We start from the raw sequence: 113,562 nt of genomic DNA, 5'->3' as shown, positions 1-113,562 counted from the left end.
TAAAATGTATTATCCATTTTAGAATAAGGCTGTAACGTTACAAAATGTGGAAAAAGTCAAGGAGTTTGAATACTTTCTGAAGGCACCGTATATAATGACATTCTGTAAAACTTTACTTAAATCATCCAGACAGATTCATAACTTCTTATAGTCATGTGTGTTGTGTGTTTTTATGCATACCCTTTTCAATGTCTCAAACCTTTGTTATTTAGTCCTGCTCATTATGCGATTGTTATAAGACGTTACAAAGAGGTCACACATGCATCATAACTAAGACATTACACCTACCTGTTGGCTTCAAGTGTTCAATTCAGCTCATAAAAATGAACTGACCCCAACTCTGAACTCTAACCCTGTCATATCTAGCCCCCTCATGTAACCCCCCCGTGTCATAAAACAGCTATGGGAATGAACATTGATATATTCAAGTTATGATCATGAGAAATGTGCCTGCTCTAACATAAACGTCCTCACTGTCGCACCTGGGTAGCTTCTGACGCCACGTGGGACTGACCAATCAGACCTTAAAGGAGCACGGGAGCGCTCGAGGGCATTTTAATATGGGCGTGGATTACTTTCGTTTGCGAGTTCAGACGGCGAACTGATTGGCTGCGGCAACTCCTACACATATTTACACTGCCCAGCTCTTTTATTGGGATATACCGGGACAGAAAAAAATCAGTTTGACAGACAGACAGACAGACACTAATATTTTAAAAAGCGAGCATATGCCTGGAAAGAGCGCAACACAGTGCCACGGATACTAAGACAAGGATGGAAATTAGGAAATAGAGTGAATGTGCCCATAATAAGAAGACAGTGACAGGTTTACATTCAGGATTATGCATGGTTCCCTTAGGCAATAATATTACCCCGCATGCAATAGAAACATAGCCTAGTAAGGGGTGAATATTTATTATAAACGTTCCATTTATTGCATGCTCTCTTCCTCTCGCAACTCTACATTTTTTCTCACACGTCTGCCGCGCGCGTAATTGCTCACAATCTCTCCCTCCCTCCTTCGCTTGTGCCACTCAGTCATTCACTCTCTCTCTCTCCGCACGCACACACGCGCTCTCTCACTTTTCGTGGGAGAAAGTAGGAAAGGGGAGAGAGAACGAGAGAGAAAGGAGAGGGAGTGAATTCAGGTCTCTCTCTGCTCTCTCCGCTGTGGGCACTCATATCCACTCCGCTGACTCAATGGGGCTTTAGCACTTGGAATATAAAATCAAATATTTATTGATCGTACCCCTTTTACTATTTAAATGTTGTACATAGCATAGGTAGATATAGGTAGATATAGGTAACTTATTAAATAAGCGTTGTTGTTTTTTGCCTCACAGAAGGTCCAGTCGAAATTCTCTTCCACTGACTTTCTGTGAGAGAGGATATCTAATTTGAACATATCCGATCATATAGTCCAGCGTCAAACAGCTACAAAACAATGGATATTCGAGATTGCCCTTTTCGGAAGAAGCGGAGACCATGGAGCGTGGACCTTTCCTCTTTTGCCTTGGTAACTCTGATGCTCGCGCTGTGCCAACTACCCGTGGCTCGAGCAGGTAAGATGCCTTTTCTTTTGAAGAATTACGCTGAGCGTTCCAGTGAGACATTGCAGCTAAATATTTGTCCGAAATGCTATGTAAATTCTACCAAATCTCAGAATTGTCAAGCACTGACTGCCCGCACCGTGCGTATTTGCTTTCGAAAAGTAATGTTGCTTGACAGTATTTCCAATGATCATAGCCTCGGTTTATAGGTGACCCGTGGTGCTCTACTGCTAGCCTACATTACTCCAAAACAGTAGAGGGAACAGGGTTTCTAATTCATTTACTGTTCTACTGCAATAATATTTTGACGTTTTCATGGGTTTTTATCTCTCCTTCTTCAAGAGGCCGTGGTGAAAGGCGCTGCCCTGACAGGTGTCAGTCAGTTCGCCCAACGGCTCAACCATTCCAGATATTTAGACGATTTTTGTGGTTGTTGTGAATGTAATATTTTCTTCTACATTTGATAATAGTTGTAAAAGAAACTAGCTTTGTTAGATGAATTAAGTGACGTTTTGGAGCTCGTGCGCCATTACGCATGGACGCGCTTTCATTCCAGACGGGACCATAGGATAGGACGGTGCGTTTAGCTGCCGACGTTATAGTGAGATACTTTACCGAGAGAGTTCACGTCTGATTTATCGTTCTCTTTACCTGTATATTTCCTGCTACTGGATGTAGGCCTGTGCGTACGTGGATATACCGTGGCAAAGTCGGAGTAATGACTGTGGACATTTTATGGGGACTTGATTAGATGTTTACCAGTTCACCCCGTGCACCCGCCCCTGCCCATTACCGTCACCTCTCATCACCCTTTTGTTTTGCGAGGAGGGTTTTGCACTAGGAATGGATGTTAGTACTGTGACAATAGAGGCCGTTCTTTTGTGTTCCGTCCTGTCTTTAGGCCTACTTGTGAAAGCCTTTAACTGACATTGTTTAACATTGGTCGCCTCTATTGTTTTTTTGCCGTTTCAAAAAATAGTTATCATTGTTTTTATGAAGTTATTGTATCATGATTGAATCATATTATTGATTTTTTTTAAACAAGAAACAGTTTAAAGAGAACAGAAGTTTGTGCTTAATAATAGCCTAATTGACAATAGCCAATCAATCATTTGAATTAGACAATTAACAATTACGCTTTTATAATCAATTGTCATTATGATTATAATAATGTGTATTTATATATGGGTAACGTTTTATTTTAACCGTCAACAGCGTCAATGCATAATTGTTTTCCGAAGAATTTGGTGTCAAAGAATGTCTTCAAGGCAGGATGGTAATTCCGTGACTGACCACTAGATTATAACGTGCGCATTTGGATCTTTCACGTTATTTTTAACACAGTGGTACCATTCATTCCATCAACTCGACAAGCTATGCTCTTAGTCAAATATGACTTCTATAGGATTAAACTTGTCTTAATTATTTATTTATTCAGTTGAACATGGGTAACTAATGACACACGTGGCCAATTTAAATAGGCCTACAATTGAACCATTAAAGGTGGCATATTATTATACTAATACTATAGGCACTCACATAATTATATTATAACATAACAATAATATCCTACCGTTTTATATAGCAATTGCATATTGAGCTTTATCCCAAAAATGGTCCACGTAAAAAAGAGCACTGCTTGTAGTGTTTGCATGGGAAACCTTTTGCAAGATATTGGCAATGTAATATAATAATATAGGCTATACTTCCAAAATACTTTGTTGTTCTCTTCGGGATGGGACTTTATTCTGCGGTTTTGGTTAATTATGCTCTAATGCCCTAGGCGCTTTAGGTGGGAATAGATGCTAGTGTGTACGGGTGGTGGTTTCTAAAACATTTGTACGCTCTTCTGTGTTCTTTGGCTCGAGTTCCTATTTCAGATTGCAGAGCCGATTGCATTTTCCCCGTCGTCTGACTCCTGTATGTGTTTTGGAGGAGGAAGTATGAACATTTGAGCTTTTTATGAATAGGTTATTATACGGGAGTGTGCGCTTCTGCGAGAGCGAGTCGAAGAGAGAGAGAGAGAGGGGAATGGAGAGTAAACGTATAAGTGTCTCCGAGTGTATGTTCGCTTTAACAGTTTTGTTTGTGTATATGCGGCTGTGAAACCTATGGATTGTTCCATTTCAGGTGTGGAAGTGCCCCTTTAAAATGAATGTGCGCCTCTGTGTCTGACACCTTGGGACTGTTTTTCTGACGTTATGCACGTCATGGAGTGCGCTTTCAAAAATGCATCAGATCATTTTAAAGTTCAGAAGTGATTTATCTTTTATTATAGTTCATACTTAACGAGAGGTATATGAATCCATAGAATAATAGCTTATTTCCTGTGTGCGCACTCGTGCGTTAATGCGCGGGTGTTAACTTGCGCACATCATCAGTACGACAAGACAGTATCTAAACGTTCCTTCAAACCCTTGTTACTGCCCATGCTACAGCGTGATAGCTCCTTGGTTTATAACGCTCACAGATGGCATGTGGATATGGGCTACACACTAAAGACTTAACAGGTCCCCACCCAGGCAATGAAAGCCCGAATTAGAGACGGGCTGTGCTGTGGCTCCCTCAGCCCCTACGGTTTGTTCTCATCCCGCTGGGAAAAAGAGAGTGTGCATATTATAGAATGACACACACAGAGAGTCAAAGGAATGAAAGCAGGGTTTTGTAAATGAACAAAATAGGTCGGCAATATTTTCTTAACATGGATATTCCTTAACCTCTTTTCAAAGAACAGTCTCACTTGTTCTAACCAAAACACCCCCCCTCACTTACACCCTCTTTCCCCTGCGCTCTCTCTCACTCGTTCTCCCCCTAGCAGTCACAGAGGTAGTGAATAGAGCCACTGTGTGGCCGAGCAGTAGGGTCCTGGCTACTTGTCCTTAGCCTATGCCACAGGCATGCTTTTGGCTGTATGTAAGTGTGAGCATGTATCTATGTGAACTGGATGCCTGAACTGATGTCCTCGTGATTTTCCCTTGTCTTGTCCTTTTTCCACATGTCCTTTGGGATGGATTATTCCCATTTTTATTGTTCTCTCTCTCTCTCTCTCTCTCTCTCTCTCTCTCTCTCTCTCTCTCTCTCTCTCTCTCTCTCTCTCTCTCTCTCTCTCTCTCTCTCTCTCTCTCTCTCTCTCTCTCTCTCTCTCTCTCTCTCTCTCTCTCTCTCTCTCTCTCTCTCTCTCTCTCTCTCTCTCTCTCTCTCTCTCTCTCTCTCTCTCTCTCTCTCTCTCTCTCTCTCTCTCTCTCTCTCTCTCCCTCTCTCCCTCTCTCTCTCTCTCTCTCTCTCTCTCTCTCTCTCTCTCTCTCTCTCTCTCTCTCTCTCTCTCTCTCTCTCTCTCTCTCTCTCTCTCTCTCTCTCTCTCTCTCTCTCTCTCTCTCTCTCTCTCTCTCTCTCTCTCTCTCTCTCTCTCTCTCTCTCTCTCTCTCTCTCTCTCTCTCTCTCTCTCTCTCTCTCTCTCTCTCTCCTCTCTCTCTCTCTCTCTCTCTCTCTCTCTCTCTCTCTCTCTCTCTCTCTCTCTCTCTCTCTCTCTCTCTCTCCTCCCTCCCTCCCTCCCTCCCTCCCTCCCTTGTCTCTAAAGTTGAGCAGTACCATAGCCACTTTAGCTGCCTCCAACAGTTAGCAACAGTGATGGAGAGCTCATCAGACCAGCACACTAGATACCAGATACTGTTCAGTCACAAGGGCCTAGTGTTAGTGTACCATGATAGGTGTCCGTCTCCTCCATTCACTTATCATGAGAGGTGTCCGTCTCCTCCATTCACTTATCATGAGAGGTGTCCGTCTCCTCCATTCACTTATCATGAGAGTTGAGGAGTGACAAAGACAAAGGCAAACCAAAGGGGCATCCAAGCATCCACGATGGGTCATGAACCGACACCCCCGGTTGCCCACATCCCACTCTGCACACCCAGAGATAGACTTAGGGCTTGGCCCAGACTGCGGTCGCCCTGTAGATGTGAAACATGCACAGCCGAAGGCCCGAACTGCGTATCAATCGTGTAAAGCTGTAGATGTTAAATCTTGCCGTGTTAAAAAGGGCCGAACCAGTTCATGGTCGCTGCCAACCGTAAATGTCATGGTCACGTTTCAGACGAACCGCAGTTGCCCATCAGACTAGAGGCTCTTTCAGCGCTCTGCTTTTGAGGGAGGTGATTTGGGTTTTGCGAGAGAGATAGTTAGACATCTTCAAGCGGTTTTCTGAGAATTGACATGCCAAAGCATAATCATACACTGTCAGTCTAGGTCTCCTGTTCCTGGTGAACCAGTCACTGTCATTTCCCTGGTTGCAGGAAGTGTGTGTAGGCGTGTCCGTAAACCTAGACGGGTACTTTTGCATGTCGATTTGTATCAATTATTTCAGACAGGCAATATTTTATACATTTGAAGGCATCAGCTGTCCATGAGTGGACATACATGAGATGTTATACTATAAATAGCATATAAATAGCATTCTGTTATTGCAGTCTTACTCAGGAACTGAACTGAAGTTATAATTTATGGTCCTAGTCATTTAGAATTCTCTTCGTTTTATGAGCACGGTAAGTGTTTTAGAGACCAATGATTTCCACATCGTATGGTTGCAGAGACCCCGGCGCAAGAGAATCACATGGCTTTGCTGTTGGGGACAATTCACTGGAAGTTGCTGTGTTTCAATGGCTGCTTGTATGGTCTATGCAACCCCTGACCCCCTTCATATAACATAGTGGGCCATTTAGAGATGAAAAATCGTCGCCTGCCATCATCTCCTCACCTCAAATGATGTTCCAATTCAAGGTAGTGCTCACCTATAAAGATTTCAGAACGACAGGTGATTTTCTGAAGGGTATTTCCAGACTTGGATGGGCCGTTGCCAAGTGCCTCCACAAACAAGGACGATGATACCTTATTGTTCTGTCACCTGCATCGTTCCGCAGCACTATTTAACGAGCCTGACTTAGTCACCGTTCCTCTGCTCAGTGGTGAATCGGCCGGAAGCTCTTCGGTAATACTTTGCTTAGGCCTCAGTCTGGTTTGATTTCACTGTTTTCCAGTCGGACTCCTTCCTGGTTGTGCAGAGTGCTGTAAAGCTGCATGGCAGCTATGGCTGCATTAAAAAGTGCCAACACTGTATGTTGTGTATCTATATAAGGCATTGAATTTAGACTTTTAGGCCTACATGTAAAACAGAGTTGTGGAGCACTTGGCTACGATGTGGGGTCAATTTAAGCCATGTGTTTAACACGGAAAGGCACTAAGTTGTTGCTCCCTGAGTTGGATTCTTGCTTGTGCTTCTGTTGGATACTAGGCCTAACTGCCAAGAAGACGTGTGCAGTATCTAAGCCTTCCAGCTATGCCTGAGTTAACATTCTTTGTCACTGGCTGTTTGGGCTGCACGTTTCAGTAGGGCACCAAGGCCTCTCACATTATGGCCTAGTGGTCCTACCTTGTGGTTCACGGATCCTCCCTTAAGGCTAAGTCCTGTCCACGGCCCAACTGAGTCACTGACTGAACTGAACCACATGCCTCACGGTCCACGTTGGCACTCTGCAGTAGAACTGCCAATCGGGGATAGGCCTAGTTTTGTAGCATAGGGCAATGGTTAGGTTTACATCTTCCTTGCCTGGTTAAACCAGACTAAACACTACACTCTAAGTAAAACATTAGCGAACGTAGCACTCAGTCTGTTTTAACCAGGCTGTAGCTAACCCACCTCCTCATTGACTTTATAATGTAAAGAATGAACTGTGATTCACCACTGTCCCCCATACTATGCTGCTTGTCTTGTCCTAACATTCACTTATCATTGCTTGAGGGTACGATCCCTTGCTTAGGAGAATGAGTGCTTTCCTGTGGGTTTTCTACAGCATTGACCTGTACACATTTCACTATTGTGATCTTCTACACTGCCTGATGTTTTTGAGGCTGCAGGTCTCGGACAACAACAACAAAAAATGCAACCGTTACAAGGTTAGGCCTGAGCTGTAGTCAGGGGCTACGATAGATTGTGTGATCATGTGACCTGGTGTCTTGTGACGTCTCTGTCAATCAAAACACGTCTGGAGATATTCATAACCATATTAGGACTAGACACTGAGGTGTGCGTGCGGTAGCTAGGCTTTCTGAAAACGTTGTTTTTCCTGAGGTCTGTATGTACATGTATGTACATACCTCACTTTGAAGTTGTGCATTCTTTCATATTAAGTCCTAATTGTATATAAATATATGTATCATATGCCTCAACAACTTCTTTTTATAGTGTGGGTGGTTATAATGGATTTTCTGTCTGTGTACATGGAGGATTATAAATACATTATAACTACAGAGAATGATGATGTAAATTACAGGCCTCCAGTCTGAGCTGAACACATGCCTTTCTATTGCAGAGAGAGAGAGAGAGAACGAAAGAGAGGAAAACTGAGGACAAACTTGGTTTTGGTCTGGATTCATGCCTTTAAAAAAAAAAGTGTTGTGTGTTCTCCAATCATCTCCCATCTCCTCTATGTTTTAGCCCTTTTCACTTCCTGTTTTAGTCTCCTTCTCATTCCATCCTGTCTGCAACACTTTCCTGTTGTCCCTCTCTCTCTCTCTCTCTCTCTCTCTCTCTAACAATGTCAGCTTTGTGTGACAGTGAAGGTGAGGGGGGGGTCAAGGTGTCAGGTGGTGTGTCTGTCGGGTATTTTCCGCCGCTGTACAAGGATGCCCCTGAAAGGTGCGAGGGTGGAGGCGAGAAACGTGAGGTTACCCACGGGGTGAAGTGAAGAACGCTCCTCAGCACTGATTCTCGTTCTCCTTGTTTAACGTTGGACAGTGTTACAAAAGCTCTGCAGTTTTAGTGGGCACCATTATTATATTATTATTATTATTATTATTATTATATCAGTGCACCCGTCTATAGGGTCATCTGGAGCGTGGGTGTATGGACTCAGTGTTTAAACTGTGATCCGTTATGGATGGCATTGATTGGTTTTATTGGTGTTTGTGTGTGTGTGTATGTGTGGTGTATGTACAGTATGCACTCTGTCATGAATGTAATGAAACAGTAGGCTTTTACCCATCAGAGTTTTATGCCATCCTATCAAAGCATAGATTGCTTTTCGGCCCCGATATATCGTTTGTATATTAATGTTAATTATTCCTTTGGAAAGAATTGTGGGTGAAATGAACCATTGGAAGTGCAGATAGAAATGTAATGAATAGAGCTAACAAGGAGACCTTATTCTACCTTGACAGACAATCACATCTGCTCTACTCAGTACTTTTCTATCTGAGCGCTCTGTAACGTTTCACCCTCCTGAACAGGCCCCTGTTCTGACAGCCGTCAGGAGAGTTCTGTGTCTGACCTGGCTCCATCTAGTGGTCAATGAAGTTAATTACATTAAAACAGCTGTGCCACTCCTATTTGTTTACATTACATTACACGACATGTTCCAATGGTCTTACATTTAGAATTGTTTTGATTGGTTGATATGTGAAAACGTTTTGTTGATGATAATAAGGCCTACATAGAAAAGGCTCCAAGAACAATGTCTAACATCCTGGTGGATAATGGATGGAACATACTACTTACTGTATGTAGGCTATTTGCATGAAATACATAGATAGCCGAGTTCAATTTCAATTTCAATGTGATTGGTTAATGTGATTTTGTCATTACTGTAGCTCACTGCTGGGCTGCTGTGAATAAAGCAACGTGAGGGATAATAGAATGATTATCATTTACAGTACAGGGCGTTTACTCCTTTCACACACCCGGTCCTCCCCTTTAAAGACACTGTGTACAGGGTGATCTTTACTCTGTGACCAAAATGTGTGACTTTAAAGGAGAGGGAGAGAGGAGAATGAAAGCGGGCAAAGAGAGAGAGGTGGCTTGTCTACCGCCGGATGGCTCCATATTTGTCCCACGTGTATGTTTTTTTTGTGGGTGTGTGTTTGTCGTTTTATTCGTTCGTCCTCCTCTCCCAAGACCTCCTGGCAGGAAGGGCTCAATGAGCAGGGCAGCTGTGAGCGGGCCGAAACAGAGGTGCTCATTGTGTGTGTGATCCTGCGGTGGAATCTGATACAGTATCCAGCATCACAGGGCTGTGCTGTCTGCAGTTTCTCTCCTTCTCCCTCTCTTCCTTTCCTTCGCTCTCGTCCCTCACGTCCTCTCTCTCTCTCTCTCTCTCTCTCTCTCTCTCTCTCTCTCTCTCTCTCTCTCTCTCTCTCTCTCTCTCTCTCTCTCTCTCTCTCTCTCTCTCTCTTCTTTCTCCCTCAATGCCCCCCTCTCTCTCTCTCTCTCTCTCTCTCTCTCTCTCTGTTCTCCCAGTTTTCTACCCCCTTCTCTCTCTCTCCCTCTCTCCCCCTGTCTCGTTCTCCCAGTTACTGTTTTGGAGAGTTAATGGGGCATTACAATATCTTTCTCCCTCAATCTCTCTCTCTCTCTCTCTCTCTCTCTCTCTCTCTCTCTCTCTCTCTCTCTCTCTCTCCCTGTTTCTACCCCTCTCTCTCTCTCTCCTCTCTCCCCCTGTCTCCCTCTTCTCCCAGTTACTGTTTTGGAGAGTTAATGGGGCATTACAATATCTCTCTCTCTCTCTCTCTCTCTCTCTCTCTCTCTCTCTCTCTCTCTCTCTCTCTCTCTGTGTTTATAAAGGGTTCCCTCTCTCATAGACCCTTGACCCGTCCTCTTCCCTCTCTCTGTCTCTCAGAGTTTAGTGTGCTGGTAATAGACTGTGGTCACGATTCTCCGAGTCAATATTAACGCACCATTTGAGAGTTCCCCATAAATATCATCACCTGAGGCCTTCAAACTGGTTGCTAACTCTGGGTGTCACCTAAACACAATGAGCCTGGATTGGATCATTGTGCTAGAAATGGTGTCGTACCATATGTTCTAATTCAGTGGGGTTTACACTATAATACAGAGTACAGACTTTCCTATGGGAATAATTGTATCATATCGTTACGTATGACTGTGAGTTTTCAGTTCATCAAAATATTCATTCCTATGATTGCTTTTCTCTTTCATGTCAAAAGTGCTGTTTATTCAAGTGGCTGGGAAAGTGGCGGCTAAATTGGTAACTGGGTGGGGTCAAAATGATTCATCCTGCTCGGTAATAGAGCATATTTGACGTAATACTTGCTTTGTTGAGTACATGAATCCAAGCATGCCGTCTTGCATCGCAAGAAAGCTATAGCATTCCGCATCTTATCCAACCCAAGTCTTACTTGGGCAGAACAGACCAGTTTCCTGGACCCAGATCTTAGCCAAAATTCACGCTCAATTGAGAATCCCCATTTGAACGTTTTTTTTTGTTGTTGTTGTTGCCCAGAAGTAGGTTTAATGTGGGCCTGGAAAACCTGCCCTGAGGAGTCAGCCGATTGGTTCAGCTAAGCAAAGTGTGAGGGACAGTCATTACAACCTTGCCTGTCGAACCGTTGGCTATTCAATTATTGCATCTTGAGCTCCTAGAGTGTGCGGCTCTGCCTTTCATTTTCACGTGTTCTACTCCTCTAGCCAGCACCTCGCCTCAACAGGTGTGCGTTTCTTTCGTCGTCCCATTGACAGACAGTCATACCTGGTCTGGAGGCAGGATGTGAGATTGGCGGCGATGTCAGCGGCCGGTCTATTCTGTTTACACAGGCTTCCATGACTCAGCACTATCACATATATGGCGCTTGTTATATTTGCTTGACAGACACTGGTCGAATAGAGGAGGCTGTTCCAGGGGTTAGCGGGAGTGTAGAAGATGGTGGACTTGGCATGGGGACTTTTTATTACCGTAAAAGTTTACAGCCATGATTATGTGGAGGATACTTAGAGCGTAACTTTAAGATACAGGCCTAATATTGAATCTACAAATCTAACTGGAATGGTTATTGCCCATGGTGGTGGGTCTCAGACCAAGGTCAATACAGAAACTATTGTGATCTGTAAGATGGTTCTTATCAATTGGTTTCAATGTCAAAACTACTCTATATCATGATGGAGTCCATCCACGAAGATGTAACCAAGGCTCACGACCATAACTCCATGCGGTTTTTCAATTTATTAACCCTCTCCCGCTCGCCGTCTCTCCTCAGATCCAGTGGATGTGTTGCGGATGCTGCAGCTGCCCTCTCTCCCCGAGGGGGTGCGGAAGGTTCCAGGCTTCTGCACCTCCCGGCGCGCCGGTACCGCTGACCACGCCTACCGCATCTCAAAGAAGGCCCAGATCTCTGCCCCTACCAATCAGCTCTTCTCAGGTACCTCTATATCCATGTCTAACTGGGTCGTGTTCATTAGGCACCAAACGGATGAAAACAGACTGAAACAGGGATGGACTGCCTGTACTTTCCCAATAGGAAATGTTCATTTTTGTTTTTCGTGGCAAAACATTTCAGACGTCTTCCGATGCGTACGCTAATGAACACGACCCAGGCCTCAAATGAACTAAAGCTACAACATACCTCATCCCTCAGGTTGACTTGGGAAAGATGTGGTCGACATAACCTGTAAATAGGATTGCTGAAACAATGGAAACAGACTGGGGCACACAATTCATGCCTCGTGCATTCTGTGAATTAATTTTTTGTAATGTGTCATGATTGCTATTTGTGTCCCTTTTTTGTGTGCTGTTTCTTATCATTGTTGTTCGGCTTTAGGGTTTATTTTCGTCTTACAATTACCTTAAGGAGGTTAGTTGGACCATAACTTTGCAGCTTTAGTGCTAGATTGGTTTTGTGTTAGGCATATGATTATTTCGTGCAAGAGCATGTGAAATGTAAATGCCTTTGGAGGAGACGAAACACATTAAGAGCCAACTAACTACCGTCTGAGACCCTAAAGGGCGTTAGGATTGTAGCACTTCAGTGGTTGAAAGATACCCTGAAAAGTCAAAACGCTCATTTAAGCTCATTTTTTGTTTGTTTGGGTTCTTGATTTCTCTACACCCACCTGTCTGTTCACACTTTAGTCCTTCAAACCCTCGCTTTTAAATTCCAATAAAACACGCAACTGCTAGACAGCCCTAACTCTAAGAATTAATCTCATTAATCATCTGCCCATCCACTGTATCTAATATCCTTCTTCCCCCAATGCCTCCCCGTTCTCCCCTTTCTGCTTTACTCCTCCTTTCTTCTCTTCATGCCTCCTCCTCCCCCCGTCTCCCCCAGGTCGTTTCCCGGAGAACTTCTCCATCATGGCTCTGGTCAAGGCCCATGCGGGCCTCCAGGCCTTCCTGCTGTCCATCTACAGTGAGCAGGGTGTCCAGCAGCTGGGGGTGGAGCTGGGACGTTCCCCTGTCTTCCTGTACGAGGACCAGACCGGCAAGCCCGCGCCCGAGGACTACCCCCTCTTCAGTGGCGTCAACCTGGCCGACGGCAAGTCAGTAACAACACGTCCCGCGGCTCTGTGTGTGTGTGTGTGGTGTGTGTGTGTGTGTGGTGTGTGTGTGTGTGTGTGTGTGTGTGTGTGTGTGTGTGTGTGTGTGTGTGTGTGTGTGTGTGTGTGTGTGTGTGTGTGTGTGTGTGTGTGTGTGTGTGTGTGTGTGTGTGTGTGTGTGTGTGTGTGTGTGTGTGTGTGTGTGTGTGTGTGTGTGTGTGTGTCAGTGTTTCCATGCATGGTTGTTTTTGTTTCATACACACTACATCATCTGCGTATCTTCTTCATTAGTCAGATTTTGTAGGGTTGTTCTGAGATTTGACTCATTTTGCCTCAGTGTCCCAGAATGGTGGTTTTCAAACCTCTCCTCAAGGATTCCCAGACATTTTGCAATTTTGTTGTAGCCCTGAGCTCAGTCACTGATTCAACTGATCAATGGCTTGATAATTAGTGGACAAGTTGAACTTTGGTATGTTAGCTCTGGTATAGTTCAAATGTGTGGATCGGCCAGGGGTCCCAGAGGAGAGGTTTGAAAACCCCTGTCCCAGAACAGTCTGGCGTGAAGTCACACACACACACACACACACACACACACACACACACACACACACACACACACACACACACACACACACACACACACACACACACACACACACACACACACACACACACACACACACACACACACACACACACACACACACACGTGTAACTTAAACGGTGTATATTGGGGTTTCCTTTAAGCAACCCACACCAACACATTACACAGTTGTGCTTTACCTCCTCCCTGCCTGTAGGTGGCATCGCATCGCTATCTCTGTGTCGAAGAAGAACGTCACTCTGCTCCTGGACTGTAAGAAGCGCATGACCAGGGCCTTGCCCCGCAGCAAAAGCCCTGTGGTGGACACCAAGGGCATCACCGTGTTCGGAGCACGCCTGCTGGATGAGGAGGTCTTCCAGGTCAGAGGTCACACAGTCAGGCACTAGTCACCAGTACCATAGAGCTAAACACTGAGTGTACAAAACATTAGGAACAATCTTCCTAATTTTGAGTTGCACCCCCTTGAGTTGCCCTCAGAACAGCCTCAATTCGTCAGGTCATGGAGTCTACAAGGTGTCAAAAGTGTTCCACAAGGATGCTGGCCCATGTTGACTCCAATGCTTCCCACACTCGTGTCAAGTTGGCTGGGTATCGTTTGGGTGGTGGACCATTCTTGATACACACGGGAAACTGTTGAGCATGAAAAACCCAGCAGCGTTGCAGTTCTTGACACAAAACGGTGCGCCTGGCACCTACTACCATACCCCGTATAAAGGCACTTAAATATTTTGTCTTGCCCGTTCACCCTCTGAATAGCACACATACACAATCCATGTCTCAATTGTCACACGAATTAAAAATCCTTCTTTAACCTGTTTCCTCCCCTTCAACTACACTGATTGAAGTGGTTTTAACAAGTGACATCAATAAGGGATCGTAGCTTTCACCTGGATTCAGTCTGTCATGGAGAGAGCACGTGTTCCTAATGTTTTGTACACTCAGCGTACATGACACGAAATGCCATAGAGATATACATGTCCCAATGTTATTAGATTGCGCTTCCTTTTCTCGTCTCCTTCCTGAGAACTGACAGGGAGAAAAACGGAAGGTGGGTCTTACTTCCTACTTTGACCTATCGAGTTGTTACAGGTGTGTGGTCTTGAAGGAAAGGGGGCTGGGGAGTGTGAAGGCTACTGGGACAACGTTAACGGCTGTTGTGGCGGTACCATTTTTATTGAGGTGTTCAATCTGCTTCACTAAATAGGACACCGTGTTATGTCATTGCCAAGCTGAGCCACTCACATTGGCAGGATAACCAATATTCTTCCTTCGTCTTTATCTTCTTGTTTGTCCAACAAACACCTGATAAACCCCGGACGTCTTCAAAAGCAGCGGATCTGCTTTCAGCTCAGGAGCGGATTCCAATTCAATTACTCTTTCGTTTCAACGAGGTTTTCCGTTTGTTTTCCCCACTCCCACACAGGGTGATATCCAACAGCTGCTGATCGCATCCAACCCTCAAGCTGCTTATGACTTCTGTGAACACTACAGCCCCGACTGTGACTCCCCTCTACCCAAAACCCAGTCCCAGGACCCCAACACATACGTGAGTAGCGCGGCAAAACGCCGCATACACTGAACCTGTAACCTTGAAGTGAATTAGGATTCGCCATTACCCTGCTAAAGCCACAGCGGCTCTAAATTGCTCCACTGACTATCAACGCAGCTCACCACAGTCCATCCATGCAGCTCACCACAGTCCATCCATGCAGCTCACCACAGTCCATCCATGCAGCTCACCACAGTCCATCCATGCAGCTCACCACAGTCCATCCATGCAGCTCACCACAGTCCATCCATGCAGCTCACCACAGTCCATCCATGCAGCTCACCACAGTCCATCCATGCAGCTCACCACAGTCCTTCCATGCAGCTCACCACAGTCCATCCATGCAGCTCACCACAGTCCATCCATGCAGCTCACCACAGTCCATCCATGCAGCTCACCACAGTCCATCCATGCAGCTCACCACAGTCCATCCATGCAGCTCACCACAGTCCATCCATGCAGTCCAGCTACTTCAAGCATCACAACCACAGCATAAAACAACGTCGACCCACACAAGCTAATGCAGCAGAACACATTATAGCACGCTGCCGCCACCCTAAACCCAATAATCGCTGATATGGTGGCATGTCCACGCAAACTCCTCTGCTCACTAAAGGCGGTGAGGCCTCGTCATCCCCAGACATCGACCGCTCCAGGAAGTCATCAAAGTGCTGCTCTGTCCTCTCGCTTTGTGAATTTGTATCTATCCACTTTCCACCTCACCTACGTGTGTTCTGAGGGAATTCAATGAAAAGAGAGCCCTTTTTTTGTTAAACCACTACAAAACCACACACAATAAAAACAATGCTGTTGCACTTCAGTAATACAGGAAAACTGATGAGAAACTAAGCAAAAGTCAAGTCAGGTCAAATTGAGTTTCTCATTTGTTTGGGTTTGTTGAAATCCTGAGCCAAGACGTATTGCAATAAAGACACAAGCGTTGCATCACAGTTGATTTGAACTCAACTTGATTACAATGTTTTTTTTTAGAACAAAATGGAAGACAGAGAGGTTGGGGAAAGAGGATGATACAACCAGCTTCTCTACTCTTCGTCATTTCATTTCATGACTATGGAGAAGCTTCATGACTATCACAGCCGTTTTAGAAATGCTGCTGAAATGAGTGCTGTGTGGTTTTCTTCGTTGCGTTTGTTTTCTCATTCATCTAGACCCTCCATGTGTCTCCATTACAAGCGCTCCGGACATTAATCGACACATGGAGGCCTAATGAATCGAAAAACATTGCTTTTTATTTACTTTTCCAATCAATGCACTCATCCCCACCATTACCCCCCCCCCCCACTCTCTCCTTTCATGCACTCCTCTCCCCCCTCTACCTTTCTCTCCCTTTCAAACTCACTCTTCGCCCCTCCTGTCCTCCATTCCTCTGCCTGTGTGACTCTCTTGCCCACACCCCCATCTCTCTCAGTACTTTGATGAGGAGCAAGATGACCGTGAGTAACTCTATTATTATGGGGGAACAACAGACCCCCCCCTCTGTCCACCTCCCCCTTCCCCCAACCAGGTGGTAAAGAGGGAGGAAGAGAATCAAAATAGAGGGAAAGGAGGGAGAGATAGAGGCACAGAGAAAGAGGTATGAAGGCAAAGATAGGTTTCAGGCTCAGTACATGAAAATAGAATGACATCATTTTTGTACATCATTTTGTACATTTTTTGCAAAGAAAGGAATGTCCGACTGTAAGAAATCCCTTATAGTATTGTGAAAGTTTAGGCCGTCATGCCTCTCTTCCCTGTCACTCTATTTCTCCTCTCTAATGCTGCCCTTCTCATGATGTCCTTCACACGACCACTCATCCACTTACATCACCTCGTTTCACCTCACCTATCACATTGAATTAACATTGTGTTATTAATGTTGCAGGAATGTCATTTACATGTTGTCATGGTGGTATATATGAGGATGTGTAGGTATGTTTACAATGGTGGGGCACTGGGGGTTCAGGTACAGCACACACACTGCCCCTCTCTCCCTTATTCTCTGGCCACACTGCCCCTCTCTCCCTTAATCTCTGGGCACACTGCCCCTCTCTCCCTTAATCTCTGGCCACACTGCCCCTCTCTCCCTTAATCTCTGGGCACACTGCCCCTCTCTCCCTTATTTTCTGGGCACACTGCCCCTCTCTCCCTTATTGTCTGGCCACACTGCCCCTCTCTCCCTTATTCTCTGGCCACACTGCCCCTCTCTCCCTTAATCTCTGGGCACACTGCCCCTCTCTCCCTTAATCTCTGGGCACACTGCCCCTCTCTCCCTTATTTTCTGGGCACACTGCCCCTCTCTCCCTTAATCTCTGGGCACACTGCCCCTCTCTCCCTTATTCTCTGGCCACACTGCCCCTCTCTCCCTTATTCTCTGGCCACACTGCCCCTCTCTCCCTTATTCTCTGGCCACACTGCCCCTCTCTCCCTTATTCTCTGGGCACACTGCCCCTCTCTCCCTTAATCTCTGGCCACACTGCCCCTCTCTCCCTTAATCTCTGGGCACACTGCCCCTCTCTCCCTTATTCTCTGGCCACACTGCCCCTCTCTCCCTTATTCTCTGGCCACACTGCCCCTCTCTCCCTTAATCTCTGGGCATACTGCCCCTCTCTCCCTTATTCTCTGGGCACACTGCCCCTCTCTCCCTTATTCTCTGGGCACACTGCCCCTCTCTCCCTTATTCTCTGGCCACACTGCCCCTCTCTCCCTTATTCTCTGGCCACACTGCCCCTCTCTCCCTTATTCTCTGGGCACACTGCCCCTCTCTCCCTTATTCTCTGGCCACACTGCCCCTCTCTCCCTTATTCTCTGGCCACACTGCCCCTCTCTCCCTTAATCTCTGGCCACACTGCCCCTCTCTCCCTTATTCTCTGGCCACACTGCCCCTCTCTCCCTTAATCTCTGGCCACACTGCCCCTCTCTCCCTTAATCTCTGGGCACACTGCCCCTCTCTCCCTTAATCTCTGGCCACACTGCCCCTCTCTCCCTTAATCTCTGGGCACACTGCCCCTCTCTCCCTTATTTTCTGGGCACACTGCCCCTCTCTCCCTTATTCTCTGGCCACACTGCCCCTCTCTCCCTTATTCTCTGGCCACACTGCCCCTCTCTCCCTTAATCTCTGGGCACACTGCCCCTCTCTCCCTTAATCTCTGGGCACACTGCCCCTCTCTCCCTTATTTTCTGGACACACTGCCCCTCTCTCCCTTAATCTCTGGGCACACTGCCCCTCTCTCCCTTATTCTCTGGCCACACTGCCCCTCTCTCCCTTATTCTCTGGCCACACTGCCCTCCTCTCCCTTATTCTCTGGCCACACTGCCCCTCTCTCCCTTATTCTCTGGGCACACTGCCCCTCTCTCCCTTAATCTCTGGCCACACTGCCCCTCTCTCCCTTAATCTCTGGGCACACTGCCCCTCTCTCCCTTATTCTCTGGCCACACTGCCCCTCTCTCCCTTATTCTCTGGCCACACTGCCCCTCTCTCCCTTAATCTCTGGGCACACTGCCCCTCTCTCCCTTAATCTCTGGGCCTGCCCCTCTCCCTTATTCTCTGGGCACACTGCCCCTCTCTCCCTTATTCTCTGGGCACACTGCCCCTCTCTCCCTTATTCTCTGGCCACACTGCCCCTCTCTCCCTTATTCTCTGGCCACACTGCCCCTCTCTCCCTTATTCTCTGGGCACACTGCCCCTCTCTCCCTTATTCTCTGGCCACACTGCCCCTCTCTCCCTTATTCTCTGGCCACACTGCCCCTCTCTCCCTTAATCTCTGGCCACACTGCCCCTCTCTCCCTTATTCTCTGGCCACACTGCCCCTCTCTCCCTTATTCTCTGGCCACACTCTGCCCCTCTCTCCCTTATTCTCTGGCCACACTGGGCCTCTCTCCCTTATTCTCTGGCCACACTCTGCCCCTCTCTCCCTTATTCTCTGGCCACACTCTGCCCCTCTCTCCCTTATTCTCTGGCCACACTCTGCCCCTCTCTCCCTTATTCTCTGACCACACTGCCCCTCTCTCCCTTATTCTCTGGCCACACTGCCCCTCTCTCCCTTATTCTCTGGCCACACTGCCCCTCTCTCCCTTATTCTCTGGCCACACTGCCCCTCTCTCCCTTATTCTCTGGCCACACTGCCCCTCTCTCCCTTATTCTCTGGCCACACTGCCCCTCTCTCCCTTATTCTCTGGCCACACTGGGTCGGACCAACTGCCAAGAGAAGGAAGGAAAATTAATGAATACAAAACAATGGGCAATATATTTTGATATCATTTTTTTGCCATTTGCTCATATGATTATTACCCTCAACTTGGAAATAACAACTTAATGCAGTACATGTTTTGTGCCAAAATAAGCATTAAAGGTAGACTCAGTGATAGTGTCATATCCCGGAGTCTGAGTCTCAGTTTAAGCAAATTCTTATGACAAAACAATAGAGCATTTGTATAAAATGACTAGTTGAGGATTGAGAGGGATTATTCGACTCAGGCAGCAGTGGGTGAGAAAGGGCTGCTGTGCATCAGGTGTGTCTGTATAAACGTGTCATTGGCATGTCTGTTTCATTATGGGATTAACAACTGCATTTCTGCTTGTATGTATAAAGGTCACCGCATGCGTCCACATATTTGACTGTGTTATCGGTCTACCTGTCGTTCGGTCAATTTAAGGTCTCAATGAGTCTGTCTACGAGTCTAAATATGCCCGTCTGCCCATTTTGTCTGTGAATCTCTCTGTCTCGGTTTCACTGCCTGTCTAAATACTTGTGTTTGTTAATGTCCTTTTTTATGCTATATTATCCCTTTGTTGTCAATATCTCATTATGTGTAATATACATGTTTCCCATAGCATGTCCAATGAGCTATTCTCTACATATATACATACAAACTGTACATATTTTTGTATTTGCCTTTCATTTGAATATATCTGTTCCCATCTGTGTATTTTCTTCATCTAGTCACGATATCAGATCACGCTCCAGTCAAACTAACTTTTGCGCAGTGCTGCTGCTTCTCTGTGGCTATGAGCTCACAGCTCTCTTGCAGTTGGACGGCTCAGTGCATCAGAGGCTTCTCAGTGTGTCCTTGGCTACAGCTTTACCTGACCGTTGTATCCCCAGTGCCTCCGCCAGCCACAGGTTCCAGTTTTCATTAGCACAGAGATGCTGCTTTTTTAAATCTGGAGAATGGCATTACTGGAGAGATCAGCATCCATCAGCACTGTGCGTGCTGAGTATTAGGCTACACGCTGTATTACATTGACTGCCAAAAGATCCTTCTACACGGACCCCTGTTGTAATTTGAGCGTTGCCGTTGGCAAATAACTACATTCCTACCCTGTTCCGATTAGTCAAGGTTTCAATTGGCTATAAAATGCTTATTTCCCATCTTTCCTGTGCTACAAAGTATTTTTTTATAGGTGCCCACTTTCTGCTGTATCCAGTAATGCCAGAACATTCTCAGTTAATCACCCAAGCCTAAGCCATCTTTAAATCATTGTCTCAAAACATCCACCCTTGTCTTTCTCTCTCCATCTATCCATCCCTTGTCCCTTCATCCCCTCCCACCCCCAATGTATCTCTCTACCTCTCCTCTCTCAACACCCACCCACCCTCACAAACTACAACACAACACAACCAATGTGCATAAACGACAGAAGGATGCCAATGGCAATGCTGACAAACGCAAACCTGTAGTAGTTAAGGCTGTAAAACCTGTAGTAGTTAAGGCGGCAAAACCTGTAGTAGTTAAGGCGGCAAAACCCGTAGTAGTTAAGGCTGTAAAACCTGTAGTAAAGGCTGCAAAACCTGTAGTAAAGGCTGCAAAACCTGTAGTAAAGGCGGCCAAACCTGTAGAAGTTAAGGCGACAAAACCTGTAGTAGTTAAGGCAGCAAAACCTGTAGTAGTTAAGGCTGCAAAACCTGTAGTAGTTAAGGCTGCAAAACCTGTAGTAGTTAAGGCGGCAAAACCTGCCCCATCCAAACCTGCGAAAGCAGAGATTGCCAAGCTTGAGGCCAAAGCTGCCGCACCTGCCACAGCCAAACTAGCTCAAACCGAACCTGCTGCCACCAAGCCCACCAAAGCCAAGCCTTCCCCGGCCAAACAAGCCAAAGCCAAACCAACTGCAATTGAAGTCCTCCTGGCCAAGATCAAACCCACTGCAGTCACACCAGTGGTCAAGCCCACACCTGCCACAAAAAATGGCGGTGGGAAAAATGTCAATGGCAAGCCTGTAGTAGAGAAGAAACTAAATGGTAATTCCAGGGTCAATGGCAATGCCCAACCTGTAGTTGAGAAGAAAGTAAAAGGTGAGGCCAAAGTTAATGGCAACGGTAAAACTGCTGAGGATAAGAAAGTTAATGGTGATGGGAAAAGGGTCAGTTACAGAAACGCTAATGTCAACGGTGTAGGGGCAGCCAAACCTGGAACCACTAAAGCCCCGACAGAAAGAAAAGTCACCAAAGTTCAAATAGACAAAACTGTGGTCAGCAAAGTGAAACCAGCAAAACCAGAAACCGAAGTCAAAGTTAAAGTAGTAAAAACGGAGATCACTAAAGCCAAACCAACAGAGTCGGTCGTCATCAAAGTTCCTCCCTTCCCCAAACCTGCGCCAAAGAATGAGCTGCCAGAGAAAACCAAGGTGGCGCTTGATGTAAATAACATCAAATCGATGACCCAAAAAATGCCTCCCTTTGGCAAGACTGCACTCAGTGGCACCGTCGTCCCTGTGCCGGGAAAACCAAAGAAGAAACCGGGCAACGGTTATCAACAGGTACAAACAAAGAGCCCGTGGTGGCAGTCCAGAGCTGTATCTTCCACCTCTCCCATCTGGGAACCAGGTCGTTCTCCATCCAGATTTTACTGCAAATGTCCGTTCAACAAGCAGACTTGAAGTGTCTGCTTAAAACGGATAATAGTTTTAGTGCCAAGTTTTAGGTCTAAGACTTTTTTTCCCACAGACACATTTGGTGCGCAGAGAATATTTTTTTTCACACAACGATTACATACCTTCACCATGGGTATATTACTTACATAGATTACAGTAATACTACAAAGCTGTGACTTATTTGTTTCATAGTCATATCTATAGAATAACTACCTGATTTATACTTCTTGTCTAAATTATACATATCATCATTTACAAATCTTGGATTTACAAATCTATAAAGCTAAAAGATGCAGAGTTTGACGGTTTTGTAGCTGAAACCCCCCGAACCACTATAGAATTTAGTGTAAAACCTAGGTGGTGGACAACCTGGACCTCAGAAAGGAAGTTGGCCCATATCAACCTGGACCCTCTCTTCCGTTTATATATCTATATGATGGTGAGAACCTATATGATATAGCGGTGTAACAGACTGTCATATTGACGCATGGCTACCTGTACAGTCTCCTCTCCGTTTCCTTACAAACTCTCCTTCAAAGCTCCTGAAACTCCGAATCTGTTCTCAACGTTCACACAAGGCCTGTTGTCTTCTTTTTTGTGTGTTTTTTAAATGTTTAAATCATGAAATAATAACGAGTGGTGCGCTAATCAAGTGAATGAGCTGTGTGCATGTCTTTCTTACACGGAAAATTGTAGACAGGAAAACGTACGTACCCACACAATCTGCAGACCGCACAACAACATGTTTCCCATTTCTCTCTGTCTTTTCTTCTCTTCACAACGTGTGTTCACTCAAAGACTGGGGTCCTTGTCCTGCTCATATTTGAGTTAAATATGATTGAAGCAGTCTCACAGAAATGAAGCACGCTAAACATGCTTAGGTATCAGTTCAACAGTTCAACTAGACCTCTGGCTCGATTACCATTCACATGGGTGAGTATGTTAATGTAATGAAGCGCTTAGATGGTTTCTCAACAAACAAAAAAGGTGAAATGTTCGAAACCATATGTATTCCAATTCTCAGATAAGTGTTGAAAACGAGTAAGTATTTACTTATTGCGAATACCTCTGGAACTAGTTGAACTTGTTCTGTGAGGCTGCTTTTTGTGGTACAAACTTTCCCCCGTGTCTCTGGTCCGTCCCACTTCACGGCGGAGACCGAACAAAATATGCATCCACTATTAATAACAGTGATCTTCGATTCTCACCGGGATTTGTCAAGTTTGAGGCCTTCTCTAACCTTCTGACATCGGCAGAAGAGCAGACTTGGCCTCATGAACCTGTCATGGCATTGTGGCTTTCTTTTGACAGTCGAATTTGTTCGGGGAATTCAAGAAAGACATTTCAGCATGGACAGTTGATCTCGATGATTTCCTAAATCGTGCGGATGGCAACATTTATAGTCGTCAAGAATGTCTTTCTTACTCAAAGTGTATTTTCTACGCTTTGAAAACATGTTTTGCCAGAGAACTCGTTGGCAAAACTCGTTGTTTGTCTTTTTACCTGACAAACATCCCCTGTAAATGTGTCTCGTCCCTTCTTTAAACACATCCGTCATGATCCTGACCATCTTTAAGCTAACCACCCTTTCTCCTTCAAACCTGCCTACCTCCAACTTGGTCCCCCCCCCCCACCTCTTCTTGAACTGACCAATCAGGATGTAGAAACGGCAAATTCTGAGGCTGGCCACACCCCTACAGAGTCGGATTATTATTATGAGGAGGCGGTCCTACAGCCAGAGAGTGAGGTGATTGGACAAGAAGCGACCACTGGCCAGGTAAACCGCACATAGCGAAACAGTGGGAGAAGGCCATCACACTAGTTCAAAAGACTCCCCAGCTAAAGTTATGCACATATTCGTTACTATTATATACTTCCTATTAATTTCTATGTGGAGGTGAGCCCAGCCATCCAGTAGTTTAACAAAGTAGTGTACCAAGTTGTCGCGTACTATGACAATCCTAACCAAACATTGCCACCATTGCTATGAGACATGCCACACTTTTTCAAAGAGGAATGCACCACATTCATTTTGGCCTATCAAACATTTTCATGTGGCTCTCATTTCCCCTAAACCCAAGATCATTTTTAGTTCTCATATCAAGATTCTATTTGATAACACACTTCGTCTTGAAATGAGAACAAAAACCTTGAGAAAATGGGAGTCGCATAAGAATATTTGATATACACAACAAAGGAATGGATATCGTGCATTCTCGTTTGACAGCATATCTAACTGCATTTTGAGAGGGAATTATAGTGGCTATCCTCAGCCCTATCAGCCTGAATGTGACTCTTTCCTCACAGTTCTGTTTTATGTCCTCTTTATTTTAAAGGAATATATTCTTTCATTATCATCTTCAAAGAAATGGTAAAACATTGGAAAAATGTTCATTTGAATTAGATTTTTGTTTTCTTCTTTTTCAAAATAAATAGGTTACTTTATTTCAATAGCCAGCATTCTATTCAGTCATTTTTTTTTATCTATATAACCAATGTCGGATCTTTTACAAAATGTTTTACATATCCAGCAGTGGTAAGTTGAATAGATAAAATAACGTATTACTAGCTTTGCAAAATAGCAGCAGCTTTTGTTTTCACAAAGTGGGGTGCTTCACCTCATTGTGTGTTTGTGTCAGTGAGTCTTAAAAACTAAACTATTATGCTGTATGACCTATTAGGGTATTGCTAGCCCACAATTATTCTACTTTCTTTTCTATAACTCAATCATTAGACACAAACACACAAGCTGGTGAAAAACCATAAAAGCTTTGGTGGAAACATGCCATTATCGTAAGCCTACATGTGTAAGAGATGATGGCCTCAGAAAGACCAGGAGGCCCTTAAATGAATTCATGAAGCCTTAAGCTTTCCATGCTTTGGTGAGGAAATTACCTGAAGAACTGGCTGTTCTTTTGATGTCCACCAGGTGTCACTGTGCTCTATGTCCCTTTGTCAGTGTATGTGTTACGCAAAAGGTAAGACTTACCACGCTCTCTGCCGTCTCCTTTTCTCCCGGTATCTCTCTGCTTCTTCATCTGTCATTCACTGTCATCCTTTTCCCTCTATTGACATTACTGTCACTTTACTTTTCATCAATATCTTGGATTTCTTTTCGATCATCCTCTTCGTCCTCCTCTCTTTCTCTTCCTATCCCTTCTCTCTTTCTCCATCGCTCCTATTTTTTCTCTTCTTTGGCACCTCCATTCCGTCATCGCTCTGCCCCAGGTGGAGGGAACGTTGGTGGCAGAGGAGGTAGAGTTGGCCAAGGCAGGGGGTGAGGTCGAGGCCTTTACTGAGGAGGAGTATGTGACCGGAGACCTGGGCATGAAGGAATACGATTATTCCTACAAGGACTACAACGAGCCCCTGGCCGAGGGAGAGACCGGGGGCAACATGGGCCCCGCCCTGTCCGCTGTGACAGACGAGGGAGGCGTAAGTCACTCCGCTTCCACTAAGTCTTGATTTCAATCCTAACAGGATGTGAAATATGATTTGTGTATACTCGGCGTATACTCTACTTAGTATGCATACACAAAGAGGTACTAAAGGCGCAGCAAATGATCTGGCTTGGATCTCATTTGTTTTTAATGCCTCTCTATGTGTATGGCTTGATTTGGACTTGCTATTAAGCTTGAGGTTATAGGTCGACCCTGAGGGAAGGATGCCCTGAAGACTTTTTTTGTGAGAAAAGTTGGCGCCCAACGAGGGGCTGGACTTACTTACATGATTTGTTTCTACACTTGTAGACACTGTGGTCTCTTTAGACTACTCTTACGATTAGAATACTTCAGACATAAAAACAGGTGAACTTTATTGCTTCTACAACCTTGTAAAAAGCAATATTTTTCAGGCAATCATTTTATGATTCAAACCCACTCTGTTCGTTTTGCCTTTAGTAGTAAAGACCCCCGGTATATATTATGTCTGCACTGAATGTATCTCTCATTAACACTATGTTGGTATTATCAACCCAGCACACATCATTTGCAGGTATGTCTCCTGTAACTTGATTACGATCCATTCATTTATTCAGCTTGATAAGGAGCTACAAAATGTCCTATGTAACGATGCCATTGAGAAATGGTTAACCGTTTAAATAGTCCCCTTGCTTTTACAAACGCTACAACAGCTCATTTCGCCAAGGGTCGTGCCATAGAACAATTTTGAGCTACCTTTGGGTCACGTGTGAACCAACTGTCCACATGTCGTTGCTTTTATGACTATGTCCCACCTCTATGATTATTTCTACCTCGCTCTGTTGGCTGCACGTCACGCCGGCAGGTTTGACCAAAGCTCTTGGTGGAGTGTGTGTCGGGTCTGTAGGCATATGCATTGACTGTGCTGTATTGTGGGTTACATGTGTGTTTTCCTCAGGCCTCAGTGAGCGCCGTAAAAGGCGAGAAGGGAGAGCCTGCTGTCCTTGAGCCTGTGAGTTGCCATTCACGTTGTCGTTGAGTTATTCTAGCTACTCCCGTGCACTGTGACCTCCCCATCTACAGGGGGCACCACCATAAGCTTCACAAGAAGCAGTTTAGCGTTCCATTTGGGATTTCTATGGGAAGAATTAGCAACGTCTAACATTTTAAATGCCACCCCCTCTCTCACACTCTCCGTGTTTTTGCGTTCTTCACAGGGCATGTTGATTGAGGGACCTCCGGGACCAGAGGGACAGGCAGTAAGTGCACTTCGTCCGCCTCTTTCTACTGAATTGTGACTGGTAGAATAGAACACCTTTACTTACCGTACTCGCCCCACCATCCTCTCCTTCTCTCTTAGGGTCTCCCAGGACCTAATGGCCCATCTGGCCCTCCTGGCTCTGTCGGTGATCCTGGCGAGAGGGTGAGTCTTAATCTTTATATTTATGTCTGTGGTTCTGATAAAGTTCTATTTTCTATCTGGGTTTGTCAATTGTTGAGATGTAGTTGTCTTGTTGTGGAGGCTGACTGGGCTGTGCTGGTTTCTCCTCCTGTAGGGCCTCCCTGGAAAGGCTGGTATCGCTGGTGCCGATGGGGTGCCAGGCCCTCCTGGAACGTCCGTCATGCTGCCCGTGAGTGCCCTCCTGTCAATCGTCTCCAAGACCCACCCTTACATCACCTCCTGACCTCTGTTTCTGTTTTCTCTCATCGACCCTTCGATCCTCCCTCCCATCCTCCCTCGATCCTCCCTCCCATCCTCCCTCCCATCCTCCCTCCCATCCTCCCTCGATCCTCCCTCCCATCCTCCCTCCCATCCTCCCTCGATCCTCCCTCCCATCCTCCCTCCCATCCTCCCTCGATCCTCCCTCCCATCCTCCCTCGATCCTCCCTCCCATCCTCCCTCGATCCTCCCTCCCATCCTCCCTCGATCCTCCCTCCCATCCCTCATCCTCCCATCCTCCCTCAATCCTCCCTCCCATCCTCCCTCCCATCCTCCCTCCATCCTCCCCGATCCTCCTCCCATCCTCCCTCCCCCATCCTCCCTCCCATCCTCCCTCGATCCTCCCCCTCCCTCGATCCTCCCTCCCATCCTCCCTCCCCCTCCCATCCTCCCTCCCATCCTCCCTCCTCCCTCCCATCCTCCCTCCGATCCCTCTCCCATCCCCTCCCATCCTCCCTCGATCCTCCCTCCCATCCTCCCCATCCTCCCTCGATCCTCCCTCCCATCCTCCCTCCCATCCTCCCTCGATCCTCCCTCCCATCCTCCCTCCGATCCTCCCTCCCATCCTCCCTCCCATCCTCCCCGATCCTCCCTCCCATCCTCCCTCGATCCTCCCTCCCATCCTCCCCCCATCCTCCCCTCGATCCTCCCTCCCATCCTCCCTCCCATCCTCCCTCGATCCTCCCTCCCATCCTCCCAATCCTCCCTCCCATCCTCCCTCCCATCCTCCCTCCGATCCGATCCTCCCTCCCATCCTCCTCCCTCCCATCCTCCCTCCCATCCACCTCTCTCCTCCGATCCTTCCTCCCATCCTCCCTCCCATCCTCCCCTCCCATCCTCCCTCCCATCCTCCCTCCCATCCTCCCTCGATCCTCCCCCTTTCATCCTCCCTCCCATCCTCCCCTCCCATCTTCCCTCCGATCCTCCCTCGATCCTCCCTCCCATCCTCCCTCGATCCTCCCTCCCATCCTCCCTCGATCCTCCCTCCCATCCTCCCTCCCATCCTCCCTCGATCCTCCCTCCCATCCTCCCTCGATCCCCTCCCATCCTCCCTCCCCTCCTCCCTCCCATCCTCCCCCCCTCCCTCCCATCCTCCCTCGATCCTCCCTCCCATCCTCCTCCCCCTCCCATCCTCCCTCCCAACCTCCCTCCCATCCTCCCTCCCATCCCCTCCCTCGATCCTCCCTCCCATCCTCCCCCGATCCTCCCTCCCATCCTCCCTCGATCCCCTCCCTCCCATCCTCCCCGATCCTCCCTCGATCCTCCCTCCCTCCCTCCCACCTCCCCTCCCTCGATCCTCCCTCCCATCCTCCCATCCTCCCTCCGATTCTCCCTCCGATCCTCCCTCCCATCCTCCCTCCCATCCTCCCTCCCATCCTCCGATCCTCCCTCCCATCCTCCCTCCCATCCTCCCCGATCCTCCCTCCCATCCTCCCTCCCATCCTCCCCGATCCTCCCTCCCATCCTCCCTCCCATCCTCCCGATCCTCCCTCCCATCCTCCCGATCCTCCCTCCCATCCTCCCTCGATCCTCCCTCCCATCCTCCTCCCATCCTCCCATCCTCCCTCCCATCCTCCCTCCGATCCTCCCTCCCATCCTCCCTCCCATCCTCCCTCCCATCCTCCCTCCCTCCACCTCAGTATTATTTACTCCTCCTATTAAGGACAATGGGTTGAAGATGTTGTATTTGGTGACCATTTCTTCCCCTCTCTGTAGTTCCGTTTCGGAAGCAGTGGAGGTGACAAGGGTCCCATGGTCTCAGCGCAGGAAGCCCAGGCTCAGGCCATTCTGTCTCAGGCCAGGGTGAGTGATGAGAGGTTAACACTGTCCGTCCCACTGGTTTATCACACAGCTTTAGCGCGCTCGACAAAACACCCCAAAATGATTTAACAAACACAACATCAGGACAACATGCAGGTTGAACGCAACCTTCTTTAAGAGGTTCTCATGTTGTTCTTCAGCGTGTGTTCAAGAATGGTCTGAGTAATGGGTAAGTGCTGACATCTTGTTTGTTTCTCCTTTCTCCTAGCTGGCTCTGAAGGGACCACCCGGACCAATGGGCTACACTGGACGCACAGGACCCCTGGTGTGTACCGTCACCCTTCCTCCATCGCATTTCCTTCATTCACAATCCAACGATGTGCCAGAATATTGACCATATACTGACGGTCCCCCAGATCGTCAAGGAGATGAAGGAAACAGAGTGGCTGGGCTATTCGATGGACGTCTGTGTGTTCCTCCGCAGTAATGATGGTTTCTGTTCTATCTCAGGGTACCCCTGGAAGTGCTGGGCTGAAGGGTGAAGGTGGGGATCCTGGACCTCAGGTAAAGAGATATCCCAGAACCACGTCCGTGGACCTCTTTCCCCTTGTCTGGCTCTGACCCCAGACGGGGTTTATGTAGGTTCCTTTACACCACTGTAGTGCTGGTCAGTTCCAAAGAGACGGTTGTCTTTCCTCAACTGTAAAGTGGACGTAGAGACTGTTTCTCTGTATGTGTTTATTATTGATACTCAATTCAGACAGGCATTCATCACAGACATCTATTTTGTTCTTCAGGGCCCCAGAGGACCACAGGGTTTGAGCGGACCTCCCGGCAAATCAGGACGAAGAGTAAGTGAGCGCCGTCTGATCCCCGTGACCGTCTTTACGGATGCGGCCGAAACGGCAGCCTATTCCGGATGCGCCCTGGTCAAAAGTAGTGCACTACGTAGGGAATAAGGTGCCCTTTCGGATGCACTCTATGACGACGTTCCAATGTTGATACGTGCATACTGCTTGTATGCGTGCCAGTACATTACTTCCCGCGAAGTGGTGGGCTATGTCTACAGCCATGCAGATTAGATTCTGTGACAGAAGTTGTGAACGCTGTGGTTCCCTCTCTCCTCAGGGTCGTGCTGGAGCTGATGGAGCCAGGGGCATGCCAGGAGAGGGTGGGCCTAAGGCAAGCTCTCAGCTGCTAGTTTTGTTGTAAACATCATTTGTGTCTTTTCTTCCCAATTCTGTTTCTTATGATCACACATTTCTCTATAACTGTCTGTGTGGTCATCACTTTGCATGTGTGCTGCTTTTTAAACATGGTTCAGGTCACATTTGATATTTTTCCGTTCTCAGTGTGGATTGTATGTGACTCAGACTTCCCAACTGTGTCTCGAACATGCCGCGGTATTGTGTTGTTGCTACTGTGTTCTAATTAGTTTTCTCCGCCACCTTACACGACGTGTCTGTCTCTGGCAGGGTGACCGCGGTTTCGATGGCCTGCCTGGATTGCCTGGGGACAAAGGACACAGGGTGAGTTCAAGGTCAAAGGTCAACACATCACACCACCGTAGAAATATAGTAGAGGACTCATCAAAGAGAGGTTTATTATCAAATGAATGGAAATCATCAAGGGATTGGGAGAACCAACCAACTCGGTCTGGATCTATTGTGACTCAAGATTATGAACCAGGAAGGAGGATCCTGTCCAATCAAATCAAAGAAAACAGAGTGAAATAGATGTGTGGTTAAGCATGCTGTTGTTTAATTTGTTTTCCCTCCCTCTCTGTTCCACCATTCTAGGGTGATACCGGAGGATTGGGACCCCAAGGAGGTCCTGGAGAGGACGGAGAGAGGGTAAGTAGTTTGGCGTAACATCAGACATTGACCTATCAGTACCATGTCCCCATAGAGATCCGTACAACTCCGAGTCTATCAGCCAGAACTACAGTGGCCACTTAACCTATAACTTCACACACTGAGTTTACCTTCATTTTTAATGTGATCCCGTTTATCTGTCAAAACTCCTTCCTCCTTCCTCACATTCTGTCTCTGTCATTCACCTTTGTCTGCCTGTGTCTGTTGTTCCCAGGGAGACGACGGAGACATCGGACCCAGAGGACTTCCAGGTGAACCAGTGAGTGTGTTTCTGATGCTACCGTTGACATTGGCTCCTTCCTCACTACCGTCACCATTCCATGTTTTTGGGTGTATTATGTTCGTTTATAGCGACTAGCTGTTTTAGCTTGCTTGTTATTGACCAGTTCCAGGCTCCTTCTCTCTGCGTTAAGTCAACGTGTTGATTTGCTCTTGTCTTTAGGGACCTCGTGGTTTGCTCGGTCCTAAAGGTCCGAACGGAATCTCCGGACCTCCTGTACGTACACACATTGGTGCACCACACTGGAATGTCAGGTTCACTCATAAAACCACTTGGCTGTGAAGCTACACTGCAGAAAGTCACATCTAAGCAAGCCTAAATATCTTATAGAGTGATAATTAACTTAACATTTGTGTTATTTTCTTATTTTTTTTGTAACAAACTCAATTATCTAACATCATTGGTAGATCATTTTGCTTATTTTAACCTACAAAAGGCTTAATACAAGTAATGTGTCTTATTTCAAGATAAAACAAAATATATTTTATATTAATTGTAGTATTAAGTTAAATATCTTGAAATAAGATCAATTACTAGTATTAAGCCTTTTTTTAGGTTAAAATACGCAAAATATTATGCAAAATTATGCTAATGACAGTGCCCCTTAAAACATTACCATGACCAAGCAAACCCTGCACTGGGATAGTTTCACTATCTCCCAGAATGACTCCTCTATCCTCATACTACCCCTGGAAGTACTAAACACCCCTAAAGAAGGCAACTATATGACCTGGAACCACAGTGGAACAGTGCCAGTAGACCACATCACCCTCATGCCAGTCCCTAAAACGGCCCTACAGTATAGGGTCGTGTTCATCTCACTTGTACACATCTAGACAGTCATTTTGTCGCAGGCTATTTAAGGTCATGTGTGTTGTTTACCCTGAATTGATAACTAGCAATCTTTTCTATTTATTCAATGTGTTATTTTCTTTTTCCTCTCTCAGGGTGTGCGTGGAAACGACGGGCCCCACGGTCCTAAAGGAAACCTGGTCAGTGACAGTGAATATTTTTTCCGTCCTTTTGTCCTCGGTGGACATATTGGTGTATTCCCATTGAGAGCAAACGATTCTTAAAGTCTCAAACCATCTATTCTCTCTTCCTCCTCACTCCCCTTTTCTCTCTCAGGGTCCCCAAGGAGAGCCAGGCCCCCCAGGGCAGCAGGGTACCTCAGGAACACAGGTGAGAGACGCCGCAGAGCAGGGGCCACGTCATTGGGGACAGATTTTAGCCAATTGAAACACTTGAAAAGAACTCGTTATACTATTCTAATTTTCTTCTCCTTACAATGATGTAGGGTTACAACTATAATCTGTGGTATTGCCCCAATCTGATCTCTGACCAGATCTGACCGTATGACATGTGATTGTTTCAGGGAATGCCAGGACCACAGGGAGCCCATGGGCCCCCAGGAGAAAAGGTAAGAGAACAGAGTGATCCATGACTGTGGTGTGTATAATTACTACGTTACGAACCTCCATAAAGATATTCAGTGTCCGACGGGCTTAACTTTTGTCTCCATAACTGACACCACCAGTGCAACGCCATGGCGCATCCTATTCAGAATAGGAATTTAGCCAGGAACGATTAAGGAGACAGAATATCTAATTTTGAAGGTGTATCGTTTACTTTGTTTCTTAGTTGATGACAATGTTGTTGTCGGTATTGTCGTCAGTAAGCCGGTCAGCTCACGCCTTTCCTCTCATCTCCTCTCCCAGGGCCCCACAGGGAAACCCGGTCTGCCAGGCATGTCCGGAGCCGACGGCCCCCCTGTAAGTCCCAATCTCACTGGTTTATATTGGACTCATCAGTACCGTATGTTATAATGGAACAATGAAAACGTTACTGGTGATCTGCGGTCGTTTTAACTTGAGATGAAAGCACTTTATTGCCTTTTCATGGAACACAGTGGTAAGAATAAGTGATCAGCACATGTTGAATTGAAGTTGCCCTCGTGCCTCTCTTGACCTCTGCTACTCTCTTCCCCTCACAGGGTCACCCAGGAAAGGAGGGACCTGTTGGCACCAAAGGAAACCAGGTGAGTTCCTCTAGTCATCTTTCTCCTGCAAAGTATTCATAGAATGTAGTCTACTTCCCCACCGCGTCATATGCAAGATGGCCGCCTAATTGTTGTGTCTTACACTTTTGTGTCTTGTGTGAGGTAGTGCACCATTAACCCTCTCTTCTATCTTTATACAGGGCCCCAACGGTCCTCAGGGAACATTAGGCTATCCTGGCCCTCGTGGCATTAAGGTGAGATTAGTGCTGTGGCTAAAAATCGTCGTTCAATGTTATTCATTTGTGACGATAATACCTGATTAATGACTGACCTCCTAATCGTGTTGTAATTGCAGGGAACTCAAGGTATCCGTGGACTGAAGGGTCACAAAGGAGAGAAGGTAGGTGACCTCATCCAATGTATCACTGATTGACAAATAGTATATGTGACAATAAAACATCCTATTTTATTTTGGTAGTTTTGATTAGGATCCCCGTTAGCTGTTTGCAAAAGCAGCAGCTACTCTTCCTGGGGTCCAACGCACAACATGTAATACAGCACATGAATAGACAACAACAGCTCAAGGACAGGACTACATCGATTAAGAGTCAAAGAAGTAGCCTTACTTTGAGAACTGATGCCGGGGTGTTAAAAGTGGTGTACAGTGTTGGTCTTGTGTCGAGATGACAGCAATGCCGTGGGTTAACACCTCTTAAACATTTATGGTAGAATTTGGGTTGGACTGATGGACATACCTTTAGACATGTTGTAAAGTTATGTCTCTCAGCCCACAAACGTTTATTTTGTGAACAACAAAGTCGTTGTCGTTTTAGATGTCAGCCCCAGTACTTTTAGTTTCGGACCACTAGGGGGCGTACTGGGAAAGACTTTCAGACAGCAAAGCCACACAGGTGTCAAGTTATTTGTCTCTCTCGCTGACCTTAACATGAGAAGACATTGATACTGCTTTTAGTACTTTTCATATGATTCCACAAACATTTCCATCATTCTTTATGTTGTAAGAGTTCACAGAAAGACTTTATTTGAATTTGTGTATTTTAGTCGCCACATGAAACACTTGATTGACCATAAATATAAAGCCTTTTAGTTTAACCACAGTTGTCTTTTTTAGGGAGAAGATGGCTTCCCTGGAATCAAAGGAGACTTTGGTGTCAAGGGGGAGAGAGTAAGTTTCATTTAGTTTATTAAATGATTCCTCTAAATAATTGTATTCAAGTATTATGTCTTGTTTTACAAGGTCATGTTAAATGTTGCACAGTTATTAGGCATGTTGTTTTAAAATCTTGTGGTTATTTTTATACAATTGAATTTCAATTTTAGGTTCATGGATTGATTTGCCCTTAATTGATGCGCATGCGTTTTCTATACCAGTGTTGATTGTTTCCATGTGTGTCCTGCTGACAGGGAGAGGGTGGAGTGCCCGGTCCCAGGGGAGAGGACGGTCCTGAGGGGCCAAAGGGCCGCGTTGGCCCCCCTGGCGAGCTTGGACCCATCGGCCTGGTCGGAGAGAAGGTGAGAGGAAGGGTTCATATTCCCTAGAACAGACGTTGGTTTATCTCATAACACATCTACCTGGTTGGCTAGTTTTTGTCATTTTGATTGGTTCGTCATAGGGTCATTGACGACTGTATCTGATTGCAGGGTAAACTTGGTGTCCCTGGACTTCCTGGCTATCCTGGAAGACTTGGACCTAAGGTAACGTCAACCCTGGTTTCCTTCTAACAATTACACGTTAGCTTATTAAAGGGACTGACAATATGGAAGCTGGGTTAACCAATGCTTCATGTGTTTTCAGGGCTCCCTCGGTTTCCCAGGATTCCCTGGGACCAACGGCGAGAAAGGAACACGGGTAAGGTTGCTAACGACGGGAATTAAAACTCTGCTCCGCTGTCAAGTCAAATTGTCACGCTATGTACTGCGCGTGACGTAATCCGTGTATAACGCCAACTGCGCCGGAGTTGACGCTGATGTTGCCTGTGTGTCTGTCTCACGGAGTCTGTGTTTCTTCAGGGTCTGATTGGAAAGCTGGGACCCAGAGGACAAAGAGGACCAACGGTACAGTTCTACTCTACTCCACTCAATTCCACTTATCTTTAACACGGTTGATTATCAAAGTCTCTCTTTATAGCTCATCCACCACTGATTTCACCAGGGCTCGTGTTGGACAACAACAGTTTGGTTAGTTTACGGAGATGAACCAACTAGAAGTGGATCAGAACCACTCAACCAAATGCCCATATTATTCCTAATTGATTCTCCAACACTCTCCAATAGGGCCCCAGAGGTCAGAGAGGACCGAGAGGATCTACTGGCAAACCAGGAGCCAAAGTAAGACAATATCTTTAATACAATATCGATAGTACAATATCTATAATACAAAATCAACAATACATCCATCACAGACAATTGTGACAAAGGAGATTTATGGAGGTTAATGCTCAACAGCACTGTCAGTTCACCTACAGGCCACCATGTCATAATAAGACTGTAATATTGGTTAGCTGCATCGATGGTAATAATTCTGAGCTTCTATCGCTTTCTTTTTACTAGGGTACATCAGGAAGTGACGGCCCATCTGGTCCACCAGGAGAGAGGGTAGGTTGTCTGAGCTATCATTTATTTGTTTACTGGTAGACACTTTGTCGTGCCACTATAGCATACCTGTTGTTGTGACACTTATACCTGTCCTCCTCCCATTGTATCTTTCAGGGATTGCCCGGACCTCAAGGAGCAAACGGTTTCCCGGGGCCAAAGGGACCTCCCGTAAGGCTATTATATCCACTCTGTATAGCTAGATTCATTTCAGATGTATTTTTATTAGTAGAGTTTGAAACTGTAAGTACCTTCTTTCCCTTAATCCTTTTCTATTTCCTACCCAGGGACCACCAGGGAAGGATGGACTGCCCGGACACCCTGGACAGAGAGGAGAAGTTGTAAGTCTGTTTCCTTGTCTGGAACATGTGGCCATGTGGGGTACAAGCTATCAGGAATATATGGATCTCATAAACAGTGCCATGTCTTTTGCTACGTTGTGTTCTTTTAAATAAAAAAGTTGATCTACCGTTACTTCCTCACACGATAAACACGTTTACCGACGCTGATTGCATTAGGGGTTACGCAAGGCTCTATTCAAGGCCCAATTCATTTTGTTCTCTCTTCCACAGGGATTCCAAGGAAAGACTGGGCCACCCGGGCCTCCAGGTGTTGTTGGACCTCAAGTAAGATTAATGCAACATTTCTTTATTAACATTGTCCAGTGTCCAATGTATGGATTAGATCCAATGTATGGATTTACCTACACCATTCACTTTCCATCTTCATTACTCCTCTTCATTGTCCCAGGGTCCCTCAGGAGAGACTGGCCCCCTGGGCGAGCGCGGTCACCCCGGGCCTCCAGGACCACCAGGCGAGCAAGGACTCTCCGGACCCTCTGGCAAGGAGGGAACTAAAGGAGACCCTGGTCCCCAAGGCGGCCCCGGCAAAGATGGACCCTCAGGACTGAGAGGCTTCCCCGGAGAGAGAGGAATGCCTGGCACCCCGGTTAGCAGTCTGACCAATACACTTTCTGTGTCTGATAACCTATTCTCTATGTCCCAGGGTGAGATGTCATATTGTATATAGATTGCACATTTAGTGTTTTAACATGTTCCTGTCTGCTTTTTAGGGAGGCGGCGGACTGAAAGGAAGCGAAGGCCCAGCAGGACCTCCCGGAACAGCTGTACGTCTGACAATAATTACATCTGAAATGACTCATTGTGAAATAATGTCATGTACAGTACTTGTTGACTTCCACATCGCCTTGGCTTTAATCACGTCTGTAATCATACCTGTGCAGGGATCCCCAGGCGAGAGAGGGCAGGGAGGCAGTGGAGGCCCCATCGGACCCCCAGGAAGACCTGTGATGTCAGACCGAGTCATTGTACAGAGCTGTGATGGGGCCTCAGAGCAGGACCATCAGCTGTGGAGAGAAGTACAGGCTGTGATGTGCCAGAGCTGTGATGTACTTTTACAAAACATATCCAATGTACAGAGCTGTGATGTCAGACCGAGTCATTGTACAGAGCTGTGATGTCAGACCGAGTCATTGTACAGAGCTGTGATGTCAGACCGAGTCATTGTACAGAGCTGTGATGTCAGACCGAGTCATTGTACAGAGCTGTGATGTCAGACCGAGTCATTGTTCTTCTCTATTCTCTATGTCTTATATGTTCTCTCCCCCACCACCTTCCCTCTCAGGGGGAGAAAGGTCCGATCGGCCCGGCCGGTCGTGACGGTGTCCAGGGCCCAGTGGGTCTGCCAGGTGCTGCCGGATCCATCGGAGTTCCAGGAGAGGATGGAGACAAGGCCAGTAACCACCATGATATCTCCATCACATATTCTAAATACTGGGTTTACCACGTGAGACGATATCACAATGCTCATTTCAAACCTCTCGTAAACAAAAGCTTTTGTGGTGGATTTTTTGGGGATTACAGGGTGAGGTTGGAGAGCACGGCCAGAAGGGAGCGAAGGGCGGCAAAGGAGAGCATGTGAGAGACATTACCGCCATTCTTTTACTGTCTGTTCCTTATCTCTATTGTGTCTGAACAACATACTGTACGCATGATTGTCTCTGCTAAAGTACAGTGACACCATTTGCTCACAATGAGACACTTGTGTGTCAACAGGGTCCTCCCGGTCCACCAGGGCCAATGGGTCCACTCGGTCAGCCCGGCACTGCTGTAAGTAGAGACTCCATCAACAGACAGTGTGTTATCAATATTGCATCGGACACATAGGAATTCATAGCATGGTGCCCCTCGGAGGTGTTGCCTTCAATATTCCCCTCTCTCTGTCTCCATTGTTCAGGGAGCTGATGGAGAACTAGGAGCCAGAGGTCAGCAGGGGCCATTTGGGGCCAAGGGAGATGAAGGATCGAGAGGATTCCCAGGGGCCCCAGGTCCCATTGGACTGCAGGTATGATGACGGATTTCTGTTGTGACAACCTGATTTGAACCACATTACGATAGTCTTGTGATTGTGACTCAATAGGTCAATGGCATCTTTAACCGTGAATGTATCTTGTAGGGATTGCCAGGCCCATCAGGAGAGAAGGGAGAGACGGGAGATGTCGGACCAATGGTGAGTGCCGACGACAAATTGGAGCAACCCAACAGATGATTGGATCTCATCATTATTAAGCCAATCGTAATAGTTCAGGAAGAGGTATTGCTAGCATGAATCACACTAGGATATTTCTCATCTCGTCCTATCCATCTCTTTAGGGTCCACCTGGCCCCCCAGGACCCCGTGGCCCTGCTGGTTCAAGCGGCGCTGACGTGAGTACCAATCTTCTCTCAAAACCTTCCAGAAGTTTCTCCTCACCGTAGAATAATCATATTGAATGATTTCATTGTAATGGAGTTTTTATGCTACTGGTGATATTATGAAGTCATCCCACATGAAGACCTAGTCTCCCTGTTGATTTGAAGTCATATATGTTACTATGGGTATGACTCTTGTTGTTTTGACATTATTGATGCAATTATGTTTATTTTTTATTTTTTTAATTCAGGGTCCTCAAGGTCCTCCTGGTGGTGTGGGTAACCCTGGAAACCTGGGAGATAAGGTAAACGTAAATTCACATGAACTTGATTGAAATCCCCCGTTGTAATCGTCAGAATATGCGTTTGTGTGTACACGTTCTGAGAACTGAAAACGTTGTGTTGACAGGGAGAGCCTGGCGAAGCCGGACCACCTGGAATCGGAGGAGAGCCAGGAAAGAAGGTGAGACATAGATCTTTTGGTTCTACTGTATTGTCCCGTACGCACGTATTGTGTTTCTATACATGGATGCATTGCACTGGGAGTGACAGTGTTGTTGTCCAATGGCAGGGCCCACGTGGAGAACACGGAGACAAGGGAGAGGCGGGACAACCTGGTACTTCTGGCCCTGCTGGTGGAAGAGGAGGCCCTGGAGACGACGGACCCAAGGGAAACCCTGTACGTCTAATATACTCAACAGATAAATCTAGTAATACAACTTGTACTGACCACACTAGATGTTTCGGTGTCTGACGTTGTGCCATTGTGTCTCTCTCCTAGGGCCCTGTTGGTTTCCCAGGCGACCCCGGGCCCCCTGGTGAACTCGGCCCCAGAGTGAGTATCTAAAAACGCTCGTCACGCACGTTTCATTTGATCTTTTTCGTTGTGGTGAGACAGATATTCCAATTACTGTGTTCGTAGCGTTTCATACCGCTGGTGTATCTATGAATGAGTGTCTTGTTCTATCAACAAACCCCAGGAAGTATCTACTTTTAACACCGTCGTAGCAATGGCCACATCTCTGATAACTCTGTCTTCTTTAGGGTCAGGACGGAGCAAAGGGAGAGAGAGGAGAGGACGGTGAACAAGGACAAGCTGTAGGTGGCCTCGTACTCCAGCGTCTATTTCATTTCCTTCCTTTGCTGTTGCTATAGTTACGACATGGGCTCTTCTCCAGGACTCTCCTTCACCAAGTGCTTTGATGAATTTGATGTTACTGGGTCATACATTGTCTGTTCAACGATCGCTCCTGTGCGAAATGGCTCCCTGCAGCAATTCAAGAGTAGTGCTTGTAATGTCGAGCACATCCTCAGAGTTTAGGGGACATTGTGGCCATAAGCATGCAAATCCACAAATCTAAACCACCTCAGTTCAAGCCAGAGATAAGTGCATTTTCCATCTTGAATCACCTGTTGAAACATAAGATGGGACTGCGAGGTTAAAGTTCATGTCCTCCCTGGCAGATCGCCCTTAAGGCCCGTCGAGAATGTAGATTATTATGCAACTTCAAAAAAACAGCTACCCAAATCAAATCAAATCAAATCAAATTTATTTATATAGCCCTTCGTACATCAGCTGATATCTCAAAGTGCTGTACAGAAACCCCAAACAGCAAACAATGCAGGTGTAAAAGCACGGTGGCTAGGAAAAACTCCCTAGAAAGGAGGGTGTATATTTAGGTTCAGTTCTTTATAGTTAATATTGACCCCTTGCAGGTCACTGAAGTGTTCTAATCATGCTCTCTGCTGCAGGGATCTCCTGGACCCACTGGTGAGAACGGGCCTCCTGGAGGACCAGGAAAGAGGGTAAGGTCGTTCACCCGCACCTGGCCACACCGCAACTATCATCCACAGTCATATCTGTTGGTTTTCAATGTATTATGTTTGATAGATGCTACAGGTGGCCTATAACCAATCATAGAAACGTCATGACGTTGATAATATTACACATCGCTTCTTTCCCAGGGTCTTGCTGGAACGAGAGGACCAGAGGGACGACAGGGAGAGAAGGGAACTAAGGTAAGAGTTCAAAGGTCATCCATCGTTCAGTGTGTTGGCACTGGCAGTTAACCCTGTGGATCGTTATCTATCGTAGTGATAGTGAGTCACAGGCCATGCCAGACAGACCTGAAACCAAATGTACATAGCTCTCTCTGCTGTCAATCATTTTCCAAATATATTAATTTGCTCCGCTCACAACACACATTGGGGATTTGGAATATTGGAGTTTATTAATGTCTGATGGGTTTTTTTTCTCTCTGTTTTTTCCAGGGAGATCCAGGTGCCAACGGACCTCCAGGAAAGACAGGCCCCGTCGGACCTCAGGGTCAACCAGGAAAACCAGGAACTGAGGGTCTGAGAGGACTCCCTGGATCAGTGGTGAGGGAGATGAGCCCACTCTTCCATGGACAGACTGGGCTATTCAGTCTGTGGTTCAGTCTACTGCTCTAGAGTCTGTCTGTCTGTCTCTGTTTGTCTGTCTGCCAGTCTGTCTACCAGTCTGTCTACCAGTCTGTCTGTCTACCAGTCTGTCTACCAGTCTGTCTGCCAGTCTGTCTGTCAGTCTGTCTGCCAGACTGTGAGCCAGTCTGTCTGCCAGACTGCTCTATAGGGCTTAATTTAGGCTCCTCGCTACTTCCAATGAGCTTAACCCCAGTGTAACAGAGCTGTTTGATGTGTTTGTCACTAACTTGCTTCTGATGATCTCTTCAAGGGCGAGCAGGGTTCTCCGGGCCTTTCCGGCCAGAAGGGACCTCCCGGACCGCTGGTGAGATAAGACACTGATATGTACATTAATATATCTATAATAGATTGTATCGTCCACACTGTGTTGATCTATTGACATACAGGGCTATATTGATGCTTCAAGTGAATATACTCACATCCTTACTCTTTAAAGCTGCAGTACAATCTCACTCTCCCTCTCTCTCTCTCTCTCTCTCTCCAAGGGACCGCCAGGTTTGCCAGGACTGCGCGGCGAGGGTGGTGACAAGGGAGAGAAGGGACACTCGGGTCTGATTGGTCTGATTGGGCCCACCGGAGAGCAGGGAGAGAAGGGAGACAGGGGACTGCCAGGGCCACAGGGGACACACGGATCCAAGGGAGAGACTGTGAGTGACACCCGTCTCTCCTCAGCTGACATTATAGAGCTTTGAAAGAAAGGTCGCTGGTTCGAATCCTGAGCTGACTAGGTCCAAAATCTGTCGATGTGGCCTTGAGCAAGGCACTTAGGCATTGTAAATAAGAATTTGTTCTTAACTGACTTGCCTAGTTAAATAACGGTTAAGTAAAATAAATAAATAAAAATGTGGTAAGGGTAGGCAACAACACATCTGCCATGCTGATTCTCAACACGGGGGCCCCTCAGGAGTGCGTGCTCAGTCCCCTCCTGTACTCCCTGTTCACCCACGACTGCGTGGCCAGGCACGACTCCAACACCATTAAGTTTGCTGATGATACAACAGTGGTAGGCCTGATCACCGACAATGATGAGACAGCCTATAGGGAGGAGGTCAGAGACTGCCAGGACAACAACCTCCCCCTCAATGTGAGCAAGACAAAGGAGATGATCTGGGACTACAGGAAAAGGAGGGCCGAACAGGCCCCCATTAACATTGACAGGGCTGTAGTGGAGTGGGTCAAATGTTTAAATGTTCCTTGGTGTCCACATCATCAACAAACTATCATGGTCCAAACACACCAAGACAGTCGTGAAGAGGGCATGACAAAGCCTATTCCCCCTCAGGAGACTGAAAATATTTGACATGGGTCCCCAGATCCTCAAAAAGTTCTACAGCTGCACCATCGAGAGCAACCTGACCTGTTGCATCACCGCCTGGTGTGGCAACTGCTCGGCATCCGACTGTAATGCGCTACAGGGGTTATTGCGTATGGCCTAGTACATCTCTGGGGCCAAGCCTCCTGCCATCCAGGACCTATATACCAGGCGGTGTCAGAGGAAGGATAAAAAAATATCAAAATATCTCTGCTACTGCACGGCATGCGGTACCAGAGCGCCAAGTCTAGGTCCAAAATGCTCCTTAACAGCTTCTACGCCCAAGCCATAAGACTGCTGAACAATGAATCAAATGGCCACCCAGACGATTTACATTGACCCCCACCCCACTTTGTTTTTACACTGCTGCTACTCGCTGTTATTATGAATGCATAGTCACTTTACCCCTAGCCTACCTGTACAAATTACCTCAACTAACCAGTACCGCCGCACATTTACTCGGTACCGGTACCCCCTGCATATAGCCTCCTTATTGTTATGTAATTATGTAATTATATTATGTTACTTGTTTTATTTTACTTTTAGTTTATTTAGTCAATATTTTCTTAACTATATTTCTTGATCTGCATTGTTGGTTAAGGGCTTGTAAGTAAGCATTTCACGGTAAAGTTCGGCTCAATTGACAAACAAAATTGGATTTGATTTGTATTCTATGTCAGTCACCCTTCAACAACAGTTCAATGCTGATGAATTTGTTGTGTGCTGACTGTGTTTTTAGGGTGTTTCTGGAGGCACTGGGCCCATCGGTCCTGGTGGCCCTGCTGGTATGCCCGTGAGTACAGGTTCTACATCCTGGTTCTTTCATCAGTATATCATGTAACATCCTCTATCAACACTGTGGTATTCTCAAAACAGAACCTGTAACATAGAAAGATGTCAGCATTTATGTATCCATGCCTTTTACACTTTACATAACTCTGTTGTCACTAGTAGTTACATTCTCCTTTTTTCAATGGTTTTATAACAATGGTAATACTTATCTTCTATTGAATGATAATCATTAATTTCCTGTTCCTCTTCCACAGGGTCCTGAAGGTGTGAAGGGAGCTAAGGGTGCTACAGTGAGTAGAACCCCTTCCTCAAACACTCTTTGTAGTGTACTATCTGCTTCAATATTATAATGCTTATTGAGTCCCGTGTGCAGTGTATTGAGTCCCATGTGCAGTGTATTGAGTCCCCGTGTACAGTGTATTGAGTCCCGTGTGCAGTGTATTGAGTCCCCGTGTGCAGTGTATTGAGTCCCGTGTGCAGTGTATTGAGTCCCGTGTGCAGTGTATTGAGTTCCGTGTGCAGTGTATTGAGTCCCGTGTGCAGTGTATTGAGTTCCGTGTGCAGTGTATTGAGTCCCGTGTGCAGTGTATTGAGTTCCGTGTGCAGTGTATTGAGTCCCGTGTGCAGTGTATTGAGTCCAGTGTGCAGTGTATTGAGTCCCCGTGTGCCGTGTATTGAGTCCCGTGTGCAGTATATTGAGTCCCTGTGTGCCGTGTATTGAGTCCCTGTGTGCCGTGTATTGAGTCCCATGTGCAGTGTATTGAGTCCCTGTGTGCCGTGTATTGAGTCCCATGTGCCATGTATTGAGTCCCGTGTGCAGTGTATTGAGTTCCGTGTGCAGTGTATTGAGTTCTGTGTGCAGTGTATTGAGTCCCGTGTGCAGTGTATTGAGTTCCGTGTGCAGTGTATTGTTTAATCTCTAATGCCTCCTGTCTCTGTGTTCCAGGGAGGAGCTGGTCCCAAGGGAGAGAAGGGTGTCTCAGGACCCCCCGGGCCTCCAGTGAGTACCCATCCTTTGCGTAATCGGTTTATTCCATGAAACCAATTAAATACTTGGATTTTACACCCACTTTTCAGTTTTGTCCAGTCTAGATCTATGTGCAGTTGCTTACATCATTTTAGAGCATAACATCTATCTGCATTCGGAAAGTTTTCAGACCTCGTGACTTTTTCCACATTTTGTTACGTTACAGCCTTCTTCTAAAATGGATTCAATTGTTTTTTTTCCCCTCATCAATTTACACACAATACACCATCATGACAAAATAAAATAAAATATATCACATTTACATAAGTATTCTGACCCTTTACTCAGTACTTTGTTGAAGTACCTTTGGCAGCGATTACAGCCTCGAGTCTTCTTGGGTATGATGCTACAAGCTTGGCACACCTGTATTTGGGGAGTTTCTCCCATTCTTCTCCGCAGATCCTCTCAAGCTCTGTCAGGTTGGATGGGGAGTGTTGCTGCACAGCTGTTTTCAGGTCTCTCCAGAGATCTTTGATCGGATTCTGGCTCTGGCTGGGCCACTCAAGGATATTCAGAGACTTGTCCCCAAGTCAGTCCTGCGTTGTCTTGGCTGTGTGTTTAGGTTTGTTGTCCTGTTGGAAGGTGAACCTTCACCCCAGTCTGAGGCCCTGAGCGCTCTGAAACAGGTTTTTATCAAGGATCTCTCTGTACTTTGCTCCATTCATCTTTCCCTCAATCCGGACTGGTCTTCCAGTCCCTGCCACTGAAAAACATCCCCACAGTATGATGCTGCCACCACCATGGTTCGCTGTAGGGATGGTGCCAGGTTTCCTCCAGACATGACGCTTGGCATTCAGGCCAAAGAGTTCAATCTTGGTTTCATCCGACCAGAGAATCTTGTTTCTCATGGTCTGAGAGTCCTGTAAGTGCCTTTTGGCAAACTCAAAACAGGTTGTTGCGTGCCTTTTACTGAGGAGTGACTTCAGTCTGGCCATTCTACCATAAAGGCCTGATTGGTTGAGTGCTGCAGAGATGGTTGTCCTTCTGGAAGGTTCTCCCATATCTACAGAGGAACTCTGGAGCTCTGTCAGATTGACCATCGGGTTCTTGGTCACCTCCCTGACGAAGGCCCTTCTCCCCCGATTGCTCAGTTTGGCCGGGCTGCCAGTTCTGGGAAGAGTCTTGGTGGTTCAAAACCTCTTCCAATTAAGAATGATGGAGGCCACTGTGTTCTTGGGGAGCTTCAATGCTGCAGAAATGCTTTGGTACCCTTCCCCAGATCTGTGCCTCAACACAATCCTGTCTCGGAGCTCGACGGACAATTATTTCGACCTCATGGCTTGGTATATGCTCTGACATGTACCTGAGCTCAATGTTGAGTCTCATAGCAAAGGGCCTGAATACTTATGCAAATAAGGTATTTCTGTTTTTTTATATTTTTTTTATACATTTACAAACATTTCTACAAACCTGTTTCTGCTTTGTCAATGTGGTTTATTGTGTGTAGATTGATGGGGGGGGATGATTTAAGCCATTTTAGAATAAGGCTGTAACGCAACAAAATGTGTAAAAAGTCAAGGGATCTGAATACTTTCTGAATGCACTGTACGTGTATTCAAAGTTTTCAGTTCAAACATAAATAAGTTAATTGTTTCATAAACCTATAAATCTCATTAATCATTATCAACCAATAATAATCTTTCTCTGTGATCCTCCTCCAATCAGGGTCCTCCAGGCGAAGTCATCCAGCCGATGCCCATCCAAATCTCCAAGAAGTCCAAGCGCTCCATCGACGCCAGCCGGATGCTGTCTGAGACAGACGCAGAGTCGGCTGCAGCCGACGCCACCGGCACAGAGTTCCTGACAGGCAGTGAGGGCATGGAGGAGATCTTCGGCTCACTGAACTCGCTGCGACAGGAGATTGAGACCATGCGCTTCCCTCTGGGCACCAAGGACAGCCCCGCACGCACCTGCCAGGACCTCAAACTCAGCCAGCCAGAGCTCAAGGACGGTACGACGCTTTTAGGCGTAAAACTATTCAAAAAAAAATGTGTCAATTCTGACTTTGCACAGGGATTTTTTTTAGAGACAGAGGAACTCTTAAAGACATTTTTTGAGGTTCACTTTTAACTAAAGCCCGGGCTGGGTTTCTACTAAGCTAATATACACAATTGTTTTAAAAATCTATCTGCAATATTAAAGCTCATCAACCCTAAAAAAAAGCATTTGAATTTCTTGGTGTTTAAATCGTGCCTTATCTCTCTGCTCCCCCCTTGTAGGAGAGTACTGGATCGACCCCAACCAGGGTTGCTCTCGCGACTCTCTCAAGGTGTTCTGCAACTTCACCGCTGGTGGGGAGACGTGTCTGTACCCCAGCAAGAGCGTGGACACGGTGAGAAGAGAGACTGAGCTCATCAGTCAATAATGTACACACTAACTCTACCCTGAAGGAGCTGTGTTTAAACATCTACACATCTCATTGTCTCTATTTCTCTCCTAGGTAAAGCTCAACTCTTGGACCACGGAGAAACCGGGCTCCTGGTACAGTGAGTTTGCAACTGGCAGCAAGGTTAGTATGGGTTCATCACACCACCGTGCAGAATCCCAGGGGGACATTCATTATGGTCCATATGTGTGCAATGTTTGGTTATCAACAAATGCGTGAAGATAAAGGTCAATCAGAAAAATGATCAATGCATTATCATAACGCTCCGTCGATAAGGAAAATGTTTATTATAATGTCAGGTGGTCATATCCAACTCTCTGCTTATAATAGAGTTCACTTCTACCAGCTTCGTCAGAGTTTATATCTCATGGGATATCTTATTTCCCCCCCAGCTTTCGTACGTGGACTCGAATGGCGAGCCGATCGGCGTGGTCCAGTTGGGCTTCCTGCGGTTGCTGAGTGTCCAGGCCCGCCAGAATTTCACCTATCACTGCCACCGCTCCGTGGCCTGGGCCGACCGCACTGCCAATAACGGCCACAAGAGGGCGCTGCACTTCCAGGGCGCCAACGATGAGGACCTCAGCTACGAGACCAGCCCATATATCAAGGCCCTGGTCGACGGCTGCTCTGTGAGTCTTATTGAATTGGTTTATTTAAACAGCGTGGTCCACTCAGTAACAATTGGCAGTGTTTTTCAGGGAGTCATGGGAACCAAAAGTAATCTCTCTAGCTTACTCACCTCTCTGTGCACGGTCATTCAAGTTATGGATGTGTACCTCGAGTATCTAAAAAAAAAACTAAAGAAACCTGAGATTTTATAGGGTGTCTGGGGGTATACCCCCACTTATTTTATTTTTTTAAAGGAACATTTGTCAGATTTCTCTAAATGTTGCTCTATTTTCAGCCTGATGTAGGCTAATTTAATATTTTTCATCTCAGCAGTCAATAAGAACAAATGCCCATTCAAAAAAGTATTACAATGGAACTGTATGTTTTCCATTACACACAATAAAAGTGAAGTATCAAATCCTAGGCAGATACCCTTGCATCAGATGTAGTGATCTCACCTGTCTCTCTGTTTCTGTCTGTCTGCAGTATCGTAAGGGCTTCGACAGGACAGTGGTGGAGGTGAACACGCCCCAGGTGGAGCAGCTTCCTCTGCGGGACCTCAAGATCACAGACTTTGGGGAGAGCAACCAGAAATTTGGCTTTGAAGTGGGACCTGTCTGTTTCCTGGGCTAACACACCGTACAGAGAAATGAGAAACACATATAGAATATACACTTACAATGATGCACACACACTCTGTCACACACACACTCATGCACTTAACACAAACATTGACACATTTGCATAGACATGGCAATATACAGTACATGCCCAGTAATTTGTACATTTATTTCAGGATATCAAACACACACACACACACACACACACACACACAGTTGTGAAACGGACATGCACTCACTCAAGTGTATGCCCAGGGGAAAACATCTCCCAAATAGACAACAAGAAAAAAAAGTAGAACGCAAACATTCTCGCGAAGAGGAGACCAAAGATCGATTGCAAGAATGAGAGATGGCGTTCAGACCGTCAACAGAATTAAAAACAGTGTTCTTTTCCAACGAACAGCTGGGTCAAAGACCCGTCTTCTCCTTCCGTACACGCCAGAGCCACCTGTCGCGGACCCCCCCTTTCACTCCTCTCTCCTTCCCGCTGTCTCTCTACCGAGTTGTCTCAGCCACTCTACCTCTCTGCTTCGCCCTCACCACACACTTGTACCTCTCCTGCATCCAAGCCCCACCCCATCCTACATCTCATTTTCTGCCTCGCCACATTAAAGGGAAACCAACGAAGGAACGGGAGTTCCACGAAGGCCTGACGGTTCAGAGACGACCAGGAAAGTCTACTGTACGTCCATGTTGTCTAGCTAAGTGACTTTTCTCCATCTCCACCAGTGAAATTCTATACCAAACAAACCAACTATACCAGCCTAACATCAGTTACACTAAAGCAGGTCAAATATAATGCAGGCGGATGAGTCTAAACTTTACGGTGCTTTGTGGAGATGGAGTGGAAGCAGATCTGTGACATCTCTAGCTTTACCGCGGCTCTAACCTTAAGGTGTGACTATGAACAGCCTTTTACTCAATACTGTAGTAATATAGTCCTAACAGCAACGTACTGTCTCTGAGCTGCATGGCTGTTTATTTTGGGGCCAATAATGTTGCATGCAATGGGACGGAAGGGTGTCTATGCCTTCTCCAAGGACCAATGAATCAAAAGCCATGAACCTTGTAAATTGTACTGAACTGTGACGTGTGGAACATTTCTTTGTAATCAATGTTACAACTGTCATAGACAGTCCAGAACTGTAGTTCCTAGACAAGCGAATGGGCCAGAATGCCATCAAACCAGTCTAGTACTTACAGGTCTGGAATTTCATTGCTGTTTCATGTAGAACACAGGGTTACATTACAGGATTTGTGACATTCCGTCTCTTTTCAAGCAGGGAAGGTATCAGGGTTAAATATGTATATGAGCTGAATAGATGACGACCCAACGTTCTCTCTTACAGCGGTGAATAAATGCTTGCTTTCAAAAAACTGTGGCACGGTGCTAATTATACCAAAGCGTTAATATATTCAGCGTGAATAATTCAAGTTTGACTCCATCACAGCCGCACGATGTCGTCACCAGTTCTACTGGAAATGTGCAATCGAATCCATTTGTACAGACATAGTGATATTCTATTGTATTTATTGAAAACTAAACAGGGTGCTTCAAACAACGACAAAAACCAAATATGACAGTCGAATGTGGTATTTCATTTTGTATTTATTTCCTGTAGTTCTCACTTGGCGGTCTTAAAACAATTAAATACATATTAAACTATCACTAAACCGAGTTATCTGTGCACACCCCCCTTTGGTCTATGAATGTCAACAGTTCTGGTGGGGGGGGGGGGGGCACGTGGCCATATCTCATTGTAACCATTTAGCATTCATCGACTGTACTGTGCTGTTATGATTGCTTCTACTGTAATGATTAAATGGTGACTCTCCATTGCGGGTTGCCACTGCTTGGCTGAGCTGTGCTGCAGGAGTATGGCGAGGGCGACAGACACCAGGATTCTGCGGTTGTGAGAATACAGCGGGCAGGGGACAGCTAGCGGGAGGGATGGAAGATTCTAGCAACCACGTGGGCAAATATTACAAAGATTTTGTTTCGAAGTGATGTACTGTGGCTATGGGGTTGTATATCATTATGGGTATTTTGGTTTGTGTGTTTTGGTTCGTTTTTCTTTTGACATTGCAGAGAAGGGGGGGGGGGGGTTGACAAACTAAAACCTGAGGTGATTCGCGAGATAAAATTACATTGATTGTTTTTTGTTGTTGTTAAAGACAAACAAATATTTCAACAAAATATGGTGCTGAAAAGACAAAAAGTATTATTTTATAATGTAAGTAATTTTTACATGTTTTGTTTCTGTAATATATCATCTTTTTAAAAATAGCTTCTTGACTCCCTTGTGTTTTTTTCCTCGTCCCTCCGTTTCATCCTCTCTCAACTGGCTGGTGTTACATGTTACCCAGAGCTACACAATAACTAGTCATGATTTTATTTCTCTTCATTCAGTCAGCTGAATATAACCACATCATTCACAATCTCCAGTGAACTGACCACCAGAATCAGTCAGATCCCAACCTTATTTCCACTATATCACCTCATCAGCCCCCCCCTCTCTTTTCCCCTCTACTGTCCAGTGCTCAGTGTTGTTTTCCTTCTCTGTTTACTGTTAGTTTTTGTTTTGCTTTAGTTTCACTGTTTCGTTGTTCTTGGCTTGTTGTTTTCTGTTCAACGTCTCCAATTAAACCACATGCCAACGCATTTTCTCTGTGTTCACACTGTATTCGTGTGTCTTTGTACGTGTGGCGTCGGTCTTTCCTGTTTTCAAACATTAAATCCAACCGTGTTAGTAATGACTGGTATAAGTTTCACTCGCAAAATTATAGTAACCGCACATATATGTAGAGGGTTAAGAGGCGTAACTCGGTTAAATTGGGAGAGCACTCAACTCTTGTCTCGTGAACTCTCGCCACAACAGGTTTCAATTTATTGCACAATCACATTTACACTAAGATATTGACTTGATTTACAAAACAAGATTGATCCCCAATCGGTTGTATTATCACACGCGAAGGCAGTGTGAACGTTGAATACATATACAATTACTGGACCCTAAATGGGATCTTCATGAGGATGACGGAAAGTTGTCTCAGCCAATGAAAAGGCTTCTGAAGATGAGAAGAAGAAGAAGGGGAAAAAAATGTGTTAACAGGACAGCGGCGGGTAGCTTAAAAGGCATTTCCTGTTAAACATGAACCATTATAATGTATTGCAGGTGGGTCCATTACCTGGCCCTCCAAATACACCTCCGCTGTCTTCAACCAGGATCTCAGCGACCACTGCCTCATTGCCTGTATCCGCTACGGTGCCGCAGTCAAACGACCACCCCTCATCACTGTCAAACGCTCCCTAAAACACTTCTGTGAGCAGGCCTTTCTAATCGACCTGGCCCGGGTATCCTGGAAGGACATTGACCTCATCCCGTCAGTTGAGGATGCCTGGTCATTCTTTAAGAGTAACTTCCTCACCATTTTAGATAAGCATGCTCCGTTCAAAAAATGCAGAACTAAGAACAGATACAGCCCTTGGTTCACTCCAGACCTGACTGCCCTCGACCAGCACAAAAACATCCTGTGGCGGACTGCAATAGCATCAAACAGTCCCCGCGATATGCAACTGTTCAGGGAAGTCAGGAACCAATACACACAGTCAGTCAGGAAAGCTAAGGCCAGCTTCTTCAGGCAGAAGTTTGCATCCTGTAGCTCCAACTCCAAAAAGTTCTGGGACACTGAAGTCCATGGAGAACAAGAGCACCTCCTCCCAGCTGCCCACTGCACTGAGGCTAGGGAACACGGTCACTACCGACAAATCCATGATTATCGAAAACTTCAACAAGCATTTCTCAACGGCTGGCCATGCCTTCCGCCTGGCTACTCCTACCTCGGCCAACAGCTCCGGCCCCCCCGCAGCTCCTCGCCCAAGCCTCTCCAGGTTCTCCTTTACCCAAATCCAGATAGCAGATGTTCTGAAAGAGCTGCAAAACCTGGACCCGTATAAATCAGCTGGGCTTGACAATCTGGACCCTCTATTTCTGAAACTATCCGCCGCCATTGTCGCAACCCCTATTACCAGCCTGTTCAACCTCTCTTTCATATCGTCTGAGATCCCCAAGGACTGGAAAGCTGCCGCAGTCATCCCCCTCTTCAAAGGGGGAGACACCCTGGACCCAAACTGTTACAGACCTATATCCATCCTGCCCTGCCTATCTAAGGTCTTCGAAAGCCAAGTCAACAAACAGGTCACTGACCATCTCAAATCCCACCGTACCTTCTCCGCTATGCAATCTGGTTTCCGAGCCGGTCACGGGTGCACCTCAGCCACACTCAAGGTACTAACGACATCATAACCGCCATCGATAAAAGACAGTACTGTGCAGCCGTCTTCATCGACCTTGCCAAGGCTTTCGACTCTGTCAATCACCATATTCTTATCGGCAGACTCAGTAGCCTCGGTTTTTCGGATGACTGCCTTGCCTGGTTCACCAATTACTTTGCAGACAGAATTCAGTGTGTCAAATCGGAGGGCATGTTGTCCGGTCCTCTGGCAGTCTCTATGGGGGTGCCACAGGGTTCAATTCTCGGGCCGACTCTTTTCTCTGTATATATCAATGATGTTGCTCTTGCTGCGGGCGATTCCCTGATCCACCTCTACGCAGACGACACTATTGTATACACTTTCGGCCCGTCATTGGACACTGTGCTACCTAACCTCCAATCGAGCTTCAATGCCATACAACACTCCTTCCGTGGCCTCCAACTGCTCTTAAACGCTAGTAAAACCAAATGAATGCTTTTCAACCGATCGCTGCCTGCACCCGCATGCCCGACTAGAATCACCACACTGGATGGTTCCGACCTTGAATATGTGGACACCTATAAGTACCTAGGTGTCTGGCTAGACTGCAAACTCTCCTTCCAGACCCATATCAAACATCTCCAATCGAAAATCAAATCAAGAATCGGCTTTCTATTCCGCAACAAAGCCTCCTTCACTCACGCTGCCAAGCTTACCCTAGTAAAACTGACTATCCTACCGATCCTCGACTTCGGCGACGTCATCTACAAAATTGCTTCCAACACTCTACTCAGCAAACTGGATGCAGTTTATCACAGTGCCATCCGTTTTGTCACTAAAGCACCTTATACTACCCACCACTGCGACTTGTATGCTCTAGTTGGCTGGCCCTCGCTACATATTCGTCGCCAGACCCACTGGCTTCAGGTCATCTACATGGCCATGCTAGGCAAAGCTCCTCCTTATCTCAGCTCACTGGTCACGATGGCAACACCCATCCGTAGCACGCGCTCCAGCAGGTGTATCTCATTGATCATCCCTAAAGCCAACACCTCATTCGGCCGCCTTTCGTTCCAGTACTCTGCTGCCTGTGACTGGAACGAATTGCAAAAATCGCTGAAGTTGGAGACTTATCTCCCTCACCAACTTCAAACATCAGCTAGCTGAGCAGCTAACTGATCGCTGCAGCTGTACATAATCTATTGGTAAATAGCACACCCATTTTCACCTACCTCATCCCCACAGTTTTTATTTATTTACTTTTCTGCTCTTTTGCACACCAATATCTCTACCTGTACATGATCATTTATCACTCCAGTGTTAATCTGCAATATTGTAATTATTCGCCTACCTCATGCCTTTTGCACACATTGTATATAGACTCCCCTTTTTTCTCTGTGTTATTGACTTGTTAATTGTTTACTCCATGTGTAACTCTGTGTTGTCTGTTCACACTGCTATGCTTTATCTTGGCCAGGTCGCAGTTGCAAATGAGAACCTGTTCTCAACTAGCCTACCTGGTTAAATAAAGGTGAAATAAAAAAAATAAAAAAACCTGCTACTTCAACACTGGTTCCAGTGATGTAGCCAGAGTCCTCTACTGGGAATGTGTGTTAGGATCCATCAGCTTCCTCTCTACACAGAGAGGGAGAAGGGTTAGGTCTTACAGCTTGACTATAGAAAGGTACAGAATTCAGCATTGGTGGTGTGATCTATAGCATAGAGGGTTGTGTATACAGTATTCCTACCTGCAGGCTCTCCCATCCTCCCCAGGGGCACCATGGACGTAAGCTGCAGACACAAAACAAAACACAGCAAGTTAAATACACACTTCTATACAACAACAAAAAAACAGTTCAGGGGGTTACTTTCTATAGCTGATATAAGAAAAGGAGAACTCAGTCGTAGCTGACTGATTCATTTCTCAGGCACTTGATCAGTCATGGGTGTGGTTATGAACCCTGGTAAACAGTTACACCGGCTCCCAAATCTGGAGAAAGAGAGAAGTTATAGATCATATCCACCCTGGACCCAGTTCCCCAAACACATCCCATACTTCTATCCACCCTGGGCCCGTCTCCCCAAACACATCCAATACTTCAATCCACCCTGGACCCGTCTCCCCAAACACATCCCATACTTCTATCCACCCTGGGCCCGTCTCCCCAAACACATCCCATACTTCTATCCACCATGGATCCGTCTCCCCAAACACATCCCATACTTCTATCCACCCTGGGCCCGTCTCCCCAAACACATCCCATACTTCTATCCACCCTGGGCCCGTCTCCCCAAACACATCCCATACTTCTATCCACCATGGATCCGTCTCCCCAAACACATCCCATACTTCTATCCACCATGGATCCGTCTCCCCAAACACATCCCATACTTCTATCCACCATGGATCCGTCTCCCCAAACACATCCCATACTTCTATCCACCCTGGGCCCGTCTCCCCAAACACATCCCATACTTCTATCCACCCTGGGCCCGTCTCCCCAAACACATCCCATACTTCTATCCACCCTGGGCCCGTCTCCCCAAACACATCCCATACTTCTATCCACCCTGGGCCCGTCTCCCCAAACACATCCCATACTTCTATCCACCCTAGGCCCGTCTCCCCAAACACATCCCATACTTCAATCCACCCTGGACCCAGTTCCCCAAACACACCTTAAAGACTAAGTTCATTAGAACCCTCATAGGAGCATCGTTAAATCTCCGAGCCGTTTCCCAAAACAATCGCCACTGAAGTTGCCCTCTAAAACACTTGTTGGTTGTTGGATACTTTCTTTGCCCCCTTCTGAGTCACTTTTAACACAGAGGATCTCCGCTAAACACACAATCAAGCGGCTTATTTTGTCTCTCTGTGATCGCCAACAACTTCAGAACGGAGTTGGCTACAAATACAGCGTTGCCAATGTCTTTGCAATTGTTACAAACAAGCAACGGATAAAAGAAGCTTCAAATGAAAACCGAGATGACGGATTAAAAAACAACATACAGTAGTAGGATTAAATGCTACACAGGCCTATATATTTTAATCAATTGAGTTCTATATTGCTAATTGTAGGCTTCGCTGTCTATAATTTCATGATGGTTACAACATGTGCGCAATGCTGTGCCAAATCTGTGATTAAGTTATTATCGTGTAAGCATTGCAATAAACCACCTCAATATTTTCAGCCATATAGGTGATAATGTATCTCTAGGAGCTGATCCATCGTCAGTATTGTGGACTAATTCTAAGGTTAAGGTAAGATTTGAATGGAGAAAGCTGATCCGAGAGCAGCGCTGCCTTTCTTCCATCCTATCAGATGGGCACATGCTCCAACAAAGTACTTAGCAAACTTGATTTCTGCCTGGTGTTTCATCGCTATCGGGAAAACAGGCTCTGCTCACTCCAGAATGTTTATAGCCTATTTAGCTTCTCTCTGTTGGTGAATGGGTCAATTTTGGGGTGTTGAAATCAAATGCAGGGTTGTGTTCAGTAGGCACAACACAGAAGACAACTGCCCAAAAAGGGTAAGTAGCATCTCAAATTAATATGAAATGCACATTTTTGTTTCTGTTTCAAAACATTTTGTTACGGTTTCCCCTAATGAACACAACCAAGGTGTGCCTCACCTGTTCAGCTAGTTGGCTGCAGTTCTGGTCAGTCCCTCCACAACTGCTTTGGAAGCCTGTATAGAACAGGCAAGTAGTTCGCCTGTTCAATATTGCCCACCTGGTAACAGGCAGAAACACAAAGAGACAATTAAAGAATGTCAGGAATGAATGTAAGTCTGTTGAAAACTAATGGCCTATGACTGGAGGGCCAATAGTTAAAATGTCAGACTTACCCACAATGCTGCCCACAGCAATGATGGAGCGTTTAGGAGCTCCACTGGCAACCAGAGCCTTTCCAACAGCCTTAGTCAGGAGAAATGTAGCCTGGGAGATGGGGGGGAAAGATAGAAAGATTTGTAGAATACGAGGGTAAGAAAAACTATTTTAACTCTCCGATTTCAGGTGTATCAACATAAGTGTCACTGAACCTAAAGAGAGTATTTCTGTCTAAAATAAATACCATTTGTGAGGAAAAACTCATTCTGATTGGCTGGGCCTGGGTCCCCAGTGGGTGTGCCTATGCCCTCCCAGGCCCATCCATGGCCGCACCCCTGCCCAGTCAATCATGGGAAATCCATAGATTAGGCCCTAATGAATTTATTTCAATCGACTGATTTCCTTCTATGAAATGGAACTCTTTGAAATGATTGCATGTTGTGTTTATATTTGTGTTCGGTATCAATAGATTCAGGACAATAAGAACAAAGGGTCATACCTTTAGATGACTTGGGTAACCTTGTCAAAGTCCTCGTCCTCCATTTTCAGGGAGAAATCATCCTGAGTGACACCTGCAGCGTTCACACATACTGAGGGAGGCTGAAAGTACTGACACTGCATTCAGATTCCTTATGGCATTCAGTGACTCACTCACACAAAATGCCTCTTCCGATTCAGGCAATCTCTAACTTCTCGGTCGTGTCGCTAAAGAACTGAGTGGAGTGCTTCAGGTCAAGTATCCAAAAACGTTACATGACTGACTCATTGTCCCAGTAGGAGACGCCAGCATAGGGTTTAGGATAAGGACTCTACATTACACTAGTACACCCACTGAATTAGTCTGTGTGTCTGCACATATGTTAATCACATGTATTCTTGTGAGTAGCTTCTCTACACTCTCCCTTGATTGAAACATCCACAGCAGCAGCGATGTGGTCCTGCCCTTTGTGGCCATGGTTCAGGATGCCCAGGGCTGATTGGCTGACTCCTCTCTGATTGATGTCTGCGACCACCACTGTGGCACCCTCAGAGGTAAATTGCTGGCATACGGCTTAGCCAATCCCACGGCCCCCTCCTGGAGACAATGAGTAGTGCAGAAATGTAGGAGGCAATCTGCTGTAGCTCACTGCAGGCAAAGAGGGCTCTATGCAACTAACTTGGAAAATATGTCAATTAGGTCTATAACAACGGGGCTGACGCATTCTTTCTAGCTTGCTTCATGTCACCTGAGTGAAAGTTCTTGTAGGGTAAAATTGTTGTCTTCACCTTTGACCCAATGAGAGGGACACCGCTGTCTCATCTGGTAAAGGTGAAGACAACTGCATTTCTTGTCCAATTAAAATTGCCTACTATAAAGAAAACGAGTGTGTATGTTAAAGTTAACTTAAACGGGATATTGTCATTAAGGTTTCATTAGCCGTCTAAATCAGTTTGCTATGTGGCTCTTGAATTACCACAGGACAGGAAAAAAAACATTTTCAAAGCAAACATGTTCACAAATGTCTGCAAGACGATAAACTGTAACAGTGATGTCGCATAGTTGAAACAATGTTATAATGTTGCAATGTTACAAAGAACGTTCGCTACATTCTTGCACTGCAGCGAAATAAAACGATTGATGCCCAACAACTAACGTTAGCCCAAGGTTTAGCTAGAACAACTACAAGATAGTGCGCCTAGATAAGCACATATACCCTACAGAGAACTGCAGTTATATTTACCTACTTTGCATATGTATTAAGTTGCATATAAAGGCCGACGAGGCGTGAAAGACGACACTAACCCGTGATAACTGTCAACCTTGATATGAGCCGTGTTGTGGCCGGCATGAAGATTGAGTCGTTCTCTCTTGATCCAGGAGAGGGAGCCACAGGACAGGTTTTTGTTCGCGATCATTTCTGTGACTCCTCTTCTTCTTCTGTTGGTTTTATGGCGAACTACAACCGAAAAAGGTCTATTTTTTCCGCCACTAACTGGATGGGTTGAAAAACAAGGTAAAAAGAAAACCCATTAATCCACCCAAATAAAAATAGTACACTGACAAATCCAAACCAAATCTCCATATCTCCCTTCTCAAGCTCTCGGGCCTCAGAGGGTGGTACTGCTTGTGACAATACTCCATGCAACTCCTCCACCGAGAAATCTTTCTGTGCCAGGAACCGCTCTGCCACATCTACAATGATACATACATTTTCCTGGACATCCTATCCACCTTGGCAGTTTCAATAATCACCTTCTTAACCTTTTAAATACCTTGGTCCTGCTGGTGAAAGGAAACCCCTGCAGCCTGCAGTGAAGGCCTATCCACAACCATATTACTCTTCAAGTGCACCATTCAAACCCTCAACCCTTTTAACAGCTGCTGCATATGAAATGCTCTGGACAGCACCGACTTTCACCACCTCATTCTCTTTCACCACCTCATTCTCTTCCACCACCTCATTCTCTTTCACCACCTCATTCTCTTTCACCACCTCATTCTCTTTCACCACCTCATTCTCTTTCACCACCTCATTCTCTTCCACCACCTCATTCTCTTTCACCACCTCATTCTCTTTCACCACCTCATTCTCTTTCACCACCTCATTCTCTTTCACCACCTCATTCTCTTTTACCACCTCATTCTCTTTCACCACCTCATTCTCTTTCACCACCTCATTCTCTTTCACCACCTCATTCTCTTTCACCACCTCATTCTCTTTTACCCTTGTTGGGCATTCTAAAGACGTGGCTTCATGGTTCCCACCACAATTGCAACATGTCACATTTTCATAATAATATAATAATATATGCCATTTAGCAGACGCTTTTATCCAAAGCGACTTACAGTCATGTGTGCATACATTCTACGTATGGGTGGTCCCGGGGATCGAACCCACTACCCTGGCGTTACAAGCGCCATGCTCTACCAACTGAGCTACATGAGCTTTTCCACAACTTGGACATCTTGTCTTCTCCATTCTGCAAACACTTGAAACATGTCCAAAAGATGTTCACAGTGGTCACACTGCATTGGTCTTGGGATAAATGCTCGGACTCTGTAGTTTAAATATCCTAACTGTACTTGAGTGTCAAAAAAAACACAAGAACAGATACTCTTCACTTTTTAATCCTTCGCCACACGATTCATCCGACGTGCATATATACCTCCTGGAATATCTTTCAACGCCGACTTCCCACGAGCCGCCAGATATTACCCCAGTGAGGGGTGCCCTGTACCGAAGAGGCACACCCGAAACGTCAAAACTTCTCAAATCGGGTGAGATGCAACACACGTTCCTTCGGAAGTACAACAATTAGAAACAATCCCGCTTCTCTCGTGATCCGGACAACCTTCACTTTACCCAGCAATCCCTTCACCAGTTTGGATATCTCAAATGGATCCCTTATGAAAAGAGATTGCAGTCAGAGTGCAGTATAACTGCAGTCAGAGTGCAGTATAACTGCAGTACAATGCAGTATAACCAGTATGCAGCAAATCCTGCATCCAATATAACACAGTTTTTTTTAGGTCAGAAATGTTGCCGTGTAAATGCAGTTATTCTGCAATTACTGAATCCAAAATACCACAGGTGACTGCAGTTACTGCACTTTTACTGCAGTTTCAAAACTGCCATCTTATTTTGTAAGGGATTCTTCAAGATTGGTAATCCGATCCTACAAGACACGTTGGGACATTCTCAGCACTGTACACTACTTTGCTCCATTTTCCATATATATATTCTTTTACAATATTCCAATTCTCCTTGATTCTACCGCCATTAGATTCACAATCCACATCAGCTTCCGCCATCTTTCCTCTCATCTCTGTGACTCGTCAGCTTGTAGTATGAGTCCTCATATTGTAGTGCTAAACAAGGGAAATGAGTTTCCTCTGATTCGTTCAGCCATTCTTATCGGGAAATGAATGGGGAAAGAATGGGTTTAGGAGAACAAAGGCTTAGGAGTTTTTTATACATATAAGTTCTATGAGATAATATCGGTCACTGTTAACGTTACCTTTCATGTGCTTTATGTGCTTGTTTTGATGACGTTAGCTGATGAAGATGATCTCATTCAAATCAAATCAAATCTCATTGAATAAAACATATGAGGTCTCCTAAGCCTGTCTTTACCACAGACCTTATTTATCGGGAGTTTACCATTATTCCAAAACCCCCATTCATATCCCCTTAGACTTTGGCCAACCAGCCATGGCGGAGTAATTTAATTGCGGTTCGCAGGGATAACGCAGATGGTCCGCAAATATTTTCCGATTTTTAATGCGAATATGTGAACAACTATTGTTATTGTCTGAATTGTTCTTCATTTTTTTCTTGACATGTTCAAATAACTCAAGCGTAGATTGGTAACTTTTTTTCTAATTTAGTACACAGAGACAAGAGGCCATGAGTAACTTGGTTTTAAAAAATGTCACCAAATGGCCTATAGGGGTTTCTGTTATAAGCGGTCTCACTTAAACCCTCATATCCGTTGCCCCATTTGACATAGAGATTTGACACTTTGTATGTAGGTGTCTTTTTTAATTCTAAACACATTTGCCCTGAGGACCCACCCATAAGGTCCATCAGGATAGATTGTCCTCCATCTTGGACATTTTGGAAAACCAAATAACACCATATATTTACGGTAATATGCTCAAATAATATGCAAAAATGTCTCTTAACCAATATCCTCTAACTCCTGTACCCCTTTAAAAGACAGAGTAAGCTACACCTCAACCTCAGCACAATGCTCTGTCATGACCACCTACACGCTCTAATATCCTAAGTAGACTGGGCATGACATTTGAGCAACCTGCTGAGGTCGCGGTGTTGCCTTTCAGACGGGTACATAGTGGTACATGTTGGAGGATTGTGAATACATTGAAGACCTCTCTGTCTGATCTGTTCAACCTGGGCAAATATGTGGGGAAATATGGGATATAACATGCAGAGTGGTTCAATGAAATAACATGTTTATTTACCATTCACTTGTCACTCATAGAAGTGGACTAGGTGAGTGCTGGAGTTGTCAGACGATGCTGTGTGTGTTCCAAGTACATTGGAAATCAAACAAATTAGGGAAAAAAGGGTTTATTTGAAAGTCCTCTTATGAACACCGTTTTCTCCACAGTTCTACACTTCCCTTTCCTCCCTACGTTCCAGAGGCTTCTCAGATCTCACGTCAGACCTGGCCGGCTGGCAAATCCTACCTTGTGCTGCTTTATGAAAGTTACTGCCCACATTTACTATAGCCCATTTACTCAAAAACAGAGTCTCCAACATGTTCCCTTATTGAAATTGCCAGAATACACTATCAAAGGTATGTGGACACCTGCTCGTCAAACATATTCCAAAATCATGGGCAGCCTCCACTCTTCTGGGAAGGCTTTCCACTAGAAGTTGGAACATTGCTGCAGGGACTTGCTTCCGTTCAGCCACAAGAGCATTAGTGAGGTTGGGCACTAATATTGGGCGATTAGGCCTGGCTCGCAGTCGACGTTCCAATTCATCCCAAAAATGTGGGTTGAGGTCAGGGCTCTGTGCAGGCCAGTCAAGTTCTTCCACACCGATCTTGAAACCATTTCTGTATGGACCTCTTTTGGTGCACGGGGGCATTGTCATGCTGAAACAGGTCAGGGCCTTCCTCAAACTGTTGCCGCAAAGTTGGGAGCACAGAATCGTCTAATGTCATTGTATGCTGTAGCGTTAAGATTTCCCTTCACTGGAACTAAGGGGCCTAGCACCGAACCATGAAAACAGCCCCAGACCATTATTCCTCCTCCACAAAACTTTACAGTTGGTACTATGCATTGGGGCAGGTAGAGTTCTCCAGGCACGAAGCTCCCGACAAAAACAGTTAGGAACTCAGTAGTGAGTGTTGCAATCAAGAAGACGATTTTTACACGCTAGGTGTAGTAGGTGGTCCCGTTCTGGGAGCTTGTGTGGCCTACCACTTCGCAGCTAAGCAGTTGTTGCTCCTAGACGTTCCCACTATACAATAACAGTCGACCAGGACTGCTCTAGCAGGGCATACATTTTACAAACCGGTTTGTTGGAAAGGATGGCATCCTATGATGGTGCCACGTTGAAAGTCACGTAGCTCTTCAGTACAGGCCATTTCTACTGTCAATGTTTGTCTATGGAGAATGCATGGTTTTAGACACCTGTCAGCAACAGGTGTGGCTGAAGTAGCTGAATCCACTCGTTTGGCCATGTACCTTCACTTGTGTCTTCTGCTCTCAGACATGAGAATAGGCCAGAACACATTGGTTTTTGCAATGACTGCTGCCATCTAGTGATCAATGTCGTCATGGCAAGAACTTCACTGTTGAAAATAATTCTAATTATAGAGTGACAGCCTATCATCCTCCTTTTGAATCATCACACGGGTCCACTGTAATTGCTCAAAACAGACACAGAGTGAGTGTTAAAGACCTCTCTCTCTCTTTATTTGTAGTCGGACAGTTCAAAGTTATTTTCTTCCAAAATAAACAGAGCGAGAAACAACCACCTCACAATTGTAGGGGGGTGAAAGAACATGACTAAGAACAAGAGCAAAACAAGAAACCCCAGTGGTAGAAACATGCTCCAAAGTTTTGTGACTGTAAACTGTGAACTGTTTTCAACCGTGCCTTTTCTCCTTACAGCTGTACACATTCTTGTTTGAGTAGTTTGTCATTATTACCAATATCCAACTTTCTCAAGTGACTTCAAGTAAATGCAACAACGATTTGGTCTGAGTGCCCACTCAAATAAATAACTGATCACACGTACAAATTCTAAATTCTCAACAAAAAAAGCTTGATTTCTTAAATCACAAAATCAGTTTAGGACCTCAGAATATCTTGAAGTACGTATACCACCTCTGCTAAACGCACTATGAGCAAGGAAATGGGCACTACAATCGTCTTCCCAAATCAGATTCAGCTAAATTGAAGACAAAAAAAAAAAACATTCAGCTGCCAAAATGTTAAAAGGCCAAGTTGTTAAAATAAAGTGTGGTTTTGTGCCATAAAGCATTGGTAGTGCAACACTATGGGAATCAGACCCGGGGGACACAAGGACAGCATTTAACCACCCCACTGAACCCTACTAAGATACCATCTAGAAAAATATTTTTTTTCCCACAGATAAAATGAAGTCTCAAAATAGTCATTGTTGTGCATTACTCATGCAAGTTATAATGTCTTGCAAGAGAGATGTGACCCTTTCAGGAGTCTGTAGACTTGACACATCCTGGACATATCCAATTGACAGAACAAAACAAGGGAAGAATCTGTTTGCGTGTGGGCAATGCTGAGATGTCCTCACAATTTATTTGCAGATTGGTCACAAGATATAAACAGGTCATTTACAGAGTGAAACGCAGGAAAAAGTTAGCTCACTTAAACCATTTGTGTACCATGGACACCCCTCTCAGGCTGTAGAAGTACATGCGTATGTTGCAGTCTTGATGCTCTTCGGTTTCTTCATGTATACTGAACCAAGGTGCTTTACAACGCAGAATTACATCAAACACCTGCATCAACAAGATGAGAAACTAAGCAGGGCTGCGTTTACTGTGCGAGTCTCTCACACACACACACACACACACACACACACACACACACACACACACACACACACACACACACACACACACACACACACACTTTACCTTCTAACTCCTTGTCATAAAACAACTAAATGAAAAACAGCCTGTCCACACCTTTACTTTCTCCCCACATTTGGGGATTCCTTAAAATTCTTCTTTACAAAAGAAAAATAGATATTTATATATTCGTACATAGTATATACACAAAGCGTGGAGAGAAAGACATAGTACGAGATGATCCCATAGTTCTGGACTATCTATCCTCCTCGCTTTCTAGAGCTTGTAGAGATCCTGCCATCTTGAGGTCCTTCCATCTTTCAAGAGCCAGTAGAGATCCTGCCATCTTGAGATCCAGCCATCTTGAGATCCTGCCATCTTTCAAGAGCCAGTAGAGATCCTGCCATCTTTCTAGAGCCAGTAGAGATCCTGCCATCTTTCTAGAGCCAGTAGAGATCCTGCCATCTTTCTAGAGCCAGTAGAGATCCTGCCATCTTGAGATCCTGCCATCTTTCTAGAGCCAGTAAAGATCCTGCCATCTTGAGATCCTGCCATCTTTCTAGAGCCAGTAGGGATCCTGCCATCGGCTCTTTAACCTATGAGACAACGCATCATCTATGTCAACCCTCTAGGTTTCTAGAGCAATGAAAAAACCCAGTCTCTCTCCATACACTCTTTCTGTTGGGACTGGATTCTCTCAACACATCCCCATCTTTTTTAATTCCGGGTCAGTTCTGACTATAGTCTGACCCGCCTGCAGCTCTGTTGGCAGTCCTGCTCTGTCCTGTCTGGGGTTCGTGGGCTCAATGCCCATCCCTCTGGAGCTTTCAGTCCGAGTCACTGGTGTCAGAGGAGGACGAAGAAGAAGATGAGGAAGAGTCTGAGCTGGAGCTGCTGGCGCTGAGGCGAGACGCTACGGCGTGGGGCTCGACTGCACTGGGCTTCTCTGCTGAGAGAGAGAAACCGATAGACACAAGGTCAAATACTTGGAATATAATGTTGATATAATGTACAACCCACACATTTTGCAAAGACCTGAGCTGATCTCTTTCATGAAGTACTATGAAGGTGGATAGGGCCATACATTAGAGAAAATGTATTTTAAATACATTTTGGCTTGTAGTTCCACATCTCTGAATGCTCAGAAAGTATACTGAACAAAAATATGAAATGCAACAATTTCAAAGATTTTAGAGATAAAGTTCACATAAGGAAGTCGGGCAATTTAAATGAATTCATTAGGCCATAATCTATGGATTTCATGACTTATTTACAGATAGATATGCATCTGTTGGTCAGATACCTTCAAAAACAAATCTGAAAACGGGACAATATCTGGTGTGACCACCATTTGCCTCATGCAGTGAGACATCTCCTTCACATAGTTGATCAGGCTGTTGCTTGTGGCCTGTTGTCACACTTCTCTTCAATTACTATGTGTTGATGCTGGATATTGGTGGGAAATGGATCATGCTGTTATACACGTTGATCCAGAGCATCCCAAACAGGTCTGGTGACTATGCAGGCCATGGAAGAACTAGGACATGTTCAGCTTCCAGGAATTGTGTACAGATCCTTACAACAAGGAGCCGTGCATTATCATGCTGAAACATGGGGTGATGAATGGCATGACAATGACCTCGTCGCGGTATCTCTGCGCATTCAAATTCCCTCCGATAAAATGCAATTGTGTTCGTTGTCAGCTTATGCCTGTCCATACCAATCTAAACTTGAGACATCTGTGGCATTGTGTTGTGTGACATTACTGCACATTTTAGAGTGGCATTTTATTGTCCCCAGCACAAGGTGCACCTGTGTAATGATCATGCTGTTAAAACAGCTTCTTGATAATCCATCCACCTGACAGGTGTGGCGTATCTTGGCAAAGGAGAAATCCTCACTAACAGGAATGTAAACAAATTTGTGCACAAAATTTGAGATAAATAAGCTTTTTGTGCTCATGGAACAGTTCTGGGATATTTTATTTCAGCTCATGAAACATGGGACGTACACTTTACATGATTGTGTTTATATTTTTGCTCAGGGTAGTTGTCATGTCTGATGTGTCTATTCTTTGGGCACTGATGCAGATTTATTCCGACTCACCTTTGGTTTTCTGAGGCTTCTTGCCAGAGTTGAGCTGCCCGCTGACATCCAGCAACCTCTGCTCCAGTTCCAACTGCTTCTCCAGAGCCAACTCCTCCCGGGACTTCCCTGCTCCACCTTTCTTCCCTACAAACAGAGAGGAGACCATGGGGTTAGATGATGCAATGTCTGCATCCACCAACCGATCCAAATAAACAGAGACTAAGTCACTATGATGCTACCCAGTGAAACCCTTGAAATTTGTATGACATTTGCGTGAAATTGTGACAGAAAGGCCCACCAGGGACACTTAACAGGGACCAGAGAACATTAGAGGGGGACGGGGGGCTACACACAAAAGCTCCCTCACCATAGGGCTTGCGAGGCTTCTTGCGGAGGCAGGTCATGACGTAACGTTCCAGCTCACGCAGCGTGGACGGCTTGAGCGTCTCAAAGTCGATCTCTATCTCCTCTGGGTTGGTGTCGCGCAGCGAAGGCTCGCGTGCCTGGATGATGTGAACCACGCGGCCCAGCTTCTCCCCGGGCAGCTTGTTGATGTCCAGGCTGAGCTGGCGCTTCTCGTCGTAGCTCATGGGCGACACCTCGTCCTCCTCCTCGGAGTCGTAGTGGGGGAGCATGGCGGCAGCGCTCATCTGGTGCATGCTGAGCGTCACTGCCTGAGACTTCTTGGAGGACCTGAGCGTGAGAGTGTGATTTAATGATTCAATCCTGAAGGTGAACATTTTGCTTTTGTCAGGAATAGATTTTGGGAATGGTTATAATACGAAGTAAATAAATCATATCATGACAGAGATGTTAAAATCGATAGACACCGCTTGCCAGTAGAGGGAACTCACTTGCTCTTGTTGCTCTTCTTGCCAGTGCTCCTCTTGCCCTGTGTGGAGCTCCCCCCTTTGCTGCTCTTGGGTGTCTTCGACATCTTCGGCATCTTGGTGACCTTGGGCATTTTAGCCGGCCGGATGGGTGTATCCTCTTCGACTGGTACCCGGCTTCCCCGATGCTTCTCGGGCTTTTTCTTCTTCTTCTTGTCCTTCTTCTCTTTCTTCCTCTTAGGCTTGACGATGGGGCCCTGGGAGAGTGCTGCCAGTTGCTCATGAACTGCTTTCAGCTGATGGGACCATGGAGAGGACACGGTCAGTGACTGTTGTGGAAAACACTTCCAGCTCAGGTTTACATAAATACTTTTGTATTTAAAAAAACAAGTAAATATATATATATATACTGTGCATCTATTTTAATTTTTATTACCTGCACTTTCTTGATTTTTCTGACAACTACATTATTGAAGAAAAATGTATTACTACAACAGATATGTGGTCGTCTCATCTAGCTGGTTTAAGATGACAGCGCTAAGAGTAAGTCACTCTGGATAAGAGCGCCTGCTAAATGACTAAAATGTTGTGATGTAACGTAGTGTGAATGTTGATGTGTGTGTGTGTGGTGTGGTGTTGCGGTGGGCGCAGGGCCGGGTCAGTCTACCTGTGTACACACCTGTTCCTGCAGCTCGGCCAGGCGGTGTGCTCGCTCCTCCTCGCTGTCCGAGCTGGGGCTGCTGTCGCTCTCACTCTCGCTGCTGGGGTCGCTCTCAGATGAGGACGAGGAGGAAGAGGAAGAAGATGAGGAGCGCCCACCCATGGAAGCGGGAGGGGCCGCAGGCTCGTCGGGCATCTTGGCAAAGCAGAACTCAAAGACGTCCTGGAGAGAACGAGAGGAAGGCATCAGATCAGTGCACTCAGCTGTACCAGCCTACTGCTCAAAGACTTAAAAAAAAAAAACTCAGCCAAGAAAAGATACATCTCCGTGCTTAAAATGTGTTTTGACCCGTACCTGTAGTTTGCGTGCCATGGCTACCACGTCATGGTCTGGAGGGTTGTACTTGTAGCAGTTAGAGTACATTATCCTCACGTCGCCGGCAAACTGCTGGGCGTCCCGGTACTCTCGACTGTCCATTTTCCTCTGCAGAGGGAGATGGGAGGAGGTTAACGTCACAGAATGACTGACAGTCTACCTTCATGGTGCTTGATGCAGATGTGTGGTGGAGCACAGGGGGCTGCTGGCTCATAGTCAGGGCCAGAACAGAGCAAATGGAACAGGAATCAAACACCTGGAAACCACGTTTGATGTATTTGATACCGCTCCACTAATGCCGCTCCAGACAATAACCCCAGCCCCGCCCTCCCCAATAAGGTGCCAGCCACCTCCTGTGGTGGCGAGGCATGTACCTTGATGGTGCTGAGGTCCATGGGCTGCTTGATGATGTGGTGGTAGTCGTGTAGGCCCAGCATGGAGGCGTCTACTGGTTTGTAGAAAGGCCAGGCGTACGCCGCGTGTTTCTTGGACAGCAGCTCTTTGAGAATCCCGTTGCAGTACCGGAGCTGCTGGCCCAGTTTGCCGCGCCGCACCGGCTGGAGCTGCACAGAATCTGGTAGGTCCTTTTTCGGCGGCTTGATAGGGCGCCCGCTGACTCCCCTCCTCCCTGCAGGTGCTTTGGCGCCCGCCGTGCCTCTGCCGCGGCCCATACCAATACCCATCCCCATGCCGAGCCCCAGGCCATGGCCTACCCCCAGCGAGGTGAGTGTCAACGGGGAGTCGGGCCCACCGGCCATGCCCATGCCAATCCCGCCAACGCCCACGGTGATGGGCATGGCCATGGTGGTGGGGGTGGTGGTGTCTGCTTTCCGCTTCACTCCCTTTTTCTGTTGGGAGACAGAGAGACAGGGGCTCTTGTCATTGGCTGAAAGCTTACCATTTCGGATAACAGAACAAGAAAATAACAAAACAAAGAAACCACACACAAAAAGAAAAGACGATGTCGGGTGATGTCGCTAATTTCCGGCTAACATTGTTGCAGTAGGTACTCTAAAGTAGCACAAACGGTTGCATGGCCATCAGGTAAATTGTATAACAACTTTGAAGTTTAGGGGTAAGTGAACACCGCACCTTGGCTGTGGGCTGTGTGGGGGGTAAGCTTAGCATAGCAGGAGTACTGTGGAGGGTGAGAGGTAGGCTCTTGGCCAGGAGCGTCTGTGGGGGGGGTGGAGAGCAGCGACTCTGGGGTATCCGGCGTGGGGGGAGAGTACGCGGACTGGGACACTGCCGGGACCTGGTGAGCAGTCGTCACTCCTCCTGGTACTGAGGCAAATGAAGAGGGAAAAAAGTGGTTATGCGTGGGAGTTTACACATATTCATGTGGTCCTGTGTTGCCGAGTTGGTAAAACCTAGCTCTTGTAACATCAAGGATTGAGGGTTTGACTTCCGATGGAGCCGCCCATAAGAAAAATGTATGCATCACTAGGTCGCGTCAGATTTTTTTTTAAACATCTGCTAAATGGCATATTATATGATATATAGATTGATAGATATACATGTAGATATTATTCATATTCACATTATCTGACAGAAGGAGTCAATATCAAACACATTTCCCCAAAATAGCCACACACAAAAAGAAACACTCTCAAACACATTCATTAACCACACACAGAGTCACACCCCCCCCCTCCCCGGTGCTCACCTGTGGCCCTGCGTCCTCTGCCTGGCTTGCCCGGTTTTCCCCGTGGTGGAGGAGGGGGCAGTTCTATCTCCTCCTGGGGCATCTGGGCAACCTTCTGAAGGAAAGCTTTCTCCAGGGACTGGGCCATCAGGACAATATCATCTGTTGGCTGGGAGACAGTCACCATGGAAAAGTGTTACCCGGCTGGAGATTACATTTAGGGCACATCGCTTCTCAAAATAGGATGTGAGATCAACGTCATCTCTATCAGATGGGTGATATCTTTAGACAGTCTATAAGACGGGGTTTATTAGTGCTGTAGCTCTGACAGTTTCCAGAGAAGTCAAATATAAATAGATAATACGATGTTGAGCTTTTTAAACTCAAATGGCGTTTTGACTCCCCCTAGTGTCCAGCAAGTAGCCGCTGGTTAATGGCTCATTTATGACAGTGAAAATGTTAACTGTGGTTACAGCATTTGTCTCACACACACACACACACACACACACCTTATTGTAGATGTAGCAGTTGGTGAACATGGTGTTGAAGTCCTGCATGCACTCGCTGGCGCTGCGGTAGTAGTTGTTCTCCAGGCGCCGCTTGATGGTCCCCATGTCCATGGGCTGTTTGATGATCTTGTGATAGTCCTGAGGCAGAGAGGAGCACGTTTACTTAACGCTGCCGTGCTAATAATACATATACGGAGCCTATTCAGCGCTGTATTGTCTGGAAGCTTGGAAGAAAGGCTTTTAGAAAACTGTTGAAAAGCTCCCAACCTAACATACGACTATTCTCAATACCTTAGTTCTATTTAGGTCTGAAAACTGAGACATCCTAATATGCAAATAGGATTAAATGATTTGAACATCTATCGAGAAATATCCGCTGTCCGTCTTGAGTTTGGCTAAGGTACAATGTGACTGGGCTCTCTGGAACAGTGGCTTGCAGGGACACTCACAGGCAGGCTGAGCTTGGAGGCGTCCACAGGCTCCTGGAAGGGCCATGCGAAGTGGTGCCTCCACAGGTACTTCATCATGGCTCTCTGGAGGAACTGCAGCTGGTTGGTGGCGCGGCCCTGCCGGTTCGTGTCGTACACCAGGGGCCGTGGTGACCCAGAGGGGGGAGCTTGCCCGTGGGGGAGCAACGGCGGGCCCTCGAATCCCTCGAACAGCAGTGACGGTTTCCGGATGCGCTTTCCGGGGCCCGGCGGGCCCTTCTCCATCGCCATGATGGCATGCAGGCCTACGTCGACCCCGCCCAGGGAGCTGTTGACGGAAAGGGAGGAGGGAATAAGCATAGAGCAACGGGGCAGGTGGAGAAAGGAAAAGGTATTGGATGACGCAGCAGCCCTCATTGAACAAGCCTTCTACTTAGGTAGCCCACTCAAAGTCTTAAATAACAGGTTAGCATAAAATATCCAGTCAATAGTGACTAATGCCCCCTCTCACCATGATTCAGTTTCAATTGAGCTTTGAGTCACAACTGCCTCATTGGCATTGACAGAAACTAGAGGATTAGCCAGGCTACCAGTACTGTGACAGACTGTAGAAAATATTATATATATGGGTGTGGTTTCAGGAGTTCTTGGACAGCTGGCCCCAGGCAGGCATTTGTGAGGTTCACCAAGTAGCCAAAAAGCTTACGCAATACACCATGACAAGGATGCACGGGTATATTTAGCTTTGAGCAGTTTGCATTGTTACACCACGAACCCTTTGACTGTTGAAACCTTTCTGTTGGCTGTGGTTTAATGCCCATGGCTGATAATAGCTGTGGGTTGGAAGTAGTCTCAATAGAAACAGTGTTATCTGTTGAAACTGTGATAAGAGCCCGGCTGGACATACACAGCAACAGTTATACTCATACCAAACATAGTGACATAACATGTTACATACAAGCAGCCTGTTAAATGAAACGGTGGATTTACTGGTATGCAGTGACCATTATACTGGTGATATGATCCCATTGTCCTGCCATTAAACACCCAGAGGCTTAGAGGGGAGCAATGATATAGAAATGGGGGAAGACAACACCTCCATTGCTTGCAACTGCCCATTTCTCATCTCCCTGGCAACAAAGCTAACGACTTGATTCCATTGGCTGGAAGGTTATAAAACATGGTAACTAGAACCCCCCCCCCAAAGTAGAAGTCCAAGTCCAGAGTCAATTGTAGTTTGTGCATCTAGCATTGTGATAGATACAACACGTTTTAACAGGAATCATAAAGAGTGCAGTGATCAAGTCACTCAGATCACAGGTGACCCTACCTAACCCTGTTCAAATGCACCATTGACTAAATTGAGCGGATTTATTTACATACGTAACCGAATGAGTTTATATAGACCAGTAAAACGGTGCAAAAAGCTTGTATTCATGTTCTAGTCCTTGTGAACATTAGCTATGTGTATTGGAAAGGTGCACTGTTAGTTGCCACTTATGGACAAATACTCCAGGTCTCTTCATAATTGCTACCAGGAATTAACTTTCTCTATAGGGACAATCTAAAATAATATGGAAAAGTTGCCAGTGATGCAACTGGGTGACATGTGCTTGCATAAGATAGGGAATAGGGCCTGGTCCTCAGAAGAGAGAAAAGTAGGGGTTAAATGTTTACGATCAATCCCCACTACTCAAATTCTCAAGATGAACTGACCAATTTTGAAAAAGTTAATATCAAAGAGGCCATTACCAACCATTCTATATACTGTAGGCTGTGTCTACATGTCCCCTTCAATCAGACTAGATCAGTAGAGCTGCATCTTCCTCATAAGTGAACACCAGATGAGACTACCCAACCAGAATTGTATATTCACCTGTAACTTACCTTGACACAAACAAATAACTGATGCAAACCATGCCCATTACGTAACCTACATGGAAGCCACGCTGTAGTGACTTGCTCCGTTACCAACAAAATGAAGACTGTTTTTCTTCAAGAAACTCTGAAACATGGGTTTTGTAGCCTATGCTGACCATGACAATCCAAGTCACAGATATTCCTTCTACTTGTAGCTTAATATCAGCTGGTATTCAAATGATACAAGTTGGAAAACACATTTGACACTTAGTGTACTTTATTATAAAAGTAAAAAACGTTAAAATACATAAAACACTTACATCACTGACACTTGTCAGCAACACAAACACCACGAGCTACATTTCCTTTAAAAATAAATGTTTGGGAAGACCGTAATACACAGAACATTATCCAATGTACATATTACCCTGACGGTTACAAAAAAATATATGTCTATTAATATTTTCCAGGTTTGGTGAGTAAAAAAGTAGTGAATATAGATTGTGAGGCCACTGCAAGGACCTGATGGGAAACTATCCCCATCCAACAATTAGATACTTGACTTGCACATGCTGATAAAATAAACAAACATTGCAATGACCCGGCGTTAGGCTGAAATTATATGACGGCTAAATGATCAGCACTATCCATAACCGTAATTCAGCCATGACATGTAACGTTTACCACCCTGTTTGCCAAATACATCCCTCCCAATCCAAATACAGGAGAACGAGACTCGCCAAATACTTCAACCCAGTAGTTAGCTACCAACCCAGCTTACCTCGTCTACCAAACCAGAATCACCGCTACGTTAGTTAATTATACTCAAATACATTGGTGATGCAGTAAGTAGATATATTAGCAAGTAACTTATTGTTATGTGACTACCAAAACAGCTCAGTTAACTTAGTTGGCTTTCACTCGAGACGAGCTTTCAATGGCTAACAATCGTGGCTATACCATATACTTATATCCATTAATTTGCCAACTTCGAGTTAACGGAAATAGATAAGTAACAAAGTAGACCTCCCGACGAGCATTGACCGTCTGCTAGTTAGAAACTAACTTAACTGACCCAGCAAACTTATCCCATGGTAGCCAGTTACTGAGCAATAATATACCCACCAAACAATCACAATGTGAAAGAACTTCGCTTAAACATTCACCCAGACATTAACCACGAGGAAGAGAAAATAAAAAGCAAAAGACAGTTATGCTCGAGTAAATCCAGTTTAGCGATATCACCAACTAACGTTAGTTCGCTTGTTATCATGCCAGATGGGCTAGGCAATCCTACTACCGCAAGGACTAGCTACCCGAGACGCTGGGAAGATGGCGTCGGTGCAGTACGATTTAAACGACAGGCGTCCCAAATAATTATTGTTCTATTTTGCAGATTGACGAGTGGTCACATCCTGACAATTGTCCAATATTGTTTTTTGGTTGCAAAATTATACAAACGCTCTATACCGACTGAGAAGTCTTGGTTTTAACACGTTCGGTGAACATGTCGGTAATCAGAAAGCATCCGTTTATAAGTGAATACTATTCCTAATGCAACAATATGCTTTCACATCGCAAACCTAAATTCAATTAGTCCGATCGGTACCTGTCATGGGGCGGGTTTATGGCCGTCTCCATCGCGATGGATCCGGATTCTGTTTAAATATCAATATTCAAGTTCCTGTTTTGCCCGTCCTTTCCTCCAGGCCCCACCGAATCCAACTGATCACTGCTTCAGCGAAATGGCACCTCGCGTCTATGCCCGACAATTTATAGACCAACCACGCATTCTATTGGATACGGAATGTAAGACTACGCCCTATAATTTTCTATTCGCAGTTGAACATGTCATCCAAAGTAACCACACCTCCAAACACCATTTGTTTTCCTATATGCTTCCCATCCAACCTATTCGCATATTGTTATTATCAATCAAACTACATTCGCAATATTACTGGCTAGACCTCCCAGCACTCAAAATGTGTACTTTGATTGGTTATTTTACGTAGTCTATTACGAAAATGCGACATCCAACAACCCGCCCTTTCGCTTATCAAATTACATTACGTCAGCGTGGGCAAAGCAACGAGAATGATTGGTCGTTGAAACTCCAGCGCGAACTTCCAGAGTAAACAGATGGCAAGTCATTGGTTAGCGAGTTCACTGACACGTATCTATCAGATGCTAACGTAGGCGGAGCGCTTAAACACATTTCTTTCCGTGTAGCCGCATTTGGGTTGTGTTGACGGAGCGCCATCTTGAAGTGCACACGAGCTTGACTGTGCATACATGAGATGTGTCACAAAGTGTACAAGTAATACCACAGCCTGCGTTGGATCAAAAGGGCGATGATCATAACGCCTAGTTTCAAACCACGTGCTGTCTGACCTAACTACATATTTTACCAGGAATAATTATTTCTGACTACAAGAAAGGCTACCATTATCCGAGGCCTACTAATGTCAGAACTCAACCAAGGCCTGACATACTATTAATAGCACAACAGTTGGACACAATAGCTTAACTCACACTGAAGCCGAGGTTTTAAAATGTCTTAGGGAGGATAAAGCAAACTAAGCTAAAGTGGCAAAGGAAATTACCCTCCATTGAATGACACAGCAATTCTCAACTCTTGCTGAAATAGTTATCAAATCAGATAAGAATTTCGGATACACACAACCACTTAAAAATGACTATAAGAGGACATTCTAGCAAAAGGTCGCATCTGTTAAGAATTTTAGAGAAAAGTTGCTCAACTTCAATAACACCCAAGTAGGCCGCATTCACGATTTGAACAGTTCAACTAAATCATAACTATAAATCTTACAAACCTTCGACATTAGTTGTCCAGAGAAAACCCTAACGTTAGTTATATCTACATTTAACAGACAACTAAATCCCCAAACATCTCCTATCATACCAAGATACTCATTCGACGAAGTCCACGTGCAACAAACTAGATTATACTGAATTATCAGCAAAATGCCAACCTTCGACAAAAAGAAACTCGTAAAGGTAGTTTTAAATCTCTACAAAATGGTTCCCAAACGATAATACCCATCCCCCACACCAAGGTTACACGTTCTCTTCAATGTCACTCCACTAAATCCTCGCGATTTTCAATATATACGGACAAAGAGTATACATTTCAAAGCTTCTAAATACAATGAAACTTGAAATAAAACATACATTAATGTGTCTTAATCTTGACTAAATACCTACAAAAAAAGAGTTTGCTAATTGACTCCCAGGGTTACATCAAATTAAACTATTAAAAATCTCAATTTGTAAATCCATTATGCAAAGTCAAAACTTTACTTCAAATTTCTCCTTGTCCTCCATCACGATACTTTTTTTTTCAACACATTTCCCTCAAACATGTCCGACTTCTTCATCATTCTTTGGGTGGGGGAAGGGAAGTCATGTGATGAATAAGCTCATGGCAAAATGCTTGCCAAAAAGTTGTAGGCTACACACTCACTGCCACAGGGAGAAAAAACAATATTGATATATCCAGAAATGGTCATCTTGCCGTTACAAATCATATTCTTTGTCCACATGTTGCTGTATAAAAGTTAATTCGACCATATTGTTGATAACTTGGCGAAATCCTGAACAAAGGGCACGCTTTCGGGTATCAAAGCGTTGCTCCAATTGGACAAACCCAAACCACGTGGTGCGTATTGGATTGATTGATTTCCTTGACAAAACTGCAGCAATCCATGCAAGCGGACAATATAAAATCCCAGCATCGACACGACCCATATATTTGTTATACCTGCAGGTCTTCTCTTGACAACGTTTATATTTTGGTTGCCAGCATAGTGGATTCCACTGCGACAGCAAAAGCAAGCTGCTGCGCATGCGTAGAATATGGGCGAGCCAGTGGAAAGTGGGATATTGCCTCTATACAGAGTAGACACTGTTCTAGGGTCAGTTTTCCATTTTGGAGAAGGCAGAGAAGTTTCGTTAGGACCTGGAGTTGGTATCTGATTCTAGATCTGTGGTCACTCATGCAACTTCTACCTTCAGCTCTTATGAAGATTATTATCAGAAGAATAGTATTTGTAATGTATTGAAAATGTAAAACAAAATGTTTGAAAGAAGGAAAAGTAGAATTAAAGTAACAGTAGGCTAAACATCAGGTAATTTGGGAAAATGAGTGTGGATAGTTGTGCAATGATCATATAGTATACTGGGAATGTATTTAATCTCCAAACTACAAAGAAATGTTCATTATTAACTTGCCGCAACCTCACTTCTATAGCATATCAGGTCAGTAGGCCTATGCACCACACACTGACATATTTGGGGGATATTATGGCCAACTTGAGGTGGCCATCGCTGTGTAGTTAATGATCTAATCAGGCCTCCAACAGAGAACAAGCTGTCCTTTGTGCTTTCTAAGGACCTGACAAATAGATAGGCCTTGCTGCTGAAGTTGTATGCTCACACCCCACCCTCAGTTCACAGCGCTCACTCAAGAGGAAGACGTCTCTGAGTCACCAAAGCATTCGGTGGATGAGCCCTGTTACATGATGATTTGGCCAGCAGGGGAAGTGGTTGCTAGGAAAGCTCTCTCCACCACGACTGGAGAGCCATCCTTGGCAACATCCCCCTTGACAACTGACAACGCAATCAGAGTGGTGTGGAAATACAAGGGAAGGTACAATATGGCTCGCCAGTTCATGGCTATGGAAAATTATTTTCTAATTTGCATTTGTTGAGCGAGACATTCTATGTATACCATGAACAATTAGCATTATGGCATAAAATGTTATGACTTGATTGAATACCTAATAAAACTTGGGATAGGCCTTCTAACTCTATTTATTTGGTCCCTCAGCTCCCTTGCATTAACTGACTGTTTGTGGCTGTGTATAATAAAATAGCTGGAATGGAAATATTTGGCCTGCTGTCATTGTACCAATGTTTTTCCTACTCCACACCTACTGTAATTTGCAGTGCTCTGTGTTCATCAGGGAAGCTCATCAGGCAGAAGTGCAGACCCAGAGTGGCCAAGGGAGGTAATAGGTGGGAATAAGGAGGACCCATGATTGTACAAAAACAATGTCTTGCAGATGCAGGATTTCAGGAAACATGGCTTGTCACGAAAACAGTTGCCCATAGCACCAACATTCAGGATGCGAAAACTCACAACAATTACGGATGAGGGTGAGTCTAAAGACCAGCCTCTCAATAGGGTCCCAACTGTAGCTAAGACTAGGCCTAAATGTTAAACAGCATAACCCATTTTGCAGCTCTAAACAGAGCCTAACTATCTCCTTACTGGGACTAAAGAGAGTATACCAGGACAGCTGATATCAACTGCCTGTACGTCAGAGGCCGGTGGGAGGAGCTATGGGAGGACAGGCTCATTGTAATGGCTGGATTGGAATTCATGGAGCGGAGTCAACTGTGTGGTTTCCATATGTTTTGTACCGTTCCATTAATTCCATTCCAGTCATTACAATTAGCCCATCCTCCTATAGCTCCTCCCACCAGCCTCCTCTGCTGTACATACAGGATGCAACAAACACATTGCTGTGGAGCACATTGTAAAATGATATTCAACCTTGAGCTGAGAGAAAAGGACAGGATTCATCCCTTTGCTCCTCAACTCTGCGCACACTTATTAACCAATCAGAATGAGCATTTGATTACAATAACTTCAATGTATTAATTAGACCAGGTAACACTGTGGAAAACATGATTTAAATGAATTGCATTCATTAGTTTAAATTGCCATATTTAGTCATACTTCAGTTTAAAAAGACAAAGCTACAGTACATCAAATAGAACATAACTCATGGGTGAACTACACACTAATTATGTAACTCACCACACCTAGCTTCCACCTGCGCAACCAACTCGGTAGCAAACAATTAACATCAGGAACACCTAAACGTGTAGATAGTGCACTTTGTCCAAACCACACATCCACACGCATTTTTAGGCAATATTTAAATACATTTTAAAGACCCTTTAAAATGGTGATTAAGCCAGTCTAAGGCTGCCTCATCACAGAGACTCTAAGCGAGATTTGGTTGGGGGGGGGGGGGGCAGCAACCTCACAGGCAAAACTATTTAGATAACTGCCGAGACTACCTTTACCTAGCAATCTAAAAAATGTTAGCTGACATGGGCTAATTGAGTGACTGCCAATGAATGACATAATATGTGGAACATTTCGAAATTGCAACTTGTGTATTCTAATTTCTAACTTTTAACAGTAAACTGAGACTGAATTCCTAAATATTTGTTTTACTTGGTGGGCCAAACCAAACACCTGCAGTCCCCAGATTGGTCGACCCTGCTCTATGTGTTGTTTTGACAACCCTGTATTTAAAACAGGGTTCTGTCCTAATGCCAGCACAAATAGTGTGCCTGTCAAATTGAAAAGCCTTGAGTGCAGATTAAACCTACTCTTAAAAAGCATGCCCAATGGAGAATATCTATTGAAAGTGATTTTAAGTATGGAAATAGACTTAGTAAATAGACTGGATCCCCAAAACCAGCCAAAACCATGTGTCTGAAATATGGGCTCAAACTCTAATTCTAATTTAGAAATAATTGATACTCAAATTACATTAAATATATGTAGTGCTGCACGGTTTGTACAAATGTGTCCAGGCTTCTAAAACAGCTGTGTAATTATGCATCCATACTCTCAAAAGGAAGGCAGCATCTAAGAATGATGATTAGCATCGGAATAGACGTGGGTGCTTCCCTCAGAAGGTTACTCCAAGGACGAGAACACTCAGGCTTTGGGGTGTTCAAATCAAATCGTATTTGTCAAATCAAATCAAATCTGGAACAGACATAGTACACTAAAGCTTTTTCAAAAAGCTTTTTCAAACTGTTTACAGTGTTGGAGTAGTGAACTACATCTAGTTCAACTAGTAATTTTAGTAAAATTTGCAGTAGCTTGTTGGTGGTTGAACTAAAATCAAATCTTTGTAGTGTTTTCAGTAGTTAATAACTTTTTTTTTTGCCATGTAGCGGTGTAGCTAACTAGCTAACTATCCCTATATTTTGCAGCATACTGTATGTCTCAGACACACAGGTATACAAAATAAGTGTAAGTTACCTGGTAATGTAGAAAAGCACCAATACGCTATTTTACTGGTTTCACTTGTACATCTTTTTTTCGAGGGGAGCTCAAGTTTTCCTTCAGGGACAGTTCAAGTTTGCTCGGATTTGATTTGATTTATTTGTTATTTGACCTTTATTTAACTAGACAAGTCAGTTAAGAACAAATTCTTACTTATAATGATGGCCAACCAAAAGGCAAAAGGCCTCTTGTGGGACGGGGGCCTGAGATTAAAATGAATTAATTCATGCAATTTAATTATAGGACAAAACACACATCACAACAAGAGAGACAACACTACATAAAGAGAGACCTAAGACAACAACATAGCAAGGCAGCAACACATGACAACTCAGCATGGTAGCAGCACAACATGACAACAACATGGTAGCAACACAACATGGTAGCAACACAAAACATAGTACAAACATTACTGGGCACAGACAACAGCACAAAGGGCACGAAGGTAGAGACAACAATACATCACACAAAGCAGCCACAACTGAATGATGTCAGATCACTTGTGTGATTGAATCAATGCACTGGTCTGGTCAATAAATGATTTCTTGGGTGGAACCTAATTGGTGATTATCAGGGTTGTTCTCACTATCTTAGCCCCCATCTGCTAGCTGAAACCACAGGCAGAAAGACAGTACTTTCAACTGGATGGTTGACAAACAGGCTGGGAGGTGTGAATGGCTGGTATGCCATCCTATTGTGTTACCTTCCCTGTTTTTCAGCTCCACAGAATGAATTGAAACCAAGGGAGCAGCCTGTAAATGCACTGGTAAACAACCCTTAACGATTCTCATCTCATTCAACCATTGAGATTCAAGAGTTTCTACATGCATAGTAGAAAGAAAGTGGTGTTTTCATCGTGGATGTCTAGATTTAGTCAAAGTAGAAGTCTGAAGACTTTTCCGAGATGTTTTTAAAAACTATACCTATCAAACTGCTGTGTTTCTATACTTTCACAAAAGATAAGTAAGTTCTTTACCCTATTTTGTTAACTGTTGTGAATCAACCGAAAAATCTGGTTCCCCTCTGAGGTACCAGTTCAGAGGGGAAGATACACTGAGATAGTGTTGATTCTGAACATCTTTCATTGTTGATTTGACCAGTACTTGCCAGACAGTACAACCTGGATCCAGGGCTAGACGTAACATAGTAAATGTAAATCCAGGGTAGTACAAATCTTACGTTTCATATGGGATGTATTCATTTGTGGATGTCCATCATCCTTTTTCTATGATATGTTAGACATCATTTGAATTATATGTTACAGATTGCAGTTCTTACAATATGTTACGAATTCCAATTTGTTGTGGCTGGCTTTAGCTAGGTGGCTAAAATTAGCTAGGGTTAGGATCAAGGTTGAGGTTATGAGTTTGGTTAAAAGGTTAGGGGGAGGGTTGGCTAACATGCTAAGTAGTTGCAAAGTAGATAAAATTGAGTAAGTAGTTGCAAAGTGGCTAATTAGATATAATGCTAAAGTTGTCTATGATGAGATTAAAAAACGCAACCTTTGAGTTGCTAGAGGTTTGGGTTACTCGCCTACCTATCCTCCCCAACCAACCACTCTACTTTCTTATTGCCTTAACCTTCTGTCTTATGTAACCAAACCAAACTTAACATACTGTTAACATCATGCTAAATGGAGCGTTTCGGATTTCCATTTACTATCTTACGTCTGGTCTATGAGACCATGTGGGTCTAAATACAAAGAATAGATGTCCCAAATGGACATATACAGTCTGGTTCATATACAGTCAATGAACTAAGCAGACCAGACCCAGCTGCTATCACGTTGGTGCCTATAGGGGAGCCACCCCCTTAAATAGACCAGAATTGTGACAATTGTTTTCAATGGTAGTAAGACATCTTCATTTATCCACCATCCTTGCTAATACTTATACTAGATTAATGATATACACAATGGTGTATATACCATGTTACCTTTGGTACCCTGTCCTGCAGTCACCATTTTTTAACCATTTTTATTTTACATGAACGGATCAATTTCAAGTCACTGTGTACTGCAGCGCCATCTAGAAACAATTATAATGACATGCTCCGATAACACAGTGTTACAGTGTCATCTAGTGGTCATTATTAGCGTGCTGCATTCTGTAAACCAAATGGATACATGTCCCACTGGGGACAGACATCAGTTCGACGTTTAGTTTTTATTTGCATTTGGTTGAGTTGTCAACTAACGTGAATTCCACGTGAAGTCAACAAAACGTTTCACAATGTCATTGAATTTAGTTTCAGATTTGGTTGAAAAAAAGACAATATTCCCATATGTTGATAACTTTTTGAAAACCCAATTAGTTTTCCACGTCGATTACATCAAATCCAATTGTATTAGTCACATGCTCCAAATACAACAATTCTTAACAAATGCTTACTTACAAGCCCTTAATCAACAATGCAGTTTTAAGAAAGTAAGAGTTAAGAGTTTTTTTAACTAAATAAACTAAAGTAAACTATAAAATAACAATAACTAGGCTATATACTGCGAGTACCAGTACCAAGTCAATTAGTTGACGTAATATGTACATGTAGGTAGGGGTAAAGTGACTATGCATAGATAATAGATAATAAACAGCGAGAAGCAGCAGCATAAACAAAGGGAGTGGGGTGGGGGGGTTAATGCAAATAGTCCGGGTAGCCATTTGATGAGCTGTCAGCAGTCTTATGGCTTGGGGGTAGAAGCTGTTCAGGAGCCTTTTGGACCTAGATTTGGCGCTCCGGTACCACTTGCCATGCGGTAGCAGAGAGAACAGTTTATGACTGGGGTTGCTGGAGTCTTTGGAAATGTTTAGGGCCTTCCTCTGACACAGCCTGGTATAGAGGTCCTGGATGGCAGGAAGCTTGGCCCCAGTGATGTACAGGGCCGTACGCACTACCCTCTGTAGCGCCTTGCGGTCGGAGGCCAAGCAGTTGCCATACCAAGTGGTGATGCAACCAGTCAAGTGCCCTCTTGATGGTGCAGCTGTAGAAACTTTTGAGGATCTGAGGACCCATGCCAAATCTTTTCAGTCTCCTGAGGGGGAATAGGCATTGTCATCCCCTCTTCACAACTGTCTTTCTGTGTTTGGACCATGATAGTTTGTTGGTGATGTGGACACCAAGGATCTCAACCTGCTCCACTACAGCCCCGTTGATGAGAATGGGGGCGTGCTCGGCCCTCCTTTTCCTGTAGTCCACAATCATCTCCTTTGTCTTGATCATATTGAGGGAGAAGTTGCTGTCTTGGCACCACACTTTCAGGTCTCTGACCCCCTCCCTATAGGCTGTCTCATCATTGTCAGTGATCAGGCCTACCATCGTTATGTACTTGGCAAACTTAATGATGGTGTTGGAGTCGTGCTAGGCCACGCAGTCATGGGTGAACAGGGAGTACAGGAGGGGACTAAGCACGCACCGTTGAGGGGCCCGCGTGTTGAGGATCAGCGTGGCAGATGTGTTGTTGCCTACCCTTACCAGCGGGCGTCAGCCCGTCAGGAAGTCCAAGATCCAGTTGCGGAGGGAGGTGTTTAGTCCCAGGGTCCTTAGTGATGAGCTTTGAGGGCACTATGGTGTTGAACGCTGAGCTGTAGTCAATGAACAGCATTCTCATGTAGGTGGTCCTTTTGTCCAGGTGGGAAAGGGCACTGTTGAGTGCAATAGAGATTGCATCATCTGTGGATCTGTTGGGGCGGTATGCGAATTGGAGTGGGTCTAGGGTTTCTGGGATGATGGTGTTGATGTGAGCCATGACCAGCTTTTCAAAGCTCTTCATGACTACAATGCTACGGGTCAGTAGTCATTTAGACAGGTTACCTTGGTGTTATTGGGCACAGGGACTATGGTGGTCTGCTTGAAACAAGTAGGTATTACATACTCAGCCACGGGTACTTGCTGCTTCAGTTTTTGCTTGTAAGCAGGAAGATATAATTATGGTCAGATTTGCCAAATGGTGGGCGAGGGAGAGATTTCTACGTGTCTTTCTGTGTGGACTAAGGGTGGTCTCGAGTTTTTTCATCTTTATATGTCATCATATTGATTTTTGGGGGATTGAAATGGGTTGGAAACAACGTTGATCCAACCATATTGTGCCATGTGGTGTAGGTGGGCAAATAATCAATAGCATCCTACTGATTCTACTTCAGAAAAGTATTATGGTCATCTAATTTCAATGCAATGGATGCATGGGTTGAGTGATATAGGGTAAGGTGGGGGTAATAGCCCCCTTCTATGAACAATATCCAATTGCTAACGCCATAAAAGCATTTGGTTAAAACAAATGTTTTAAATGGTATGTTGATGATGGTCATGCTTAGCCAAACAAATAAGTGTATTTTTTTGTTTTTGATATTTAATGAAATATATTTTATAAATGTGTATAAATAAAGTTAAAATGGGAATACAATGTCAGATATTTTGTATTTAGACAACTTTATTTATACACTGTGCTTCATCTAATAGCACAACCAAATGACCTGTGGCCTCATGTGTAGGCACAAATCTGTGCTAAACCATGTATGGGATCATTTCCCCACAAAGTTTGAGATTTATCAGATTTATCAATGGCTGTGTTTGGGAGCATCAAGATGACTGCAGGCAACTGCCGACGGACTGTTCTACAAATCACCCTGCATCATAAATAAGTACTCATTATTATTTGTAGATCAGTCAGTCATAAATTATCCATGCTACATCACGGTTTTGAGGCTCTCGAACATGGCATGTATGAACGTTTGCTTGAGAGTGTGCTTTATGCACAGCCATGGCCATGCTTACACACAGTGCCAAGTGGTGGAATAAGGGAACTGCTTGTCCTTCGTTGAATGGGGAAAATACTGTCTATGTTGAAAATGTGTGAAATTTTGAGTGTAATAAAAAAAATCGATTTCATTGTATTTACGTTGTGAATTCATGGAACACCTGTTTGCACGCTATATCATTTGATCAGATCAGTGCATTTGCTACGATAATAATATATATCAAGTAATGTCATTTGTTTAATTAGAGGCACTTGGGAAAGTGAAAACATTGTTGAAATATTATAAAAGACATAATGGGAAATCAAATGAGAGATGGCTGATCTTGCCCTGTTTGAAGATTTGGCACACACTCCATTTCGCAGAGAGCGTGTTTTCAGGAACAGGTGGGACTTCATACAGCATATCCAAAAAACAATCTTATAGGATTTTTGCAAGGCTTGAAGACCTACTTTAAAAATGCAAACGCGTGCACATCGAAGTGCTATCCATCCTCGGGTTTCAGCAGGAGTTTGTCAATGGGCATCTCACAGCCCTCAATAAGCCAATGTTTTGGATGATGCAATCATCAACAAAATGAGCAGTAATACATACAATACATACAATTTCCATGCCACGATGCCATCAATGGGTTCCCAAATAAGAACGGAGCAATAGACGCACCCATATCACCATAAAATAACCATCCCAAAATGATTTCAACAATATGAACACAAAAAGCTTCCACTCTACATATGTAGGTGATATGTGATGCACAAAAGACTCTGCTGAATGCGGTGGCCGGATGGATGTCATGTTTTGTCATTGATTGTCATGTCTTGTCCCTGTGCTTCCCCTTCTATTCTTTTCCCCCTGCTGGTCTTATTAGGTTCTTTCCCTCTTTCTATCCCTCTCTCTCCCCCTCCCTCTCTCCCTCTCTCTCTCTCTCTCTCTCTCTCTCTCTCTCTATCGTACCTCATTTACTCTTTCACACCTGTTCCCTATTTTGCCCTCTGATTAAGTCCCTATTTGTTCCTGTTCCCAGCTGTTCCTCATTCTCCTAACTACCTCATTTACTCTTTCACACCTGTTCCCTATTTTGCCCTCTGATTAAGTCCCTATTTCTCTCTCTGTTTTCGCTTCTGTCCTTGTCGGATCCTTGTTTGCTGTTCTGTGTCCTCGTTCCGTCCTGTCGTGTTTTTGCCTTCTTCAGATGCTGCGTGTGAGCAGGTGTCTATTTCAGCTACGGCCTGCGCCTTCCCGAAGCGACCTGCAGTCTGTGGTCGCATCTCCAGTTGTCCCCCTCTACTGACTAGAGGGTTTCAGTTTTCCTGTTTTGACTTGGAATAAACTCTGTTTCTGTTAAGTCGCTTTTGGGTCCTCATTCACCTGCATAACAGAAGGATCCGACCAAGAATGGACCCAGCGACTACGGATTCTCGCAACTCAGCCATCGAGATCCAGGGAGCGATGCTCGGCAGACACGAGCAGGAATTATCTGCTGCTCGTCATGCCGTTGAGACCCTGGCCGCTCAGGTCTCCGACATCTCAAGACAGTTTCAGAGTCTCCGTCTCGAACCACCAGCTACTTCCTGGTCTTCCGAGTCTCCGGAACCTTGGGTTAATAACCCACCATGTTACTCTGGGCAGCCCACTGAGTGCCGCTCCTTTCTCACCCAGTGTGATATTGTGTTCTCTCTCCAGCCCAACACATACTCAAGAGAGAGAGCTCGGATCGCTTACGTCATATCACTCCTTACTGGACGGGCTCGGGAGTGGGGCACAGCTATCTGGGAGGCAAGGGCTGAGTGTACTAACGAGTATCAGAACTTTAAAGAGGAGATGATACGGGTTTTTGATCGTTCAGTTTTTGGGAGGGAGGCTTCCAGGGCCCTGGCTTCCCTATGTCAAGGTGATCGATCCATAACGGATTTCTCTATAGAGTTTCGCACTCTTGCTGCCTCCAGTGACTGGAACGAGCCGGCGTTGCTTGCTCGTTTTCTGGAGGGACTCCACGCTGAGGTTAAGGATGAGATTCTCTCCCGGGAGGTTCCTTCCAGCGTGGATTCTTTGATTGCACTCGCCATCCGCATAGAACGACGGGTAGATCTTCGTCACCGAGCTCGTGGAAGAGAGCTCGCGTTAACGGTGTTCCCCCTCTCCGCATCTCAACCATCTCCTCCCACTGGCTCAGAGATTGAGCCCATGCAGCTGGGAGGTATGCGCATCTCGACTAAGGAGAGGGAACGGAGAATCACCAACCGCCTTTGCTTCTATTGCGGTTCTGCTGGACATTTTGTCATTTCATGTCCAGTAAAAGCCAGAGCTCATCAGTAAGCGGAGGGCTACTGGTGAGCGCTACTACTCAGGTCCCTATTTCTCTCTCTGTTTTCGCTTCTGTCCTTGTCGGATCCTTGTTTGCTGTTCTGTGTCCTCGTTCCTTCCTGTCGTGTTTTTGCCTTCTTCAGATGCTGCGTGTGAGCAGGTGTCTATTTCAGCTACGGCCTGCGCCTTCCCGAAAAGCGACCTGCAGTCTGTGGTCGCATCTCCAGTTGTCCCCCTCTACTGACTAGAGGGTTTCAGTTTTCCTGTTTTGACTTGGAATAAACTCTGTTTCTGTTAAGTCGCTTTTGGGTCCTCATTCACCTGCATAACAATGGAACGCACAACTTGTTCATTCTACCATTTGCATACTGGCATACAGTTGAGCAGAAACATTTGTGGGATTTCAACACATAGGGAAGATTTTCTAGCAGGATCTGGAAAAGAAATCAGCCTTTTGAAAAAGCGTTTCATTCAATTCTACTTGATTTATATGATAGAAGACATTAGCAGAATATGTCTTAATACCACACAAATGGACAAATGCAGACTACTGTGCATCTATCTCCCTATTCAGGTAGCTTACCATTTTTTAACTTTTTCCCCATATTTATATTCATTTATTTTGTTATTATTATTGTCATTGTTAATCATTGTTATTATTGTAGGCCTATTTATTCATCTAAACCAGTACTTTAATTATGCAAAACTTGTTTTGTTTCATTCTGTTTTTAATTGTGATAGGTTATTAGTAGGCCTTTTGTAAAATAAACATAATTAGCCTATTGCTGTCATTTGTTGGGTAGGGTAGGCACTAGCCTTTCTTGGTAATTGCTGCAATATTTCCGGTTAAAAACTTTTATGTCGTTTTGAACCAGTTCGCAAGTGTTTTGTTTTATTCTGTTGCGCCATAACGTTGTGTTTGCCACAACATACCATACCAGTCAAAAGTTTGGACACACCCTAATAAGGGTTTTCCCTTATCTTTACTATTTCTACATTGTAGAATAACAGTGAAGACATCAAAACTATGAAATAACACATATGGAATCATGTAGTAACCAAAAAAGTGTTAAAATAAATCAATATTTTATATTTTACAAAGTAGCCACCCTTTGCCTTGATGACAGCTTTGCACACTCTTGGCATTCTTTCAACCAGCTTAACCTGGAATGCTTTTCCAACAGTCTTGAAGGACTTCCCACATATGCTTAGCACTTGTTGGCTGCTTTTCCTTCACTCAGCGGTCCAACTCATCCCATACCATCTCAATAGGGTTGAGGTTGGGTGATTGTGGAGGCCAGGTCATCTGATGCATCACTCCATCACTCTCCTTCTTGGTCAAATAGCCCTTACACAGGATGGAGGTGTGTTGGATCAATGTTCTGTTGAAAAACAAATTATAGTCCCACTAAGCGCAAACCAGATGGGACGGCGTATCGCTGCAGAATGCTGTGGTAGCCATGCTGGTTAAGTGTGCCTTGAATTCTAAATAAATCACAGACAGTGTCACCAGCAAAGCACCCACACACCATCACAACCTGATTATCCTAATAAAATGTATACACTTTAGCCTATTATTTGGAGGGCCTATGATATGAAGGCAGTGATCACTGGCACTCCAACTATCTGGCAGTTGAATTTGAGATGAGGAAGAAAGTTTTATGGCTACCAGAGTTACTCCTATAACCTAATAATACAATTATTGTCTTTACTTTTACAAATCTGATCGAAATTACCAAAAATTTGCCTCTTTCTGTATTCCCACATCCGTATAGCAGAGGCAGTAGCCTATCTGACAAGGATAAAGAAATGCATGTTGGTGTCGTAGCATGCTGCCGACACACACATATCTCTCTCTCTCTCTCTCTCTCTCTCTCTCTCTCTCTCTCTCTCTCTCTCTCTCTCTCTGGATAGGCCTAAACTTCTCTTCCTTTATATATAGATTTTTTTAGATGCTTTTTTTTGACGGAACATGGGTGGAGCATTGCAGCGATGAGTCTCTCCAACAGCACTCTGGAGAGGTGTGCTGGGAATGGACAAGCAAAATATTTTGCGCCCCTGCCTTTGACAAAGTGGGCACTGCTTATCACAGGGCGGCATCTGCGCTCACCTATGCCACTGGTTGAGAGAGAATGTACATGGTTTTTGGCAGGGGAGCAATTTTGGTTTTAGAAGTGGGGGTGACATAACCTGGTGGGGGTGGTCTGGGGGTCCTTCCTCAGAATATTTTGGGGCATCTAAAAGCTCATTTCCCCCCACTTCTACACAATTCATTTTGGGGGTCACTTATATTGTAAATAAGATTAAAATATGGTTCTAAACACTTCTACATGAATGTGGATGCTACCATGATTAGGGACAATCCTGAATGAATCATGAATAAAGATGAGTGAGAAAGTTAGACGCACAAATATAATACCTCCCATAAATGCTCACCTCCCCTGTTGTTGTAATGGTGAGAGGTTAGCATGTCGAGGGTATCATATTTGTGCGTCTAACTTTATCACTCATCATTATTCACGATTCATTTAGGATTATCCGTAATCATGATAGCATCCATCCATGACTGACTAAATACTTTTTTTGCCCCACTGTATATATACATATATATATATATATATATATATATATATATTTTTCAATGTTTCTAGGCAAGTCAATTCATAGTCATTGCTTTATTTTAATTCCAAATTTCAATTCCAAGTATAGAGCCAAAATAGGAAACAAATGCTTCCCTGTCCCAATAATTACAGAGGGCACTGTAATTCATATCATAAGCCTAATAGTACAGTAGAGCTCTTTTTACTTAAACACAATATCACTGGATCGCCCGGGCCTGCCCATAGGAGTCCACTGTCCTGCAACGCCCCAAACCAACACACCCCCCACTCAGCTTCAGGATCTTAGTGAAACATTCATAAATTGGCCAAGGTCAGAGTGACAACCAACAGTGCGGCAGACCCCCAGGGCCAGGACTGAGCAGACCAGCAGCTAGGGATCGCCTAAATTAGTATCGCCTCTGATGTAGGCATGTTTTCAATGCAGACTCTTTTGTCGTACAGTATTCCATATAAATCATCCAGAGCTTATGAAAGTTGCACAGTATACCCGTAATCTTGTACAAAATCAAATAGAATGATACATAACGTGACATTTCTGCTACTCATTGTGATAAAAGGTTGGATAACCAACCTTCCAGTTAATGGCAATGCATTTCTTAGCCTCTATAAATGCTAGGTTACACAGTTTCTTCTGATAACAGTCTCCTGTATCAACATTTCCAAGCAATCAAAAAGTGGGAGAAGAGAGTAAGTAGACATGCAGAGATAAAAGAACCAGAATTCAGCCAGAACCAGAATTCAGCCAGTCTTCACAAGAGCACCTCCTCACTGCTACAGATTCTTCCCTGGTTGCCTGACCCAGGTGAGACTCCTGTTGTCATCTGATCATGCTCAGATGAGGCATGACAAAGAATTACCTTGGTGTACATTTATACCTTAAATTATCCAAGAATAGAATCAATGGTTCAATAATTGACATGAAGATTATTCCCAGATCCCAGACTGTAGTCTACCCATCAACTCAATAAGGAACTTTGTATCCATTCACTGATTGTTATAGTATACTAGAAAATTCACCTGTTCTGTAGACTGGTCTTCCCTGGCTGTCTGAGTCTGCTGGGACACCTGTCACCATCTGATCCCGCTAAGACATGATGAGCATAGTGTTGTGAACTGACTGTACACCATGGCAGCGTAGCCTGTAGAGCTGTTTATACAGTGTCAGTGTGAAAAGTAACTAATTAACTAGGGAAACAGATCAATAACATTACATTGCTATACTGACTGTAATAAAAACTCACATTGTGCTGTCAAAAAACATCCAAATATAGGTCTTCAATCATTTGGCTGCTGGTTTCATAATTTGATTCGGGTCTAGTGGGATTGAGGCAAAAATAATAGCTGAAGTTAGTGAGCTAGCTAACTAACTAACGTTAGCCAACTCTTGGCTAGCTCTAAGGGTACATCAACTGGCGAAAACCAGACAAGTTCATTTATTTCTGTTGAAACAGGACAAAAAGGCTACAAAACATTCCCATACACACGACAGCTGTTAGATACTGCTATCTGACAGGTAGCTAGGGGCTAGAGCTGAACTGGCTGTGTGGTAGCTACTAGCTAGCTAGCGAGTTAATTTAAAGGTTAAGGGTTAATTTCAGACAGAACTGTACAGTCGAGAGGGGCTGAAACATTATGTAACATTAAATGTTAGTTACACTACTAACTCAGCACTGGGAATAAATAAAAACATTTATGTTAGGTCAAAACAGCAGTTACCTTGCCATCACAGAATGTGGAGGGGGGAGGGGGTCATTTGGGTGGGACAAAAATGCTAATTTAGAACGTGGAGGAGGTCATGTCCCCCAAAATCCAGTGAAAGTGCCACCCCTGGGGCCTCCTGAGTGGCACAGCAGTTTAAGGCACTGCATTGCAGTGCTAGAGGCCTTACTACAGATCCGGGTTCATTCTGTGCCACTACCGGCTGTGGCCGGGATTCCCATAGGACGGCGCACAATTGGCCCATCATCGTCCGGGGTTAGGGAGGGTTTGGTCGGGGGACTTTACTTGGCTCAAGGTGCTCTAGCGACTCCCTGTGGCGAGCTGGGTGCCTGGAGGCTGACCCCGGTCGCCAGTTGAACAGTGTTTCCTCCAACACATTGGTGAGGCTGGCTTCCGGAGTGAGCTGTCACGGTTAGGCCGAGGACACCTAACTCAACCTTTGCCTCTCCCGAGCCTGTTGGGGTGTTGCAGCGATGAGAAAAAGGTGTGATAAAAATGTTTTTTGGGCATAATTATGGGATGTTTTTTGTTTTGTTGGAGGTGCGTCTTAGTCAGTTTAGCTCTGAAAATGTTACCCTCTTCGGTCTGTCGCCATAGGCGGCCGCCTAATCCTGCCTAATGAGCAGGCCGGCCTTGCTCATGTTAGCGAACCAATATAGAGCTTGAAGAATCACTTTATCTCAGACGATCTAATCTCAGAGCGATGATCAGCTTCTAGTATCACAGTAGTGTCTCTTCCCTGACAGGGAGGCTATTGTGACCAGCATAGAGGCACTCGGTGGAAGAGACTCCAGCACAGAGCTGCGACTGGTCCCAGTTTAACCACTCCTGGTACTCCTGGTGTGCTGCAAGATTATGAATATAGGAAGATGCTGAGGAACTGCTGCTCCAATATAAATCCCTGATCAGGCTATTCAGTAGTGTAATGACGTTGGTTACCTTGAGTCTCTTGGTTAGGAAACCTCTCTGGCAGGGTCCAATTGTTATGGAGCTGGAGACCTACCATTACTATGGACACAGCATGAGCGACCCCGGGGTTAGGTGTGACGTGATCTCTGACCTCTGACCCCTGAACCTGTGACCATCACCTGACCCCTGGTCTCTCTCCACCCCCTCACTCCTCCCCACACCTCCTCTCCTCTCCTCTTCTCCTCTCCTCTCTCTCTCTCCTCCCTTAATCTGTTCTGTTTTAGCCTTACCCACCTCTTTGTGTTGCCTCTCTCCCTCACTCCCTATGTTAGTCTGTCTGGACACCCCTCAGTATAGTGTGGTTTTGTTTTGGGATGCATCCCAATACTCTATGACCCCTTCCTTTCCAGGGCTATGTGTCTCTCTTTCTCATCAGCCAAGGGCTGGAGCTGAACCCTGCTAATCAGGTCAAACCCCCTTTTTTAACTTCCTGTTGCTACACTCTTAGAAAAAAAGGTATATCTAGAACCTAAAAGAGTTCTTAAGCTGTCCCCATAGGAGAACCCTTTGAATAACCCTATTTGGTTCCAGGTTGAATCCTTTACACAGAGGGTTCTGCATGAAACCCAAAAAGGTTCTACCTGGAACAAAAAAAGGTCATCCTATGGGAACAGCCAAAGAACCAGCGTACCCCTAAGGAGGTCCAGGAAGTGCACAGTAAGAGTGACCCCATCATCACTATGCTGAAGGAATACATGCTGTCCAATAACATGGTTTCTTTGGAGGAGATCAAGGTACACACACACACACACACACACACACACACACACACACACACACACACACACACACACACACACACACACACACACACACACACACACACACACACACACACACACACACACACACACACACACACACACACACACACACACACACACACACACACACACACAAAAGTATAAATAATTTCAAATTCTTTATATTAAGCAAACTAGACGGTACAATTTAGTCTTATATTTATTTACGGATAGCCAGGGGCACACTCCAACATAACTTACAAACAAAGCATTTGTGTTTACTGAGTCTGCCAGATCAGAGGCAGTATCGATGACCAGGGAAGTGTGTGAATTGGACCATTTCTGTCCTGCTAAGCATTCAAAATGTAACGACTACCTTTTGGGTGTCAGGGAAAATGTAAAAAGTACATTATTACATTTACATTTACATTTAAGTCATTTAGCAGACGCTCTTATCCAGAGCGACTTACAAATTGGTGCATTCACCTTATGACATCCAGTGGAACAGCCACTTTACAATAGTGCATCTAAATCTTTTAATGGGGGGGGGGTGAGAAGGATTACTTTATCCTATCCTAGGTATTCCTTAAAGAGGTGGGGTTTCAGGTGTCTCCGGAAGGTGGTGATTGACTCCGCTGTCCTGGCGTCGTGAGGGAGTTTGTTCCACCATTGGGGGGCCAGAGCAGCGAACAGTTTTGACTGGGCTGAGCGGGAACTGTACTTCCTCAGTGGTAGGGAGGCGAGCAGGCCAGAGGTGGATGAACGCAGTGCCCTTGTTTGGGTGTAGGGCCTGATCAGAGCCTGGAGGTACTGAGGTGCCGTTCCCCTCACAGCTCTGTAGGCAAGCACCATGGTCTTGTAGCGGATGCGAGCTTCAACTGGAAGCCAGTGGAGAGAGCGGAGGAGTGGGGTGACGTGAGAGAACTTGGGAAGGTTGAACACCAGACGGGCTGCGGCGTTCTGGATGAGTTGTAGGGGTTTAATGGCACAGGCAGGGAGCCCAGCCAACAGCGAGTTGCAGTAATCCAGACGGGAGATGACAAGTGCCTGGATTAGGACCTGCGCCGCTTCCTGTGTGAGGCAGGGTCGTACTCTGCGGATGTTGTAGAGCATGAACCTACAGGAACGGGCCACCGCCTTGATGTTAGTTGAGAACGACAGGGTGTTGTCCAGGATCACGCCAAGGTTCTTAGCGCTCTGGGAGGAGGACACAATGGAGTTGTCAACCGTGATGGCGAGATCATGGAACGGGCAGTCCTTCCCCGGGAGGAAGAGCAGCTCCGTCTTGCCGAGGTTCAGCTTGAGGTGGTGATCCGTCATCCACACTGATATGTCTGCCAGACATGCAGAGATGCGATTCGCCACCTGGTCATCAGAAGGGGGAAAGGAGAAGATTAATTGTGTGTCGTCTGCATAGCAATGATAGGAGAGACAATGTGAGGTTATGACAGAGCCAAGTGACTTGGTGTATAGCGAGAATAGGAGAGGGCCTAGAACAGAGCCCTGGGGGACACCAGTGGTGAGAGCGCGTGGTGAGGAGACAGATTCTCGCCACGCCACCTGGTAGGAGCGACCTGTCAGGTAGGACGCAATCCAAGCGTGGGCCGCGCCGGAGATGCCCAACTCGGAGAGGGTGGAGAGGAGGATCTGATGGTTCACAGTATCGAAGGCAGCCGATAGGTCTAGAAGGATGAGAGCAGAGGAGAGAGAGTTAGCTTTAGCAGTGCGGAGCGCCTCCGTGATACAGAGAAGAGCAGTCTCAGTTGAATGACTAGTCTTGAAACCTGACTGATTTGGATCAAGAAGGTCATTCTGAGAGAGATAGCGGGAGAGCTGGCCAAGGACGGCACGTTCAAGAGTTTTGGAGAGAAAAGAAAGAAGGGATACTGGTCTGTAGTTGTTGACATCGGAGGGATCGAGTGTAGGTTTTTTCAGAAGGGGTGCAACTCTCGCTCTCTTGAATACGGAAGGGACGTAGCCAGCGGTCAGGGATGAGTTGATGAGCGAAGTGAGGTAAGGGAGAAGGTCTCCGGAAATGGTCTGGAGAAGAGAGGAGAGGATAGGGTCAAGCGGGCAGGTTGTTGGGCGGCCGGCCGTCACAAGACGCGAGATTTCATCTGGAGAGAGAGGGGAGAAAGAGGTCAGAGCACAGGGTAGGGCAGTGTGAGCAGAACCAGCGGTGTCGTTTGACTTAGCAAACGAGGATCGGATGTCGTCGACCTTCTTTTCAAAATGGTTGACGAAGTCATCTGCAGAGAGGGAGGAGGGGGGGAGGAGGATTCAGGAGGGAGGAGAAGGTGGCAAAGAGCTTCCTAGGGTTAGAGGCAGAAGCTTGGAATTTAGAGTGGTAGAAAGTGGCTTTAGCAGCAGAGACAGAGGAGGAAAATGTAGAGAGGAGGGAGTGAAAGGATGCCAGGTCGGCAGGGAGGCGAGTTTTCCTCCATTTCCGCTCGGCTGCCCGGAGCCCTGTTCTGTGAGCTCGCAATGAGTCGTCGAGCCACGGAGCGGGAGGGGAGGACCGAGCCGGCCTGGAGGATAGGGGACATAGAGAGTCAAAGGATGCAGAAAGGGAGGAGAGGAGGGTTGAGGAGGCAGAATCAGGAGATAGGTTGGAGAAGGTTTGAGCAGAGGGAAGAGATGATAGGATGGAAGAGGAGAGAGTAGCGGGGGAGAGAGAGCGGAGGTTGGGACGGCGCGATACCATCCGAGTAGGGGCAGTGTGGGAAGTGTTGGATGAGAGCGAGAGGGAAAAGGATACAAGGTAGTGGTCGGAGACTTGGAGGGGAGTTGCAATGAGGTTAGTGGAAGAACAGCATCTAGTAAAGATGAGGTCGAGCGTATTGCCTGCCTTGTGAGTAGGGGGGGAAGGTGAGAGGGTGAGGTCAAAAGAGGAGGAGTGGAAAGAAGGAGGCAGAGAGGAATGAGTCAAAGGTAGACGTTGGGAGGTTAAAGTCGCCCAGAACTGTGAGAGGTGAGCCGTCCTCAGGAAAGGAGCTTATCAAGGCATCAAGCTCATTGATGAACTCTCCGAGGGAACCTGGAGGGCGATAAGTGATAAGGATGTTAAGCTTGAAAGGGCTTGTAACTGTGACAGCATGGAATTCAAAGGAGGCGATAGACAGATGGGTAAGGGGAGAAAGAGAGAATGACCACTTGGGAGAGATGAGGATCTCGGTGCCACCACCCCGCTGACCAGAAGCTCTCGGGGTGTGCGAGAACACGTGGGCGGACGAAGAGAGAGCAGTCGGAGTAGCAGTGTTATCTGTGGTGATCCATGTTTCCGTCAGTGCCAAGAAGTCGAGGGACTGGAGGGAGGCATAGGCTGAGATGAACTCTGCCTTGTTGGCCGCAGATCGGCAGTTCCAGAGGCTACCGGAGACCTGGAACTCCACGTGGGTCGTGCGCGCTGGGACCACCAGATTAGGGTGGCCGCGGCCACGCGGTGTGGAGCGTTTGTATGGTCTGTGCAGAGAGGAGAGAACAGGGATAGACAGACACATAGTTGACAGGCTACAGAAGAGGCTACGCTAATGCAAAGGAGATTAGAATGACAAGTGGACTACACGTCTCGAATGTTCAGAAAGTTAAGCTTACGTAGCAAGAATCTTATTGACTAAAATGATTAAAATGATACAGTACTGCTGAAGTAGGCTAGCTGGCAGTGGCTGCGTTGTTGACTTTGTAGGCTAGCTGGCAGTGGCTGCGTTGTTGACACTACACTAATCAAGTCGTTCCGTTGAGTGTAATAGTTTCTACAGTGCTGCTATTCGGGGGCTAGCTGGCTAGCTAGCAGTGTTGATTACGTTACGTTGCGTTAAAAGAACGACAATAGCTGGCTAGCTAACCTAGAAAATCGCTCTAGACTACACAATTATCTTTGATACAAAGACGGCTATGTAGCTAGCTAAGTAGCTAGCTACGATCAAACAAATCAAACCGTTGTACTGTAATGAAATGAAATGAAAATGTGATACTACCTGTGAAGCGAAGCGGAATGCGACCGGGTTGTTGAGTTCTATTCGGTAGACGTTGGCTAGCTGTTGGCTAGCTAGCAGTGTCTCCTACGTTAAGGACGACAAATAGCTGGCTAGCTAACCTCGGTAAATTAAGATAATCACTCTAAGACTACACACTCTAAACTACACAATTATCTTGGATACGAAGACAGCAAAGACAACTATGTAGCTAGCTAACACTACACTAATCAAGTTGTTCAGTTGAGTGTAATAGTTTCTACAGTGCTGCTATTCGGTAGACGGTGGACGTTTGCTAGCTGGCTAGCTGCTGGGCAGATGGCAGTGTAGACTACGTTAGGACGACGAAATACGATAATTACGCAATTATCTTTGATACAAAGACGGCTATGTAGCTAGGTAAGAAGAAATTGCTAAGATTAGACAAATCAAACCGTTGTACTATAATGAAATGTAATGAAATGTAATGAAAAGTTATACTACCTGCGGACCGAAGTGGGGATGCAACCGCTCGCTCGCTCCAACCCGGAAGATTATTATTATTATTATTGTCTTTAGGAATGTAGTGAAGTAAAAGTAAAAGTTGTCAGAAATATAAATAGTAAAGTACAGATTCCCCCCAAAAATGACTTAAGTATTACTTTAAAGTATTTTTTACTTAATTACTTTACACCTCTGCCAAGCTTGCACACCCTATAGTTCTCCAGGATCAGGGTTGGCCCCTCTTTGTTTGGGGAGTGTCTGGGGGGTCTGGGTTAAACCAAGTATGTCTCTCTGTTTTTAAGGTTTATGTGTATGTGTGTATGTATTATGTTCCTCTGACCCAGATCCTATAGTAGCACTCGTTCAAGTCATAACGTCATCAACGTCATTTGGGGCTCCTGGGTGGCACAGCAGTCTAAGGTACTGCATCTCAGTGCTAGTAGGAGTCACTACAGACCCTGGTTCAATCCAAGGCTGTATCACAACCAGTCGTGATAGGTGGTTCCATAGGGCGGCGCACACTTGGCCCAGCATCACCCTGGTTAGGGGAGGGTTTGGCCGGGGTAGGCTATCATTGTATGTAATAAGAATTTGTTCTAGTTAAATAAAGGTTAAATAAAAAATGAGTAGCGTCAATGTTCTATTTCTCTCTTCTCCTCTAATCCATGACATAGACTGACCAGGTTAATCAGCTGAAAGCTATGATCCTTATTGGTGTCACTTGCTAAATACACTTCAATCAGTGTAGATGAAGGGGTGGAGACAGATTAAAGAAGGATTTTTAAGCCAATTGAGACAATTGAGACCTGGATTGTGTATGTTTGCCATTGAAAGGGTAAATGGGCAAGGCAAAATATGTAAGTGCCTTTAAACGGGGTATGGTAGTAGGAGCCAGTTTCCCGGGTGTATCAAGAATGGTCCTCCACCCAAAGGACATCCAGACAACATTACACAACATTGGAGTCAACATGGGCCAGCATCCCTGTGTGTCTAGCCCTGACCTTAGTTATCTTTGTTTTCTTTATTATTTTGGTTAGGTCAGGGTGTGATGAGGGTGGTATGTGTGTTTTCGTCTTGTCTAGGGTTTTTATATATCTATGGGGTTTTGGTATTGTCTAGGTAAATGTAGGTCTATGGTGGCCTGAATTGGTTCCCAATCAGAGGCAGCTGTTTATCGTTGTCTCTGATTGGGGATCCTATTTAGGTTGCCATTTTCCATTTTGGTTTTGTGGGTTATTGTCTATGTGTAGTTGCCTGTCAGCAGTCGTGTCTTATAGCGTCACGGGCGTTTTGTTTAGTGGTCTTCGTGAAATAAAAGAAGAATGTATTCTTATCACGCTGTGCCTTGGTCTCCTGGTTATGACGACTGTGACACTGTGGAACGTTTTTGACACCTTGTAGAGTTCAGACCCAGACAAATTGAGCATGTGTTTTAAGATTGTGAAGTTTCTAACTTAGCTGAAGACAACAGAGCTATCGTCTCTCACTTTGCCTGAAATTCATACACACACACACAGTCTAAGTTTAGTTTACTTGTGTCAGTGTTAGACTGTTATGTTTTCAACTCTAAATGGTTATTCAATAAACATTAGTAATGTTAACTGGGTCATTTACTATTTTTACGGTCTAATATGTTTGTTGTAGGTAATGCAATATGATTTTGAAGTGTTGGACAAGAGTAAATGTGAAGTTTGTTAGTGCTATTAAAAAATGCTAAATGCTCATTCTGATAAATAGTTTTCCATCATGTGCCATCCAGACATTCACGCTTAGTATTTTTTTAAATCATGCAATTCCTATCATATATAAAGTGTTCCTTTAAAACGAGTGCTTTTTTGACATTGTAAATCTTGAAGTATTCTTGAAATAAACAGTGCGGAAACTAACCAATGGCAAGCACCAATTGGCGTTTCCTGATATCAAGGAATGCCGACATCAAGAAACGCCCCTAATCGCGGTCTGCAATTACACCATACTGGATGTGTGTGACCTGAAATAATAGCCACATTTCTGCTGCCTCTCTTTCCCCTTACAACATGTAGGTTCCCCACAGACAACAAAGCCCTTGACCTCTTCATCTTTTTAAGAGTACGCATATTATAACCATTTCAAAAAGTAAAATGTGTTTCCGATGACATAAAATAGGTTTTCTATGATTGTTTTGGAATAATTAGTGTCACAAAAAAAGTAGACGGATAATGGTTGTTTGCCTAAATCCAATCTCATCCACTAGATAGCAGCAAAGACCATCTACTTGTTCCTCTTAACTCTTGGCAGTAGTTTGGGGTGTTCTATGATTGGACCACTGTTACATAATTAGTTACTATGGGAGTAAGGAAGGATCAGGTTCTGATGAACCTGGAAGTAAGGAAACCGTCAACTAAGGCATCTACAATTCTTGAATGTAGCCAACAACGGCTTCTATTAACCAAAACAGCAGTTGACTACCCCTTGAGAATATCCTCAATTTGGTTGTGCTTGTCTCCCACATTAGTGACCTAATTCCAGATCCGAGTTTCAATTCTTTGAAATCACGTGGCGGGGGCAGTGTGCTGAGATATTGTACCTCTGTGGGGCGCAACTCCCTAACTACTGTAATCCTTAATTCAACACACTCAAAAGGACTTTCCAGTAGACCACATTAAAAAATGTTTGTAACGGGACAGGAAACTGCATCTCATCTTGTAAAATGATGAATTAATAAGGGCCAGTAAAATGTGCTGTCCTTGGGGTAATCTAGGGGATTCACAACAAGACAACGGGAGTTTACCTGACTCCCACCAACCATGTAATACTAAGTTCTGTCATCTCAGGAGGTGGAAAAGGCTGGTGTCACATCCATAATAATGCACAATACCACTGTGTCTTAGTCAGAAATCATGACAATCAAAATACTGTAGCTGGATAACACACTATATCCACTATATCATGTGATATCAAGGTATCATAAATTGTAAAACCTTTTCAGTAATCATACTTAATGAAATGGACTTTGGCAAATGAGGCTGATGCAGGTACAACAAATTCAGTAATGGTCCAGTCTAGTTTAACACAGGGCAACCGTAAGTGTTATTCTGACATGAACTCTGGCCAAACAAGAAGAGTTCTTAGATCATCTGCCTATTTTAGATTGGTTTGGTGTGCAACACTTCCTCTCTGTCTGCAAACTGGTTTCTCTAGTTTCACATTGCAGTTGACTTCTGCTGTCTGTTGATCACCATCAGCGTGTTTGATATCCTTGACCGTGTCAGGTCACCGTGGTGACTCACCATCAACATGGGTTACCTAAGGTGAGGCTAATAATGAGGCTAGGAAGTTGTGCTTCATTTGCTAAGACTATTCTCAAATATCTAACACCAAACCAAGTCTGTGTAATGAAATCTAATGCAGCCTTTTGTTTATTATAATCAGATAAGGTGTCCTTGTTGAACAGCGATATTGTGTATAACAGCTTCAATAGAAGTCACAAGACCCAGGGCTTGGCTTATTTTGCTTGGTGAAGTCTATTAAAGTGAAAGTGAACGCAAATGCAGAAGGGACTTTTTCCCAACGTGATGATCATTGCACCGGTGCACCTTGTGCTGGGGGCAATTAAAGGCCACTCTAAAATGTGCCGTTTTGTCACACAACACAATGCCACAGATTGAGGGAGTGTGCAATTGACATGCTGACTGCAGAAATGTCCACCAAAGCTGTTGCCAGATAATTTAATGTTAATTTCTTTACCATAAACCGCCTTCAACGTCGTTTTAGAGAATTTGGTAGTATGTCCAACTGGCCTCACAACCGTAAACCATGTGTAAACACATTAGCCCAGGACCTCCCCATCCGGCTTCTTCACCTATGGGATTGTCTGAGACCAGCCACCCGGACAGCTGATGAAACTCAGGAGTATTTCTGTCAGTAATTAAGCCCTTTTGTGGGGAAAAACACATTTTATTGGCTGGGACTGGCTCCCCAGTGGGTGGGCCTATGCACTCCCAGGCACAGTGATGGCTGCGCCCCGGCCCAGTCATGAGAATTCCATAGATTAGGGCCAAATGTATTTATTTAAATTGACAGATTTCCTTTTATGAACTGTAACTCAGTAAAATAGTTGAAATTGTTTCATGTTACATTTATAGTTTTGTTCAGTATAAATATATTGACTGTTGCTATCAAAGTCACTCCGAAGGGTATGTTACATAAGTATTCAGACCCTTTACTTAGTACTTTGTTGAAAAACCTTTGGCAGTGATTACAGCCTTGAGTCCTATTGGGTATGACGCTACAAGCTTGGCACACCTGTATTTGGGTAGTTTCTCCCATTCTTCTCTGTAGGTCCTCTCAAGCTCTGTCAGGTTGGATGGGGAGCGTCGATGCACAGCTATTTTTATGTCTCTCCAGAAATGTTCGATCGGGTTCAAGTCCGGGCTCTGGCTAGGCCACAATGACATTCAGAGACTTGTCCCAAAGCCACTCCTGCATAGTCTTGGCTGTGAGCTTAGGGTCATTGTCCTGTTGGAAGGTGAACCTACGCTCCAGTCTGTACTTTGCTCCGTTTCATTGTTCCCTCGATCCGACTAGTCTCCCAGTCCCTGCCGCTGAAAAACGTCCCCACAGCATGATGCTGCCACCACCATGCTTCACCGTAGGGACGTTGCCAAGTTTCCTCCAGACATGATGCTTGGCATTCAGGCCAAAGAGTTCAATCTTGGTTTCATCAGACCAGAGAATCTTGTTTCTCATGGTCTGAGAGTCTTTAGGTGCCCTTTGGCAAACTCCAAGTGGGCTGTCATGTACCTTTTACTGAGGAGTGGCTTCGGTCTGACTACTCTACCATAAAGGCCTGATTGGTGGAGTGCTGCTGAGATGGTTGTTCTTCTGGAAGGTTCTCCCATCTACACAGAGGAACTCTGTAGCTCTGTCGGGTTCTTGGTCACCTCCCTGACCAAGGCCCTTCTCCCCCGATTCCAATTAAGAATGATGGAGGCCACTGTGGTCTTGGGGACTGTTAATGCTGCAGACATTCTTTAGTACCATTCCCCAAATCTGTGTCTTGACCAAATCTTTTCTCGGAGCTCTACGGACAATTCCTTCGACCTCATGGCTTGGTTTTTGCTCTGACATGCACTGTCAACTGTGGGACCTTATATAGACAGAAGTGTGCCTTTCTAAATCATGTCCAATCAATTGAATTTACCACAGGTGGACTCCAATCTGTTGTAGAAACATCTCAAAGATGATCAATGGAACCAGGATGCACCAGAGATCAATTTCGAGTCTCATAGCAAAGGGTCTGAATATTTATGTAAATAAGGTCTTTTTGTTTGCAAAATTTTCTAAAAACCTGTTTTCGCTTTGTCATTATATGGTGTTGTGTGTAGATTAATGAGAAAAAATATAATTTAATCAATTTTAGAAGAAGGCTGTAACTTAACAAACTGAGGAAAAAGTCATGGTGTCTGAATACTTTCCGAATGAGATGAGATATGTAAACATTCTTCAAGTGTCATTATTAAAGTGATCGATTTCAAATTTGAACTTCAAGTTAAGCATTAACATGTTGGATTAACGTCTCCATCTCAACCAAAAATCTAAGTAAAAAAAGAGGACTAAATCAAATCAACTTTTAAATGCAATAATTGTGACTTGATTTAGTCCAATTCTTTAACTTTGATTCTTGGTTGAGACGTGAATCCAACATATACATTTAATTAAAGCCAGACTTAGTGAGTGACACAAAATATACATCTCCTTCAAATGTTGATATTTGGTTGCATTGACAACCAAACACAATTCAATATCAATTTTCCAATATAGTAAATAGCCTATTAACTTGTTGACAAGTTAACAAATGATATGTAGGATTCATGTCTCCAACTAAACCAAAAATAAAACTTAAACAATAGGATTACTAATCCAAGCACTAAGAAACTGAAGCTTCTGTGTGAATTGAAAGATTGTAATTCAGTTTGACGTGATTTGACTGGAGCAAGAAAGACTTTGGGTGTTAAGTGACTTTGGGTGTTAAGTGACTTTGGGTGTTGAGTGACTTTGGGTGTTAAGTGACTTTGGGTGTTGAGTGACTTTGGGTGTTAAGTCACTTTGGGTGTTAAGTGACTTTGGGTGTTAAGTGACTTTGGGTGTTGAGTGACTTTGGGTGTTAAGTCACTTTGGGTGTTAAGTGACTTTGGGTGTCTTGAAAAGCGTTTAAATAAAATGTATTGTTATTTATTATTATTGTTATTGTGTGTTTGTTGTTTGTTTCTGATGACACTGGAGAGGTTTGTGTGCAGATGTCACGTTCTGACCTTTATTTCCTTTGTTTTGTATTTATTTAGTATGGTCAGGGCGTGAGTTGGGGTGGGCAGTCTATGTTTGTTTTTCTATGATTTGGGGATTTGTATGTTTCGGCCTAGTATGGTTCTCAATCAGAGGCAGGTGTCATTAGTTGTCTCTGATTGAGAATCATACTTAGGTAGCCTGGGTTTCACTGTTTGTTTGTGGGTGATTGTCTATGTTGATTGCTTGTGTCATCACAGTTCTCATTTAGCTTCATGGTTGTTATTTGTTTATTGTTTTGTATAGTGTGTATCAAATCAAATCAAATTTATTTATATAGCCCTTCGTACATCAGCTGATATCTCAAAGTGCTGTACAGAAACCCAGCCTAAAACCCCAAACAGCAAGCAATGCAGGTGTAGAAGCACGTGTTTCAGTGTTTTCTTTATTAAATTTCATCATGAACACATACCACGCCGCATTTTGGTCCTCCGATCCTTCTCGCCTCTCCTCTTCAGATGAAGAGGAGGACGCCCGTGACAGCAGAGATATAAAAATGTACCATGACAGGTAGGTGAGGACATCTTAACTTGTCAAAACTATTGCTTATAGTATTTATATACAAAACATTAGGAATACCTGCTCTTTCCATGACATAGACTGACCAGGTGAATCCAGGTGAAAGCTATGATCCCTTATTGGTGTCACTTGTTAAATCCACTTCAATCAGTGTAGCTGAAGGGGAGGAGACAGGTTAAATAAGGATTTTTAAGCCTTGGGACAATTGAGACATGGATTGTGTATGTGTGCCATTCAGAGAGTGAATATGCAAGACATAATATTTAAGTAACTTTTGAACAGGGTGTGGTTGTAGGTGCCAGGCGCACCACTTTGAGTGTGTCAAGAACTGCAATGCTGCTGGGTTTTCGTGCTCAACAATTAACCGTGTGTGTCAAGGATGGTCCACCACCCAAAGGACATCCAGCCAACGTGACACAACTGTGGGACGCGTTGGAGTCAACAGGGGCCAGCATCCCTGTGGAACTCTTTCGACACCTTGTTGAGTCCATAACCCATCGAATTGAGGCTGGTCTGATGACAAAATGGGGGGGGGGGCACCAAAGATATAGCCTCTCACACAGTCTTAGTTTAGTTGTGTCAGTGTTAGGCAAACACAACAGAGTTGTAGGCTATGCAATACGATTTTGAGGTGTTGGACAAGTGTAAATGTCAAGTTTATTAGTGCTGTTTCATGGCGGTTAAACATGTTAAATGCTCTTAGTTTTGCATCCACAGACATTCAAATCAAATCAAATGTATTTATATTAGCCCTTCGTACATCAGCTGATATCTCAAAGTGCTGTACAGAAACCCAGCCTAAACCCCCAAACAGCAAGCAATGCAGGTGTGGAAGCACGTTGGCTAGGAAAAACTCCCAAGAAAGGCCAAAACCTAGGAAGAAACCTAGAGAGGAACCAGGCTATGAGGGGTGGCCAGTCCTCTTCTGGCTGTGCCGAGTGGAGATTATAATAGAACATGGCCAAGATGTTCAAATGTTCATAAATTACCAGCATGGTCAAATAATAGTAATCACAGTAGTTGTCGAGGGTGCAACAAGTCAGCACCTCAGGAGTAAATGTCAGTTGGCTTTTCATAGGCGATCATTAAGAGTATCTCTACCGCTCCTGCTGTCTCTAGAGAGTTGAAAACAGCAGGTCTGAGACAGGTAGCACGCCCGGTGAACAGGTCAGGGTTCCCATAGCCGCAGGCAGAATAGTTGAAACTGGAGCAGCAGCACGGCCAGGTGGACTGGGGACAGCAAGGAGTCATCATACCAGGTAGTCCTGAGGCATGGTCCTAGGGCTCACGTCCCCCGAGAGAGAAAGAAAGAGAGAATTAGAGAAAGCATACTTAAATTCACACAGGACACTGGATAAGACAGGAGAAGTTCTCCAGATATGACAGACTGAACCTAGTCCCCCGACACATAAACCACTGCAGCATAAATACTGGAGGCTGACAGAAGAGGTCAGGAGACACTATGGCCCGGATATAACCCCACCCACTTTGCCAAAACACAGCCCCCACACCACTAGAGGGATATCTTCAACCACCAACTTACCGTCCTGAGACAAGGCCGAGTATAGCAGAGAATCCCAGTGGAGAGACGTGAACCGGCCAGGCAGAGACAGCAAGGGCGTTTGGTTGCTCCAGAGCCTTTCCGTTTACCTTCCCACTCCTGGGCCAGACTACACTCAATCATATGACCCACTGAAGAGATTAGTCTTCAGTAAAGACTTAAAGGTTGAGACCGAGTCTGCGTCTCTCACATGGATAGGCAGACCATTCCATAAAAATTGAGCTCTATAGGAGAACGCCCTGCCTCCAGCTGTTTGCTTAGAAATTCTAGGGACAATTAGGAGGCCTGCATCTTGTGACCGTAGCGTACGTGTAGGTATGTACGGCAGGACCAAATCGGAAAGATAGGTAGGAGCAAGCCCATGTAATGCTTTGTAGGTTAGCAGTAAAACCTTGAAATCAACCCTTGCCTTAACAGGAAGCCAGTGTAGGGAGGTTAGCACTGGAGTAATATGATCAAATGTTTTGGTTCTAGACATTCACGCTTAGTACTGTATAAACAAATGATGCAATTCCTATCATATGTAAAGCATTCCTTTAAAACAAGTGTTTTTTGGACATTGTAAATCCGGGAAGTCTCCTCGAAATAAGCAGTGTGAAAACTGACCAATGGCAGGTATCAATGGACTGACCAATGGGTGTTTCCTGATATCAAGGAAAGCTGACATCAAGAAACACCCCCAAATTGCAGTCTGCAATTACACCATACTGAATGTGTGTGACCTAATATATTAGCCACATCTGTGCTGCCTCTCACCACCTGTGGCTTCCCCACAGGCCACAAAGCCCTTGTGTGTAACCTTAATTTAACTAGGCAAGTCAGTTAGGAACAAATTCTTATTTACAATGACAGCCTACACCAGCCAATTTACAGCCTACAGGGACACTGGGGCAATTGTGTGCCACCTTATGGGACTCCAAATCACAGCCGGTTGTGATCCAGCCTGAATTTGAACCAGGGTGTCTGTAGTGACACCTCAAGCACTGAGATGCAGTGCCTTAGACCGCTGTGCCACTCGGGAGCCCATTTTACCTCTTCATATTTTTGAGTGTAACCACAATATATATTTATTTTTTAAAGTTTAATGTGTTTCCTATGACATAAAATATTTTCTATGATTGTTTCGGAATTAGTGTCAAGAAAAAGTAGCTGAATGTTGCCAATAATGTGGTTGTTTGCCTAAATCCAATCTCATCCACTAGAAAGCAGAAAATACAGTCTATTTGTTCCTCTTAACTCCTGGCATTCGTTTTGGGTGTTATTTGATTGGACTGCTATTACATAATCAGTTACTATGGGAGTAAGGAAGGATCAGATTCTGATGAGCCTGGAAGTAAGGAAACTAAGGAATCTTCTGAAGCGGAACAATTCTTGCATGTACCCAATTCCATCTTTTATTAGCCGAAACAGCAGTTGACTATCCCTTGAGAGTTTCCTCAAGTTTGAAATTGTGCCAGTTCCCTCCTATTCTTGTCTCCCACATTAGTGACCGAATTCCAGATCCGAGTTTCAATTCTTTGAAATCACGTGGTGGGGGCAGTGTGCTGAGATATTGTACCTCTGTGGGGCGCAACTCCCTAACTACTGTAATCCTTAATTCAACACACTCAAAAGGACTTTCCAGTAGACCACATAGACATTTTTTTGTAACGGGACAGGAAACTGCATGTCGTCTTGTAAGATGATGAACCAATAAGGGCCAATAAAATGTGCTGTCTTCAGGGTAATCTAGGGGATTCACAACAAGACAACGGGAGTTTACCTGACACAAGTTCTGTGGTGTCAGGAGAAGGCTGGTATAAATCCTTAATAATGCACGATACCACTGTATCTTAGTCAGAAATCAGGACAATCAAAATACCATAGCTGGATACCACACGAGGTCCACTATATCATGTGATATCATGGTGATATTATACATTGGAGGCCCTTTTCAGTGATCTTACTTACTGAAATAGACTATGGGAAATGAGGCTGCTGCAGCTACAACACATTCAGTAATGGTCCAGTCTAGACTATCTAGTTTCCTAAAGCTTTAACAAACAGGAAGACATCTTAGATCATCTGCCTATTTTGGTTTGGTGTGTGACACATCCTCTGTGGCTGCAAACTGGCTTCTCTAGTTTTACATCGCAGTGGACTTCTGCTGTTTGTTTACCACAATCAGCATGTTTGATATCATCTTCGGTGTCAGGTCACCGTGGTGACTCACTATCAACATGTGTTACCTAAGGTGAGGCTGATGATGAGGCTTGGAAGTTGTGCTTCATTTGCTAAGACTATTCTCAAATATCTAACACCAAACCAAGTCTGTGTAATGACATCTAATGCAGCCTTTTGTTTATTACGATCAGATAAGGTGTCCTTGTTGAACAGCAATATTGTGTATCAAAGCCTCCATAGCAGTCACGAGACCCAGGGCTTGGCATGGTTTTGTTTGGTGAAGTGGTTTTACTAAAGTGAAAGCAAAGGCAGAAGGTACTTTCCAACATGATGCGATCAATAAATTATATATACACTAGATGACGGTTATGGGGCGCTGTGTTGAAGCCACCGTGCCTCCATTTTGGCACTCCCCCATCGTTGTAAGAAATATTTTGCAAGCTATAGTTTATAAAGCTTTTACCACATGTATTATATTACAGACAACTTTAGTGATACTTATATTAATTATATTAATTGAGCTAATGATAAAAGTAAAAAGTATTTAAAAAATGTCCTTAAAGTATCATTTTTAAATATGACTAATGTTACTGTCCCCACTAGAACAAAACAAATACTTAAATACATGTAATTTTGTACTTGAAACATCGAACTGAAATACTGTAGAATTACATCCATTACTATGGACTGCTCTTACTGGGGAGTGCCAATATGGCCGACCGGTGACTACAAAGCCAGTCAATGGCCAATACATAGCATCAGCAATCCAGAATGTATATACAGTGCATTTGGAAACTATTCAGACTCCTTGACTTTTTCCACATTTTGTTACGTTTGAGTCTTATTCTAAAATGGATTAAATAAAACAAATTCTCATCAATCTACACACAATACCCCATAATGACAAAATAAAATCAGTTTTTTAAATAATTTTTGCCTTATTTACTTAAGCTTTCAGACCCTTTGCTATGAGACTCGAAATTGAGCTCAGGTGCATCCTGTTTCCATTGACCATCCTTGAGATGTTTCTACAACTTGATTGGAGTCCACCTGTGGTAAATTCAATTGAGTTGACATGATTTGGAAAGGCACACACCTGTCTATAAGGTCCCACAGTTGACAGTGCATGGCAAAGCAAAAACCAAGCCATGAGGTCGAAGGAATTGTCCGTAGAGCTCTGAGACAGGATTGTGTCAAGGCACAGATCTGGGGAAGGGTACCAAAACATTTGTGCAGCATTGAAGCTCCCCAAGAACACAGTGGCCTCCATCATTCTTAAATTGAATAAATTTTGAACCACCAAGATTTCTCCTCGAGCTGGCAATCGGGGGAGAAGGGCCTTGGTCAGGGAGGTAACCAAGAACCTGATGGTCACTCTGACAGAGCTCCAAGGTTCCTCTGTGGAGATGGGAGAAACTGGGGTGAAGGTTCACCTTCCCAGGACAACTACCCTAAGCACACAGCCAAGACAACGCAGGAGTGGCTTCGGAACAAGTCTCTGAATGACCTTGAGTGGCCCAGCCAGAGCCTGGACTTGAACCTGATCAAACATCTCTGGAGAGACATGAAAATAGCTGTGCAGCGACGCTCCCCATCCAACCTGACAGAGCTTGGGAGGATCTGCAGAGACAAATACAGGTGTGCCAAACTTGTAGCGCCATACCCAAGAAGACTCAAGACTGTAATCGCTGCCAAAGGTGCTTCAACAAAGTACTGAGTAAAGGGTCTGAATACTTATGTAAATGTGATATTTCCATTTTTTATACATTTGCAAACATTTCTGAAAACCTGTTTTTGCTTTGTCATTATGGATAGTGTGTGTAGATTAATGGGGGGGACGGGACGACAACTTAATCAATTTTAGAATAAGGCTGTAACGTAAGAAAAAAAGTCAAGGGGTCGGAATACTTTCCAAATGCACTGTACATCATTGGGTGTGATTGCAAGCCAACTGATTCGGCATGGAGGGGTGAGACAATTGCAGCTTCACCCATGTCAGATACAGATCAACTGATTGTCGGCCAGTTTGTGATGCTAGAAGGTCTGGAGATGAGATGGCTGCTGGTATTTCCCCTTTGTGCTCTCCCTCCCTCTCTGTAGGCAGTAGGTAGGTGCATTGTTGTTAATGAGTCACCAACCTAAAGGGGCAGGAGAGGAGAGGATACTGTATATAAACTCAGGCACTTCTTATCAAAACTTTGATTGATTAAGTCAATGATTTGGATGACTAGATGATGCATGTCTGCACCAGTGCTGCAGATGCACAAACAGAAAAGGTGAGCAGAAGACTCAAAAGACACTGACCAAGTGAATACTTCAAAACACCTGCAAGATAAATGCACAAAGTGTTTTCCCTGATCAGTGTTAAGGATTCTCAAAAGGAAATGCTCAATATTTGTATGCGACTTGACCGCTGCCATTTCGTGGTGATGTTTACCAGTCGCAGATCTGGTCATAAAATGGTTGCCAGTATCACCTAAGTTCTATATCGATAGGTTAATGTTCCCCGGTAGGGGGAGGTGGAGTACTGATGTCTTGTGGCTTTAGCAGTGGTGCAGCCAGGCAGACTGCCAAAAACATAGACAAAGAACAAGGGACGGGCCTCCAGGGACTTTCTGTGTGGTAAAATAAGAAACTTTAATCCCGTACCATAATATAATGTGGACCGGACCCGCCTCTAACTCTTGCGTGCCGTAAATGAGATTTGGTTGCCTCCAGAGCCATGTATTTAGAGACTAGGGCCCATAGATATAGAATGGTATGTATCTATGTTTGAAGTTTCTACATTATGATGCATATGTCACTGAATGTTTAGAATAAGAACAATATATATATATATTTTTAAAGCTAAACCAACTCTCTAAACACTTGACTCTGGTTGCCTCTGTCATGGAAAAATCTTCCCAGCATGAAATAGTATATATTTATTTTGTGTTTATTTATTTTTATTCTAAAATTTCAAATGACAATATTCAGATATTTTCTTTTCACATTGTCCTTTTCAGAATGGTTCCAGCATCAATGGTGGATGCGTAACCAGTTGCGTAACTAGGCCAGCACAGTTCAGCTCGGCTCAGCTTGGTTTGGTTTAGCTCAGTGGTATGAAAAGGTTATTAGACCTCTTGGGGAACAAAAATGTCATATCAGCCCTGGTTTTTTTCTCCAAATACCTGTGAGATCTACATTTACATTTAAGTCATTTAGCAGACGCTCTTATCCAGAGTGACGTACAAATCTAACAAGAGTTTATTGTAAAACACATTAGAAAGTTCTGTGGCAGGAGAAAATAAATTCTAAATGTGAACTTATATTTGAAAGACAATTTTAAAGATTTTATTTTGTTCAATATTTGAAATAAAATAATTGTCTTATACTCATAACCACATTGTTAAAAAAAATACTATGACAGTTCTCTAAAAAAAGTATTTTATTGAAGACAGTGACTGCCATTTAATGTTGCCCGACAGAAGGTCACGGCTCCATGATACTTATTATTTTACATACTTATTTGACTATTATTTGACTACCATCTGACCGATGATATTACTGAATACTGACATTATCAAATGATTGACCATATCATTGATCACTTGTTAATAAAAGACTAGACTAGACAATCTATTCTAACAGTGAGACACACAAACCAGTCAACCTGAAGGGCCTAACTTTAACTTGCCTACTTGTCACAGCCACATATCATTGTGCCCATGGAGAGACCCATCCCTCTGTAGTTGACCACCATGTTGGCAAGGAGCATAGAGGCAGCAGATACTGAGATCCTCTCCTTGTTCCTCAGCTTGTAGATCCTTAAATTAAATGGGGGTTGGGGGAGAATTGAAAAATATAGGATATATACATCGTCTAATATGGCATCAAGATAAACACATTTACAGGAGGAGTTGGATATTCAGCTCATTCGTCCCTTGGTATGCATAGAGTAACTATAGGCCTACACAGAGATCTGAATATACAGGGATTTGAAACTACCGTCTCTACCGCTGCCCCATCAGTCTAAATAAGAGTGTAGCTCACCCTGTGAGTCTTCAAGTCAACAATGAGTTATTTTGAAAGCTTGCCATGAGGAATGTGTGTGACCTAAGATAATAGCCACATCGGTACTGCCTCGCTTTCCTCTCTTCACCTGTGGCTTCCTGTCATTTCCCCACAGACCACAAAGCTCTCGACGTCGTCACAATTTCAAAATGTGAAATGTGTTCTCTATGAAATACAATGTGTTCTCTATTAAATACAAAGTGTTCTCTATTAAATAAAATGGGGTTTCTATGATTATTTTAGAATTTGTGTCACAAAAAGTGACCAAATTTGGCCAATAATGTGGTTGTTTGCCTAGCTCTAATATCATCCACTGACTAGATAGCAGCAAAGGCCATCTATTAGTGCCTTATAACCATTATTTTCTGGAAAATGTCTAAGTGGGATTCTTGAGATGTTACGACTCTGAAGTCAACCCATTGAAGTTGAATTTTAAAAGGGGTAAGGTAAGAGTTAAGGTAGGGTTAGGTAAGGGTCCTGGTTAAGGTTTAGGGTAAGGGTAGGGGTTAAGGTTAGGATTAGAGTTTATGGTAGGGACATCCCAAGGGCATCAGTAACCATGATTTTATACCTTAATGCTCTTAACTCCTTGCAGTAGTTTTGGGAGCTCCCAGCTATGATTTGACTGCCAATACATAATCAGTTACTAGGCAAACTAGGAAGGATCAGGTTCTGATGAGCCAGTAAGTAAGGAAACCGCCAACTACGGAAACTTCTGAAGCCAAACCATTCTTGCATGTAGCCAACACAGCAGTTGAGTAGCCAACACAGCAGTTGACTATCCCTTGTGATTGTCCTCAATTTTGTTATTGTGCCAGTTCCCTCCACTTCTCGTGACCTAATTCCAGATCTGAGTTTAAATGATTTGAAATCATGTGGTGGGGGCAGTGTGCTGAGATATTATACGCCTGTGGAGTGCAAACCAATATTTCATATATACACTAGATGACTGATAGCCGTGCCTCCATCTTGGCATTCTCCCACTATCGTAAAAAAAAATATTTTGGAAGCTATAGAAATTAATGTATTAATGTTTACATTTATTTTTGCCACATGCATTCTATTACAGACGCCTTCATGCATACTTTTAAATGATATTATATGAGCTAAACATAAAAAATGACAAAATAAAAAAATATATAAAAAGTATCATTTTTAGGAATTACGAATGTTTACTGTCCCTACCGCAACAAAAATACTTAAATACATGTTATTTTGTCCTTGAAACATTTAATTGAAATATTGTAGAATTTCATTCATTCCTGTGGAGCAGGGTTTCCCAAACTCTGTCCTGGGGCTCCCCTTGGGAGGGGGGGTCCACTATATCATATGATATCACGGTAATATCATACATTGGAAACCCTTTTCAGTTATCTTGGTTACTGAAATAGACTTTGGCAAATGTGGCTGCTGCAGCTACAACAAACTATTATGACCCCACAATGGAAAGACGACACTCTCACAAACACTCTACGAGCCCCAGAAGCTTCAAGTCAGCTTCCTTAAAGTATCATTTTCAGGGATTACTTAATGTTACTTTCCCACTACAACAACAAACATATTTAAATACATCACTTAAGTCATTTTGTCCTTGAAACATTTAATTGAAATACTGCAGAATTCCATTTGTCGGAGGACTGCTCTTACTGGGGAGTGACTTCAAAGCCTCTCAATAGCCAATAAAAAGCATCAGATTTGGCAGGGAGTGGTTACACCATGGCAGGTTCACTACACTAGATCCTATCTCTTGGATAGGTAACATGATAGACCTTTGCTCCATAAATGGTTTTACAGTCAACTGGGGGTCACGGAAGAACAATAGAGAGCGTGGGCCACTCAAAATGAAGGGAAGAATACAGTACAATACAATACCTTCAAATCAAAACAACTCACACCCCAAAAAATGAAGTTTCCATCACTGATGTAAAAATATCTTACATTTAGCAGACACTCTTATTCAGAGTGACTTACAGTAGTAAGTCTTTTGACCTTTCCCTAACTGTCTCAACTCTCTAACCACTTGGCTGCTTGCCGATCTCGAACTGCATTCAACATTTACATCAATTTGGCTTTATTCATGTCACTGTCATGATGTGTATGGGATTTACAGTATATTAGGAGGTTGTGGGTATTGGTCAGAGTGAGAGTGAGATAATGACATCACTATTTACAGTTAAAACAGTAGCATCGCTCTGGTCAATGTGGCGCATCGTCTTCAGTGAACAGTCTCTCTCTTAGTTTGTAGTAGCTCCCCTTCCTGTCCATCAACTCCTGGTGAGTGCCCTGCTTCTGGACAGTCCCCCGGTCAATCAGAATGATCTGATCTGCCCTCTCAATGGTCTTCAGCTTGTGAGCGATCACCAGCAGGGTCTGGAAGGGGCAGATAGCCTGGACCTTTAAATGTTTCATTGACAACAAAATCAACATGAACAAAATGGCCGTCTCAGTCTCAGGACTTCAACCCCATTGAAAACCTGCGGTTTGAATTAAAGAGGGCAGGTCATAAGCTCAGACAAAGGTGGTCAAGGATCTGGAAAGATTCTGTATGGAGGTATGGTCAAAGATCCCTCCCAATGTGTTCTCCATTTACATAAAACATTTTTGAAAAAGGCTCAGTGCCGTTATCCTTGCGAGGTGAGGCGTTGAAAGATATTGAAAACGGGGGTGGCAATCATTTTGACCTTTTTTTTTAAAGAACAAAAAAAGATTATTTGTTAAACAAAATATATTTCT

General features: G+C 44.7%; 2 protein-coding genes and 1 pseudogene across 2 annotated transcripts; 1 reads left to right on the top strand and 2 right to left on the bottom strand.

Annotated features, from left to right (window-relative positions):
* The first annotated feature begins 706 nt into the window (after positions 1-706).
* LOC124012206 (collagen alpha-1(V) chain-like) lies at positions 707-50,151 on the top strand. Its single transcript, XM_046325683.1, has 65 exons — positions 707-1,562; positions 11,589-11,750; positions 12,660-12,870; positions 13,668-13,830; positions 14,895-15,017; positions 20,659-21,774; positions 23,546-23,665; positions 25,117-25,323; positions 26,266-26,319; positions 26,525-26,566; positions 26,668-26,730; positions 26,864-26,938; positions 28,744-28,830; positions 29,057-29,113; positions 29,299-29,352; positions 29,586-29,639; positions 29,917-29,970; positions 30,264-30,317; positions 30,588-30,641; positions 30,877-30,921; positions 31,105-31,158; positions 31,890-31,934; positions 32,071-32,124; positions 32,318-32,362; positions 32,661-32,714; positions 32,936-32,980; positions 33,142-33,195; positions 33,297-33,341; positions 34,074-34,127; positions 34,367-34,474; positions 34,604-34,657; positions 34,758-34,811; positions 34,973-35,017; positions 35,237-35,290; positions 35,513-35,557; positions 35,672-35,725; positions 35,842-35,895; positions 36,127-36,180; positions 36,305-36,502; positions 36,627-36,680; positions 36,798-36,932; positions 37,100-37,306; positions 37,438-37,491; positions 37,630-37,683; positions 37,811-37,918; positions 38,030-38,083; positions 38,227-38,280; positions 38,517-38,570; positions 38,675-38,728; positions 38,837-38,944; positions 39,047-39,100; positions 39,310-39,363; positions 40,018-40,071; positions 40,231-40,284; positions 40,537-40,644; positions 40,979-41,032; positions 41,214-41,375; positions 42,780-42,833; positions 43,087-43,122; positions 43,779-43,832; positions 45,525-45,810; positions 46,079-46,191; positions 46,300-46,368; positions 46,638-46,874; positions 47,341-50,151. Exons 1-65 carry the CDS (start codon positions 1,445-1,447, stop codon positions 47,485-47,487), a joined length of 6,555 nt encoding a protein of 2,184 aa, XP_046181639.1. The 5' UTR covers positions 707-1,444; the 3' UTR covers positions 47,488-50,151.
* A 34-nt stretch (positions 50,152-50,185) lies between these two features.
* On the bottom strand, positions 50,186-57,389 carry LOC124012009 (annotated as a pseudogene).
* A 5,430-nt stretch (positions 57,390-62,819) lies between these two features.
* On the bottom strand, positions 62,820-74,845 carry LOC124011995 (bromodomain-containing protein 2-like). Its single transcript, XM_046325319.1, is given in 13 exon segments — positions 62,820-64,081; positions 65,242-65,367; positions 65,591-65,916; positions 66,078-66,349; positions 66,733-66,936; positions 67,069-67,197; positions 67,464-67,937; positions 68,182-68,274; positions 68,276-68,373; positions 68,756-68,903; positions 69,244-69,381; positions 69,693-69,999; positions 73,141-74,845. Coding segments are annotated over 13 exon segments (2,466 nt in total). The 5' UTR covers positions 73,173-74,845; the 3' UTR covers positions 62,820-63,962.
* Between the last annotated feature and the right edge of the window lie 38,717 nt (positions 74,846-113,562).

This window comes from Oncorhynchus gorbuscha, linkage group LG24 (genome assembly GCF_021184085.1).
Source record: "Oncorhynchus gorbuscha isolate QuinsamMale2020 ecotype Even-year linkage group LG24, OgorEven_v1.0, whole genome shotgun sequence".
In the NCBI taxonomy this organism is placed as follows: Eukaryota; Metazoa; Chordata; class Actinopteri; order Salmoniformes; family Salmonidae; genus Oncorhynchus; species Oncorhynchus gorbuscha.
Note: the sequence above shows the minus strand (reverse complement) of the source record. Positions and strands in the feature narration are given on the sequence as shown.

What these genes read in the sequence shown, in the direction of transcription:
- LOC124012206 (XM_046325683.1), top strand. Translation starts at nt 1,445, where the DNA reads ATGGATATTCGAGATTGCCCTTTTCGGAAGAAGCGGAGACCATGGAGC. An exon ending in TACCAATCAGCTCTTCTCAG is followed by an intron (nt 11,751 to 12,659) that starts GTACCTCTATAT and finishes CGTCTCCCCCAG; the next exon opens with GTCGTTTCCCGGAGAACTTC. An exon ending in ATGGGCCCCCAGGAGAAAAG is followed by an intron (nt 32,363 to 32,660) that starts GTAAGAGAACAG and finishes CTCCTCTCCCAG; the next exon opens with GGCCCCACAGGGAAACCCGG.